The sequence below is a fragment of the Mustela lutreola genome, chromosome 1 (assembly GCF_030435805.1).
Source record: "Mustela lutreola isolate mMusLut2 chromosome 1, mMusLut2.pri, whole genome shotgun sequence".
NCBI lineage: Eukaryota > Metazoa > Chordata > Mammalia > Carnivora > Mustelidae > Mustela > Mustela lutreola.
Window position 1 is genome coordinate 26,927,320 of NC_081290.1, and position 113,473 is coordinate 27,040,792.

The 113,473-nt window shown below is 43.3% G+C and overlaps 1 protein-coding gene across 7 annotated transcripts; it reads right to left on the bottom strand.

The window, feature by feature from the left end:
- Nucleotides 1-350: 350 nt before the first annotated feature.
- DCUN1D4 (defective in cullin neddylation 1 domain containing 4) lies at nt 351-80,818 on the bottom strand. 7 transcript variants are annotated; one of them, XM_059161707.1, is made up of 12 exons: nt 80,739-80,818; nt 80,478-80,538; nt 50,800-50,870; nt 50,581-50,620; nt 40,029-40,143; nt 37,239-37,330; nt 29,562-29,632; nt 25,012-25,103; nt 18,125-18,233; nt 6,101-6,205; nt 3,912-4,014; nt 351-3,692 (listed from the first exon to the last, which is right to left on the bottom strand). In XM_059161707.1, exons 1-12 carry the CDS (start codon nt 80,742-80,744, stop codon nt 3,637-3,639), a joined length of 921 nt encoding a protein of 306 aa, XP_059017690.1. In that variant the 5' UTR covers nt 80,745-80,818; the 3' UTR covers nt 351-3,636. The 7 variants fall into 7 exon arrangements, 6 of the variants coding, with proteins under 6 accessions (XP_059017690.1, XP_059017680.1, XP_059017710.1 ...); XM_059161697.1 differs by lacking the exons at nt 80,478-80,538; nt 80,739-80,818 and adding an exon at nt 70,643-70,768; XM_059161727.1 differs by lacking the exons at nt 80,478-80,538; nt 80,739-80,818 and adding an exon at nt 70,591-70,727.
- Nucleotides 80,819-113,473: the final 32,655 nt, after the last annotated feature.

A 113,473-nucleotide genomic window follows, 5' to 3' on the forward strand; every position in this document is an offset into this window, starting at 1 on the left:
GTATCAAGCATCATAATGTAATTTACTCTTGGTTCAGGAAGAAAAGTGTTATCTATCCACAGAGAGAAGTGTACGTATGTACAGACAGACAGACACACACACACACTCAGAACGCCACAGAAAAGGCAGCAAAACGTTAACAGGCAGAAAATCTAGGTGATAAGTATATGGATGGGTTGAAGTTCATTATATTTCTTGAATTTTTTTTCTGTAGCTTTGATTCTTCGGTATAAAGAGTTTGGTGGCGGCGGATGGAGGGACCAAAAAGTAAAAGAGAAAATGCTTTAAAACTACCTTAAGTGGTTTTTGAAGCAAAATCCCAAGAAGAGAAGAAAGAACTCATGAATCGGTTCTGAAACCAAACACAAATACTTTTTATTTATGGGATATCATTTTACATCAATTCCATTAAAACCTAAAACCAGTTTGCTGTACTCAAGTTAGGTGGCAGAACAGGGTTTCAGTTAAGCTGGAGTCACAGAACTTGCACACGTCTATGGGCGGAATGCAGATACTGACGACACGAAGCGTTCACAGTTACAGGCTGGCTGCCGTCCGTTTAACAGTAACCCCCCAGGGAAAGGCCTTAGGATGAAAAGCAACCCACGTTTTGGTCTCATTTACAGACACCCAACACTTAGTTGGTCAATGAATTTTATACATTTATTATACAACATATGAAAGAATAAAAGATAAGGCTTACAGAGGTATTTTAGCAGTCGTAAGAATAAAAACCAAGGGCACACACTAACTCGGAAAGCTTTCCGTATAAACTTCAAAAGCACTGTTAAAATGGAGACGGAGAGGCAACAGATGTGTGTTGTTAAAGGAGAAGGTTAGAGGCTTGTCTAGTTGGATTTGTAAAAACTTTTTAATTCAGAGTTCATGCTTTGAAAAGGCTGCATGTAACATTACAGTGGGTGTTTATGGCAAATCCAATCGTGAAATTTCTGACCTACCAGTAAACACCGCAAAGTTTTATCATGACGACAGAGTATTGCAATGTGTAGTTCAAGACACCGTGGGAAGAGAGAAAGGGTGTAGACAGGTAAGAAAGAAAAACCAGAAGAAGGCACCCTAATTTCTTGAACATTAGCCAGTAAGTAAGTGTCTGATGACTGCTCAATTTTATGTAACTTAGGGACATTTTTTAAAAAGAAAAGCATCTTGTTACTCGTTTGGCCCCTTTTCGTCTCCCTAAAAATAACTGCATAAAATCAAGAGCCAAGGGCAAGCAGTCCACAGGCACAGAGGCTTCCTTTTCAAGGGAGCTCGAAAACTATCTGGAGTCTTCTAAATGTACGAGATGGTCACTGCTTGGGGATACTTACTTTCCATATTCCAGATCACGAATAGTTTTCCCTTGGGTTTCTTCCCCACTGATCAAAATGTTCACAGTGGCTGAAATGGAACATCTCCCCGTAACCATCCTCTTATGTTAGGATTAACTGTGCTTAGTGTTCCCAAACATTCTCCAGTACTAACCGTAACTCTGAAAATAATTTCATCTATGATTTCTACTTGTTTGAACAAAACTAGAGCGGATCGAATCTAAGAACTATTGCCTTTAAAGTGTGATTTTTTTTTTTTTTTTAACTTTGAGGGATACTTCTGAAAATGAATCAAGTTCTTCACAAATTCACACCTGCCTCTGGCCCATCACCCCTGGAACACCAGGCACCTGCTGGGATGGAACAGATCGGTCCCGAGGGCTGTGCTTGCATCAACACCTTCTCTTCTCTTCGGTTATTAACTTGTGCAAACTGGTATGAGGTTGTAAGGTAGAGAGGCGAGTCTACCATTCCTAAGCAAGGAATGATGAAGTCTGCTTAATCATTACAGAGTTTTTCACACTTCTGGTTTATTTCACAGCAAACCAAACCTTTCTTTTTGGTAGAAAAAGGGAGTGATTTCATTCTACCGCATCATGATTTTGTATATGCACACACACCGTATATACATACAAAATTTCTGTCTTTGGTGGTTCAGTTAGGGAGAAAATAATATGAAAATCCAAACACTGTTTGCAAAGAAACTGTGACATAGTGGTCAGGAGTAGCATTGTCTGTGTGCTTTTGCTCATTTAATGCCATTTAAAGGTTCACATTTAGTCCAAGAGATTTTTTTTGGCCAGATTTTGTGATAACCCGAACCTCTTCCAATCATTATCCCATCACGGATCTTGCTCATACCTACTGCATGCACCTGTCCGAATGCACCATTAGCTTTTTATCGGTTTAAATCATTAGACTTTTATGTTTTCACAAAACTTTAGGGACTAAATTAGTCATTCAATAGCACCAGATAGTTGAGGGGGAAACAGGTTATCTATACATTTCCTCAAGAAGGGTAAGGCAAGGAAAAAAAAAAAAAAGAGAAAAAAAAAAAGACATAAAATACAAACCTAAAAATACCGTCCTGTTTACTCTCGTTTCCTCATCCACATAAATAATGGCTATCACCTTTCTGTACAAACTACTCGGGTAATGAATGACGAGTGGCCCCTCTAGGAAAGGTCCTACTGTGTGATAAAATGAGCTCAATGCTGGTGGTTTCGTGTCCATTGCCTGCAATGGACATTCTGCCAGGAAAAGCCTAGCATGAAAGAAAATGAAACAAAACACCTCTCACTTATAGTATAGTTCTTTTTCCAAAAAAACTAGAAAATTAGACACCATGAAAGCTTAACTAAAAATCTAAACCACAACTAAAGGTGCTTTGTGGTTACAAACTGCCAGCAAACCATCAGGTTTCCACGGAGCAGGCAAAATCAATGTTACCTAGAATGGCACGGGAAGCATCGGGAGACCCAACACTGACAAGGAGAAGGCAAAAGAGAAAACAAAAACAAAAACAAAAACAAACCCAAAACAAAAACAGCAAAGGAAGTTTACAAGAGTTTCAAACTCATTTAAAAAAGGTGCAATTTTAATTTGTTCATTTGTACCAATATTCAAACTACTACGGCCTAACATCAGAGAATAAAAACCTACACTCTGCATGGTGGAAAGCATCTGTGGCATGGTACGTGTCGAGATGTTCAAATAATTGTTCCTTCCATCATTTAAAAACACTCACATTGAAGTAAACCAAATTATATTTGGCGTGTGCCTCTGAGAAGGTCTGACTCGCACCTCTTTCCACTAGTTGGCCTCTTAAACGATGAGGTTAATTCTGGCAACATTCGCTTATGGTAAAGGTTGTTCTCTCTTGTGTTCTGAAATGCTACACTGGAGACCAAATAGAGTATAACTGGTTCGTTTGAAAAAAGGGACTAGAAATATGCCACAAAAATTATTTTTACAATACAGTTTTGCAGAAATAATCTCTAGGTGAAGCTTTGTCTTTTTATACACATATACAAAATTTAAACAGCAATATACACATCATCACAGTGAGGGCGCTGGCCAAGTCACCAATCTGTAGTGTTAGGTACAAACTGCAAAGCAGCCTGCCAAGAGGACGAGGCTACACAGCAAGCAGAGCCGGCCCGTTCAATAGCAAACACCAAAACATCCCTGCAAACGGGAGACAGTGCAAGAAAAGCAGCATGCGCTTGGATACAAACAGCAATTTATGGCTAATGGTTGACAGATCTGTGGTAACAGTGACTCTCTCGCTGCTATGCATAAAGTCCTAGGACATCTGTTTGTCTTTATACCACTCCACAAACTCGTCCAACAAAACTGGCCCTGAAGAAAGAGAGAAAACAAAGCGGCTATAAGGCTCTTCCCAGTGAGGAGGGTGCGCTGATGGATGGGGCGACTGGGATGGGGGCGGGGTTGATGTGTATGTGTGTGTGTGTGTGTGTGTGTGAGAGAGAGAGAGAGAGAGAGAGAGAGATTGAGAGAAAGAGAGAGACAGAGAGAGAGAGAGCGAGCATGAGTGCACAACCAGTGCCCGGTACTTACACGCTCCGTCTTCGTCGTAGTTGCTGAGGTCAAGGTTAATTGTCCTGCTAAACTCTAGCACATTGCACCACTGGTCTTTGTTAATAACTTTATATTTTGATTGCTGATGGAGGGAAAAGTAACATGAATTACTGACACTTACAATGAACAAATGACCCAGTTTCAACGGCTGTGTGCATCAAGTTAATAAAGTTCATGAAGGTTAACTCTTTCATTTGAGGTATGTTAAGCACCAATCTAGGAGAGGGATAGAGACAGCAAGAGTAGAACTTAAGATGACAATTCCCATTAGGAAAATATTATGAGGGCGCAACACAAAATGACAAGCACATCAAAGAAAAATGATTTTTATCCCTAGAAGTGAAATTTCTAGACTGCCAAAGCCCTTATTAACCTACTTCATAGAGATTCTGCAAGAATTACAAGAGATAATTTATGTAAAGTACCTCATTCAGTGCTTGGCAGAAAGCAGGTGCTAAATAAAGAGTAGCTCCCCATTAATAATCCCTGGCCTGATCAGCACGTTCAATGTCAAGTACACACACAGCAGGAAGTTACTCTCCAGGAACTGACGAAGGGCTAGCAGCGGGCTCAGAGCTAGGTGCTCTAGCTGTTGGAGAGAGTTACTGTTCTAATCATTCAAACCTTGAATCTGATCATAAAAGTAATAAATCACAACACCCATGAAGTAGTTCTCCTATTCCACTCAGACAAAAAATATGCCACAGGTATTTTTTTTTTCAAAGTACACAATTCCTGTATAAGGACTGAAAAATTAAAACTCAGATTGAACAGTTTTTAAATCCTACCCACTAAAAGTCAGGAACACTGGGAACCAATACGAGGAGGGGAAAAGCAGAGAGAGCTGAGCCCACGGTTTTGAGGGTGCAAACACAAGAGAAGCTCAAAGGAAACACTCCCTGTGTCCTTTGAAAAGAAAAAAAAAAAAATAAGCCAACTAATGTAAAAGAAGAACAAAGCACAGACTACAAGTTGAACTTCTGAAGCAACTCAAAGCAAACATCAGTCTTGGAAACAGCTAAAGATGCTCCTGGAACCATGCAAAGTCAGACTGGCTTGCGGCAAGGTCTTTCAGCTACAAAACTCCTTGCACCGGGGCTCAAATTCTGCTCTACTCTGAGAACAGGACTTATTTCTACTCATTTTTCGAAGAAAGCTAACATTTCATGGGATGGCCAGAGAAATTAGAACAGATCGCTTGTAGCCATGGACTGTCACATCAATAAATACTTCTTATAGTAAAAACTCTATCTTATACCCGTCTTGAGGAGTCCTGGTTAGTGACCGTTAAAAGCAATTTTTAGTAACAATCCTCAAAGAATCAGATCAGCTGAAAGTTTTTCTGGATCACTGCATAAAGTGGGCTGTAAGAAAGATTAAGGAAAGAGTGAAGCTGGAGTCAGGGTAGGGCCCAAGTTTTTCTCAAAGACCCAGGACCCTCGTCCTTTGAAGCAAAGGGCACTTTTTAAGGGGTCTGGGTCTGGAAGGCAAGAAGGATGCCGTCCGTGACAACCCCGAAGCTGAAACGTACGTCTCCATTACTTTCAGGACCTACAGTACCACAGGGCATCAGAACCAGCTCCGATAACGAGCAGCTCAAAACGTTTGATCATTAACACTTAGAGCAAGCAAACCTCGGTGGAGTCAAGCTCTGGAGACTTTTTCTAATGCAAACGCAAAGGAAATGGAAACCGAGGGAGATGCCGTCAGTGTGCCTAACCCTTAGATTGAGCTAGGTGCCCGCATTCTTGGAGATAGAGAGTACAGGACCAACTCCTATCATCAGAAGGTGCACAGCTGTTTCTGAACCTTTGCTTCATAAGAGTGGAAATTCATCTACAGCCACAAAAGAAAGTAAAGCTTGTTTTACTGCTGCTATCCAGAGCAGGATATCCTAGCGGAGGTCAAGGGGGGCAAGAGAGCGGGAAGGACAGAGCCATGGCCGTCTCCGATGCACCCGCACCCGGAAGTGATGCGGCACAGACACCCCGCCCCCCCAGACAGCCTCAGAGAAAACGGGGAACTGCTCACGGACAACGATTATGTCACCATCATTCCTATAGGCAGAAAAGTACAACAAACAGAAAATTATGTGAAATGGTTAAATAAAGTATACTTGGTAGTTCTAAGCAAGCAAACATACATTCCATAAAATAACAATTTGGTACCTCTAAGAATTGGTGAAAAACTGGAAAAAGGGGCCAGATTTTTCCTAATAACAGTCCCAACATGCACTTGGCAGTGTTTATGTCTAGGCTGCGCTGGTCCTTTTCCTGTTTAACAAACAAAAACAAGGATGAGCCAGATGCCCCCAAATAATAAATTCCAATAATCCAAATTTCTATTTCACTTCAACACAAAATTAGTAAACAGCTCATTTGTCATACACCATAAAAACCCTGAACCAAACCTGAGGTGGGGGAGGGGGATGGTTCAAATGCAAGCGACGGCTTAATCAGTTCGGTGCTGGGTCAGTTTACCGTGGGCAAGATTCATGTCAACGGAGGGATCGCCCTAACGCAAAAGCGATTAGTTATGTAGTCACGGTATCTATGATCATTTCATGGGATAAAGAAAAATCTACAACTCAATCACTTGCTGCGACATTTACAATAATTATCCAAATCATAATTATGGACCCCAAAGCCTGTAACTTTACTAAATGGAATTTAAAGGTTTCGATTTCCATGCTTAGGAATCAGGTTTCCTTAAGAAAAATCATTTTTTCCCACAATTTTATTTCACTGCTAAGTGTTTTTCATTGTTTTTCTTGAACCTAAAAAGCTGGAATTAAATCAACTCCTAATAAATGCTGGGGCTCTGGAGATTCCGAGAGGATGAACGCATCCACGCACTGGGGAGCAAAGTGTCTAACGTGCTGTGCTGCAGTCCTCCTTACCTTGGATTTATTAGATGTGGAATATCTTAGCAGAACACCCCTAACTAGTAGCCAAGGGAAAGACAACATTTTATAAGGAAACCAGAAAAGCAATAATACATAAACCTGAATATGGGCAGATTAAGTTCAAGTTCACTTCTACTTGCGATGAAGGATCCTACTTTCTCGTTCTCACCTTTCCCACAAGTTTCCATTCCAGAAATACAAGCAGGCTGTTTCTAAGTAAAGGGACCGAGGACCTGGGCCCATGAGCGGTAACCTCACATACCCGAAGCTAGCCTCCTTGTGGTATTTTTACTACAGCGGAAATGGGCAAAAGGATTTTCGACAAAGGGAGAGTGAGCGCCTGGCCATCCCGCTTGGGACGGAATCTCGGTGTTCGTCAGATTCAGGGATGATGCTGGGACCACCCCGGTCAGCCACGTCTGAGCCACACATACCTTGCGACCAAATTAACTGTTACCTCGAGGACTCTAACACTGAGGTGCTCACTAGTACACACGGCATCTCTGGCCATGACACTGCATTTGAAAGTGAAGGACTTGAACAATACGGCCCATGGGAGGGCCCCGCTCAACAACAGTACACAGGGCAGATGCAGATACAGGAAGATGGGCAACAGGTCTGTCTTCCGTCCCAGTGGCAAAGGGTTAAGGACTGTTCCCCGACAGACCAGGTCAGTTGGTCCAAGTCCCCCTTCTCCATTACAGGCCACGCATACGGAGTCTGATGATGGTGGGGGCCCAGCTCCACAGTTCCATGCAAACAGGTGGGACCTCCTTTCCACGGCGTTCTCTGCCTGTCTCCTGGCCACGCATATGCTCTTGCTCAGGGCTGCGGGACTCACTCCCAGGGAGAGGAGGACAGGAGGAGAGGCGCGCCTGAGACTGCCCACCTCTCACCAACCACCCTCCTCGGTTTGCTGCATTACAGGGGCTCACACTTCTGCGAGGCACTGTGCAAGCAAAGGGACAACTTCCCCTTACCCTGTAACACGGGTGTGGCACACAGCAACAGCACACCACACTATAAAGCAATCCACAAAAAAATAAAATAACGAGCAAACTGTTGAAAACACACGCGGCACCACGGGACGGGGCCCAAAGTTCATTTGCTGAACAACCGCTCAGGTAGCACAGGGCTGAGGCCACCGGCGTCCTGCACACCCTCTCCCCCTGAGGAGTTTGTAATCGCTCACTACGCCTAACGTTGCTAGTCTTGCCTTGATACAGTTGTGCCTTCTTCCAACATCAATGCCTCTGTCCCCATCACGATGGACATACACTAAGGTGACAAAAAAAAAAAAAAGATACAAAGGACCTGGACAGACTCTTTGCAACAATATAATCATCTGACAAACTGATGATCATGAAGGAATTTCAATGCATGTGTTTGGCAGTGATGCCAAAACATGGAGGAAAGGCATCAGACTCACAGGACTGGAAGCTGAACAGCACTCACTTACTCCTGCTCTGCAAGGGTGCCAGCCGGCAGCTCGCAATCACTAACACCATCTTCTGCCTAGCAAATAAGAGAAAGATATTATGGACGCACTCGCGGTCTGAACGGTGGCATCTTGCTGAAAACCAACATTGCCAGTGGGGGGGATACAGACTAAGTGCAAATGACCATGAATGGAAACGCTCAAAGTTCCTGGGAACAGCACGGTTGAGAGCTCCCACAGCACACATCTCCTAACCAGCAAAACTGGAGACACGCCCAGGGGGTTCTAGACAATGATCCTAATGGCCGTCTCCGCAAAAGGGCTCCCAATCAGAAGTGAAAAGAATCTTCTAGGATGCTATGAGGCAGCCATCGACATCATGGGCAGTTAAAAAAAGAAAAAAAAAATCACCTTAACAAATTCAAGGAGTACAACAAAGAAATACTGAAGCTCCTTGAGAGAAATTTGAATAGTACCCTGTCAACACTGACCTGATGACCCTCTGCTCTTGGAGCAACCAGGGAGCAAAGGACAGATTTCTGCATCTCAAGGTCAGAATCTAAGCAGAAAGGACCTTGAGGCAGTCTTGTCAAGAGCCCGTCAGCACCCCCAAAGGCCCATCAAGGCTAAAGGAGAAGAAACCAAACTTTCCTTCCTGCCTACTCCTGACCCAAGAAGTGGGGGTATCTCTTGCACGCACTTCCATTGTCTAGGAGAACAGCTTAGAAAAGAAGTTTATTTTTCGAGTAATTATAGGAACCAAACAGGTTCTAGACACCAAGGATATACTAACTCCCTACAACACACAACTAGAACTAGATTCTGCCTTGCTGTCTTCCTTAAACAGAGATTTTTAAAAGCGCAGTTACAGACGAATCGGGCCTCTTCGTGGGGCAGCCGTAAAACCAAAGGAATGTACTCTGGAGATCTGAGGAAGTTATGTGTCATCTCTGGATTAAATGCATTCCTCAAGCTAAAGTCTAACAGCAGCGAATGTAGAAAGTGATGATGTTTATCAAGGTCTGATTTAAAGTTGCAGTACCTATTTACATATATTCAATATATACATAAAAATTACCTTGGTTTATGTAAGACTGTTCCAGGATAGGTCTTCTTGTAAAATATGAAAATTAAGCACTTTTTTTCTTAAATGGCTCAAATGACTTAACAATAACAGAAATAAAGCGATTTAAATATGTAAATACGGTATTACAAAATGAATATGTCACCACCTAGGTATCTAGATATTCTGTACAAGAGGTTCCCAACTTCCAGATTCTCTATTTCCAATTTTCACAGTGTTAACAGCTTAAAACTTGCATGTGAAATGGGGCGCCTGGGTGGCTCAGTGGGCTGAAGCCTCTGCCTTTGGCTCTGGTCATGATCTCAGGGTCCTGGGATCGAGCCTCACATCAGGCTCTCTGCACAAAAGGGTGCCTGCTTCCTCCTCTCTCTCTCTCTCTGCCGGCTTCTCTGCCTACTTGTGATCTCTGTCTGTCAAGTAAATAAATAAAATCTTAAAAAAAAAAAAAAACTTGTATGTGAAAAGGGGAGCCCCAAATTATTAAAAGTATAAAGAAAAAAAAAAACCTTAAAAAGAAAATCCCTCTTGTTTTCAAGAGAGACTAGGTGAACTCAAGAAACCAACAGTGACTACAACTCACAAACATAAATGGAAAATACCAAGGCAGAAATTGGTGCGTGAAATCAAAAGGCCTAAACTGAAGACCTATGACACATGCCCTGCAATTCTTCTAAGTCACCACTGGCATTATAAAAAAGAAAGCAAAAACGCAGTCCTCCTAAACACAGCTACCTAAGGGAACAAATGCAAGGTAAAGATAGCGCTAAAGAACTCGAATTTTGATACGGTTCTGTTTTTGAAACTGATAATACAATAAATCAGTTTTTCAAGTGGGAGTCTTTTTTTTTTTAATGCATGTGAAAAAACAAGCAAAATGTCAAAAAACCCAAGAGTGCCCTTCCACTGGGAAAAGTGAAATAGTTTTGCTCTTAGAACTTATCCAGCATTCATTAAGATAACAATGTTTGCAAAACAATTACTTAATTAAGCTAAACTATTGACGCTTCCTTTAAAACAAAAGGAAAAAAATCTGCCAACAGTCTTTCCTTGTCATTTTACTTGGCACAGATTCCCTGACTGTAAGCACTACTCTTGGAAAACAAGTCATTATTTGGAACTTGAGCTTTGCAGACAACCTAAACCATGTCAGTGTAGAATAATTGAACAACTGTTCCTAATTCTATAGGGTAATTTAAGGACTACTTCAGCTGCACCAAAAGCTGTGAAAGGAGCCTTATACTGAAACACATTTAATACAACGGCTCTGTCAGGACAGGGGCTATTCTAACCCCCACTTTATAAATAAGGAAACTGAGGCACGGGGAGCTGAAGGACCGTCATCAACCAGTCGGTGAAGTCCACGCCCGAGCTCTTCGGTGAGTAGCACAGCACCTCCCTGAGAACGGTTCAGGCAGTGCAGTCGCATCAGCTTTACAGCTAGCGGCCGAGCAACCGCGTCTGCCCCGCGGACCGATGCGGCCGAGCAACCGCGTCTGCCCCGCGGACCGATGCGGCCGAGCAACCGCGTCTGCCCCGCGGACCGATGCGGCCGAGCAACCGCGTCTGCCCCGGACCGCTGCCCAGGGTAAGGAAGCGGAGGTGAGCGCACCGCCCCTCCTGCCTACTTTCATCCTCCCCCGGGACCACCCCCTATTTTCTTCCGAATTCACAACGAAGAGCAGAAGAAAGCGGAGGCACGGCGGACGGGTGTGTGCGGCGGGGGCGTAGACAGGGAAACGAGGCGACTGCGCCGCTGACGCCCCGAGACCGACCCACGCGAGGAGAGAAGACCAGCGGCTCCGAGATCGCAGCGGACTCGGTCGGCGTCGGCCTCGGGCCCAACTCTCTGCCGACACGGGCCGCTGCGCCAGGCCTGCGAAATGCTCCTTAGCAGCTTCTGCGTTGCTGGTTTGCAGGGAAATGACTCAGCTGCTGTTTCACTTAGAGGGAGACGTGTGACCTCTGCCATCCCGCCCGGGCACCGGGGCCCGCCCCCCGCAAAGCGCGCCCCGCCGGGGACCGCCGCGGGAAGCACCGCACCAGCCGCCGGGAGCACCCTGCCAGGGCCGGGAGCAGCCTGCCGCCCACTAAGCCCGCGACCGCGCCTCCCAGGAAGGGGCGCTCGGGCTCTTCTGCCTCCGTGGAGCCCTCCGGTTCCACTTCTTCAAGCTGGACCTCCAGGAGTGCGGGGTCAAGAACTCCCGCCAGAGAACTTGCCCACTCTTCCCGGCGCCTCAACGGAAGGCCTCCCTGCCTCCAGCGGTGGCTTCTCCCACCTCCTCTTCCTGCCCTCGGTCTGTCCGTCTGGATCTCTCCGGTCTGTCCATCCGGATCATCTCCCGCACTCTAGGAGGCCCCCCACGTCCCCTCTCTCTCCTTTCTGCTCCGGGCCGGACGGGGCCTGCTCCTCTCAGGGCTACGACGGGGCTGCGCGTCCCCCTCGGCCCACCATGTCCCCTCCTCAAAACTCTGAGTGTCCACTCGCCCCGTGACCGCAGCTGGCTACCTGCCTCTGCCATAGAAAACAGGAAAAACCAAATGTACCATATTTAATAACTCTTCCCAGATCAACACAAATTACTATACTTCGTCTTTTACCTCATTCCATTTGTCCAATCTTATTCTCACTAGATCCTTAAAAAAAGAATCAAGAAAAAATGGCTGTTTTATTTTAAATGAGTCCATATAATGATACTTGTTTATGTAGTAATATTTACATTTGGGGGCGGAACCCTTCTGCAAAAATGCCCACTTGTATGAAAGAATTGGCCATTTCAACCCCTGAATGTGTGTGTTCCACCATCTTCCTCCACCAAGACACCACAAGATGGGGACAGTGTGAAGTCAGGGAAGGCAGGGTGGCTCTGCGTGCTGTTCCCTCCTCTCTGGTTTCCAGTCTCAACATCTGCATAATGACAACACTGGACCACATGGTCTCTTGTGGTTTCTTTCAGCTCTAAAGTTTCACAATTCTAAGACATCCATGAGACTATAAAAGTAAGTTCAAGTCAAAAATTAAGTTAGAAAAATAATGACAACAAACCACTATTTTTAATTGGCTACAAGTTTGAAAGTGAGGGAAAAAAACCCATCACATTCATAGGGCTATGTAATCTTGGTGGAGAGATGTCAAAGAGGTCATCTTGCCATCTTCTGGTACTGTATCATAGCTTCTTTCCTCATATATTAAAGTATAATTGGAAGTATTTAACATAAACCATTGTTATTTATAATAGCGAATACTTAGGATACTGAAACAATAAGAAAGCTTAATTTCTGTTAAAAGTTTGGTTTTAAAAGGTCTGCTGTGTTAATTATATGTTATTACCTCTAGGAGTTCTTTCTTAGTAAGGAAAAAATAAATATTAGAGGGCAAAAAGAGGAGATGGACTTTTCCCAACCAAGATGAAGTTAGAGAAATCAGATTTCCCCTCTCACTTTGAAAGACTGGGAAACTGGACCAATTATCTGAAATGATGGCTGTCACACGATGGACAACAGGCAGCACAGGACCATGACCGCTAGAAGGAGACAGGACAGAAGGCCTAGGGTGATACCCGCTCATTGTTCTGAGGCAGGTTCCAACCCAGAACACAGGAGGAAGAAGCCAAACCAAGCCCAGGGGTTCTTGCTGAGTTGGAAAGGACAGAGGCTGTAGTTCAAGGAGGCAAAGGTGATTATGATTTGTGGGACAAAATACCAGCAAGGTGGGGGCCTACACAGAGAGGTATCTGGAAATCCATAGAGTGTCTCCCCTGGTCATTGGCCAAGGACTTATCTGTGCAAGTGCGAGAAGAGACTGAGTACAGGGAAGGCAGCAACCACTCACTGAAAAGGAGTAAGAAGAAAGTCCCAAGACCTCTGCAGGGCTGGGGAAAACCCTGTGTTCCCACCAGCTACAGTGGAAAGATCTAATACACATGGCCTTGGGTAGAACCTCAAAAGAGACTTACCAGTGGGGCTGAATCATCCCAAAACTGAAGGTTGCTCCAGACCACGACTTTCATAGGATCAGTCTGGTTCCAAGGAACTATAACTGTACACCAGGAAAATGCTTACACTCAATCTTATTTAAAGGAATACAGCAAAACTCAGGAACCAATAACACCTGGCATCCAATCAAAAGCCAAAAAAAAAAACTACTAGGAATGCAGAGAACTTGTCAAATATGATCACAATCAAGACAAAAATTAAGGAATAGAAAGATACGTAAAAACGAGAGACGTGATGGTACCAGGAAACGGAGTTTTTAAAACACCTGTCATAAACATGTTCTAGATGTTCAAGAAGGTAGAAGATATTATCACATAACGAGGAGAGAAATGGATATAAAAAAGGCTCAGATGGAACTTCTCCAGCTGAAAAATACAGCACCTAAAATGATAAATAAACAGGCCAGGATTAACAGCAGAATTAGACACTGAAGAAGAAAAAAATCAGTATTAGCAGGCATCATAAGAAATATTACAAAGGGTAAGGGGAGACCCCAAAACTGAACATGGAATCACTGGCTTGTGGAACAAAAATCAAGCTTCTAACACAGATGTTAACTCCTGACCCAGAAAGACAGAAAGGGGGAACAGAAAAAATGCTGAAGAAACAATAGCTGACAATTTTCCCAAACTGTAAGTCCACACTTTTAACCAGAATGAACAGAAGGAAAATTATGCCAGGGCATATCGTAATCTACTCGCCAGAAAGGAGGGAAAATGAATAAAACCAGCTACAAAACAAGACACTATGTTCAACGGAAAAATGAACATCAGACTTATCATCGGAAACTAAGACAGAAGACAAGGGAAAGAGATCATTTAAAGAATATTAACAGTCCATCTCTAATCTTTTATCCAGAGAAGCACCTCCTGTATCGAAGGCAAATTAACTTTAGAGAACTCACTGCCAGAAAGTCTGTACTATGAGGAATGTTAAAGGGAATTTTTTAGGCAGAAGGCAAAGAATACCAGGAGGAAATGTGGATCTACGTCAAAGAGCACAAACATGGCTCATAAAAGATATCTTTGTCTATTTAAAGCAAAAGTGATAACAATGTATGCTATGGTCTGATGTTTGTGGCTCCCCCTGAATTCGTATGTTGAAATCCTAACCCCCAAGGTCATGGGTATTAGGAGATGTGGCCTTTGAGAGGTGGTTAGGTCATGAGGCTGGAGGTGAATGCCATTCTAAAAGGAGACCCCAGAGAACTCCCTCTTCCCCTCTGCCACGTGAGGGTACAGCAGAGAGCCATCCAAGATCAGGCTTCAGGCAACCACCAGAGACCTAACCTGCTGGCACCTTGACCCTGGCCTTCCCAGCCTCCAGAACTGCAAGAAACAGATTTCTGTTACTTAATAAGCTACTTAGTCTCTGGTATCTTGTTATAGTAGCCTGAATAGACTAAGACAATATACTGTGAAATTTATGGGACAAGTAAGTACCATGTCCCACAGCGGTAGCAGAGAGTATGGGAGGGCAAAAGTAAAGTCTGCTATTGTAAAGGTTCTTGCATTATACATAAAGTGGTAAAATATTATTTGTAGATTGTGAAAATATAAAGATGTATACATCAAGCCTAGAGCAACCACAAGAAAAATGAAACAGAGAGGCAGCTATTAAGGCAATGCTGGAATGGAATGATTAAAATGGGACCATTTAAAAAAAATACCTCAATCCAAGAAATCATGATAAAGGGGAAAAAGGAACAAAACAGATGAGACAAACAGGGAAAAAAATACTATAGGACACGTAAGTTTAACCATACCAATAATTACATTAAATGTACATGGTTTAAGCATCTCGAGAGGGTATTTTCAGACTGTCTATATGTTATCCATAGGAAACTATATCCTACCTGTAAGAAACCTGCTTTAAACATAAAGACACGAATGGGTTTAAAGTAAAAGGGTGGAAAAAAACAGATCCTGCAGACTTTAATCAAAAGAAAGTAGGAACGGCTGTATCTGTATCAGACAAAGTAAATTTCCGAACAAGGAACATTACTGGAGATAGACATTTCATGATACTAAAGGATCAATGCTTTAAAAATCTGCAACCATATGAACTGTATGTACACCTAACGTCTGCACTTCAGAATACGTGATGAAAACGACAGGAGGAATAAAGCTGGAGAGTTCATCGCTCCTCTCGGTAACGGACACATCCCAGAAGGCAGGTAACGGGAAGGACAGAGAAGACCGGAACAACACTATCAACCCGCGCCACCTAACTGACCGCCGTAAAACACTTCACCCAACAGCTGCAGGATACCCATTCTTTATGCGTTTTACACAAAAACACATTCATCGCGGCAGGTTGTGTTCTGGACCGCAGACCAAGTCTCCACACGTGTGGTGAACTGAAATGACACGTGCTGTGTGTGCCCTAAATAACCAACGTGTCAAAGAGGAAATCAAAAGGGAAAATGGAGAATATCTTGAACTGAATGCCAACGAAAACACGTACAACACCTCAAAATGGCGGATGCGGTGATGCAAACCGAACCGAAGGGTCCAATGACAAAGCCATCTCAGAGCGTATTTCGGCCCAGCTGAATGTGTCTGGTGAGGACTAATATGGGCGGCAGTTACTCATCTTACCTACCGGTAAGAGGAGTTCACTGGCAGCGCTCAGTAAAGGAAGGATCTCTGCTGGCTGCTACTGGGGAGGCAACGAAGGAAAATGCCGACTCCCTGGCTCCGTCCGAGACAAGGCAGGCCCGTGCCCAAACCCCACAGCCGCGCTGGAGGCGGCAGCAGTGGTGGGCGGGGGGCGGGGGCAGGACCCCGAGGGTGTGAGGGCAGGGGAGGCTATGGGCAGGGGGACAAGGGGATGCGGGTGGCTGGGCCCAGAAGCCCGAGGCGGCAGAGAGCTGTGGGAGCGCAAGCAGGGCTCCGGGCGGGGGGGCCGATGACGAAAGGCAGGAAAGCAGAAAGGCCAGAGCAGGTTCAGCAAACAGCGGGCTGGACGTCACAACACATGTGTCCCATGAGAAAGGAAACCCGAGGGCCCCGTGGCCTGGACGTGGGACCTGACCCTGGGTTTGAGTCCGGATCTACTGCTGATGGACGGCGCGACCATGGTGCAATGTCTCTGCTTCTCCGCAGCCCACTCCCCTCCTCTGTGAAGGAGGCTGAACCCACCCCTGCTTGTCACGCACTGTGTGTTGGGGGACAGCCACACCGAACACAAGGCGAAGCACGACATACCCTGAAGGCCCAGGGGGCGGAAGGAAGGCTCTGCAGAGCCGGAAGGTGGCCCGGTGACCCTGGGGCTGAAGGCAGACGAGGGACACCCTCCTGACGGGATGCTGGATGAGAAGTGACAGGATGTGGAAACCAGGTGACTGTGGCAGCGCAGGCCTGGAGTAACTAGGACCTCGAGTGGTGAGGCTGTGGTGGAAGCACCGAGGAAGAGGCCAGCAAAGGGGGCTTCTGCGACAGGCCACACTGACGGGCCACTCTGAAGGGCCACGGATGCGCAAGCCGGGGCGAGGAGTAAAATGGAACTCGGGGCTAAAGCAGCGGGTGTGTGGCAATCTCTGACCCCCAAACAGAAAAGCTAGAAAACAGGGCTTATTTTGGTGAGAAGCTGTAATGCTTTGAAACACACTTCGCCCATACAGCAAGAACAGCGGACTCTGGGAGGAACCCGGTCTCATGTAATAAAATGGTTAATCCTAAAAACCATGTAGCTATTCTAAAAGCATCAGGCAAATAACTCCCATGTACAACTTCACAAATGCCATTTAGTACAACACTGTGTCTGAGCTGCACCATATCATTTCTAACATAAACTTTGATGTGTTGTGATTTTATTGGTAGGTTATAGAAATGCAAAAATTCACAAATGAGGCCATGCTAGAGAACTACTAATGTGTTATTACAGATGCACCAGAATTTACCGTCCAGTAAACCCTTGGGGCTGACCTACCAGAGTCAACACATGTAAAAAGGGAAAAAGATCAGCATGGTGATTATGTTTAAAAAAAAAAAAAAAAAAAAAGTTCTCTGTCCCTGAACTCTCTGCTTTAAAACCCAATCAATCAAGAAAGCCTCGTCACCTGAATCCACCAAATGCACAAGCCTAACAGAGACCGCAACACCGTTCCTGAATAGAGTATAACCGTATGGGCCGTGGGCTGTGTGTGAATGAACACAGCGCCAGCCCGAGCCTCGGGACTCCCCACCCACGGTGACTCGGCTGAGAAAACGAGACTTCATTCACTCCAGCAGAACCACGGTCACACACTCAGATGGGCCTTACCACGTGACAAACAAGATTGCTCACTTTTCAGCACGATGACTAGAAATTATGTCTGAGTCACGTTCACTGGAATCCGCTTGGGTCTAAACTTCAAACGATTCCCAAACACAACACAGCACCCAGAGGGAAGCTGGATTCTACCTGAGTGGCTTACTCTGGTAACTCAATGGGTGAAGGTCTGCTGTTTCACCAGAATGACAAGCTTTCCCAAGCCTGTCTCAAAGACATTTAAGAAAACGGTCTACCGCATGCCCATTTGTAATTGACTTCTAAGCCAATCTCAAGAACAACTGAAGGTCTGCCATCACAGCTTTCTGCTAACATGCTACATTTTTGCCCAGAATCAGTTAGTTTAGAAAGCGTACATGTAGAAAGAAGTTCTAACTAGCATCCTGGGAGTAACTTACTCAACTTTGTTGCTTGCAGCATGTAAAAACAAACCTCAAAAGGCAATAAGAAAAGGGGGTGGGGGAGGGAAACATCTGGAGAGGCTCCAGAGAACTCACCCGTGCAAAGTCAAATGCATATCTGTAAATAAGTTTAAAGTTTGTAGAATCATTTAATAATGATCTTAAGTATTCCAAAGTATTTCTGAGTTTTTCTGTTGTATCACATCTAGAAAAACAGAATAAAGGCAAATTATAACCTGAGTTTTTTTCTTAACTGGGTCGTTACATAAAACAGAATATCTAAAGAACACATTCATGACGATCTTATTTTTCCCACATTTTTGACTTAAAAAAATTTCCAATGTACAGAAAAATGGAAAGGACAGTAAACAGGCACCCACATACCCATCCCCTAGGTTCATAACAAATACTGTCAGATTTGCACCTTCTCACATACAGGCACTTTTTTCCCGTACCAGCTACTACTTCAAAGTAGCTGGCCAACATTACGACGCTTCAATCCTAAATGTACGAATACCATCATCACTCTTAATATTTTACCAATGTCAACTTTCTTAGCTAATGTACAACCCATATACAAAACTTCCAACTGTTCCCCCAATTTTCTTTATAGATGCTTTTTCTTGATCCAGGATCCAATCAAAGCTCATGTACTGTACTGCGTTCATCTCCTTAGTCTCTAGAAGGACGTCCTGCCTTTTTCTGTCTTTCTTGACAATGCCATTTTCGAAAAAAGTCGTTCTGCAGAATCCCAGTTTGTCAGATAATTTCCCTAGGATTATACTTCAGCTAACTACTTATGGTAAGAACACTGCCCATGAGATCCTTCTCTCTGTGTCCCACGGGGAAGCTCCTAATGTCAGTCTGGCCCATTGTGAGTGATTCTAAATTGCTTCATTCAATTTAAGTACCATCCCCCAGATTCTCTACTAAAAGGTACTTTCCCTCCTCTGAAATGGTATATAATTTATGGGCTGCTATCTTGAGACTGAATCCTGTTCCTCAACAACTTTCATCCGGTGGCTTTAGCACCCACCTGCTTGAATCGACTTCAAATTTGAAGATGTGAAATGGTGATTTTCCTGACTCTCTCCTGCTGTGACACTACCGGCTGGAGCTCTTCTATAAAGAGAAGTTCTACTCACCCCTTCTTCTCTTCTGGACTTAAGGATTTTTGCTTTTTATTCAGTGTTATAATCTTGCATTGCCTTTCGTCTTTGTGATGCACAAATTGTCCTCATTTGGGCAGCAGCCCCTCCAAGCTGGTGCCACTGTCCTTCTGACATGTCCCCGTCAGTCTCTGAGCACGTCCTTGCTTCTGGCACAAGACATCCTAGCTCACTTTGTACTATCTCTACCCTAGACCTGAAATCAGCTATTTCTCCAGGAAGCTTTGGTGATAAAAACCCATTTTTTACAGGTAAATGACACACGGTTTATTTTTCCTAAGGAAGCAGACTAATTGGCTATTTTTACAAACTGATTTTCTGTTCCTAATATCTAGCCCTTAAAAAGGAGAACCAAGAGTCACCACTTCCACCAGTGATATTAACCTTTTCAATGCTGGATGTGCTTCTTACTAAGTATAAATAATGCATACTATAAGTCTTATCAAAGTAAACATTTTACATACTTGATAAACTAAAATATGATTCATACTAGAGCACACTGATCTATTTTTAGCAATAAATCTTTAAAGGTTTCTTTTTTGTAGCTAACTACAAAACAGTTCCCATAATCTAATGAGATAATAAAATATTTAAAAGCCAAAAATTAGAGTAAATGCTTCATTTCTATGAATCTACAACAATTTAGAATGTCCTCTATTTCTTCCTGATGTTTAGAAAGTAAAAAAAAAAAAAAAAGATAACAATTAGAGTATTTTAGAAGTCAGAGAAGGCTTCTTGAAGGGACTGAAATGTTTGCTGACAGTTAAAAGCAGACAGCAAATATTTTTAGCAGAGAGGGTCTTTCAGATAAAAGGAACAGCACGTGCAAAGGCCCAGTGGCAGAAGGGGGGCATGCCAAGTTAAGATGAAAAGGAAACCACTGTGACTAGACAGGGTAGATGAAGAGGGGAAGTTAAAGGGAGGTGGGACCAGGCTGTAAAGGGTTTTGCGGTCCAGACTATTTTGTTTTTTTAATTGAATGCTAGAAAAAAAAATGGAAGCCACCCTCTACACCATGGGAGAGACCACAATAACTGGGCCTGCATCTTGAAAAGCCCACTCTGGATCTCTATGGAGAAAGATTGGGGAAGACTAAAAAAAAAAAAAAAAAAAGATGTTGCTAGCCTAGATAGATCTAGTGTCAGACCCCAAATGTGGGGTGAACAGTGGCTCAAAGGTCATATAAGAAAAGCAGTAAATGGGAGTCTAGGAAACAGGAGGGGAACAAGCTATCTCTGCATTGGGCCTTCTACTGTATGGTTTGATTTTTTATTGTTTATATATACATAACTAATAATATTTTATTAATAATATGGGGGAGGGTCAAAGAGGAGAGCAACCAGCTAACCCCCAAACATTTAAGGCCGAGGTCTCTGCTCTTCACAGGAAGGGCAGGTGAAGGACCAAAGCCACAGGACATCAGCCAGATATGGGCAGGTGGTTTAGGGGACTCCTGCCCAATGAGAGGAAGAAGAAAGATGTTTGTTGCAACAGATTCGAGGGCAGGGACCACTCATCTAGACAAGGGCTCTGGCTGCACAGCTAACAGAAAAGGAAGGAGCTGCGAATCTTCAGGCAGGACCACAAGGCCAAACGTGAATGAAGCTCAGTTGCCTGCCTGCGAGTCCTGCCCCTACCCCGGCCAAAGACATCCTTCTGCTTGAAAGACACCCAGAGCTCCTGTCTGGAGTGTAAAGCATACTTCGTGGATGTACCGAAGACAGTGATGTGGTTTAGGGCTAATATCATCAATAAAGGGTTTAATCTGCTTAAAAAGGGGCCCTGATATGTACCCCAGTGTTCGCAGCAGCAATGGCCACAATCACCAAGCTGTGGAAAGAGCCAAGATGCCCTTCAATGGACGAATGGATAAAGACATAATCCATATATACAATGGAATATTATGCCTCCATCAGAAAGGATGAATACCCAACTTTTGTATCAACATGGATGGGACTGGAAGAGATTATGCTGAGTGAAATAAGTCAAGCAGAGAGAGTCAATTATCATATGGTTTCACTTACATGTGGAGCATAAGGAATAATACGGAGGACATTGGGAAGAGGAAAGGAAAAGTGAATTGGGGGAAACCGGAGGGGGAGACAAACCATGAGAGACTGTGGACTCTGAGAAACAAACTGAGGGTTTTGGAAGGGAGGGGGGCAGGAGGATGTGTGAGCCTGGTGGTAGGTATTAAGGAGGGCACCTATTACATGGAGCACTGGGTGTTGTGCATAAACAACGAATCTTGGGACACTGAAAAAATAAAATTAAAAATAAAATAAAATTTAATTTAATTTAATTTAATGTAATTTAATTTTAAAAAGGGGGATCCTGCCACACAGTCTCTAGACTGACCCCCATCAGGGAACAGGCTGCTGAGCGACCCTGTTTGAGCCACAGATCGCCATCTAGTGGTCACTCCACAAGATCACGTGCAGGGCCTGTGAAGAAACCAGTTTGGGGCACTGAAGCGAGCCGCCAGAGACTTTCCAGAAAGCAGTCACATCTTCAGCCCATTTTCCCTGCTTCTCATTGTAGCACAAGTGAGAAAACTCCTATTGGCCCAAGCCCAAGAGTGACAGACCATGCCACTCCACTCAGGGACATCACCTCCCAAAACAAAATGTGCACTTATCGTGGGACGGTTTCTTTTGTGATTTTGCTCCTGTAACAGACTCAGAAGCACCAGAAACTGGAACAATAAGCCTCAAAGGTTCTGAAACCAAAAGTAAATTCTCTATTACCTGGGGAAAGGCCTTTACCCCTTCACTTAGCCACAGGTATTTTTCTGGCCCCTCATCAGCTCTATGCTGAGTCAGCTACCTCTCTGACACTGTTTTGTTCTGTTTAGGGTAAACATCCCTATAAGCTTAATTCATCAGAGGTAACCTAAAGCCTATATGTTGCAATAAGGCGATAAGCAAAACAAAGAGTCGACTGAAATGAGCTGTGCCTTCTGACTGAGAATGATCTACAAAGCTTAGCAATGACTGTGCCCCACCAGCTGCTGTCACTCCTTCCAACACTCACGAAACAAGGCCCCGGTGGGGCCGGGCAGAGTTCTGAGAGCTCAGGTGCGAACCACAGCGCACCACTCCCCCTTCCTGATTCGAGAGGCGCTGGCGGAGATACCCAGGAAGTGGCGGAGCTCATTCAAACCTCTGGTTCCAAAACCCATGGGCTGTCTGTCTTTGGCACGTTCCCACTGTACAGTAACCATTTTTTTTTTAAGCTTAGCATTTTCATCAAATATACTAAAATGTTATAAATACAGGTACTGTCATATAATTTTAATTCCACTTTGAGTTCAAAACACTTCCCTAGGCACGTTTAATAAAACTAAAAGAGAGCAAAAAAGAAAAAAAAAAATCCAAAACAGAAGACAAAACAAGTAATTCAGAAGATGGACCACCTTCTGTCTTTCCAGCCTGAGTGATTAGTTTCCATCCTTATGTACTTCTTGTCCATATTTACTGGGCGTGCACACCGTATAAACACAGTTCTTACTCAATTCAAGAAGCCTAGAGAAAAGTGGCCTTATTACTTTTAGATCTTTTGCCTGAACTTTGCTTCCGAGACCCTGCCCTGAACGGACTGTCTTGTTCATGGACTTTGTTTCCCTAGGATGTAGAAACACTGCTCTTGGCACGACCCGGCCATTCAAATACTTGCTAAACAAATGATGCCTCTAGGGAGGCCCGAGGGAGGGGGAGTGGAGGTTCTTAAAACTTGACAAGATGAAAATGCTAATTCTGAACTATAAAGAACCTTAGAGGTTATTCCAAATAATTATCTCTTCTCTCGTCTTGGGGAAAGCTGTCTCAGAGCTGCACAAGGAGGAAAGAAAGCAGGCTTCTCAGTGTCCTGAGTGGTCGGGCTTGTCATTCCGCCCCAAATGGGAAGGACCAAGTTTCGTACAGGAACACATCTGCCACCAAGTGTGTCACACCAAGTGTTAACCAGGGCTCCCAACGAAGGACTAGCAGGGTTCCTGTAATCCCCCTCTGCACCCCCGAACATACGCACACCTCCTCCAGGGAGCTGCGCACTTCCCAGCGAAGGTGGCCCCCACGTGGGAAAAGCCTGGCATTGTGTAACTTTCTTTGGTAAAGGCAAACGTCAAGAAGAATCCAGAATGACGTAAATTGGATATTCTACATTCCCTCTTAAGACAAATGAAAGTGTGTCTGAAAAATAAGAACGGTGCCTCCTCTGAAGCCTTGATATGAAATAAAACCTTGATATGGCCATGCCATCATCAAGACAAGGATCCTATAATGGAGCAGCCATCCTGTGCCGTGTTCGGAAGGCAGCAGAGAAAGACAGCGAGGAAAACCATGGAAGTGAGTAGATGTAAAACTGTCAAGGAGATGTGCCCAACACCAAAAACACAATTTTTAAAAGAGATTTCAGAGGACTTAATCCCTCAAACTCTAGGCACCGTGCTATTGACTTTTACCTAAAACTCATTCGCCATCAGACAATAGGTGATACAGGAAGAATGTTGACTTAAGAATCAGAAGTCTGGGGCCTTCTTCTCCTTTCTGCCCCTTTTATCATGTACCCCTGCCTAGCCTCAGTTTCCTCACTTGTAAAATGTGCAGGAGAAAGCCTGATCTGTCTTCTTCACCAGGCAGCTGTGAAAACCGTAATCAACTACTACAGCCAGGTGCAAAGACAGCATTTTTATCAGTAACAAATGTATGACCCTAGTAAGTTGGCAAGTTCCAAATTGTTTCAATAAAACCATAAAACCATTTCCACTCCAATGTCAATCCAATAAATATCAAAGTCTATTATTCCAAGTTGAAGTGCAAAAAAAAAAGATCAAAGTTACCATGTTTAGAATCAGCACTTCACCTTCTAGGACCATGAAATATTTACGTACCCGTCCCAACCGTATCCTTCAGTGCCCAGCAGAGGGTAACAACTGTTTCCTTGAATGAAACTCTTAGTGTGTGCTCTCCCTCACTCACACACACACACGCATGCGTGGAAAGTGAACTCATAAAACCACTGGGTTTTTTGTGTTTGTTTTTTTTTTCCCTTATTCTGGCTCAGGTAATACAAATAGAATCATTATCACTTTTTAATTACCAGCGTAACGAAGTTCCATTTTTCCCCAAAACTAACATCAGATTATATAAAATAGAAGATATCAAATATTTTCATTTCTAAGTTAAACTCAAGTCAAAGTCTTCCCCCTACCTGAAAGCCGGATGCTATTACGCCTTTACTGTTTAAGCTTTAAGTCTGTGCTGATAGGACAGCAACCAGACACACGTGGCCACCGAGCTCTTCAGATGCAATTAATGCAAACTGAGGTGGACCAGAAATGTAAAACATGCACCAGAGTTGGAAGATTTAATATGAAAAAAAGAACAGCTCATTAATTTTTAAAATACTGATTATACATTGGAATAATAACAGTTTGGATATTTGGAGTTAAATAAAATAAATTAAAATTAATTTTACCTGTTTCTTTTAACCTTTATTAATGGAACTATTAGAAAGTTTAAAATGACACACTGGTTCACATCTATAAGAGGCAGATCTGCTCTAGAAGAATACTAAAATAAACAATATACATTCCATACAAATTTTAATTTAAATTCATGCATAATGTCCTCTTCACCAGGTAAAAATGGGATTTGGTCTTTACACCTATGGCCACAGATGAAGTCTGCCAGATCACCTGGCTTCCTCCAGTCACCCAGCCCGGGCTCCCTAACCTCCCTTAGAAACAGCCAGCTGGGAAGTGCATGGAGGCCTCCCCCACAAATCCACTCCCAGGGCAGCCTCGGGACTTACTGTAGAGAAGTCATTCCTTTCAACCATTCCTGCAGAGTGAAATAACCCATGTTTTGTGCATCCAATTTCCAAGCTAGGACAAGCATAACTACCTGTATAAAGACAAACAAACAAAAAATTAGAACAACCAATCAAATCAGAATGACAGATCTGAGGAATTAAAACATATCAACAACTTTCCAGATGCCTGTGTTTACGGTAGTTTAGTCATTGAAATATGAACAGGGTAACTTCAAAGATGCGTTCTAGTTTGGAAAACATCTTTTTTTTTTTTTTTTTAAATTTTCTGAAGCTCTTCTTCTTTTTTTTTTTTTTTAAGATTTTATTTGAGAGAGAGACAGTGAGAGAGAACATGAGCGAGGAGAAGGTCAGAGAGAGAAGCAGACTCCCCGTGGAGCTGGGAGCCCGATGCAGGACTCGATCCTGGGACTCCGGGATCATGACCTGAGCCGAAGGCAGTCATCCAACCAACTGAGCCACCCAGGCGTCCCTAGTTTGGAAAACATCTTAAAAAAAGTTTGATCATCCGTCTGTTGACAAAGGCTGGGAGGAACATGAACTCTTACAACGCATGACAGTGCAAGTGTAAAGCCATTAACCACTCCAGAGCGCAATTCCGCAATATTTACCAAAATTAAAACTAGTTACTGACCCAGCAACTCCACTTACGGAAAGTTACCTTACAGATACATGTATACAAAGATGTTATTATTCAACAATATTTTCTGTAGTATTACTTACAGTATCAAAAGCCTGAGAACCACCACACATCTATTAATAAGGGCCTAATTAAATACTTCCTTGTTGAATGCTTTCCGCACAAAGAAATACTATGCCACCATTAAGACACATGAAGTAGAGCCATCAGCAGAAATGGGGAACAATCTCCAAGGTTTTCTAAGTGAAAAGAGCAGGTGCAGAGCGGCAGGCTACAAAAATAAAAAGGCGGGTGACGGGTCATGTAATAATGGGAGTCATATCACAGACACATAATAATGTTTGTCAATTTAACTGTATAGACTGGAGGAAAATTATCTGAGAGGAGCCCAACATTCCACTTGAAAAAGCATGGTGCCTGGACCGAGCACAGGCTGAGTGGCCCAGCCCAATCACTTCTCAGTGTGGCACTGCTCTGGCTTCTAGGGAACCCTCAGAAACGCGGTATCAGGAACCGCAAAAACTCTTGTTTACGGCACAGCTTATCACTTAGCAGCTTTAGAGAAAAGACGGCCCACAGCTCCTGATGGTGAGCTTAATGAATGCCTGAAGGTATGAAGCCAACGTTTCAAAGGCATGTCCAGCTTCTAACTATCCAGGGCTCTGCACAGCGACAGAGCTGACCCTGCCCATCCATGAGTGTGGAAGAGGAGGAAGCCTTCCCATCTCGTCTACCTCAAAGACCCAACATAAGACGAGGAGTAACTGAAAAGGAAAGGAGGTCATCCCTAGACAGGTAAAGAAGAGGGATGGGGATTTGCTAGGACCACCCCACCACTCTGTGGGGCTGGTTCTCTCTGGACAGTTGGCCATACCTAAGGGACACCCAAGTCCTGAACTGGGGCTATACACTGACAAATGACTACGTGTCTGCCTGTTGTAAGAACAGCAAAAACAATGGGAAGAAAACAGATGTTTCTGCAAACGTTGGCCAGGGACTAACATGTTCCATGTTTGGCAGTTAATCTGATTTCTTTACACAGGACTCGAAGGCTTCATTTCAGCTACCAGAAGAACTTCCCCAAACATCAAGCCACCAGCCAAATGGCCCCACTGGGTCCGACAGTGATGGTGGTAAGAGGATGACATAACAGGAAAAAAGTAAGGCAAGCAGTCAATTAGAAATCACTCGAGATGATTTAATTAGCCTCTGAGAGCCAACACACACATTAAGTACTTCAGAACAATAGTATTTAGGAGATGGCAGCAAGTCTGTCCTTTTGTTCTCCAACAAGCTAGTTTGTAGATTAAAAATGTCCAGTTTTATCTAATTTCTAACTGCAAAATTAATGAAAAGCTTTCTCTTCATGCTGACTTTATGGTAAAATTTCCACCTTGGAAATTATTATCTGTGAGAACAGATAATAATTAGAGAATCTGTGATTCTCTAAGCCCTTGTACCAAATCTCAATTAAATCAATACATGTCAATTTTTAAAGTTACTACGTTTCTTAGATTAAAAAATCTAGATTACTAGGTAGATTGCTAGAACTGATTAGTAAACCAATATTTCCACATACCACGCATATCATCACAAAATACCATTGCTTAACAGGTTAAAAAATTTTAACTTAAGAGACCAGGAGGCTACTCAGAAGAACTTCCCCAAAAAAGCTTACACGTTCTTCCAAATATATACACAGTAGTGGATCTCTCCCTAACCCTTAGCTTTTCTTGGAATTTTGACTCTGGCATATCAATTTACCTAGGTGAAATGACCCACGTTTTCTAATTCAAACTTGGTATCTTCTCACATAATATGTATACTCAATCTTCTACTGAAGAGATTTAAAGTTCACATAAACACTTGTTAAGTTAAAACAACGGTTAGGACACAGAAACATACACACACACACAAATATGCAAGAAATGTGGCTAAAAAGCCAAGTCGATATTTGCGATGAGTATTTCTTTACACAAAATGGACTTTTTCTTATGGTAGCTAATCAGGATGCTAATTACTTAAAGGATTTTGTTGTTGCCTTAGTAAATGACAGCACATTTGAATTTTACGACCCTGCTTAAATTTTATAAGCTGTAAGTCTCAGGCAAAGAGAGGGCTTTACAACCTGTAATTTTTTTTTTTAAGATTTTATTCATTATTTATTGCTTCCCACTGAGCCCCAATGTGGGGCTCGATCTCAGAACCCTGGGACCTGAGCCGAAGACAGACACTTAATGACTGAGCCACCCAGGTGCCCTACAACCTACTTTTAAAGTGTTTTCAAGTGCTAAGTCAACAGAGCAGACAAACCTTTAAAAAAATATCCCCTCACTTATTTTTCAAATGTTAACACTTCTGATATTGGGACGTGTTCACAACTGATGCATATCAGTTTACTTAGCAACATGTTTTTCTTTCTTAGTGATGATATAAAACATAACTTCTATTGGTGTCTTAGAACTGAAGCACGCTAATAAATATTTTAGGATAATATTCTGAATTCGGTCTCCTGGGCTTCAGTGTGATTTCACATTTCAAGACTATTTCTTTTCCTTCAGAAATCGAGAACTAAAAGCCTTACCACTGCTCCACAAAAGGATACTAACAGTAGCTCTCTGTAACTGAGTACAGCTATTTGGAGAACCAGAATCAAGGGCAGCACTCCCTCTTCCCCAACAGGCCTTCTCGGGCCCAACTCACTCTTATGCCTCTTACCATTCAGTCCAGAAAACACTCTGCCAACCTCGGCCCAGTCACCATCAGGAAATTTCCTTCATAAAGCTGGTGAAATATTCTTTTCTGTGTCTATGACTAGTAGTCTATGGGCCTCATCAAGCAAATACTCTGTATTGGCCCTGCTGTCCCTAAACCTTTAGAGCAGGCTGAGTAATTTATTAAGATCCCTGAACTAGATCATATTAAAATAACAAATATAAGGACAGAAATCCATGTAATGAGCTAAAAGCTCTTTAGAAAAAGTAAAGCGTTGGGGGGAGTTGGGGGAGGACAGAGGCATAGAAATGTTAAGGATAAAGAAAAGTTTTAAGAAAAAGTGTTAAGCCTTCATTTCCAGTTGTCTTTAAGAGCATGGGCACCAGCAATCTTGCCAAGAAGAGTCTGAATGAGAGGGATGATCTCTTGAGATCTCTTCTAGATCATAAATTCATTTAGGAGCTAAGACATATTTGTTAAATCGGAGGCTAATGCAATATTAGACTGCATGGTTAATGAGCCAGGACACTTGTATGAGTATCGTTTTTCATTTTAGTGTAAGAGAGATGATGTAGGAACAGGAAAAAATGTTCAACAATACCATGATGATAAGAATTAAGAAAAAATAATTAAGTGTATAAAGTAACTTCTAATTAAAATTTTTAAGGACATATTTAGGGCCTTTATATACTAAAAAGTAATCCCCGTGTTAAATCTGATCAGAAGTGGAAAAGCTATAAAAAATTCTTGATCATTACAACCTACTCAAAACCCTGATGAATAATGAATTATTCAAAGATCTGGACAAACTCTACATTGGGCTGGAACGCCTACAGAGGGGAACAGATAGACTGTGACTCAGTCTCCCAACTGATCTCCCACTGAAGGCACACAGGCCCATACCACTTTTTAAATATCTAGCCTAATTACTTTATTATAACCAGGACTTTCAGATACAAGAACGTAAACAAGAAAAAAATGACTAACCAGTCACACCATACCAACTGCAATGAAAAAATTTTGCTTCGAAATCAAATTAGATTGGAACTTGTTGCCTAGATTGCTTCATAAAACTAACACACACCGTTACGTTTTTACTGTTGTTTTATTTGTCAAGGGATAAAAGAGGTAAGGAAAATAGTCAACTGATTTGCCCACCTTAATAGGCTACACTTACATTTTCTGGTTCGACACCAATGTCTTCACAGAATTTCTCCATGCCTTCAGGGCCTACGACATCATCAGTACCTGTGATGAAATGAAACCTTATATAAATTTAATCTTACCAGGTACACTATTACTCCTATAGTAGTGTTATACAGTTAAAATATGATTAAAGGAAACTAAAATCAAGTAACACTTACAGGCCATAATCCTTTCTGAAAAAAAGAAGTCACCAAGTATAAACTATAAAATATTCTGGAATTTCCATTACTTTTAAAAGAATTCGGCTCTGCACAATGATTTAAGTCAGTTTATTGCCACGTCTTCCAACCTGAGGACACAGGCTACACATAATTTGCGTCTCAAGATAAGGCTACCTGAGTTCAACTCCTTCTCTTTCAAGGAGCTCACAGCTCTATCTTATTTTGGTCATAATTTCAATATATACAATAATCTCCAGAAACCCAACAGGAACCACATAACATTCTTTACAAAATTAACTGGGAAATAACATAATTGCTTCTCTTCCGTAGGAGAAAAGCAAGCAGTCTTTCTGTTCTTGATAAGGCAATAAAGCCTCTTTCTTCCCACTCTGGCTTCAGCTTTGTTTCCTCCTAAAAGCACTGCCTACATGTTCTATCTCTACTTTATCTCCCATTCATTCTTCAACCACTGCAATTTAGTTTCTGCTCCTCTCTCTCTATTGAAATGCTTCTTGCCAAGGTCACCAACGACACCGTCACTGCCAAATCTAACAGACAGCCGGTTTTTATCTGAACTCTCCGTGCTATCTGAAACTTTGGAGTTCTTTCTTCACAAAGTTTGCCTCCTCCCACAGTTTCTGGAAGTACCCTCTCTCATCTGGTTTTCCTCCTCCTTCTCTTTTGGCCTCTTCATGGGTTCCTTTGCTTTCTCCCAACTTGTTAAATTTGATGTGTAGAGTTCCATCTTGAAAGCTTTCCTAGTCCATTCTATACCCTCTGCCAAGGAAGTTGCAAGGGCGCTCAAGCTCTCGGGTCCACGCTTTCCCTCTTAGCTTGGGACTGTCTACCACGTCCTGTCGGACGGCCACAGCTGAACTCATCTTCTGCCCTGAGCCACCTCCTGCATTTCATTTTCAGCCACCACCTCACTGACCAGATCATCTCTCCATGCCACGCCTGCTCACCCTCCCATAGTCCCTCTCAGCTGGTGGCCCCACCAGAAAACAGAAACCTGGGAGTCATCCTGGACTTCTCCCTTCTTCTACACGCTCCACGTCCGGTCAACTAGCAGGTGCAATGCCAATTTTGCCTTCCAAATATTTCTGAGGGGCTCCTATCCTGTACTAGCCTGTTCAGGCTTTATTCTCCCACGCAGATGACCACAGCAGTCTCCTTGGGATCTCCTGAATTCCACAGCCCCGCACCCCCCGACCTACCCTGCGCACAGCCACCTAAAGGAGCCATCCCAGACATAACCCCATGCTGGCTTCACGCCCTTCAGTGGCTCCCCACTCCCCGAGGATGAGGTCCAAAGTTCGGCATATCCCATAAGGTTCTCTACGATGTAGAGCCTCCCTTCCTCTTCAGCCTCCCATCTCTCCACCTTCAGCTCAAGTTTCTTAGAAAGAAATGAATCAATAAGCAGTCCTCAATGAATGAAAACTGAGCCGCAGAAACACTTACCTGTGGTTTGCTCCGCACACACGTCCTGCCACACACCTAACACCAGACTGTTCTCTGTGGCCTCAGCTCGCCCTCCTCTCCCCCTTCCCAGCGTCAGCTGGCCGGCTTGTTCAGTCCTGAAGACTGAAACCAGACAGGGAGTCCTCCACTCCCCCCCATCCCCCCCTGCAGAGACTGGGAGGGGGAGTCCTCTGTGACCCCGCCACTCCAGGAGCATCTTCCCACATGCGGCCCATCTGCTTTAAGTCCCGGCTCCTGTGTCTTTCCCTCAGGATTCCTCCAAAGTAAGAGTTACTGTATTTCCAGGGGACCCTCAGCACCCCACCTGGCACGGAGCAGGTGCTTTTAGAAAGCGTACTGAATGAATGAGTGAAGAGTGGAATACAGGAGTCGCTCTACAATCTCTGCACAGCCCCCTAGATCTAGCAAGCCCTGCAGAATCCCACCATCTTCATAGCTCTGTTTCATCCAGGTAACATTGACCTGACACACGGTGGACCTTTGCTAAAGACGGAAAATACATGGGCCCTGCCCTCCAGGAAGGAAGACAGAGCATAGCATAATTCCTTTTTTTTTTCTTCTTTTTTATTCTTTTTTTTTTTTTTTTAAAGTAATCTGTACACCCAACGTGGGCTTGAACTCACAATCCGGAGATCAAGAGTTGCCTGCTTAACCACCCAAGCCAGCCAGGAGTAATTTCAACACAAAATAATGATATACAGAGGCGCCTAGGGGGGCAGGATCCACAGAGCACGCGACGCTCTATCTTGGGGCTGTGGTCCAAGTGCTACGTTGGATGTAGAGATTATTTTAAAAAAAAAAAAAAACTAAAAAAAAAAATAATTAAACAACAATAAATGTATAAGGTTGCTGTCCTCAACATAAAATGAATATTGAAATCACCTTGAGGGCTTGTTGGAAAGTTTTATGTCATTTCCCTGCTTCGAAGCCTTGGCTCCCCGCAAGTCAAACCCAGGCCCTTCCCTTCTAACACAAGTTACTGGCCACCGCAAATACTTTCTCTGCATGTTGTTATTCTCCTTTGCATCACAAATGTGCTGTTTGGTTACAAAATGTTTTGTTTCACATATTCAAATCTGTTCCCCTTTTCGGGGATTTTCTTTTTTTCTCCTTTTATTTTACAGGTTTTTCTACATAGTCCTAATTTACTTATCTTGATGACTGGGGGGAAAGTTCTTGTTCAAACAAAAATTTAAATACTGAAATCTTTAAATAATACTTAAACAATAAGACAATAATAAAAGTTATTATCCAAATAAAAGAACTGCATTTTTAATCCGGTTATGTTTTGCTACATTAACACACACACGATACCAAAGTTCATGTCAAAGTGAAAGTGAAAAAAAATTAGAAAGCAAGTTTCCCCTCCAACCCTTCCCTACTCCTCAGAGACAATCATTTATTAAACAGTCCTTTAAATAGCCTTCCCAAAATAAGTTGCTTATAGAATTCTACAGGCATGGAATAGGTCCATGTTTATTTGCTGTTTCTGTTCGTCCATGAAATTCTCTGTGGCTTTCCAGGGAGAATCTGATCATTTCATCTCCAGCCAATGTTCGTGTTTGCCTGCTCCTTTCCAATGACTTGTTCCCCATTCTTTCCATCTCTTGTCTAACAGCACTGGCTCATCATTCCCAAAACTTGGGCAAATAAGCATCGCCAGGGGTGAGCACTCTTATCTCTCTTCACTCAAATGAAAACACATTCAGCATTTTACCACCTGCACGCTCTGCCTTTGAGGGTGTGGACACCGACACATGGGCAGCACGTAAATATTCTGCAAATGACACAGGAATACAGCCACATGGGAAAATGCTCCAGTAGACAAAGTCAGGGCAAAGTAGACTATAAAGGAAAAGGTGTTTTCTCCCTTTCCTACCAGACGGGCACAGGACCTCTCAGACCTTCCTGCTCAGACTTAGGTATGCGCAAATACACGATGAAATCACTTATCAGTTTGCTGACACACAAGGGTTCATGCTAGGCCTGTAAATCCTGCCCCTCGCATACCTGGTGGTCTGCCAGGCGAGGGCCCACACATGCGCTCTGCTAGTGGCCTGTCTTCCATCACCTCCCTGCACGGAAGCGTGTGTACGAATCACTGTCCTGGCCATGGTTCTACTACTGTAAAGATTCCAGCAACAAGATCCAAGAAGAATTCTTCTTGTGATGAAATATCCACCCGTTCCTATTATGCTAAGAGGTTTTGTTCTTAGGAACGGATGCCCTTTTTTGGTATCTACTGGGAGGACCCCTTGAGAGGTAGTTGCAGATGTGGAAAAAAAAAGTTACTTTATAATTCATTTAAAATTCCCATCTTTGGTTTCCATTCCTCCCAACTGGAAACGGCTCTTCTGCCATAACCTTGAGCCTTGAGCCTTGCAAGGTGCCTCTTTTTCCCCAGGCCTGCGCACAGGCACTTGGTGGGTCCCAGCTAACTTTCCTACCTTGTCCAACCTCCAGCCTTGGCCACTGACACCTCTCTCTGCCAGCATTCGGCCCAAAGACGATGCTTCTCAGGTCTGTCTGTTGGCCTGAGTGCACCCCAGAGCCTGGCACCCAGCAGGCCCTAAGGGGAGGTTTGCTGACATATACTGTGTGTCTGTTATGTTAAGTTCTCCACGGTTCTTCCTTTCCTCCAGATTCTACGTGATGCCGTTGTCCTATTACCTACAATACTTGCCTCTGTTGTTTCTAAAGAGCAAGTTTTAACCATATGCCTTGCAGGGGCATGACTCTGCCCAAAGTAGTATTTTATCCTAAAAACCGTAAACTATAGCTTGTCAATCAACATTATTTAAAAGATACCCATAATTCCGCTACTTAAAACAATTTTTCTCTTTTAGCCATGGTCTTCTTTCTCGTGCATGCACTGAGATTTAGTTGTAATCACGCTACTCGTTGGGATCAGAAATTTATCAATTCATGCACAGAATTCAGCCATCTTAACTTCGTCATAAGAACTGAGAATTCTTCATTCTGAATACAGAACTGGCTGACATGAAGTGGTTAGAGGTGAAGCATGAAGGAGATGATTTTTAAAAGTTGTATCGAAAATCCTAAGCTGTGGATTGCCCTGGTAACAAGCTAGTGGAGATATATTTGGAAGACAGATATACTGACAACGCTCTAAAAAAAAAAGTAGTCCCCCCCCTTTCCCCACCATCCTAAGCAGGGGCCCCTCATAAATATATTTAACCTTTTTCATGGTGGCCTCAGGCCCTCAGGGGAAAGTTTCCATAATGCCACGACGCTGCATCCCCGAGGCAAACGAGGCCACACTGTCCCCTGCGTTACCCGTAGCCTCTGTTCCCCTGCTGACAGATCACTTGGTCACTTAGCATCTGCTCCTGCTCCTTAATCTCACTTTGGTAAACCCAAACACAATCCTGTCATAGAACTTAATCCAAAACAGAAACTAAGGAGTCAGGACTTGGGAGAACTTCTATGATTTACATATATGTGAGCTTCCTTGGAACTCTGACTTCGACAATGGCACATGTTTGGCTTAATTCCTTATTCTTAGATAGACTTCAGAAAGTAGACGTTATCGGGTCAATTGCTCAGGTAACACTGGTTATTTTTCATCCTAATGGAAAGAGCTGGGACTCCTGTTGCAGATGGAGGTCTGCCATGGGCAGTGGGGGGCAGGGTAAGGAGTGGAATGAACTCTGGGAAGAAGGGAAGAGGCACCCCAGGGAGACGACTACACCACGAAGGCCCCTACCGCCCCTCTACCCACCCCAGATGAGAGTGCAAGGAGTCAAGCCCATGCCAGTTGCTCTTTCTCAAGGAAACAGAACTCACCACAGGTGCTAAAGCCTGCCTCTTGCTAGCTGGCGCCCCAATCCCCTCTCCTGCCCTACCGCAGCCCTGCCTGCCCCCCCCCACCCCAGACTCATCCCACAGCACAACCTGACAGTTACCCTGGGTCATGTCACCATTTGCTTTTCTTGAATAATGACCTACAGCCTTTATTCATGTGCTTGGGATATTAGAAGGGAAAGCAGGTATCAGCTGGAGCTCCTCATTAGACCCAATTTCAAGCCATTTTCCCTACCAACACAGGAAAAGAAGACAAAATGGGGGAAGGGAGTAAAAACAGGGATGGCCGCACCCACAAAGACTGTTTGCAGAGATGAACTGCAAGGAACCACCCGGCAGGGATTTCAAGGAACCTAAAGAATGTGGCTTAATCTTTATCCCAAATGTCACCTTCCTGAGCCAGAGAAAAGCCAACAACAAGGAAAACTGTAGCCTGCCCTTTTTAAAGGACACAGAAATGTGGCCATACCATGAAAAAATGATGTTTGCTTGGAAAGACACACACACACACACACATCAAAATAGCTATGCTCTGATGGCAGAATTAGGTGTACTTTTTGTCTGTTTAAAAGACAAAACTTTTGGGGCGCCTGGGTGGCTCAGTGGGTTAAAAGACAAAACTTTTTCCTTTTCATAACCTACGTCCATAAAAATCAATGTGAACCAAGACAAGAAAGCAAAAAAACTTCATAGCCAAAGTAATATAAATATGAAAAGACCACATTCAGCACCCAAGTATCAAACACCTGGCAAAGGGCCAACCGCTTTTCCTAGGAATACAAAATGTCTTTGAGAGATTCACTTTCTCTCGATGTAACATGGAAACACATACATTCTAATACTATGTATTTGTACTAAGGTCCATGCCCTGCAAACAAAATCCGGCTCCAACTAGTTCAAGCAATGAAGGAGAATTCATTAAAAAGATATGGGAGTAGCTCGGCAAAATCCAAAGACCTGCAGGGAAACAGGATCATGTCCTTTCAAGTCTACCACCCAGGAGAGAAAATGCGCTTCTCCTAGCTTCAATCTGAAACTCCCTGGGAACTTGATCTGATTGGCCTGGCCTCAGTTACCTGCCAGCTCCTGGAATAACTTCTGTGGCCAAAGGGACAAGGTTCTTACCAGAAAACGAACAGGGTGAGGTAGGGGATGGGGTGCAGGGGGTGGGGGTGGGGGGTAGATCAGTCCAACAGGAGGACACGTAATAAAAGGGTATGTGAACCAGTTAGCAAAAGGTCGTGGGTCAGTACAAAGAAGGCTATTAAGCTAATGACGAGGCTTCTAAGCTGACCAGCAAGAGCTGTCAGATGGCAGAGCGGAGAGGAAACCCTCCAAGCAGAGGGACGCGGTGCATCCGGGAGTGGTCTTTTAACCTGGGGGGAGCACGGAGTTTGCAGCAGGAGGCAAGGCTGGAACGGAATGGTAGGGAATGTCATGTCCGATCTGCTCAGTTTTTTGTTTTTGTTTTGTTTTTTTTTAAGTAAGACCACAGGAGGTCCATGAAACCTAGTTGGGAGCAGAGAGAGAGGACAGGAAAATCGGTCTGAAAGGGGCTGAAATTGTCAAACGCGCAGGCTAGGAGAGGGCCAGAAACACCGCAAAGAGGAAGGGGAGAAGAGCCTTCAGCTCAGACTTGTCTGGAAATACTCCTTTTCTTTTTACCCTGCACACAGCCACAGTGACAAGCCACCCTGGATTTCAGTCTGATATTATCCGACCAGTTATTGTGAGCTGCAAACACAGGACGGAATTTGAGACACTTTAAATGACAAAACAAACATTTTCTGCCAAATGATCTTTCAAAATAGACACTTAATATAAGAAATTCCATTGCACATAAGGGTTCAAAGCAGCAAAGTTTATTTTAACTTTGATGTACAAACCAAAGAGTCACCCGCTACCAGCATTCTAAGTAGGTTTCCTAGCAATCCCGAGTATTTCTCCCAAGTGTATTCATCTTTTCAGTTCCCTTCTAGTGTTCTGAATTCTTTGGCTTAGCTGCTGGCTATAAATAGGACATTTGGTGACTTGTTTCGACTATGTTCCCTCTCTCAAACAGGAAGAGACGGCACACATACCACATTAGAAAAGTACACATTTTTAAATTCTTCACTCTTTCCTAAGGCAGTCCTTCCTCTCATGAGGGATAGTCCCAAATCTGAACGAGGACCTACCTGCATATTCGTAGAACCACTCTAAGCATCTCTTACTTGAAAAGGCTTCTTCTTCCGTCTTTATTCTGGTTGAATCATATTTCCTATACATGCTAGAAATGGAGAAAGGAGTCTGAAATTATTTAAAGATGCGGAGTTTCTTTTAAGTGGCAGACAGTTTTTTCCTCTTTTACCCAAACCAGACATCTATTCAACCAGTATTTCCAGTATATTTTAAACATTTTGCTTCCTGCACGTGGACGTTTCAGCTTTTATAACTACACTTTTAAACACAGTCAGACTCAAAGCAGAATTAAATGGTAAATACTTGATACAGGTTTTGCTCTGATTAACAAGTACTCAGTAAGGACTGATTTAATATACTCCCCTCTACCTCATGAGCCAGAACCACCTACAGAAGGATATAGTGAGACGCAGCCAGAACTGGCTAAAGTGTTTCCTCCCAGCAATGACCCTACAACTCACTCCTGTCTCTGCATTAAATTCTCCTTTCAGGTCTTACAAATCAGGGTGGGCAGAGAATGCAGTCTAAGGAAGAACCCATCAGTATTGGACACATCAAGGGAATATTAAGCAAATAAAAAGAAACATAAAATTATGTCCAAGCATCTAAGGGGAAAAAACCTCAGAAGAGAGAATACAGGAGCCTGGCTTCGGCCCCTCTCCTGTTGTGCCCCACTGGTATGGAAACACCCAGCATAAGCTGCAGAACCAAGTCACGAAGCCCAGCAGCCTACTCCTGCAACACGGACTCCGCAGGAGTTCTGCATTTTGTGATGACTGGGACCTAAGAACCAAGATGTGTCCCATCTGGGGAAGGGAGAGAAAGCCAAGATCTTTAAAGTAGTCCTTTCAACAGAAAATTTCTGACTATATACCTTTTCTTTTCCTCATTTATATATAAATTGCCTAAACACGTATGTGTATGCATATATATATATGTCAACACTTAAGAATATAGTTTTAATTTACATATTATATTTTACAAAGATCATACACAAGTATATTTTAGTAAAAATTTATTCATGACCTAGACATTCACCAGAGTATCTGTATATACCGATTAGAGTTTCTGGGTTTTCATACCGAGCATGGCTATAGGGTATCAAGATACTGAAACAGCAAACCCCCCAGTTTTGTATTTCTTCTATAGACCATACTACCCAGAAACAAAGGTGGGACCGGCCAACGGTTCAGAGAGCTTCCAATCCTGGGCTGAGACATTCTCAGCTCACGAACTGTAACCGATCAACATGGAGACCTACAGAGGACCCTGCCATGTTTGAACCGCTTTGAAGTACTCTACATAAAAAAGGACAATTGAGTACTATTTGGTAAATAAAAGATACCAATACATGTGATTATATGAATGAATCTCCGAAACAACATGCTAAGTCAAAGAAGCGTGAAACGCCCAGGAAAGGCCAATCTGTACACGGCCGCTAAATGGGGCGTTGTAGGCATCTGGGGGTGAGAACGGGGTTGGGGGTGGGGGACTGTGAATGGGTCTCAGGTATCTCATTGGGGAGGTGGACATCTTCTAAAACTGGTTTGTGTGATGGTTGCATTAACCCTTAACTACTTGGTAAAAATCACTGAACTGTACGCTTAACGTGGATGAGCGCTACGGTATGTAAATAAAGTCGGTGTTTTTTTTTTTTTAAAGACCAAGAATGAAACTCAGCCAAAGCTACAGACCCCTATCCCTTCGGTGGCCAGTGAAATGCTATCCTATTGGCAAGAGGACATCACACCCTCCCGCAATGCAGCTACCAGTTTCTAAGCAGCTTTCTCATATGGAGTTATCCCAGCGAGTGGTGAGCAGGAACGAGGGCTGTGGATGCAGTCACAAACTCCATGTGACTCTCAGCATGTAACAGCTCCATGACCAGAGCATCAATACCACCAAAGAAGTATCAAGTGCCTGTCTTCCCAAAGCTGAAAATCACTGGTTGAAGCCTTGCTGGTGATTGTCTTAGTCACTGCTACCTTCTTACAGATCACATTTGCTGCTCATCTGGGCTAGGATGAGGGATGCCATTTTCAGAGTCGAGTTCTCTATCCTTCCAAATGAGGCAGAGCATATTAAGTACCATGGCAAGAAAACAACAGAAAGATCTCATCTAAATCCCCTTGGTTCACAGATGTGAATATTCGGGCCCATGAGTGAAGTAACCTACAGAGCCAGAATGGAGGAAAGTGGAAAAAAGGCAGAAAAGATTGAAATTATGATGTCTATTCCCAACGACTCACGAAAATCCAGGTGAAAGATTAAAGATGCCTAAGATAAACAAGTCTACTGACTTTCAGAGTGACCAAAACCACTTCTCCAAAAGAGAAGTGGTTTGCAGGGTCTTATTTTTCACGGTTTCTAAGGAAATTCTCACTCATCTGAGACTGGTCTGCCTGGCTAACACTCCAAGCAGGCTAAGAGTGGCCAGACCCCCGGTGCCCCCCCAGCCACTTGGCCCTGGGGGCCCTCATGAAAGCAATTATGGATTCCTGTGATTGTGTTTGGTGAGACCCTCTTAGAGGACAGATACATACCAATCCTGTGGTCCTCAACGGGCACAGACGGCAAGCCCTTGAAAGGAAAGAAAGAGACTCTACACCAGTTTTGGTGGCTCAACGGACCGAGATAAAAGTTCAATTTCTAAGAACTCGACTTACCTAATTTGGATTTCATTCATAAACCCACACGTAAAATAAATATCCCAAGATAATTACACTCTGAAAGTGTGCCTCTTTGATACACGTCATCGTGTCTGATCTACTGGCTCTGCGACATACCCATCGTGTCTACTTTTCTTGGCGGATAAGTCATCTCCAGACGCGGGTCTTCTCTTTTTCCTCGGCGGCATCACTTTACTAAAGCAGTCTGAAGAGCTGCACGAGCGCAGGCTTCCTAGGGACAAAGGGTCACAGGGCACAACAGCCAGTTTAGCCACATCCTACGTCCCCAGAACGCGCCACCCACCAAATTAAGAACATCCGTGGCTTGTACTGTAAAGGGTTTTGATGTTATTTGTAAATGTTCTAAGGTGAAAAAAAAGGTTTTTGGTTCCTCTTTGGGAAAATGTTTCCGTCAAGAAATAAACCTAGAAAATGACACAAGTAAGTTAATATCCCCCCGCCCCAAAAAAACACATTAGAAACGGAAGTTATCATGATCTCCATTTACTCTCCAAAAACACGAACGTAAATCATCAAAGCTTTCGGTCTCTTTCATAGGTCAGTGTTCCTTCAAAAGGAGCTGCACTGCTATCTCATTTGTGTATTTCATTAGGCAAGGTCAGAGCAACCAGTAACCTTGAATCTAAAACACTAACAAGTACATTAGTCCCAATACTATTAAGCTTCAAGCGATAGCTGATATCAGAGAAACAAGATTTAGATTTTTTGGACAGAAGCCTGACAGAATCTTGAGCAAAATTTCCATACTAATTTTTAGTCTGCTTCTGCCACTTTTGGTCAGGATTTTCAGAAGCAAACCTTCATTTGGTAAAAGATACTAAAGTGTACTAACAGATGATCCCAATAGGGAACATGTACAGGGACCTCACGGTCAGCCAGGCCCAGTTTCTAACACTTACACGATGTCTTCACTTGTTAACCTCCTACCCGGCGGCTTATGAAAAGAGAATCCTCACTACTGCCTACACCAATAAGAGAATGGGGGGCAGGGAGAGCTTAGGTTAAAAGGCAAAATTGGAGTTCAAACCCAGACAGTCTTGCTTTGGACTGTCTAAAGCCATTACAACTTACAAAACAATTATAAGATAATTAAAATGTGTCCATCCTGGCACAGGTGCTACTGGATATGCCATCTGGGTCCCACACTAACCCTGAATGTCAATCTGGCAAGGTAGAGATTGTTATCTCTGCTCGACAGATGGGAAAAACCAAAGCTTGGACATTCAAGTGGTTTTCCAAGGTCCCCAAAGCGTTGAGGGGTGAATTCAGGACCCCCATGTCTCTCTTCCTGCCACTAGTCCCTTGGTAGAAGGCCCTGGGCTCTCCCTGAGTCAGAGGGACAAGAGGGAGCTTAAGAACGGTGCTGGTGTTTGAATGATCTGTGTTCAGTGAGTAAGTTTATGCAGCTTGGTCCATCACTGACCTATTCTGGTTCACCATTTTAAGAGCAAGAACTATGATGCCTCCCTCTCAGGACTTTCGTGAAGAAACACACGCCTTGGAAGTGCTTCGCTGCCAAGCGCTGTGTGTAGAGAGATGGTGGGGGTATAAACAGACACACGTTCTAATGGCAGGGATGCCCGCACTGCTCAGGGGGACCCCAGTACCCCTGTGTAGGCATTGCTAGAATCCCCATTTTCACAGATGAAGAAACTGAAGAAGAGCGATTAAGTCCCAGCCAGAAAGCAGCAGGTGAAGTGGATGATGGAAGCCAAGCAGCTCCACAGCGAAGTCCCCGCGCTCAGCCACTACTCAGTATCGCCTCCCTGAGGCCGTCCCAGCAGAGATGGAGAAGCAGAGAACTCGGGACAGAGCCCCAGGTGAGTGTGGATGTGTCAGAGCTGAGAAAGACCCAGGCAGGGAGAAATACTCGGAAAGGAAAAAGCGTTGTGCTCTACAAGCCAAAGGAGGAGAGCGGGTTTGGAGGTGTGGTCCAGGGCAGCCGAGGTCAGCTCAGGAAGGAGCGAAGGCCCCCACGAAGACCCCCACCAGACTGAGGGATGAAGGGCCCACAGCAGCAGTGGGCAGGGGCAAGGGTGGAGGCCAGGCTGTGGAGGGCCTGGCTGCAGAGGGATGCGGGTGAGGGAGCCCGCACAGGGCACAAAAGAGCTCTTTCTAGAAACCTGCTCTGAGGGCAGGGAGAGAGCTGTCCATAGCTACAGGTCACAGCCCCAGGAAGAGCGCTGATCAGGACTGGAACCTAAATCCCAGTTCACAGTGAGCCTCACAAATGGAGCTAGGTTCCCAGGGTGCCGTGCTTCAGGCACAGATCGGCTGAGAGCACCTCTTCTGTCATAAGCCACGACCACAGCCCGAACGGGGCGGCTGCCCAGTGCCAGGCACTGAGCAATGCATGAGCTCCTCCTCCTGCCTCCTCTCTAGCTCGGAAGCAGACCCCAGACAGGGCGAAAAAGACAACCCGCAGTCACCCTTTTCCAGCTCCCGCCCAGATCCTGTGCAAGGATGCCAACGGAGAGTTTTCGGAGACAAAAGGCGGACAGTATCTCGGACCCCAGCAACAGCAGCGGCAACTGGAAGAGGAAGGTGGGGAAAGAGCCTCCCACCACCGCACACCCCGTCTTCCCTACAGAATGGTCATGTTTATAAATAACACTAAAGCGTACAAAAAGGTCGAAAGAGTTTCACAGTGACCCAAGCTTTTAAAAAAAAAAAAAAAGAAAGAGAAAAGGGAAAGATTTATTCTTGTTCCATGAATGCTTTGGGGTAAGGTCTGCAGAGTGTAATAGTGTGCCCCGCCTGGCTGGAAAGCCGGCCACAGGGCTTGGAAACAACAGTGTGTCCAAGGAACAGCGCGTGTTGGCGAGGACGTGGGGCTAACAAGACCATCGTGCACTGCTGGTGGGCAGACAAGCTGGTGCAGCCACTCTGGAAAACAGTACAGAGGTCTCCCCAAAAATTGAAAATAGGAATACCTATGACCCAGCAATTCTGCTGCTGGGTCTTTATACCCAAGAAAAACAAAAACACTAATTTGAAAAGACTATATGGACTCCAATGCTAGGTGCAGCATTATTTACAACAGCTCAGAACGGAAACAATTTTAGTGGCCAGCAATAGATGAATGGATAAAGAAGAGGTGGGGCACACATACAGTGGAATATTATTCGGCCATTAAAAAACAATCAAGTCTTGCCATATGCAACAACACAGATGACCTGGAGAGTATTATATTAAGTGAAGTAAGGCAGAAAAAGACAAACACCGTCTGATTTCACTTATATACGTAGAGTCTAAAAAAAAAAAAAAAGAAAGAAAAAAGAAAAAACAAACAAACAGAAACAGACTCATAAATAACAAAGAACAATTTGGTGGCTGACAGAGGGGATGTGGGCTGGGGGGATGGGCAAAATAAGAAAATAAGTGAAAGGGATTAAGAGATACAAACTTCCACTTATAGGTAAGTCACAGGGATGCAAAGTAGAGCACAGGGAATAGAGTCGATAATATTGTAATAACCTTATAGGGTGAGCGATGGTAAGGATGCTTTTCCTGGGGAGCCCCACGTACTGTACAGAATTATCCAATCAGTATGTGGTACACCTGAAACTAATACAACATCATATGTCAACTACACTTCAATTTAAAAAAAGAAAGGAAGGAAGGAAGAGTGGTCTGTCTTAAACCTCAAAGCTCATTTTCCCCTCCTTGATGTCTATTTATAAAGAGAAGTCAGGGCGCCTAGGTGACACAGTCCGTTAAGCATCGGACTCTTGATTTCAGCTCAGGTCATGACCGCAGGGTCATGAGATCGAGCACTGCCTCCATTTTAAGATTCTCTCCCTCTCCTCCTGCCCTTCCCTGCCCTTCCCTGCCCCCTTCCACTCTGCTCACTTTCCTTCTCCCTCTTAAAAAAAAAAAAAAAAGTCATTTCCATCCAGTACTGGGGATGGGTTGGTTCTGAGCACCTCATGTGGCAATAACCACCCCTTTACACCAGGGTCTGCAGAACACGGAGGAGAACGCACCATATCCCCTCAGCCCACGAACAATGCACACTGCTTAAAATGATGTCTCCACCAACATTCACCAATGAAAGTTAAGCCACTAGCTCCTCTGCGATCTGCTTCCTCGCAGACACACTGGCACAACGTCTGGCTTTCGCTGAGGCCTCCTTTTCAAGGGTATCCTATTTTCGGTAAACACACAAACATCTTAGGCTCACTTGTTCAACTTTCTCTTATTTTCTTCCTTATTGTTGAATGTTTTCTGTGAAAAGTTCCACAAATCACTCTTTTTTTGGGTGGTTGTATAAAATGCACTCCTATTTGAGCCCCAATTTGGCATTTTATTCTTTGATTAAAATGTTTATCTTCTAACTCAGCTTTTGCTTAGACCGCTCCACTCTAATGACCAGCATAGGCGAGTGGCTGCCTGGGGCCATCTTTCACCAAGAAACAACGTCTGTTCACCTTCCCAGCGCCCTCACTGGCTCGCTGACCCATTCACCCCACCCCAGAGGAAAGACATGTCAAACTCATCCCCCAGTGTAGATACAAAGGCCACACAGCATAGCTCCAGAGGTAGAACCCTAGAACCCGTAATGTCCGGGAAAAGTTTCAGGCTACATGAAGCAATTTTTTAATGCTGAGGAAAGCAAGCTTACTTACAATACACTTTGCCACAGGAACCAAATCAACAAAATACACAACTCAAGGCTTATGTGCTCCAAACCTGCTCCCCTTCCCCCGACCCCGACAGAGCTCCAGGGAGTCTACCTGAGCAAGGGCAACACCGAGTGTTTTTAAGTGCACACACAAAGGTACACGCTGGCTTGGAGGGCCCCATCTGGTTCACCTGTGCATACACAGCAGCTGATACAGTATCTTAGTACAATAATAAGATACATACATTACTGAGAATCCTACAGTAGGCTCTCAATAAATAAGTGTTCCTAAAACATGTGTAAATCAAATTCTATTTAAAAAGTCAGTACAGGGGCACCTGGGTGGCTCAGTGGGTTAAGCCTTTGCCTTCGGCTCAGGTCCTGATCTCAGGGTCCTGGGATCAAACCCTACACTGGGCTCTCTGCTCAGTAGGGAATCTGCTTCCTATCCATCCCCCACCCCAACCCCTGCCTGCCTCTCTGCCTACTTGTGGTCTCTGTCTGTCAAATAAATTAAAAAAAAAAAAAAAAGGAAGTTTCCTCAGTGCCTTTCCAGATATTTAAAATACCAATGAATAGACAGTCTTATCATCATTTCAGATTTTTTTTTTCCGTTTGTCAATAAAATAAGCACTCAACTATAAGTCGTCTGGCAAGTAAGACTATTTTTTAAACAAAAAATATTCGAGAATGTTTGCTTTTTTTTTTTTAAGATTTAATGTATTTATTTGACAGAGAGAGATACAGCGAAAGAGGGAACAGCAGGCTCCCTGCCAAGCAAGGAGTCAGACATAGGGCTTGGTCTCAGGACTCTGGGATCATGACCTGGGCCAAAGGCAGATACTTAACGACTGAGCCACCCAGATGCCCTGAGAATGTTTGCTTCTTAAAATACCTCTGTAATGTCTTTTATAATAAAAATTATAATCACTTAAATGAATATTTTATAAATTTGTATTTATTTGTATCATTAAAATTTGGCTTTACTGACTTGGAATTTGTATCACTTAATCCACTTCAATTAAACTTTAAACTAGAAAAACAACTTAAAAAAAAGGTTATGAAATGTTGTCTACTTCAAATAATGTACTATTTTATCCCCAAGAAGTAGCTATGGAAGTACAATCAATGTGACATTATCGATCAAGGCAAAATGTAAAGGCGGACATTTTAAAGAATAACTCTGAAGCATTTTTAAAGTTATCCTCACAAGTCTGAGAGATATTATTACCATCCCAATTCTACAGATGAGAAAACTGACCTATAGAGTTGAGCACCCAAAAGTTCCTAAGTGCTTAACAAAGAAAAAGCAACTTCCATAGATGAAGTTCCTAAGTGCTTAACAAAGAAAAAGCAACTTCCATAGATGAAGTTCCTAAGTGCTTAACAAAGAAAAAGCAACTTCCATAGAGGAACTTTAAGAAATCCCAAAATTCATTTGAAATGATCACAGGTATAAGTTTTCATTCTTTGCCAATCATCCAAGAGAAAGCACTGAATGAAAAAGATTTTAAAGATCCATCTTATATCATGAGAAATATTTGCCACACAGGAAAGAAATGCCTTTTGATAATAGTAATAATAATAAAGAAAGAGGAAGGGGGGGAGAAGAATCTCAACTAACAATCACAAACTCTGACATTCTTTAATATTATCTTGATGTCCTGGTGTTCAGTCTCAGTATTTCTACACTAGATGGACAGTCTGAAATCTACCCTGATGCTGGTGTGTGTGTGTTTGTGTGTGTGTGTGTATAGTCCTTAAGAGGGCAAGAAAAACTGCTTATATTTTTTACCCAAGGGTTATAACTTGAGTTCAGGTTCACTTATTTTTGATTTAGTGTTAGAAGAACTTCGGATCACTAAACTGGATCCAAAGTGATCTCAGGTATTAAATAGAACAAATGAAATCTTCTATTCACTGCCTATATTTTCAAATAAATCGGGTAGTTGGTGAAGTCTTTTCACATTAAACAATCAGAAATACTGCCAACATCCTGCCAGCTTATTTATTTTAATAGTTGGTCCCACAAAATCTATTTTAAATAGCAACTCGAGTTCACCTGGATCAGACCAAAGGCTGTTTAATGACTATCCTGCTTGCTATTTTGAGGATAATTTGGCTAAACTTATTACTTTTTTTTTTTTTTAAGATTTTATTTATTTACCTGATAGATAAAGTGCACAAACACAAGAAGGCAGAGCAGCAGGCAGAGAGAGAGAGGAAGGGAAGCAGGCTCTCCGCTGAGCAGGGAGCCCAATGTGGGGCTCGATCCCAGAACCCTGAGATCATGACCTGAGATGAAGGCAGAGGCTTTACCCACTGAGCCACCCAGGCACCCCACTTTTTTTTTTTTAAGATTGTATTTATTTGAGAGTGTGTGCACGAGAGGGAGAAGTAGATGCCCCACTGAGTAGGGAGACTGATGCAGGGCTAGATCCCAGCAACACTGGGATCATGACCTGAGCCTAAGGCAGACACTTAACCAACTGAACACCCAGGCATCCCTAAACCTGTTATTCTTAATAAACAGTATCCAAGTAGGTGCTCCACTGCCTTTTCTTTTTTAATGTTTTTGTTTGGGGGCCTCAAGAGATCCATAAAATCAGAGAATTTGTCTGACTTTTCCTAACAGCGTAAATGCATGTTCTAAAGCAAAAAAAATCATTTTATTGAGTTTATTATAACCTTGTTTCACTTAATAACATACACAGCTCATTCTGCCACTTCAGTACTTTTCACATGGCTGTTTCGCCTCACTTGTCACTGAACAATGTCACAAAGACATAGTGATTTCGGTTGATAAACAGATCACATTTCAAAACACCTTTCTAGTACCTAATATTTTCTTTCATGTCCTTGAACAGTTCATTGAACTACTTGCTTGCCTGAGTGAAACTATTTGGGTCTAAATGGGAAACTTTTCCCCTATTTAAGATAAGAAAATTTTGCCGTTCCTTTCTAAATACGGACTTCTGACATTTGTCATCTTTCTCCTCATTCATTGTTTTTGTCCCTTCCATTTGGCTTTTCTTATTCATTCCCTAATCTGGATTTGGAGCTACTTGTCCAAGATGAACTCTGTCTGTCTCTCTTTTTCTTTTTTTGGTGGGAGGAAGACTGAAAGCAGCAAAGGAAAGTGTGAGAAGAGACAGAGCAGGAAGACAGCAGCCTCTCTTGGACTTAGGACCGGCTCCTCCATGTACAGTTCCTTATAGAGACTGCTGAGACCACGGCTGAGCCAAAAAGATTCAAAGCAGCATCACGGTGATTAATGTTCTCGGATTTCCAAACATAGCAGATTTAATGTTTCATTTTTAAAGCACACTCTGTCGGGTATGGTAATCACAAGTGATGCTATAACCAAATAGGGAAATGCTAATGAAATGGACTATTCAAAGAAATTACTAATGCTAATTGACACTGACGGGCACGTACGAGGTACCAGGCATTGCACCAGCACGTTACATACCACACAGCACACACATCCTCTGTCCCCAAGGGTGAGAGAGGAGGCATGAGGACAGATACATTTTCCACTTTCATTTTCTTAATTATAGTTTCCAGTTTTTAAATTGCCACATTCAGGTTAAATATTTAGACATAAAATTACTATAGTAACAATATTCATTTAAATCTAAAGTTCAGAATTAACTACATAATGTACAAAATTCAGAACTTAAGAGGTTTTAATCACTTCTGCTAAAGAAGAGACAACCTCAAGGCTGTACCAACACAAAATTCAGTTTTCATTCAAAATTGCGTGAACTCAGAAGTTTAAAAAACTCCTCAGAGCCCACCAATATATCAGTTCAGAATTGGAGAGAAACGTGCTTTACTTCTAAACTATTAAAGCTGGCCCTGAAAATTTTATTTCAGCATAATTGAGAGTAGCCGAGTCAAAGAGACTTAAATGTGTATCAGTAGGAGGCTGCAGAAATATTATGATAGATCTATGAACTTTAAAAATGCAGAGACATGAAAATATAGAGCAGATGCTTTATAAATGTGCTACTAGAAAAAGATCGAGATGCACTGAGTGACAAACATAAGAGGCACATATAAATATATACTGTTGAGGGGGGATACCATCATCATTGGGGAGACAAACAAGAATGGAAGAGTTACCCCTAGAGAGTCAAATGCAGACTGCTAACAGGGGATGACAGCTGGGGTAATAAAATGGAAAAGAAACTTTCATTTTTTTAGTTTACACCTTTTCGACATTTCTTTTAAAACCATGTGCAAACATTGTTTTCAAAATGTACTAAGCAAATTGCATTTGATTGCCCTTGAGTTGATTTACTGACACAGAAAGATCAGGTGAAGAGAACCTCTGTGGCCTGGCCTTCTAGAACACTCCTAGCATAGACTCTGCCCCCCACCCCCACCACCCACCACCTCTCTCACTCCTTGCCCTGGAAGGAGAAGTGTCTGATCTAATTAGTGGTCCAGGGAGAAGAGCTGAGCAGAGGGGCCCAGCCCCATTCTGAACTCCCTTTCAGACTGGTCTGCTGGCAGACGCTCGCACTCCTCCGCTGTCATAACTGGCAGGCTGGGTGTGGGGGGGGCGCACAGCAGGTGCGCCCGCCTGGGCTCGTCTGGCTGTGGCAGCGACTGGCGGCGACTGGGCGTCAGGCTATCTCCCTCAGGTGAAATACAGAAAAGCCGCCGCCTTCTCGCCACACACCAGAGCTGTGTTCTCCAACAAAACTGTTACTTCAATCTCCATCTTACACCTCATTTTCAACTGGTTCTGAACCAATCTGGAGGAGAAGGGAGGAGAGTTCTAAATCCCCAAACCTCCAAGATATACCATTAAATGAAAAAAAAAAAGCAAGATACTGTATAATATGTCCATTATGATTTTAGAGATGCTAAATTTTTAAAGTACTATAAAAGTATATGCATACATAGACTGTCTGAAAGAACACATATTAAACAGCATAACGGGGGAAGGCTGGACTGGGAGACGAGAAGGACTGTCACTTTTTATTCCATTCGCTTTTGTGCTGTTCAAAATTCACCAACAAGCCTGGACTCCTGTGGTCATTTTCAAAAACTTTAAAATACATTTTAATGATTTTTGCTGGGAGATGTAGTAACCACAGATCAAGTCCAAGCTTCTGTGAACCTTCAGATTAGCAACAGTTTGGGGAAGTGGTTCTCAAAGGGTGGTCTTCTGACCAGCTGCACCAGCATCATCTGAGACCTTGTTAGAAATGCACACTGTAGGGATGCCTGGGTGGCTCAGTGGGTTAAAGCCTCTGCCTTCGGCTTGGGTCATGATCCCAGTGTCCTGGGATGGAACCCCCCCCCCCCCACATCGGGCTCTCTGCTCAGCAGGGAGCCTGCTTCCTCCTCTCTCTGCCTGCTTCTCTGGCTGTCAAATAAATAAATAAAATCTTAAAAAAAAAAGAAAGAAAGAAAGAAATGCACGCTCTGGGGCCCCAGCCCCAGTCTACAGAATCAGAAACTCTGGGGGAGGAGATTAGCAATCTGTTTTAACATGCCCTCCCTGGAGGGTTATAAGCTAGCTAAAGTTTAAGAACTACAGGACTAGAGAGCTGTTTGTAATTATTTATTTCCATTTTCCAATTCATAAATCCTCAAGACCTATACAACACATACATCCAACACTCTACTCATCTATCCAATGATCAGTCATCTCAATTCTGAATAATAACCATTGTGGGATACTTTTTGAACCACATCACCGTAGTAAGTTTTTAATATAAACTAAAATACTTGAGTAAAAAAACAGTACTGTGAAACCGCTAGGGAGGATTCCCAGCCCCTTTAAAGAGACTGAATTACTCTGACAGAAGCCAGAGCCCCACAACAGATAGGCTGCTGGGAGGGAGCTATAACATGGCTTCCCTCAGACACCCTAAGAAACACCTCAACCAAGTAACAGCTTGTTGCTGTATTACAACACAGAGCATTCTCAGCTCGTGTTTCTCCTTCATAACTTTATATTACAAGGCTTATTTAAAATTAAGTAGTGTAAGCATTTACAGATACCTGTTGGGTGATCGTCTTGGCCAACGTCTTCTGTTAGATTCTGTAAGAAATATGTTCATTATTACCAAGAAATCACACACCACATAGCAATTATGAAAATTCATAAACATTTTCATAAACAGCCAGAATCTTCATATCTGTAATCTAAATTTTTACCAAATACACGTAAAACAACTACTTTAAACAGCTGGTAGTTTTGTCTTTTAGAGGTTGACTTACTAGCTTATTAAGGGTGTGGTAGATCTTATGAATATTTGCCAGTGTTGAGAGATGAGGGTTCAGCTGGAAGTCTTTAAAAGAAAAAGAAGAAAATTCAGTGTCATTTATTTCCCAGGCTGCCAAAACAGTGTAAAAGAAGAAAACTTAGAAATGAAGAAAAACAAATGTTTGGATACCACTGAATGGTATTCTCCATTAATCTGATACTTATTAAATAAAATACAACATGCAAGTACTGACCTATCTCTTAGAAATAAAGTCTGGCAATAAAGTCAAATTCCCAACCGAATTTGTTTAAGTTCATGAAATTTTCATGTGAACGGTAAGGAAAAACAAAAATCCCTCAGTAGTTGTAAAATCCTACCAGCAATGAACCTGAACATAAGAGAAAAATGTCAATAATGTTAGCGAATTAAAGTCACACAAATAGAAGAAAGATCTCAGAAGAAACATGTTCACTTTCTCTTTCTCTTTCCTTTTCCCCTTCTCTTCCCCGGAATTACTAATACAGTATCAAAGCAAGCTCCTGGACAGGAAAGTATAAAAAAGCATCTCAACCATTTGGCATTTCTTGCAATATATTTATTTTGTTGGCTCTTATACAAGAGAGACCAAAAATGGAACCCAAGCCCCTCCCCTCCCATCCAGCAAACACAGACAAATCAAAGGACTCCACTGCAAGCTGAGGCCAGGAGCCAGCCCAGAGCCCAGGGATAGAGCCTACAGTTACTTGCACTGCAAGATTAAAAAATGCCACAAACCCAGGAACGCAGAAGCAGAAATCATGCTCATAAACCTGTCCAAATCCAAGAACATTATCCCCCATCATCTCTAATAATTTCAGGATCACATGCTCAATCATACCCCCATCTTAGAATCCCACACAACATAAAACGTTCAACTGTTAGGCTTTTTGAACATCTAAGTTCAAATGTTTCTTGTCGCTTGCACATACATATGAGGCTACATAAATATAAGTTGAAAGTCTATAAACCATTTTATATTTGAATAAACATCAAAGAATATTTTCATAAAATATCAAGATTTATACTAGTTCCTTTACCAGCAGAAAAGTTAGCCTGAAAGTAACCTTGAAGAGATACTCTAACTCCCCCAAGTTAGGCCATTCTGATTTTTAAAAAAAGGAAAAAAATCGCCTTTCACTAGATCAGTTTCTTTGGGACATGTATTAGATGCAAAGAAAAGACCAAAGAGCAGACACTACAAGTTGTCTGTGCTGGGCTGGACTCTGGGCTGCTGCTCGGAGTCTGGAAAGCAAGCTGACTTCCCTGCCAGTATTTAGAAGGCTTTACTTTCTTTTCGAAATTGTGCCAGGAATCCAGTTCTGGGCAGGCCGGTAGAGCAGAGCCCCTGGCATTCACAAGTCACTGTCAGGAACAGCAGGCACATATGCGCGCGCGCGCGCGCGCGCGCGCACACACACACACACACACACACACACACACACACACACACACAGGTGTGCTGCTGGTCCCACCTGGTGGCAGAGATGGTCAGAGGCTCTGCTCACAGCCATCGAGAACTGCCCAAATAACCAGATTTTTTGGCTGAGAGACAACCAGAGCAGGGCCTCAGACTCTAAATGGGCTTGACTAAAGACAAGTGTTACTTGTTTAGCATCTGAATGCTTTAGCCATACTTAAGGTAAATGATGACATAATGTGGCCCAGAATCATGATTTTCCATCTTAATCAGTGCAGTTGCACAGAAGACGTTTAGGAACGCATTTGGAGTATGTGAACATATGTGTGTGCGTTTATTTACTTATGCGTATATTTAGTAAACATTGGTGGGGTCTCTAGAGCTAGGAGCAACAGTGCTCTCTGATTCACAAGAGGCTTTGGGGAGCCTGAACACAAGCAGCCCCCCTGCCCCACATTATCACCACACCATGACCTCCCCTTCTTCGTACTCTCTCAATTTCAAAATCAGAAGACAAACGATACACTCCATCATCATCTCTAAATTAAATGCTGAAATAAACTCCTGCCCACACCCCCCCCAAAAAACTAAAAACTGAAGAAATTTAAGGATCTAGATTCTGTCTTCACTGAAGCCACACGGGGGGGGGGGGGCACAGAAAAAGAGGCTTGCCAAAGATCATTCAAGCACCCAGGTTTTCAGATGCCCCACCCCCATGCTAGACTTTTTCACCACTCTGATGTTAATTCAACTGTTGAAATTCACATAAAAAAATCTAAATGACGGACCCCTGGGTGGCTCAGTTGGTTAAACATATGACTTTGGATCTCTGCTCAGGTCATGGTCTCAGGGTTAAGAGATCGAGCCTGGCATCAGGCTGGGTATGAAACCTGCTTAAGATTCTCTCTCTTGGGGCACCTGGGTGGCTCAGTTATTAAGCATCTGCCTTTGGCTCAGGTCATGATCCCAGGGTCCTGGGATCGAGCCCTCCATCGGGCTCCCTGCTCCGTGGGAAGCCTGCTTCTCCTCCCATTTCCCCTGCTTGTGTTCCTGCTCTTGCTCTCTCTCTCTCTGTCAAACAAATAAATAAAATCTGAAAAAAAAAAAGAAAAAGAAAAAGAAAAAACTCCTCCCTCTCCCTTTGTCCCCCCTTAAAAAAAAAAAAACTAAATGAATTAAAATTTCTAAATCCTTCTATACACACACACACAGAGTTCTGTACTAAAAATCACAGCCAAAATACCACTTCGATTTACGACCTCTCTGTGAAGACCGAAAGGTGATGTGAATCTCAGGACTACCAGTTATTTAACCTAAATCTCACCGCTCTTATCTATAAAATGAGATTATGATTCCTAGATAAGGCAGACATCCATTATAATGCCTAGACCATATTAAGTGTCCAATAAAAGAGACCAATTATCACTACATTCGCTAACATCATTTTCCGTATCACACCGCTATCTAAAATGGTCCCTAATTTCCACTGGTCCAAGTCAAACCCCAAAACCTCAACTCCCAAATTGGGGCCACTTCTGTGATTGAGGCATGTGGCCTGGTATGTCTTTACAGCCTATGATGGCATTTCTATATTCATATATCATCAACTGGTGTCCATGAGGACAGTCAAAGATAACCTTGACATAGTGGGAAAAAAAGACGAGCATTTAAGACCAGGTTCTACATATGAACTTTCAGCTCACAGGCAATGTGGCTAAAAGGTTTATTTCGCAAATCACACAATACACTCAGGGATTTTCCATTTCCACATCCATTGTCATCACCACCTCATCACTGCATCACCAAAAGGAAAAAGAAACCAGCAACACGTATACTTTCTCTTTAGCTTCACCAAGGAAAGCAGCAGCTAAGGAGGAGACACAAATTCAGAGAAAAAAAAAGACCAAAATGGCATTAAAAGATAAATCCACAAAGGTTAACACATATTGAATTTATGGTTCATCTGTTTAGTGCTCAGGGCAAGTAACAGACCTTGAAATCTAAAATAGATTTCACATCCTTAAGGAATAGATATTAAGGGTAAAGATCAAATGCTTTCCAGAGAACGTATTTAGGAAAGCACTAACTGATTCATAAAAATTTTCTTTTGCTCATATTTCAATTCCAAAGGATAAATGCTAGGTTAAGTCACCTTTATTCCATGATCAAATGACTCTCCACAGTAAAGCACTGACTGGGTTTCACTCTCCTCTACGACATGCAAACCCTATTATCCTGTATTAAAAGCCAAACCTGGCTGTGCAAAAAAAGCATAGCCTGCTTAATAAACAGCACGCCTAAATGAGCTGGTATTCTTACAACCATCAACAAAGAATGACTGGGATAAAGCTTCCTGCGTTTTTTGTTTGTTGTTTTGTAATTACCATTTGCTGTGACCTATATATGATAAAAGAAAGAAATGAATAACAAGTGGGGGAGGGGGAAGGGGAAGGGGCCAAAGTCCATGTCCCCAACCTACCCTAGGTATAGAGTTCCATGATAAAACAGGCCCAAACATTAGGAAGGAAACAATTATGTAACTTCAGACAATGACCACCAACCAAAAGAATCAAATTTTAAAAACGGACAGTCCTAATAGGAGTTTGTTTCCAGAAGATCAGAAACAATTTCAATTCCTAAAAATCCAATCCTTCCCTCATACCATATAGTCAGTTGTCAAAGACAGCGGGGAGATGATCTCAATTACAATAGCAACAAAAAGCAATCATACACACAAGAATAAACAAATACGGAACATACAAATGAAAAAACCATGAAAGTTCACTGAAACACACAAGTGTGAGATATCAGAGATATTACCCCACTGGAATGCAAACAGTATTATAAAAAGCAACCACTTTCCCTTTGCACTAAACTACAAATTAAATGCAATCAAATTCCTACTCTTCCTGCCTTCCAGATCTCCACCCCAAAAGAGGTGGAGAAAAGGAAGGGAGTCAGGCAGATTGATTCTAAAGTTCATCTGAAAGAATAAACACTCTGGCCTTGCCAAGAAATTGTTGAAAAGGAAGAATGAGGAAGAACGTGCCCTATCAGATAGCAATACACAGTATAAAGCAGAGGTTGGTCAATTCTTTGTAGAGGGCCAGATCGTAAACACTTTTAGCTCTGTGGGCCATGCCATCTCTGCTGCAACTGCTGGTGCCATTAGAGGGCAAAGCAGCCATAAACAACACATAAATAAATGAGGACAGCTGTGTTCCAATAAAACTTTATTTATAAAATCTAGGCAGTAGGCCGAATTTGGCCCGTGGGCCGTAATTTGCCAATGCTGGGTATAAAGGCACAATAATTACAACAGAATGGTAGATGTGCGAGAAGATAAATCAATGGAAGAGCGCTGATCAACATATGTACATCTGTGTAAACACACATACGTAATTAATATACGATAAAATGACACTCAAATCAATGAGGAGGAGAGAATCAGTAAAGAGAGGGGCAAATAGCTAGCATGTGGAACAGACTACAGTTCATTTTAACCTCACCCAGAAGTTATAGATGGAAGGGGAAGGCGTTTGAGCTGAAAGAAAATCCCTTCTCTTGGGTTCGGGGCCCTGCACGCTCTGCCTCTGCCCGTCTCTGGTCTCATCTCCTACCTGACCTCCTCTCGCTTATTCGCCTCAGCCACATGAGCTTCCCGCTGTTCTGTGAAGATTCTCCAATCTCAGGCCTTCACTCGTGTTTTGCCTCAAGCCTTCTGCTCTCTGATGAGAATATGGCTGCTCTCACATTTCCCGGGGCTGCACCACCACGTGCCTTCTTACACAACCTCGCCGGACCAACAAACAGGACCCCTTCTTCGATCTTTATCACTTTCCCACACGTTCCTTCCCTTTTTCTTTTCTTTGTATCACAGCTTTGTCATCCTCTTCTCCCTTTAAAGGGTGAGCTTCATGGAAGCCAGGACTTGGTCTTGCCCATTACTGCATCCCTAGTACCTAAAACAATACCTGGCACATAATAGGCACATAAATACTCAATGAATGAACGCAGATCAAAGGCACCAAATGTTAATTTCGGTACGTTCAGGGCATTTCAAGGGCATCCACACCATTAGACCTTCAGATGTGAGAAGCAGCATGGTAAAAGACGAAACTCATCAAGAAGGCCAAGGTGAGAACATGAAGAATCCGTGAACCCTGCTTACCAGTCTAGATTTACTCTCTCAAGGCCCAGTCTCCACCTGGGCCACCTGGGGGTATGCAAATCACACAGACAGACATGGCACATTCAAACAGCATCAATTCTACTCAGGAGTAATTCACCTGAAACAGTGTTACATGGACACAAAGACAGGAGTACGGCACACGACTTCGAGGAGATGTCACCACACCGAGCTCTGCTGCCAGGATCCTGGGGACACTGAAGTCACTGAACCTCTGCCAGAGCAGAATGTTGGTGGAGCACTGCTGTGGGTCCAGGTGCTGCAGTGTTCAATTTGGGAACTGTCTAGAAGGATCACTTGGCAGCAAATGCGTGGCATGGACGGTGGGTGGCCTAGCTTCGGAATGGCCTCTCACAGAGACCACCGGAAGTGACTGAGGCGAGGAAGGATTAGGGCCTGATTTGAGATGGGGCAGGACCAGTGGAGAGGAACAACACTGAGTACAGTGGGGCCTCCCCACACCTGCAGGGAACTCACACAAATCCGACCTCATTCACTTGGCCAAAAAAAAGGTAAAAGAAAAAAGAAAAAACAAAAGAAAGGAGGAAGAGGAGGAAGAGAGAAGAAAAGAACCTTCACTTGTCCCATAATCACCGCCCATGCTACTGAATAAGCCAGAGACAGGCACACAGATCCCATAGCTGCTCGGTCAGTCCGTTCCCACATGCTAGTCACATTTTGTGACTCTCACAACACTGGATGAGTCTAGTATTTAAAAATGTATTTTCCATAAAACATGGTCCCTAAATGCAAGCCAGCTGCTTCAACTGGTGCTCCGCTGAAGAGCCAGAGATCTGTTCCAGCGCCGGAGGAAAGAACCGGCCGTGCTGGGCTGATCTCAGGGAACCTCCAGCGGGGCACCTTCTGAAAGCATTTCCAAGGGACGTTTTTAATACAGGGGGTTTTGACCTTACACCAGGACTCAGAACTATCGTCCAGATAAGACGTGATCGCACTATCGGGAAAAACCACTATGACTGCATTCAGGAGACGGCGCGGAGGAGTTCAGTATTTCGTGTCCATCTGTCCAATTCTCCCTTTACTGGCTCAGGCAGGATCGCACAGCTGGCTGTGGCCAAGCTGGGAGTGATTCACAGATCTTCGAATTCCCAATTCAAAGCCCATCCCTCCATTCTAGCTTATTTCTAATCAGAGCGAGAACGGATCGATCTCCAGGCTCCGTTAAAGGAAAAAAGAGCAACACTCTCTCCCACTCGAAGTTGTTAAAAATCAAGTACACAAACTTAGACTAACATTTTCTTAAAAGTTACTAAAACTGGCTAAATCTAAAACAACTTACCAACTTTTTTTTGTTTGTTTATTTATTTTAGGGGGAGGCAGAGGGAGATGGAGAACTTAAGCATTGACTCCACACCAAGCTCCACAGGGGCCTTGATCCCAGGACCCTGAGATCAGGACCTCGGCCAAAGCAGAGTCAGACACTCAACCAACTGTGCCACGCAGGGGTCCCCACCACCTTTATTTAAAGGGAAGAGATGGGCAGACAAGATACCACCAACACCACCAATGTTATTTTGACTTCAAGAGCACCTCTTTCTTCTCAGCACTAACAATCAATAAAAGTATTTCATTATTTTTCTAAAGATTTTATTTATCTTAGAGCGAGAGCACACGCATGCCTGCAGGGGAAGAAGAGGAGGGAGCGGGACAGGCCTGACATGCAGCTCCATCCCAGGACCTTGAGATCATGACCTGAGTCGAAATCAAGAGTCAGACGCCTAACCGACTGAGCCATCCAGGCGCCCCTAAAAATATTTTATTATTAGCTAGACTCTAGTTGGCCCATCAGTGGGCAATACACTCAGGTATAAAGGACTTTAATGCAGCACTGTGCACAGGTATGTGCTTAATAAATGCTTCTTGATGACAATGAAAATGATGAACAAAAGCAATAAAGGCTCTTGGGGAGGGGAGGGGCAGAATAATGACCATGTTAATGACAAAGAAGTGAAACAAAAATCAGACAAAAATTAAAGGTTATCAAAATCAGCATTGGTCCTGAATGTTTCTCAGACAGATCCAGAACATGAGCGAGCAGAGCCTGGCCTCTCTAACTGGGGTACAGAACGCTCAGGGGCTCTCCAAGTTACAGGTTATATGGCCTGTTCTCCTGAAATGTTAATTTTACTCAGTGATAAGGAAAAAAATAAATACTCTGTTATCAAAGTCAAGGGTGTATGGTAGCTGAAATGTATTCTTCAGGTTTGCCTTGTCTCCTTCCTTCTAGAAACAGGAGCCCTCTTTCCTGTGGGCTTCAGACAGACAGAATGAGAATGCCAGTGATGTCAAGAAGAGACCCCTACCAACCTATAAAGAGAACACGTAACAATGTCTGATTTCAGTCAATAAGATTTCAGATTTGTTACTGCAGCATAAAAGAAATTTAAAAAAACAAACAAACACCCAAGTCTTCAATAAGTCCTTACAAGGCCCTACATGATCTGACCTAAGTCATCTCATTCCATTATCCTTGCTCACTCCATTCCAGCCACTCTCTTCCTTGAAGATGCAAGTGAATTCCTACCTCAGGGCCTTTGCATTTAATATACCCTCCACGTCAATGACTTCTGGTGTTCACAAAGCCTGGCAGCCGACTGCACTCCCTATTCAAATGTCACATCATCAGAGAGGCTCTCCCCACTCCCTATCAAAAGCAGCACCTCCTCCCCCCACCAGCTTTAGATTTCTGTTTGTGTGCTAGGTTTGCAGTTCAGCTTCATCCCACATGCCCCTCTTTGCTAGGAAGTAGGAATCTCTCTTTTATTTTTTTTAAAATATTTTATTTATTTATTTGACAGAGATGATAAGCAGGCAGAGAGGCAGGCAGAGAGAGAGGAGAAAGGAAGAAGCAGGCTCCTCACTGAGCAGAAAGCCCGATGCGGGGCTCAATCCCAGGACCCTATGATCATGACCTGAGCTGAAGGCAGAGGCTTTAATCCACTGACCCACCCAGACGCCCCAGGAATCTCTTTGTAAAATGCCTAAAAGCGCCTGCCTCATAGGGATATCGCAAGGCCAGAATGAGTCCATGATGTGATGGGCTTAGAACAGTAGCCAGCACGAGGTAGGCACTACTGGGGATGCACTATCAGCCCAGCGCCCTCTTCCCCACAGCCCAAACCAAGCCTGCCAGTGAAGCCTCTTTCAAACTAATCCAGCAGCTGCCCATAGAGAATCACCTGGGAAGCTTGAAAAAACGGCCAGGGCCACCATCCGGATGGGAGTGGGGTCACTGATGTTTCAGCAGCCCAGATGATTCTAATAAGCAGCGAGAGACGGGAGCTCTAGCCCCACTCTGGACTCAGTCCCCAGCCTGCGGGCAGCCAACCTGCTAACGGGACAAGCTCCGCATGCTACAGACCAGAATCTAACTCAGTCATTGGTACCCCAGCAGCGCATTGAAAAGAACCAGAGCAAGATCCAGGGAAAAGATGACGAAACTGAAAAGCCAGGTGAAAATGAGAAACCAAGTAGCAGCGGGAAGATATTAGCATCTCTCTCTTCATCAATAAGTATTTGCCACTTTACAAGGCACAAAAGCCAGAAGGTGAGGCATGGCAAGGGGAACCCGGATAGGGGGTGGGAGGCAGGTCATCGTGGGTGACTCAGCGTTTTCACGGAACACAGGCTCCAAAATGAAAGGCATCCAAGCATACCGCGGCTGGCTTTTTCCTTGGGGCTCTCCCAGGACCCATAAAAGAGGCTGCGAGGAGAAGCCATCCGGCGCAGAGAGGCAGCGTGCCACCTAGCCGCGTCATCCACTCCGCGGCCTGTGCCTGCCAGTGCCATCTCAAAGGAGCCGGCCACTTCAGGACACCCTGCATGGCTGCACTCCAAGTGTGACAAGGTACAAGGGGCCCTAGATTCATTCCCTGTGCCCCGCCTCAACCACTGAGGAACACAGATCCACTCTACAGTTCAGAGGAAAAATCATCCTTTAATCTCACTGATGTGACGAGAGTTCTGCTGCTCTGGCGTCGGAAAGGCCTGAGCTAGAGTCTCAGCTCTGTGACATTCCAGCGGAGTGACCCTGCCCGTGACCCAGTCTCACTGTGCCTCAGTGTCCCCATCTGTACAACTGCTCTAATGGGCCCCTTTGCACAAGGCTTCTGTGACAGTGAAAAGAGATGGTGCCTAAGAAGCACGAGCAGAGCACAGGCCCATCCCATGAGCCCATAAGGTGCACTGTTTTACTCCCCTGTTATTATCAGAACATAAAAGAGACTAAGACACACTGAAGCCAGATCAGAAAGTAAAGACAAGGCCGAAGGGATGACAAGGTGACAGGTCATTCAAAGTATGACACCAACAGCCAGCTGCCTGGACTTGAATGTATAACCATCGTCTTCAGCTTCCTGTTTAATTAAGAACAAGTAATCTGTGGTCAAATTTTGGGAATGGCATTTGAAGAAAGGGATATTAAAGCGGCAAAGGACTTAATCTCAACTACAGAAAAAAAAAAAAGAAAAAAATAATTTCAAAGATATTATATGAAAACACATTAGTAGTTCTACTAAAAGGTAAGGGGTTTGGGTTTTGTTTTTGGGTTTTTTTTTGGTTAAGGTTAATTTACTTATTTGAGAGAGAGCATACCAAGAGGAAAGAGTGGCAGGGGGTGAGGAGAAGAAAATCTTAAGCAGACTCCTGGTGAGCACAGAGCTCAATGTGGGGTTCAATCCCACGACCCTGATATCACCACTTGAGCCAAAACCAAGAGTCAGACGCTTAACCAATGTGCCACTCAGACGCCCCTAAAAGGTAAATTTTATGTTTTGTAGCTTTTCTGCAATGTTGTCCGGTATCTTCTATATTTAAAAATACTACAAAAAGTGTACTTAGAAAGTAGTTAACACAGGTCTGTTTAAAATTAAGACCCCAGAAGACTAAAATGCCGACATCACTAGTGAGTTAAGGAATGCAAGACTTCTCTTTGCCATGATCAGTTCCCCACTTAGAATCAGTTTTTAAAACCTACTGTCATTGAGGGGAAGACGACAGAAACAAGAGGACAGGAGGGATGGGAAAGAAGGAACTCCTCCTACATCCTGATGCTACTGGGGCCCCTTCTAAGAACAAAAGAACCAAAATGGGGATGACCACATCAGCTGGCTCTGCCATCAACATTCACAGGCCAAAGACAAAAATAGAATGTTGAGTTCCTTGGCACTGGTGGGGCCCCAGACCCTGGAGTCAGAATGCCCGAGTGAGAATCTCCATTCACCACTTAGAAGCTGTGTGACCTTGAGAAGATTAATTAACCTTTCTGCACCTCAACTTCCTCATCTGTAAAATGGGCGCACTAACAGTACACAATCTGCCTCTGCGGGTGGTTGTGAGGACTGAATGTATTAACGAAGGCAAAGCGGCTGGAACAGCCCAACAATCACCACCAAACATGTGTCAGCCCCTCCCCACTCCCCCTTGTTGGCCACACTCCCTGCGCCCTGCCTGTGGCTTTTCTCCTCTCCTCTCTCTGCTCCCTCTTCTCAGCCTTTCACGACCAGTTCCTGCCCACCCTCACCTTCCCCCCTGCACCCCAGCCTACCAACGCCCCCTTCCCCAGCCCCAGTTCTCAGTACTTTGACCCTTGCTATCTCTTTCCCTGGGAAAGCACCCCCCTCCCCCACCCCCAGGGGTGGGCACATACAAAACTTTTTCCTCAGCGGGGAAAACTTCAGAAGTGAAACCCACATGATAAATGCTAACCCTTCCATGAAGTCTAATTTTAATGACTTCCCATTTATTTCCAAAGCACTCTGGGCAACCCAACCAACCTAGCTGCCACCATGCCATACCTAAGCTGTCCATTACTTCTCTGCCTGCACCGCTGAAGCCGCCAGAAGAAGCTCTTTGGAACACGGGGCCCCAACCCCAAACCCCCAGTCACGTGTGTTACGGCACTGCCTGGCAACAAGAAACCCTCACATGTTTGGTGAATGACTAAGTGAGGGAATGCCTCATTTGGTTCTTTCTGATAACCTCTCTTCCTCTCCAGGGTCTCCTTTTAAAGCCTAACGAGGACAGTGTCATTACACAGCAATCATGAGCAACTAAAACAGAAGAGAGCCAAGCACTTCTCTTAACTGTGTTTGTTTTTTTTCTCATTTAATCCTTGGGATCACTCTGATTTCACCTCCTACCTCCTCCTCTCTGCCCAGCTCCCCACTCCACTCCAAGGCCACCGGCCTCTATGGAATTCCTACCACAGGTCTGCTCCCTCCCAGAGGCCCTGCATTCCTCTTCCCACCGCCTGGAATGCCCCTCACTCCCAGCAGTGACCCTGCTATTAAAAACTACAACATCCTCCACTCCACTCCACTCCCCTCCGTGCTCACGCACCTGTGTGCCCCACCTCCTGCTTTATCCTTCTCTACAGAACTTCCAACCACACTGTATGGTTTACGGGCTTACAGGCTCCCTCCCCTAAGCCATACTGAGAACTTCACAAGAGACAAGAAGAGGGCCTGGTACATGGTAGATACTCAGTAAGCAGTGTAGACCGAACAGCTCCATACCCTGCGGTAGGTACGCTTTAGGCGTAAGGACACAGGTGTGCACTCAGAGAAACTGATGAGAAACTCACCTGCGGTCACGCAGCTAAGACATAACAGAGCAAGGATAAGAATCCAGGCAATCTGACTCCAGGGCCAACTCTAAACTATTAAGTGTCTCCCAACCTGACCCAGATAATAGTTAAAAGGCATCACATTCAGGGAGCAAATGCTAGCCATCTGTGTCTTTGGGTGGTACAGAACAGCCATCCACTGGAAAACTTGAAAAGGATGAGTAACTTCACTCTAGACAGTTCCATGTGGTAAAGCACTACCGGATTTATAATTTATATAGCACTGAGAGTTTTTCTCTGGACTTAATAGTTCAGGGAAAAAAAAAAAAAAGGAGAGATTTATCACACCTTTTTATACTGTAATATCCCGATGAACAGCAAGATGACAGATCATCAACTAACATGAAGGCGGCTTCCAATGACATATACGAAAAGCCAAAAGTTGTGGTAGGAGATGGAGAAGTACAGACTGCAAGGGAACACACAGGAACCTTTGGGGGGTCAAGAAAACATTCTGGACCTTAATTTTAGTAGCAGTTATGCCAGTATAGATATTTATCAAAATTCATCAAGCTTTACACTTAAAATAGGTTCAATTTTATAGTATGTCTAGGATACTCAGTAAATACTAAAAAGCAATAAAGACTATCAGATAGAGTTCTACCCAAAAAAAGGCACAAAGAATATTTCCAGGCTAATACTCCCAAATTAGATCCAAAAAGACACACCAGAAGTTAGGCATTATTAGCTCCTGAGCATCACACCTCTCTCTCTCTCTCTTTTTTTTTTTTAAGGACAAAGAGGTGATTGGAAAAAGACAAGCAGTAAGGAGCTCTGTATAATGAGATCCAGCAGCGTGGCTGATGTGCAGCTCAGAGCCCGCCTGACCATTGGCAAAGGCGGTGCCCACAACTGACATTGACTGTGTGCTCCTTCTGTCCTTTGGGTAACCTCAGATCAGGACCCTAGGACCCTGAACAGAGTCCAGTCGGGGCAGTAAGGCACATCACAGCTCGTCTCTTCCAGAGCCTCTGCCCCATCTTGACCAGTGACAGGTACGGATGTTCAATCTGTCAGGATTCTGAGTTTCCAGCATCAGAAACCAACCAGCTAATAGAACAGGACCGTAATTTCTTTTTTTAAAGGGCCATTGGTTAGTTCACAGAAGGACTAGGAAATCCAGAAAACTAAGTCACACAACTTAAGGACACACAGCAGAGCACATGGACACAGCCAGAACTGGCCTGGCCCCTGGGACCAAAGCCGGCAGCTGCCCCCCACTATCTGTCCCCTCCAAAGGGCCTCCAGGCGCTCCCTGCTTCTTTCCAACACTTGCCTCCACCTTCGGATTCACATTCTGGTGGGCGTGTCTGAGCAGCCTGGTCTGCAAAGGTAGGAATTTCCCAATCAGGGAAAGAGCCAGGGCCCTTAAGACTAATGATGCCCACCACGAACAGAAAAGGATGACACGCCATCATTGGGAATACTAGTGACAGCAAGTAATAAAAGGTTTTCAAAAAATATTTACAAGAAAAAAATCCTCAAAGAGGGAACTTAAAGGAATCATAACCATAGGTAATGCTACTTGGGGAGGGTGGGAGTTTTTTTCATATCATTTAGTGTTGTACTCAGTATATTAGTTTCAAAAACTACAAGCCTACCTTCCTAAATTGAAAATGACTCATTAAGAGTGTTTTCTAATTAAAAAAAAATTCAAATCCAGAGTAGCAAATACTTTGTCTGCTAGAATAAAGGACACAAGAGAAAAAAAAGTCCTTAGCTCTGAAACAGTGATGTGATAATCGCTAAAATATATGATTCTACTTAAAGCATATTTTTTAATTTTATTTTTTTAAGATTTTATTTATTTATTTGACAGACAGACATCAAAAGTAGCAGAGAGACAGGCAGAGAGAGAGAGAGAGAGGAGGAAGCAGGCTTCCTGCTAAGCAGAGAGCCTGATGTGGGGCTCGATCCCAGGATCCTGGGATCATGACTTGAGCTGAAGGCAGAGGCTTTAACCCACTGAGCCACCCAGGCACCCCAAAGCATATTTTTTAAATGTATGTTCTGCTTAAAAGAATAATTCTCAAGAGGTACTTCTCCTAACCCCAATCTCAGAATAAGAAAAAAGAACAAGCTATGAAAAGCTATTAATACGAATTCAAGATGACCAACTATAGAAAGATATCTGCGTCAATATCAGATCATCAGAAAATGCACCTCCAACTAACAAAGTTTATTTTCTAAATGAAAAAAGCCTTCCAGTGATCTCAATGTGTAGTTAACATGAAATAAACCCTATGGACCAGAATCTGGCCATAAAAGAAAAAGGGAATGTCAGACCTGTCAAGCCCTGCCTTAACCTTATCTACACAAGACTTACATACCAGATCCAAAATGGAAGCACGCATTTTCACACACAGACTCCGGGGCCCTTAGTCCATCAACAGCATTTTACTTGCTCCTTGAGAATTTCTTCATGCCACAGACATTCTTCAAAACTGGTATCTTTGGGGCACCTGGGTGGCTCAGTGGGTTAAGCCTCTGCCTTCAGCTCAGGTCAAGGTCTCAGGGTCCTGGGATCGAGTCCCACATCGGGCTCTCTGCTCGGCAGGGAGCCTGCTTCCTCCCTCTCACTCTGCCTGCCTCTGCCTTCTTGTGATCTCTCTCTGTCAAACAAATCAATAAAATATTAAAAAAAAAAAAAAACCTGGTATCTTTGCACGTATTTAAAAAGAATGATTGTTTAAATTGGTGTGCTTATGGCTGACTTTGTCAAAAAAGACCGAATGAATAAGTAAGAGTTTGTATTCCCTGAAGAGACAAACTGAAGATAATGAAAGACAATTCAGAAGCATGCTGGATAGCACAAGGGAGAACTAAAATTTTCCAGATAATTCACTACTTAAGAGTTGACCATTTAAGTTCAATTCAATACCTATTTGAGGCCCTAAACAAAGTGCCATCGCGGATGAGAAATGGATACCAACAGACGGTCCTGGATCTCAAAGGGGTAAGACTCTAATTGTGGAAGGGACAAGTAAACGAGCAGCTATTGCTGTATTAGACAGAACTGAGAACAAAGGTAACCCCAACTCTGGAGATTCAACGGAGGGACAGGATGAGTCTGCTAGAGAGGGAACAGGAGCCCAGGAAAGAACAGTTCTGCAGAAGCAGCGCTGAGGGCAGCGGGCAAGGAGGCCGCAGTGGGCAGGGGGTGGCAGGGGGCAGAAACGGAGCTTGAACCGCACAAACCAATTCATCCCCAGGTTCCGAGGAGTCTGCATTTCATTAAGCAAACAGGAGCCCTTGAGGTTTTGTGTGGGGCAATCCTAAGGACAAAGGTGATTAAACTGGTGATGCAGAGGACAAAGTGAGAGGGGCTGAGGCTAGCAAAAGGATTACTTCAGATTAACAACAAGATGGGTGAGCCCTAGGACAGCAGCAACAGGTAGGAGAGCGTTCCATGGGGGGAGGAGAGGCAGTCTCGCTCTCACCAACAGCCAGGAAAACGCGAGGATGCGTTATTAAATGGATTGCGAATGAATGAAATTAGTCTTGTTTTCCTCTTTGTTTGGACTACTAGGAAGCTCAGAACCAAATATATTGCCTATTTCTAACATATGGCAAGCAATTATGTGCAGCCTGTAAGTCTATGGTTTATTTTCCTTCTGTTTTTTAAATTTACTTATGAGAGAGAGACAGGAGGTCAGGAGGGAGAAAGAATTCCAAGGAGACCCCATACCGAGTGTGGAGTCTGACCCTGGGATCAATCGCACAACCCCCAGATCATGACCTGAGCTGAGATTAAGAGTCGGACGCTCAATTGACTGAGCCACCCCAGCGCCCCTAATTTCCTTCTCTTTGCAGGCTTTTATCTATACTTAGTAAGTTACCTTTAATTATTTTTAAATGAGGCAGAAAATAAATTGACGTATTAAAAAAAGATTGAGACCAAGCCAGAGACAGCTGGACAAAGTAGCTGGATCAGGGATATAACCTGTAGGCTGCCAACCCAGAGCATTCTCCTCACTGCTCTACCACTCTAACAAAGGCCACATCTCCCAAAAGAAACTGAAAAAATGCCAGACTTCCAGTTTTTCAAACTTCCTTACAAGTAGCAGTGCCATGAAATCAGTTCTCCCCAACAAAACTGAATGTGAAGTCTCCAAGGTGACCTCCTAGAAGACTCCTCTCTGCTAGGAGGGCGTTATAAGAAAACATCTTCCTTCCTTCCCTGTCTCACACAGGCATGATGTCTGGGGCCACAGCAACCACATTGCCAACATGAAGCAATGAGCCCGAGGCTTTCCATAAGCCAAAATACTAAAAATAGAGGAATAAAAGGATGCAAAAAGACTAGAGTCTTCAAAAACATCATTCAGACACTGCACCACCTTTACAACCAACTATTTTCTACACTTCTTGCTACTGGACAACAATAAATTCTGTTATCTATGCCATTTTTTGTAGTGTATTGTTACTTCCCAATGATGGATACAACACTGGTCAAATCATGAGTTCAGTTTCTGACAAGCTGATTTTTATTCTGCTTAGTTAACAAGATCATTACTCTTGAGACGAGAAGATGCAGACATGAATTACAAACATGTATTGCAGTCAAGAAGAAAGCAGTAATCTGTAAGAGCTGTTGGGGGCAGCTAAAGATAAAAACAGAAGGGGATGTAATGATAAATAACATTTGAAAAAGCGTGATCAAGTATTGATTGACAGGAGCACTTCTTGGAGGCAGGACCAAAGGAAGGAAAGAGTAATGTGCAGAAGTCCTCTAAAATGGAGAAAATGAGGGAGACTTTCTCTTCTGGCAATGTTATAAACAAGATAACCTAAAAATCCTTCCCAATATGAAATAACAAAAAATTCTGTATAAAGTAGAAGAAACATCTGTTTAAACACGTATCTTAGTTCACATGAAAATAAAGAACCTCCCCAAAGACCAAAAATCGAAGAGAAACCCGAAATCCACAGCATAAAGTAGAAGCTGATCATGTTTAGAAACCTAGGGTTTGGGAGATGGGAGGATGAGGAATCGTGTGTGTGTGTAAAGGGCACCTGATCTTTGTGCTATAACAAAAACAAAAAGGGAAAGAAATTACTGGCATAATATTTTCTTTAAAATATTATTATATTTTATAATATAATACAATCATAACACAATTATAACTAGTTTTCAACCTCGGACACTTCACGCTTTATATAAACAAATTCCAGCATTAAGTGCGTATTTTAAAAGACATGTCCATATTACATACTTACATATCACAACAGGCTTCCTGAATATTTCATCATAAGATTAAGTAAAATATAAGATGAACAGAAATCTTTTCCTGAAAAAACCATACATTGCCCAATTTTTCGGCCATGACTTAATCATTAATCACTTCATCAAGTTCAGTATATCTGTAACCACACCTAAAAGGTTTCCAAATTTCAGGACTTTTTGGTAAAATTTTATCACTAGGGTCATTGTAATATTCTTCTAGCGACTAAGCTACCAATAGTTTCATAATACCTTATATATCACAGAAAAATAGTCTGTCATCTTTGAGCTAATGTTACAGCCCTCTACATGACAGATTCTGCAATGTTCAAATTCAGCATATAAATGATAATTCAGCATATAAATAAATGGTAATAGGAACTGGCAAAGGATGTCGGGTCTGGGGCATCTACAGAGAGGAAGGTCTCTAATATTAAAGAGGCCAAGAAAAAAGAATTACACCCCCAACTTTAAAAACACACACACACACACACACACAAAAACCTCTTAAGGTCGTCCACTCAGTTTTCCTTCTGCTAGCCTCATTTGCTTCCCACGTTCCCTTGAAAATTGAAGACATCTTATATTCCCTTTGCTCAGCTTCATGAGGGGTTTATGTATGGGCACAGTTCCACCCTAAATTCCACTAAGCCATCTTCATTACTAAATTCATTTCAAGGCCATCTTCTTTCAGGAAGTCCTATCTTTGGGCAGTTCAAAGAGCCCAGGAAATGCAAACACATAATCTGTATTATCGGCAGAAGGGTTCCATGGGTCTCCACTGCATTCCCAGATTTACCTAAAGACGGAAACCTTTTAACCTTCTGTTTAACGCTGGATGCCACAATAAATACAGCATCCTAAACTCTGCTTTGGACGGTGCTGCACCCTGAATGCTTCTCCAAACCTATGTGCTATAAGGTAAAAGACTAAGCATTTACTCTACAAATAAGGCCACTAAATGCAGGGGGAAGTAATCAACTCGGGAATCAAGAACCCAAGTGTGAAAGGACTGCGTTTGGCTTGGTTCTCCCCCTCCCGCCGACTCAGGGAGAAGGTCCAATGAATCGCTCCAGTCCCAGGGGACGAGAGGTTCCCAAGGGCTCGCTCGGGTCCTCCGGGAATAAACCACGAGTTAGCAGCGCCGGGAGGCTCCGAGGGGCGCGCTGCATTCTGGGACTCGTTTCCACAGTTACCCACGTGCACCCAACCCAACCGCGACTCCGCGCGGCGCGGACTACAAGTCCCAGAATTCCGCGCGACCGCCTTTCCCCTTCACACCCGGCCACTGGAGCCAGACCCTAAAGGAAACCCCTAAAGCGTCCTCCCCGCAAGCTTGGCAGAGGTCGCGCCCCGCGAACGCTACGCGGGGCCTCTGGCCAGGCCCTCCCTGCAGGGAAGCGGGTCCCCGGGCACCAGCGTCCACACCTGACGACCAGAAATTAGACAACTGCGTCACAGACTGCCAATCCCACGGACTGCCTGGGACCCCAACACCTCCCCTGCGCAAAACCCCACACCCGGTCTCCAGGGCCCGACCCCTCCGGATCCCGCCGCGGAAAACCCGCAGCCCGCGCCCCGGCCCCGCCTCCCAGTCCCGCAGCCGGAGCCCGCGCCAGCGCTGACCTCGCTTCCCGCCGCTCTGGGGGAACCGCGGCCAGCGCCAACCTCAGGGCACCTCCCCGCCCCCTCCACCTCAGCCCCGCCCCCTCCACTCCCCACACCCGAAGCTCAGGGCTCCCCCTTCCACGGACTCTGTCTTGATCGGGGGGGAGGGATCCCCTCCCAGAAAACATAGTCTGACACCAACCCCCCCCCACCCCGAGCCCCGCGCGGACCGAATCTGGACTTGACAGTCCTCCCCCTGCCCTGGCCCCTCCCAACCCCCCTTTCCTCCCAACTAGCTCTACACCCCCACCGCACTCCTTTACCCCTGCCCCCATCCTGTCACCCCAAACCCTCCCCTCTTCTCTCTCCTCTCACTCCCCATTACCCTCTCTTCCCAACACCTGCTCAATCCCATTACCCCAACGTCTGCCCCCTCTCACCACTCCCAGTTACCCCACCACCCTTCTATGCCTCTCCAGCCCGCCGGACTCCCCAACTATCCCATCACACCCCAATCCCTCCCACCACCTCGCTCTCCCGTTACATCAGCCCTCATCTCCGTGCCCGCCCTCCTGCCCCGCTCGGCCGCTACCCCCATTCCCCCACCGCATTGTTCCCCCCACCCCCGCCAGCCAGCCCTTCTTCCCATTGTCCCCGCCCCCGCGCTCCCCTCGCACTCACCCGCCTTTCTCACGGAGCCGCCCGCACCGCTCAGCCCCTAGGAAATCCTCACCCCTGCGCCCCGCTCGCTCGCTCCCTCGCTCTCTCTTCCCGCGCCGGTGCCACCCCCGGCCCTGCCCGCTAGCGCCCGCCGCCGCCTCCACCTCCATTCACCCCAGGCACTCCGGTCCCAGCCCTTCATCGCACGTCCCGCCCCCCCTGCCCCCAACACTGAAAAGGAGCCAGTCCCCACCCCCCTCACCTCCGCCCTCCCCCGGCAGGCCGGCCCCTTCCCCCCCACGCCCGCCCCCGCCCCGCGCCGCCCGCAGCGTCACCGCCCGCCGCGGCCTCGGGAGGGGAAGGGGTGGCTCCCGGGCAGGGGCTCCCGGCGCGTTTCGGGACAGGAGGCGCGGGGCGGGGACTGCGGGAGCGGAGTGGAGAGTGTTGGCAACCGCCCGGCCCCGGCCCGCTCGCTCTCTGTTACTCACTGACAGCGGCGGCATCCGAGTGCATTTTCGGGCAGCTCACACCCCACTCTCCGCCCAGGCTCCCGCGCTCGCCTCGCGGTCCCCCCACCGGCTCGCCGCACCTCTGCTCGGAGCTGAGGACCAGCCGCCAGCACACCCGACCCGCCCACCTCGGCTCCAAGCATTGGCTGAAGCTCGGCTGCGGGACCGCCCCTCCGCGTCGCTCATTTGACAAAAGGAGTGCGGAGGGCGCCGGTCTAGAGCTGGCAATGAGGCCACGCCCCTTGAGCGCCAATGCGATTGGCCCCGGCGCCTCGTCCCCGGAACGCCCCTGGCGGAGGCCACGGTCTGGAGCAGCAGGTTGGACCCGGCTGCTGTCACTCATCCCCGGGGGTCCGAAAGCGCGTGTAGGGGCGAGGCTGGGGAATTGGTCCACCTTGACCCTGAAGCCCCGCCCCGTCACGGGCGGGATTGGTGGAGCTGCAGACCAACTGAGGAAGATGCGTCGACTCTGAAACAAAGCACGCGTGGTGCTCCGCGAAGAGCCGAGGAGGGAAAGCACAGCTGGGGCAGCTCGTGTCCCGTACAAGGAGTGGGGGAGTCCCCCCCCTACTGGGATCCCCCACTTGTCTCGCACATCTCGGAGGCGTTCTCAGCGGGAGCCCAGTCCGCGCGGAACTTGGACTGGGACTTCTCTTGCGAGGGGTTTCCTAGTGCTGGAAACTGGGTAGAGAATCGCCGCGTCCTCACTTCCAGCAAACCCTCGGGTGAGGAACAAATTCCCAGTTCTTGTACAACAATTACAACAATCTGCCCTCTCCCCCTTTTGGAGATGCACGTCTCTTCGAGGATCATCACACTTCTTCCCCCTTGGTCACGAGTAAGCTTTTCTAAAGGCTTCGAATGCTCCAGGCATTGTCCGTCATGCACACATCTGTGTACGCCCCACACCGCATACAGGAAATTAGGGCCACGCTCTGAGCTTCCGTCTGGCGCACTGGCAAGTCCAGAACGTAGGTGCTGAGCCCTCAAGGACACCTAACCCGAATCGAACTCACGGACTCTGAGAGGGCCTCATTTGGCTGTTACTTGGCAAAAGAAGGTGTTAATGTAAGTAAATTCGTCGGACCATTGAGCTTCCTAAGTCAAGAATTCGCACCATTTTCACGAGTTGCAACCACTTTTTTCAACGCTTCCCAACCTACTCGTCACACTTAACCATAGTGTAGCAGAATGATATTTTGAGATATTTAGGGAAGACAGCCCCCTCCCACCCCAATCGCACCACTTATCTGTATCCCAAGGCTATACCCCAACCTACAGCCAGAGCATTATACAATCAAGGAATAGGATTACATCACATACAATTGGTAACAAAACAGTCATTTTGGTTTTCGATTACTTCAGCCAATGGTTTCGAGTTTCAGGGTTCTGAAATTTAGGTTTCAAATCGGGATAAATGTCATGCCATAACCAAGGTATTTTTAAAGAACTGGATCAAACCAGTTCCTCTGTCCCACACCATTCCTGTTGTATACTACGTCCCTCTTAATCCCTAATGTCTCATGGGTAAATTGCATCCTTGTAATTTTATATCTATCATACTTCTATCATTCGAATATTTATGAATCACTTCACCTAATCATAGAATCTCAGAATTGTCCTGAATTTATCCACTGTAGGTTTCTTCTCAAGATTCTTATCCATATTGGTGAATTTTAACAATGACAGGTTGGTCAGCTGGGCCTTGCAGAGATGGTAAGCACTTCTAAACTCTAAAAGAGGCGTTCCTTGGTTCCTTGTTGGGTAGATCTAACTCTAAGAATGTCCCTCCTTACTCAAAATGGAAAAGCTGCTCCTGCATTCTTTATCCTGTTTATGTTTGCAACCTATTCATTATCTAGGAAGTAATAAATTCTATAGAACTTAAATCATAAAATTTTATATATATAAAACGTATGTTTTTATTGATCATAGTACTTTAAGGGCTGAGATACAACTGTTGTTTTGCACAGAAATAGGTTTGCTTTTGACACCTCCAAATTAAAATAAGCTCACAATTAATTTGTTTTAGGTAGCCATTTACTGTATTGATTTATTTGCTGCAAACTTGGTGATAATGTATATAATGGCTAAGCTACATGAGTGACCTGCCCGCTTCTTTGCCCGTGGCACCCAGCTCTTTACTGGCTCATGGTGTCCACAAAAATAGAATAGATCAACCTTTGAATGTTCAACCTTTGTTATTTCTCAGCATCACTTTCAGTGAGGTCACTATGGTTATTTTCTAATGAGAAATAGACTCCGAGTAATTTAAAACATCTTTTTGGTAGGTCGACTACAGCCTGAAGATCGAGGGGCTAAACTTATTCTTAGTCTGCTAAAACTCAGGGCCCCACATGTATGAATAGTAAAATAGGTGTAATTGAGTGATTACATGATATTCTGCAGATATCACCCCATCATTTTAATAATCCACAAGACTATAAACCTTTGAGGGCAGGAATTTTCTTATATTTATCTTTATGTCCTTAGCATCATGTATAATGCTTTCAAATAGTAGACACAACTTAATTGTTCCTTAGAGTGTACTGAATGTTGACTGTAATGTGAAATTTTAGATCTGAGAGGAGCCTTGGGAAAATCCAACTTCCTCATTTTAAGCATATGAAAGTTGAGGTCCAAAGGAGTTAAATGTCTAATCCAACTTACTCAACTAGTTAATTACAAAGCAATAACTAAACTCGGGTTTTTTAACTCCTAGACCAGGTCTTTCCCCATACCCATATCAAAGCCTCAAAACTCCAAAGATGGGTAAACTACTCTTCCTTCCCATTTAAGAGTTGTAATAGCAATCTAATACAAATCCTATACTTCCTGGCTGGAATACTGCCTTCCCTTTTATGAAATTCAACAGGAAATTTTTTCAAAATGTAATAGAACATTTAACTTTTTTCTCATTGGTACCATCTCCAAATAACTTGATCTCTGTGTGTGGGGGATGTTTAGTAAGATAATAATGTTACACTTCTGTGCCTTTATATTCAGATTCTTGGGGGGAAAAATTATTAAGTGTCTTGGGACTGAGATGGTAGAGTAAAACTTTTACCCAAATTCCACACATCCCACCATAGCATGCTGTTCTGCTTATGTTGGGGGATGGGGGCACAGAGTGGATAATAGCATAGTCCTAAGACTGAAATAAACTTGAGCCTGCTTAGACAAATTGATAAATAAGCCCCTGATAAAATTGGAAGAGAGCTGGAAAGAAGTCATGTCAGGGAGGAATCCATTCAGCCTCAGATTGAAGTGAGAGAGTGTATAGAGCTCCACTAGTTATCAAAAGTCAGGCTAGAGATGCCTGGGTGGCTCAATGGGTTAAGTCTCTGCCTTTGGTTCAGATCATGATCTCTGGGGTCCTGGGATCAAGCCCCTCATCAGGCTCTCTGCTCAGCGGGGAGCCTGCTCCCCCACCCCCACTCTTTCTCTCTCTGTTTGCCTCTCTGCCTACTTGTGATCTCTCAAGTTGATCTGTCAAATAAATAAAATCTTTATAAAAAAAAGTCAGGCTAGATGGGATTACATGGAAACAGACAAACCAAAAAAAGTAAATCTGTCGGTAGAAGTCAGGATAGTTCATTTCTCCAAACTCATAACCAACTAACAGTTTGCTTATCTAAGTGATTCCAACTTGTTTTTTTTAGTTGTTTCCCATGTGGTAGGCATTACTCTTATACTCTGATAGTGCTTTCCTTGTTAAAGTACTCCACATAACCTCAGAACACTATAAGGGAGGGGCGGGCGGGGCGGTTACTAATATTATTCCCATTTTACAGATAAGTTAACTGAGGCTTAGACCTTTCAGTAACTTGCTATCTAGCTAATAAGGAACAGCGTGCCTAAGTGGTCAAACTCCCTGTGTTATATAATATTCCCTCTCTTCTTAATCAGGTTAACGTATGCCCTCCATGCCTGAGAGATTTACTTAAGGATACAGTAATATGGAGGTGAATGTGTTTTTAAAAGATAGTGAAACTTGGCCTCTTTCTAGAGTTGAGTATGTAGACACTCGGGCTGCCTTTGTTGATATATAGTATGAAAAAACGAGTCTGAAAGATTATTTCCAGGTGACTCAGTTCTTCTTATCTATTTTAGCCTTTTGACCTTATTTCAATAACAGCTATCGACTTCGTGATATATTATTAATGAGATTATTTATCTAGAGTATCCAATGAGGCACTGCTGAGTATAATTTCCTTACTCTGATAGATCAGTGGGAGGGGGCAGCCCCTTCAGCCTACAGGAATTAGCCTTTTAACCGTTGAGGCCTGTGCTTCTGGGAAATAGTTTCAGCTGTCTAGCTTTTAATTTCCTAAGAATATCACCGTAACTTTTCACATATATACATAGAACAGTTTTGCAATTAGCCACTTACCAGTGCTAATAGGGTAGGAAAAATGTAGGTTTTGTTTTTCAATACCTGTACGTAGTCATGTTCCAATCATTAGGTTAATGGAAAAGCATAGAAATAGACATTTTCCTCCAGTGTCACCAACAGGGACAGTCCTTCCTCAAAACTGGTCATGATTGGCAAGCTGAAAAGATGGCATCATCCTCTCCTTTCATCAGCTTCCTTTTCCCTTGCCCCTCTTCTGCTAGAGGTCAGAACACTGACAATGACACACAAGCAAGTGACCTTTTGGTAATCGCTCCAGGTTACTTCATATAAAATTGATATCCTGTCATGTGCATTCATAATGTACATTAAAAGGGTTTCTTTTCTTTTTTTTTTTTTTTTTTTCATCAACTTCTGTTGGGGCAATAGTGTAACTCCCACAATAAAAAAGAGATCTTAAGGGATGGAACTTTCTGGAACCAATGCTACACTGAGCATTGTTAGCCATGGCAACACTTTTGATACTTTTTTCCTGGAGCAGAATATAGGCTTAATTCAGATGGCCTGGATTAAAGACCCATTGGCTTAAGAAGACAATGCATCATGTAAAAGAAATTATTTCACGTCTCTCTGTGTTTCGGTTTCCTCATCTGCAAAATAGTGATAATAATAGGAACTACCTTATAGTTATTATGTAAGAACTATGTGAATGAGTCAGTATAAGTAGAGGACAGAAAGGTACCTGTCTCCATACCTGTTAGCCTCACCATACCCGTGAATCAGTCCCTCCCCCACACAGCCAGCTGTCATCCCAAACCTTCCTTTTTCTCTGCCTCCACAGTCACTGTTTTATTAACTTGGCTTCCTTTCTCCTTTCTAGAGTTTACAGTGAACATTGAGTTAGGGACAAAATCGTTCTTCACCAAGACATGCCACCCATGTGAAATTAGTCTAGTTTGAAACTGAAATGTGAGATTTTACACAATAAAGGAAAAAAAAAAAAGAGTACCCATTATCAATTCTGTGTCACTCCAACTAACTATCTTAGTGAAAATTGATTGATACTGGAAGTTCAGATGTACATAGGAAATTCCTAAATAATTAAACAGATTGTAGTAAATTACAGGGGATCCTACATAACTAGAGGTACATATGGTCTTCTCATAGTTATTAATTTCTCTTCCTCGTCCTTTGAAGTCATATTACCCTTCTCTGAGTGACGCAGCTACTGGTAAAGATTTTTAATCTGTTGTACCAGAGGCAAAGTGTCTTTAAGTATTACCTTTGGGCCAGCCTGGGATAAGATTCAGACCCTCCCACTTAAGGAGGCATTAAACTTGTTTGGGCCTTACTTCTCCATCTATAAACATAGGATTAATACCTTCTAGGGATAAATATGATAACATATGTACAAGCACTTATAAAAGTAGGAGACGGAAGCAGGAATAAATGCATGAGCCCCAATTATGTGATGTTTTCACATACTTCCTTGTGAACTTCATGCAGTTGTGTGAGGTACGGTTTAATTTTTATGCTTGGAGCTATTTTCAAGTAAAAATGAGTCTTTGTTTCTAAGTTATCTAGAAAATCCGGGTTTCCTTCTTTATGAACTGCCATTTTAGGGATCTCTCAGAAAAGCTAAGAAGTTTCTAATTCTGCTGAGATTTGACATCAGTGTTTCAATTTCAATTTTTTTTGTTGTTGTTAATTTCTCCAGCACAACTATAGAATGCTTAAACTGGCGTTTTTCTTTTCTTTCTTTCTTTCTTTCTTTCTTTCTTTCTTTCTTTCTTTCTTTCTTTCTTTTTTCTTTTTACCCAGGGCCTTCTATTTTTCAGAAATCATACCTGCCTAGGGATTTAACAGAGTGTTTGAATAAAATAGTGTTCATTACCGCATGTTCTTTTCTGAATTGGGTATTTTCACCTCATTCGCATCGAGCTAATCAAGTCCTAATGATGTTGCATTAAATTCGATCTCAGAAGGTATAATTTTCCAATCGAATCTAAACAATGCATGAGGTTTATAGTGACTTTCATAAATATACCATTGCTTCACTTACTCCAGCTAGCAGGGTATGGGCAGAAAAAAATAACCATTTTACTTGTACAATGGCTTCTGTGTGCTGTCAGGCTCTTCATTTCTCCTCGCCTTTTCTAGCCTGCTTCCATGAATACAATGTCTTTCTAACATCCCTCTCAGGGCAGTACAGGAGGCCCCATCCATCTCCAGACGTCGGTGGCTGCACGGCAGCCGAGCATCTCATTATGGCAAAGTGAAGCATTCTGGGAGAGTGGATGGAGCCGGCAGGCAGCAGTAGGCAGTGGGGGAGGGAAGAGGAGGACAGGAGCCGAGGAAAATATATGCTCACTTCCTTGGTGATAACATGTTATGGCAGTAAGAACTTCCTGTTCTAGAAAGGAAGAGGATGTAGGATGTCAGAAACCTGTGACTAAGCAGATTCCCACTCCTACAAGCTCGTTACATCTGCCTCAGTGACCACAAGCCCCCGACACACCTGAAACCCAACCCCCAACTGAAGTTACCACAGAAGCCATGTTGTGGGAAGAAAGTAATGAATCCAAGTATTTCAGAAAAAGATCTATCGTTCCAAATTAGAAAAAGGAAAGAATTTGGAGGCATGTGCGTGTGTGCAGGTGCGTGTGTACACACGTGTGCAGGCACACTTACACACATACAGAGAGAGATTTATCCAACTGGAATGTATTTCCTTCCAACTGACCTGCATGTTTACACTTTAGTTTGTTATACTGCCTTAGCCAGGATAGGTTAAAGCGAATGCCCTTAACATGTTGGGAGTCACAGGATCCCTTTAAGAATCATTGAAAATGATGTCTCCCTGTCAAAGGCCTGAAATCCCTCTACGTCTATCCCATCACCCCCTAAATTAAGAACTCCTAGATTAGACATTCATTTGAGTTCACAAGTATTTCCCTTTAAAAATCCGGACACTTGAGGGACGATTCAGTGGCCATCGGAATTTGTTGGCAAGAGAGGAGTTTCCCAGTTTGATTGTCATCTGGGCCTATGCTCAAGTAATGGGAACTGGTGGGTGAGGTGAATGGTTTCAGGCTGTGGAACAGTAGGAGAGGAAGGAAGCCTTGGCTCTGGGGGGCGCAGCAGTTTCAAGGCAGTGTGGTGTATTGGACCATTGGACAAAGAGCAAGAGAGAAGCAGTGCTCTTGGGAGAGGAGATGCCAAAAATAAACTCCTGTTTCCAAGTTTTGTTCACCTCCATTTCCAAACTGGGTTGCAGTCAAAGCTGCTTTTTCTGCAGCCACCCCCAGCCAGACTCTGGGTCCTCCCCTGCCCACAGTCACCCTTTGCTTTCCCTCTCATCTAATTGTTTCATTTTCTCATCCCCTGATCCTGGGCCCTGAGCAGCTCCCTCTGGGCGGGGGCCACCGGGCCATCTTGCCCCACCCCCTAGTCTGGTCAATTTCCTGGGCAAGTCTGACCTTGACTCTCTGCACCTGCTTTCATCTCATTCTTCATCCCTCCACCTCACAGGCACTGGTTCTGGTTTCAAAGCTCTGTCACTACAACCTTCATCTGTTCTAAACCTCCATTCAAATTTTAGATAACCGTAGCTTAGGGACACATTTCCAATTCACAGATAATAGACTAGGGGCTATAAATACTGTACTGGCAAACACTTAATTTAAGTACCACTCACTTATTACCAAGCACTATTCTAGTGTTCCTGTCAACTCATTTAATTCTCTCAACAATCCCGAGAGGTAGAAACTTTTGTTAAACTCGCTTTACAGGTGAGGCGACTGAGGCACAGACAGATAAAGTAACTTCCCCAAAGTCACACAGCTAGTTAAGGGCAGAACTGGGAGAATTAAGCCCAGGCAATCTGGATTCAGATCTGTATTTTTCATCACTTTGCTTCTTCATATGGCCTCATACGAAGGGCTGTTGGCCCACTCTGTGCAACATCCCCCCCCCCCCCAACCCAACACACATTCCAAGTCCTTTATTGTGGAAACTACACCTATTTTTCTTGAACCAGTAGGCAGTCAAGCCCAACATAACTCTAGGCTGCCAGGGCAAAGGTCCCGTGTTCTCTCTGCCCATCGTCAGTGGCAACATGAAACATGGTTTCCCTAGTTCCGGGGTGTGGAACTTTATTCTCTTCCTTGTTAAAACAATCTGGGGATCTGGCACCAGGACTACCCATTGGGGGAAATAAGAGTAGGGCTCAGGGGCACCTGAGTGGCTCAGTTGGTTAAGTGTCTGACTCCTGATCTCAGCTCAGGTCTTGATCTCAGGGTCGTGGGTTCAAGCTCCATATTAGGCTCCAAGCTGGGCATTTAAAAAAAAAAAAAAAAAGAGTGGGGCTCAAAGTAGCAGAGTATGGTTATAGGTGATTCAGCTTTAAAGGATTACCACTGCATGGGGGTCAAAACTCTGCCACTTCGATTCACAGACTTGTACCCCTGGGGATAAAAATACATTATATGTTTATAAAAAAATTTAAAAAGTTAAAAAAAAAAAAACAACCTCTGCCACTTGCCCCTGCCCCCCACTAGCCTTTTCTCCCTTTTCCAGCTCCCCTGCCAGGAGCCCAGGGCTCCTGTCATCGTGGCGCTTGGTGGCCAGCCCTCCTGGACAAACCCCTGCCCTTTTTAGAACGAGGTCCATCCTCAGTGAGAGAAGGCGAACCTCTCTATTCCCTAGTAAGAGCAAGACTGAAACAAGCTTAAACAATATCCCAGAGGAAAGACACAGAGGAGTTGCCTGAGAATCGGAAGGAGACCAGACTGATACTGAGAGATCGTGGTACTCAGGGGCCACAGGAAGGGTGAAATTCCCGAAATTCCTCACGCCACTTTTGGGGTAGGAAATGGAGACACTTCCTTCTCCCCTGCCTGAGTCACTCTGCTGCTAATGGAACAAAAGGAGGCCCGCCGCCCCACAGCACGCAGGCAAAAACAGAGCCCAGCTCCATCAGCCTGCTCCACGCACCGCAGAGCCGCATGTAGTCCCTGGGACCTATTTTGATGATCAGAACTTACCCGTCCAATGTCTCGTTCCCTCAGCTCCTTGTGCATGACTGGCTTGCTGTTCTCCGATAAGCTAACCCAGGGGAAATACACAAGCGTGAACATAGTACCCCTCGCAAAGATATTTACACTTGAAATAAGACTCCTAACAAACACGTGGCCCAGCACCAACAACATACCTCCCCCAGCCAGCATCCCACCCTCAAGCCTGTCCTCCTCGCTGTCTCCGTGGCAGCTCTGTCCCAGCCCTTCCCGACTCCGCTTCAGGCTCACCTCCATTAAGCCCTTCTTTGCCTGAGGTTGCCCACAGTCATGTCTTTTTCCACTGAACACCTGCCTCACTAGAACGGAACTTGGCAGGAAGGAACAGAATGGGAACAAAAGGGAATAGAATGTTTGGACAGGACAAGCTCAGAGGTGAGCCGGGCACGTTCCCTCATCCCACAGGCGAGGAGACAAAGACACAGAAGCAGTGGGGCCACTTGGACTTTCTCCTACCTGGCCTTCCCCTCTTTTGCTAGGAAGACCCCTGCTTCTTTAGGGGGAACCGCTCACCTCACCATTCATCAGATGAAGTTTTGATAGCCAATCAGGATCCCTCCCACTCCCGGTGGGCACGTGATCTCTTGCTTGCTCATTCATCTATTCATGAAATAACCATCAGCAAGGGCCTTCCATGTGCCAGACACTGCCGGGTTCTAGGAATAACACGTTGAGCAAAAACAGCCCCACTTGGTGCCCTCATGGGGCTTATGAGCTTGCAGAGGAGGCATTCCTTAAGTAACCATGCAAGCAAAGTAAAACGGCTCTTTTGACAAGTAGGAGAAAATGAGCACAGTTTTTGAGAGCATACGATAGCAGAGCTGACTCAGCAACTTTGTACAGGTGTACAATTCGTGCACTGCACAAAGGAGCACAGCCCAGGGGGCAAAGGGGCTGGAGTACCACTTACAGTCTGCTCACAGACCCATGGACTTGGTGTGAAGCTGCGTCTGCTCAGAGGGGCATCTTGTTCTTCACATCTTGGTGGTCCAAAAGACCGCCACCAAATGACCCCCCAAAAGGTCATCTTTTTCTAATATGCCCCAAAGTCTCAAAAGCTCTGGTTCTGCTTCAGTCAGGGAAGAGAGTGGAAAGAAGGGAGGCTCCCCTGAGGAGGTGACTGGAGACACACGAATAACAAGTAGTGAATAAACTAAGTGGGAAGGAAGAGGTTTCCAGACACCTGGAAGAGCCCAGGCAGTGGCCTCGGCATGATGGCCATCTGGTCCCTAGTTCCAAGCACTTCTGAGGCTTAGCCGATCCCCTGCCTTCCCAGACAATTGCTCTCAAGACATTCCATTTCCTATTTGTAGTTCAAAATTAGTTTCTGTCACTTGCACTTGGAGAGTCCTGGCTCACAGAGCAAAGCTGGCCCAGCTCTCCTTCCTCCTAAGTTCACGGGCCTCCTCCCTCTGCCAGGCCCCATCCTTCCATGGGAGAAACCTCTCCTCTCTCAGGCTGACTCACCTTGAGAGCCCAAAATGGATGATCTCGTATTGTCTCCAGCATGAAACGGAAACTCAGTAAACGTTTCGTGAAGCAAGACTCGATTAACTCTCTACGGGTGGCCATTTTGTCCACTGGGACTGGATAAAGCGGGAATAGTGGAGTACAGAGTAGCTTTCCTGTACGTCTCTCATCTCCACCAGTTCACCCATGGTTTCTACAGGCTCGAGCATATGCAGACTCCAGCTTTTGTTTATGTTAACAAAGGGCTCTGGTTTGTCTAGAATTTGGCTTTGGAGAGCTGATGGCCCTGATTTCATAGGGAAGAGTCAGCAGCTTTTACTCTGTCCGTGCATGCTGAGTGCTAGGAGGCTGCCTTTAAGAGCAAGCATTTTCCAGATCTCAAAGTCCATAGCTGAACATTAAAGACGGTTTTCACCTTGTACCTAATATCAACTAAGGCCTGGTCTAACGGGGTCAGGCTACCTGGATGCTCTGTGGTTCTGTCAGCCGAGAGCAGTCTACTGTCTCACCAATCTTTGTATTATTCCCAAGTTAAGGACAATCGCTCTTTTGGGTACATCCTTCCCCTCGAACTCCAGGGCCTGAAGAATTTCAGCTTTGTACTCTATCTCATGCCACTGTTGCTCTTAGCTTTGTTAAAGGAGCTGGTATTTGATGTTTTTTTGAGACTCATGTCCCCTTTAAATAAGGCCAGCTCTATTGGCTTGAGATGGAGGCTGCTGAATAAGCCAGCATTTGGAAATAGGGATCATAGAATTAGGGTGCTTCTCTTCACTGTATCTCACGATCCAAGGGTTTTGTCTTTTCTCAATTCATCAGATTAGAAGGGAAACACAAAGATGATGCATCGGTCAGATCCTATCCATATTTCCTTCACCAAGACTCCCAAACCAGCCACTCTACTGAAGCCGAGTGGTAAGGTTGTGAAAGGGTAACACACCAGATTTTGGAAAAGCAGCCGAGACTTGAACATGGACTCTTCTGCTCAACACAGGACACATTATCTAAACTCTCTGGGCAAGATTTCTTTATTTTTTAAATGAGCACAGTAGCACTACTTACCTCACAGGAGTGCGGTGAGGACTCAACAGATGATTCATGTGGCAGAACATTGGCACCCCTAGCATGTCCCATGCCCTCATCTGTGGAACCTGTGAATGTGTTCCTTTATGTGGTTCCTTTACGTGGCTCCCAGTGGGCCCTACGTAATTGCAAGGGTCCTTGTAAGTGAAAGAGGAAGGCAGGAGAGTCAGTCAGAGAAGGAGATGTGATGGGGGCTGAGTGGAAGCAGTTACTGCCACAACTTCTGTGGCAGGATCTGGATCCGGCTCTACTCTACTTGGCTCTTGCTTCAGCGTCCCAGGGCTCTCCCACTGAATTCCTCATCTGCAGAAGTCAACCAGAGTAGTTGCATTGTATGCAGTTGAGAATCCTGTCAGCTGAGATAGTACAGCTTCAGGGTCTACTGGATTCAGGAACTAGAGCTCAAAAGGAGGCTCTCCCCACTCTGTCTTGTTGCCACTCCCATCTGTTTTGACCTGTTTTTATGATGGCGGTGGTTTTGTTGGTTGTTTTGCATGTTTCTCAATTTGGTAGGATGCATTCTCTTACAATTGGTCGGTGGGCGGGGGGGTCACTCCTTAAAACAGGTGATCTCAGGACAGAACTCTGACTGACAGGGCCTGACTCACGTGATCATACCAAAGCCTTTCCGTATGGCAGGAGATGGGATGGAACTGGCCAGCCCTGAGTCAAATACTGTCTTCCGGGGCCAGGGGGTGGTGGATACTGTGGTATGAAACCCCAAAAGAACAACACAAAGTTAGTGAGGGGTGGTTTTCCAAGCCTGCGTGAGTATTCTTTCCTGAAGAATAGAGGGAAGGAATGCTAAGCAGGATATTTTTTTTAGAGATGTCCACTTCGTAATCATTATTGTAATTTTATGAGAATTCATTTATTTGTTCAAATAATACTTGTTTAGCATTTACTGTGTATCAAGCACTGTCCTAAACTCTGGGGATATAACAATTAACGAAACAGATAAGAATTCATCTCTGGCAATTCAAGGAACCCCAAATAGCCAAAACAATCTTGAAAATATGAATAAGGTTGGATGACTCACTTCCTAATTTCAAAACTTACCACAAACTACAGTAGTCAGGGCGGTGTGGTACTGGCATAATAGTAGACATGCAGATCAATAGAATAGAATTGAGAGTGCACACATTAAAATTACAAGCATTTATGCTTAAGTAATTTTCAGCAAGGGGTCAAGACAGTTCAATGGAGAAAGGATAGTCCTTTCAACAGCGATACTGGGACAACTGGATGTCCACAGGCAAAGGATAAACTTGTACTGCTCCCTCAAATCATACAGTAATGAGCCCCAAATGAATCATGGACCTAAATGTAACAGGTAAAACTATAGAACTCTTATAAGAAAACATAGGCAGAAACCTTTGTGAACTTAAGCATGGATTAGACCATGCTTTCTCAGATATGACACCAAGAGCACAAACAACAAAAGAAAAATACAGATGAATTGGACTTCATCAAAACTAAAAACTTGTGCTACTAAGGGTACCATCTTGAAAGTAAAAAGACACTCCACAGAATGGGAGAAAATATTGCAAATTGTTTAGCTAGTAAACGACTTGTAGCTAAACAACATAAAGAACTCTCACACTTTTAAAAAGTTACCTGTACTTGGAAAACATAAAACACTGATGAAGGAAATTGAAGATGACACAAAGAAATGGAAAAACATCCCAATCTTCCAATCATGGATTGGAAGAACAGATATTGTTAAAATGTCTACCCAAAGTACTCTACACATTAAATTCAATCCCTATCAAAATACCAACAGCATTTTTCCCAGAGATAAAATCCTAAAATTCACAATCCTAAAATTTGTAGGGAACCATAAGAAACCCCAATAGCCAAAGCAACTTTGAAAAAAAAAAAAAAAGCAAAGCTGGAGGCATCACACTTCCAGACTTCAAGATATATTAGAAAGCTATAGTGATCAAAACAGTATGGAACTGGCATAGAAATAGACACATAGATCAGTGGAACAGAATAGAAACCCCAGAAATGAACCCACAAGTATATGATCAATTAATCTTTGGCAAAGCAGGAAAGAATAGCCCATGGGGAAAAGACAGTCTGTTCAACAAATAGTGTTGGGGAAACTGGACAGCAACATGCAAAATAATGAGACTAGACCACTTTCTTTCACCAAACACAAAAATGAATTCAAAATGGACTAAAGATCCAAATGTGAGACAGGAAACCATGAAAATCTGAGAAGTGAACACAGGCAGTAACCTCTTTGACATTAGCTGTAGCAACTTCTTTCTGGTTATGAGCTACCTTATGGTCCAGCAATTGCATTACTAGGTCATTACCCAAAGAATACAAAAATACTAATTCAAAGGGATACAGACACCCCAATGTTTAAAGCAGTATTATCTACAATAGCCAAATTATGGAAACAGCCCAAGTGTTCATCCACTGATGCATGAATAAAGAAGATGTATATATATATATACATATATAGATGTATATATGTATACATACACACAATGAAATAGTACTCAACCATAAAAAGAATGAAATCTTGCCATTTGCAACAATATGGACAGAGCTAGAGAATACTAATTTGCTAAGTTGAAATAAGTCAGTGAAAAGCAGATACCATATGATTTTACTCAAATGTGGATTTTAAGCAACAGATGAGCAAAGGGGGAAAAAAGAGAGGGGGAGGCAAACCAAGAAACAGACTCTTAGCTATAGTGAACAAAATAATGGTTACCAGAGTGGAGGTGGGTGGGGGATGGGTGAAATAAGTGAAGGGTATTAAGGAGGGCACTTGTGATGAGCACTGGGTGATGTATGGAAGTGTTGAATCACTATATTGTACACCTGAAACTATTATTACATTGTATGTTAACTAAACAGAATTTAAATAAAAACCTAAAAAAGAAGATACATAACCCAATCAAGAAATGGGCAAAAGATCTGTATAAACATTTCTCCAAAGAAGGTATACAAATGTCCAAGAAGAACATGAAAAGATGCTCAGCATCTTAGCTATTAGGGAAATGCAGATCAAAACCTCAGTAAAAGACACTGAACATCTAGTAGGATGAATGTTATAAAAAAAAAAAAAAAGGCAGATAATAACAAGTTTCAGCAAAAGTGTTGGAAAACAAGTGTTGAAGAAATCGGAACCCTCATACATTGCTAGTAAGAATGTAAAACTGTACAGCTGCTTGGAAAATAGTTCGGCATTCCTTTTAAGGTTAAAAATAGAGTTACTATGTGACCCAGACTCAGCAATTCTTCTCCTAGTTATATGTCCAAGAGATATAAAAACATATATACACATAAAAACTTGTACACAAATGTTCATGGAAACATTATTCATATATATTAACTGATGAATGGATAAATAAAATGTGCATAGCTATATAATGGAATATTACTTAGCAATGAAAAGGAATGAAGTGCTGACACATGCTCCAACATTGACCTTGAAAACATGCTAAGCAAAAGAAGCCAGTAACAAAAGATCATGCATTGTATAATTCCAATTTTATGGAATGTCCATAATTCCAATTCTGGAATGTCCAGAATAGGTAAATTTATAGAGACAAAAAGTCAGTTAATTATTGCCTGTGGGGGGATGACAAGAAGGAGAGTGACTGCTAATGGGAATGTATTTGTTGGGGGAAGGAATGAAAATATTCTAAAATTGTGATGATGGTTAGACAAATCTGATTATTTTTAAAAATCCATTAAATTGTATGCTTAAGTAGGTGTATGCTTAAGTAGGTAAATTGTGTGTTAAGTAGGTAAATTGTGTGGTATATGAATTATATCTCAATGTTAAAAAAAATCCATGCCTTCATGAACTTATATTTCTATTGGAAGATAAAGAAAACAAACAGAAATATATAAATAAATATGGTATTTTCAGTGTTGCTAAAGAAAATTATAAAACAGAATGAGGGATAGGGAGTTTCAGAGAGTGGATGGAGGCTGCAGTTATGACTAGAGTGTTGTTGAAAGCTTTACAAAGAAGGTTCCATATGAGCAGACACCTAAAGGAGATGAGGGTACAAGCTATGTGGGGAAAGAGTACTCCTCAGAAGAAACAGCAAGTACAAAGATCCTGAGGCAGAAGTATCTCAATCATATGGTTGAACGGCAAAGTTAGTGTGGCTTCAGATATTAGGTTAGTTGGTGTCCTGCCTGTTACTGTTTTAGACCTTATACCAGTTTTTGGTACACAGGAATCAAGAGTACATCATCCTATTCTTGAACCTGGACCCTTGGTCTAGGAAAGTGATTCTCAATCTTTTTTCTGTCTTGATACTCCTGAAAAATATGTTCCAGTGAGCAACTTGATCCACAGACATTAAGATTAGGAGTGAGATAATCTATACCATATAGGTTTGCATATATGTATACTGTCCTAAGTCTTCCGCTCAAGGAAGTATATCAGAATGAAAAGGACTGAACCTAATGTTAGTATAAAGATAATTTTGAATCTATTCAATTTATTTAAAAAAACATAGGACAACCTATAGAATGGGAGAAAGTATTTTCTTTTTTTTTTATTGCCACACCTCTAGTTTACTTATTTATTTATTATTTTTTATTATGTTATGTTAGTCACCATATCACCATACAGTACATCATTAGTTTTTGATGTAGTGTTCCAAGATTCATTGTTTGCATATAAAACCCAATTCTCCATGCAATACATGCCCAGATGTGGTCCAGACACACAATGGAATATTACTCAGCCATCAAAAAGGATGAATACCCAGCTTTTGCATCAACATGGATGGGACTGGAGAAAGTATTTTCAAATCGTATTGTCTGATAAAGGCCTGGGGCCTAGAATATATAAGGAGCTTTTACAACTCAGTAACAAAAAGACAACCATGTCAACTATAGTCAGATTTTTTTTTAATGATACCAATGAGACCTTAAGGGAAGAAAGAACACATTTTCTACTGTGTTTGTAAGTCTGCATCCTACCCAACTGCACCACATTCCTTAGGTTCACAATAAATATTGTTGACAATCTGAATGATAAGAAAGGGGGAAGAAAAAAAAAGGACAGCTAACTTTTAAAGTGGGCAAAGGACTTGAGTAGACATTTCTCCAGAGAAGATATACAAATAACCAACCAACAAACAAAAAGGTGCTCAACATTGGTAGTCATTAGGGAGATGCAAATAAAAGCCACAATGAGATAGCATTTTATACCCACCAAAATAGCTATAATTAAAAAAGAAATAAACACAAATACCAAGTGTTGGCAAAGATGTGGAGAAATTGGAACCCTTGTCCATTTCTGATGAGGATGTCAAATGGTTCAGCCACTGGGAAAAATAGTTTGGCAGTTCCTCAAAAGCTAAACAGAATCACCACATGACCCAGGAGTTTCACCTATGGATATATATGCCCAAAATAATTGAGAACAGCTACTCAAACAAATCCATGCACTTGATTTGATGATAGCCAAAAGGTGGAAACAACCCAAATGTCCATGAATGGATGAATAAATAAACTAACTGTGGCATATGCATACAATGGAGTGTTATTAGCCATAAAAAGGAATGAATACTGACACATGCTACAACATGGATGAAACTTGGAAGCTTGAAGACATGTGCCGCGTGAAAGAACACATACGCAAAAAGTCCCATATCATATGACTCCATTTTACATGAAACATCCAGAATAGACAAATCTGTAGAGACAGAGTAGATCAGCAGTTGCCAGGAACTGGGGGTAGGAGTCAGGGCTGAATAACTGCTTCCTGGGAAAGAGTTTTATTGTAGGATGATGCAAAAGATTTGGAATCAGATAGTCGGGATGGCTATACAACATTGTGAATGGACCAACTGCCACTGAGTTGTCCACTCTAAAATGGTGAATTTGATGTTCACTTACTTCAGTAAAAAACATCATAATGCATTCCAATGTAGGCCTTTTATTATTGATAAGAAATAACCTAGTAACATAGTATCTAGTAACATATCTATAAGGACACTGTAATCTGAAATGCTCTACCATGGCAATGCCACTCCCCCCCCCCTCCACCAGTCTACTTTGATATCCTTTTAATTCTCAGGTAAGGGCTTGCCACTGTGTATCACATAGAGATGCATGGACGGGTTGGCAGGTGTGTTCTTAGAGGTGAACAGATTCACTCCCTTCTCCATCAGCTGGCTTGTTTTGAGGAGGTCATAACTCTTGATTCTCTTGATGACCGTAGTTCATATCCATCCTGTCTTACCATCTCTTAGGTACCTGTAGGTCTTATTTCCTTGCACTTTTTAACATCTCAAGCCTATTTTGTCTGTCCCCATGCCACTACACTAGTTTCTCAAAAGTGACCACTGTAGACCGGTTGCATCAGAATCACCTCACCCCAAAGCCAGACTTACTGAATCAAATTATCTGGGGGGAGTGGAGTGGGGAGGGAGAGAATCCCCAAGAATCTGCATTTTCATTAAGCAACATTGCCATATGCTTTTGCATGTAGACATTTCAGACCTTTACCTTTGTTCTGGATTCCCCATTAATAGTTAATTTACTAATTCATTCAACATTGAGTGTCCATCCAGGCAGTAGCCTAGATCTAAGGCGAGGAAAAGAAATGGGAACCCCAATTTGCAAAAACAAACATATAAGCAAAAAAATTTTTAAAACCCTGTACTTTGATTTTTCGAAAGTACCAAACCATTATTCAATATAAACTATCTAAACCCAAATTATTTCAACACCAGTTCATTCAGACCCATATGTTTCTAGATAAGACTATAGAAACAGTAACATCACATGGATTTATGTGTTCCAAAGACCACAGACAGTTCTAGCAACTGGCCAGATGTACAAATTCTGTCAATCTTGAAAGAATGGGATGTCCTTCAGTCCTATAAACTCTGTAAGTATCCTTCCCTAACTTCTCTCTTTGGAGACCCTACTAAGACTTTGTCAGCTCATGTTTTTTCTTGCTCAGCAACTTCAATAAACTTAGCTTTATAAGCAGCAGGTTTCCTTGGTGTTCTTTTTGTTGGGCTCTAAGAGCAGGCACAGATATAATATTATTTTCTACCGTGAATTATTGTTTATCTTCCTCACTATTATTTTGCATTCTGTATTATGTGATACTATCCCTAGAATCTAAATCTATAGTGTTTCTGTGCATTTTCCTCTTGAGGCACATCAATTAAGACCCAGCCTTTGGCTCCTTGTTCTGTACACCTTGAGAACAGAGTATAGGAGAGTTATTTGAGGAATTGAGTTACTGAAGCAGTAGCAATCCCACAGTCTTAAGCAATTTTGAAATGTGTCTAGATCCAGTAGCAACAAGGACTGTGATTTCTGAAATGTCGCCAGGGTGTCTCTTGACTTGGATTTAGTCTCCTTCATCCTATTCAGGATTTAGGGGATGTGTTCTATGAGAAGATTCCTCTTTGTATAGCCCTGAACATTTTTCTTCTACTATTTCTTTATTTCTTCCCCTCCAGTCTCTTCATTATTCCCTTCTACACAAATGCATAAACTTCTAGGTCTATCCACCATAAATCTTAACTTTTTTCCCCCTTTAGCCATCTTCTTTTTGAGTTCTAGCCCAATCTTCTTGGGTTGGTCTTCCTATTCAGTAGTTCAGTTGTCAGCTATGTGCTATATAATAACCCATCAGCAAAGGGTTTTCTCCCCTTGTTTTATGAATGTAACAGCTTCTTAGACCTCCCTGAGTTTAGTTGTGGCATGGGGAATTGTAATGGACTGAATGTTTATGTCCCTCTAAAATTGGTATGTTGAGGCCCTAACCACCAATGCATTTGGAGGTAGGACCTTTGGAAGGTAATTAGGTTTAGAGGAAGTCTGGAGTATGGAGCTCCCATAATGGGATTAGCATCCTTACAAAAGAGGAGGAGACCCCAGAGCTTGCTTTCTCCACCATGTGAAGACGGAGAGAGAGGGCAGCTGTCTACAAGCCAGGAACCAAATTTGCCTGCATTTCGATCTTGGACTTTCCAGCCTCCAGAACTGTGAGAAATAAATATCTGTTGCATGAAGCCACTGGTCTAAGGTTATTTTGTTATAGCAGCCTGAGCAGACCGAGACAGAAGGTGGAGTCCTCTGCTTTCCTTCCTGGTACCTCAATGTTTCATGCAGTTGGACAGCTTGCTACATTCCTCAGTCCAATCCCATCTGCTTCTGTCTTTTGTGAATTTCTCAGCAATATTTCTAGGAACGCTCAATCTGTAATCTGCTAACAGTACCATCTTTTGTATCCCCACACTATCATGGACTTAGCCTTTTAAAAATGTTTGCTCTGCCTTTACAACAAGACTTTGGACAGGAGATAGGTAGGCACATGTGTTCAGTCAGTCATCTTGGTTCAATAGCAGAACTCTGATCTCCATTCTAGGCATGGCTTCTCGCAGTGACTTTGCGAAAGCCTGGGGTGGTAAAAAGGGCATTGATCCAGAAGCCAAGATACCTAGATTTCATTCCCGGTCTGTGCCTCACTTGCTATGTGATTTCAGGTGAGCCACTCACTTCTCCAGGCTTCTTGTCCTCCTCTGAAACCCAAGAGGGTTGGCTGGTTTAGAGGCTCTCAACCTTCGGATTCCAGCACGTGTCAAAAAGCCAGAAATAACAATGGTTTAAGTAGGATAGAAATAAAGTTCTCTATATTGTAAATAGACAGCCCAAGGATCTCATGACAGCTCCAGCATCTTCAGGCAGGCACCCAGGCTCCTCCTTCTTGGCTTTCCCTTGTCGTCCTCAACACCTGCTTTCCGCACCATGGTCCAAGATGGCTGCTTTAGCTTTCATCTCCACATTTCGGCAACAGAAGGAAGGAAAGGGAATGGCCCCCTTTAAGGACCCTGTCTGAAACCTCACATGCCACTTTCTTTTATATCCTGTCCCCAGGAACTTGTTCCTAACCCCTACAATGATCGCTGTAGCTACAAGAGAGGCTGGGAAATGTAGTTCCCCGCCTCCGCCCCCACGACCCTGGGTGTCCATGTGCCCAGCTAAAATTTGAAGGTTCTTACAGAGGCCCAAGGAAAAGAAACATCAGGGGACAGCCACAGGCTCTGCCACAGTGATGACCAGTGGTGATTTGTGCACCAGGAAACCTAGTAATTGAGTAATTAAGTACTCAGATTACTAATGAATTATTTGAAAAACCACGGGTGGATTCAAGGTCATCCCTATATTAGCACCTATTCTCTCTTCTTTATATCTTGATGAGTTTTCCTTTTGAGGCAGTGTTTAGTTCAACAGTAGGGAACTTAGTGAAACATAGCCTTTTCAGGGCCTCGGTCTGCAGGGAATTCTTGCAGCTGATAGGGAGTCCTTACCAACATTTGTGGTTTTGTCCAGTGTGAATACATTAATAAGAAAGTGTCATGCACTTATCTTAATGGCAATCACGTTGGCTTTTGTGAAGGGAAGAAGGTTAAGAAATCTTACAGCAAGTGAGCTCGGAAAGGGCTTATCATCTTGAAGACATGTGCGATTCAGGGCATATAAAATCTCTTCTGCACGAACCCTTTACAGTCATTCACCTGGGAAGCTTGTTCGCAGTACAGTGGACAATACAGTTCACTGAACAGTTCACAGAACAAACATAGCTCACAATAGAGTGGGTCCCTGGCCCACTTCATACCATAGACTAAAAATCTCTGGGAGTGAGGCCCAGAAATGCACCAAGGGCACAGGCTCTCCGGATGATTGCTAAGGACGCTGGAGGTTAGGAGTACTTCTAGGGATCTTGGGAAGAGCTCTAGCCAGCACTTTTCCCAATCTCCCGTGGACTCCTTGCCCTGTGTCTGGCTGCCAGGCAGCTCGGGCAGCTGGAGGCTGAGGCTCCCGCCTTTCTGAGGATGTTCGGTGATGTCGTGGTTTTACCAAGTGTCCCCCACAGCACGAGGTTGAACCGCTACAGTCTCTAGCCCCATCCCCGACACAGCTCTTCTTCGCAGCTTAAAATTATAAGCAACTCTTGGAAGGTCAATACGTCCAGTAAACTCATTTGCTGCCTTCTCCACCTGTCTTTCTGGTCCAGGCTTCACCAAGTGTAATGTACCAGGTTGTAGCCTGCAGATGTAAGAGATCTTTTTGGCTTCCGTACATACATGGATGAGCTCGGGACTGATAGATCTCCCCTAGCAGGCAGAAAAGCATAAACCGCTGGGCTGTGGGGTCCACAGCCGTCTGGGGCGGAGGCGGGTGGGGAGGAGTGGTGGAGAAGAAGCGAGCATCTGTTCTGTGCTCAGGGCTCACCACGGGTTTCTGACGTACACAAACTCATAGGACACTCCCAAGAGTCCCGCGGGAGAGAGTGACATCTCACTTGATTCTCTTTCTCCGGAGTGCTTAAGTAACCTACTTCATCTCACCGAGGAAGTACAAGAGGCTAACTGACCCTCCTTGACCCAGGGTCGATTAGCAAAGTAGAAGAAACGGGACAAGGATATCTGTGGTTCTCGAATTAACACATGTCCGCCACAGCACATCTTCAAACTTTTGTGTTTGCCCATCCTCGCAGGAGAAGCTTCCAAGTGTGTCTCCCATATGTACTTAATTATAAATACATACATCAGAAACCAGTCTGCTCTTCAGACCTTAGTGGGTGACAGCAGCAGCTGTGGTGTTCAGGCACAGCTTCTCCGGCCCCCTCCCCAGAGCACCAGACACCCCGTAGGTTTGACATGTGACCCAAGAGTTTGTACTTTTAACCATCACCTGGTTCCCTGGTGATGTCGAAGCAGCCTCTGTTGGACCTGGCTTTCAATAGCATTGCCATCACCATAACCCCAAGGCAGAAATTTAAAGCACTAAAATACAACGGAATAAAATAATAATTCTAATTAATATTTTTCCTGCACCCAGATAATTGTCTTAGGCTGCTCCAGGAGCCAGAGATTCCATTTTGGAAACCGGGGCATTACACAGAGCCACACTGCCAGAGAGGCAGGCCAGGTGGTACTTCAGAAATCACAGAAATTTCCCAAACCTCAAACGTTGCGAATAAAGGAGATAATAAAGGGACACATCAGATGGGCACAGCTCTCGGGCCCACTAATATCCCCCTGGCGAGCTCAAGCACTCTGCCTTTCATCTTTAGCTAACTCTACTCCTATCATCTTTCCTCTGCCTTAATTTTTTTTCCCTTTGTGATAACAGCTACCATCACTTTCAGGTAACGCAATCTAGCACCCCTGTTGTTCCTTTTATGGAAATTCTAGCCACTGCAAGTACATGTGGTACTTGATATCCACAAAGCAAAAATGTTCTGAGTGAATGATGCTTTGATTGAACTTTAATTTTGCTGTTGCTTTGAAGTCCTGGCCCTGTGTAAGTGATGTGCTGTTCAGCCTGGTTACTTTCAGAAGCACTTGGAAGGGAATTTTTCCCTACTCAACATATGATGTACATTTCCACTGTGCCCTTGTAGATTTCTTCAGTGCGTTTGCTGTTTTGGGTGAAAAATGAGGCAGGCTTAAACGCAGTAAATAAAACCAGTCCCAGCACTTTGAAAGAGAAGAGACAAGGTATTTACAAAAACTTGGTGCATAAATTTAAATTGAAAGGTTATTATATAGCATTGGGCTATAGTAGCAGGAGGTTATTGTAGGAATATGATTATATTATAAATAGTATCTGACATAATTAAGATATATTATAAATATTATAAATTACAGCAATAGGCTGTATTATAAAAGAAAGATGAAAAAAGTTAATCAGTGCTTCAGCAGTTGAGAAAAGAAACATCTTTTGAAATTTCAACATAAAGGCAGCTGGAAGCATAGCTTATTGGTAAAGACAAAATGCCTTCTTCCAGAAATAATCCCGGAGTTTCCTGTGACCAAATCCAAGCAAGAGAACAAATGTCACGGACTGAGAAGTGCTTTGCAAAAAGCCATTTGCGCCGCACAGGAAGACCGCTGTGACCCATTGCTGGCTTCGGTGGAATTAAGTCTTGATTAACCATCTTCTGCTTTCTCCCTCTTGCCCCTCACCTCATTCCTGCCTCAGACAGGACAAACGGGAGAAGAGAGGCACTGGGGACGTGCACCATCAGAAACAGAAACAGAAACAGAAACAGAAGGCCCATCTGGGCCTCAGATGCCTCGGACGTCTCCAGTGACTTTCCAAAGAGGAAGAGCAAAACAAGAAGCAGTGTTTGTATATTGTGTCCCTCAAAAAATATTTATTTGAGTCCAGTAAGATGTCCTGCAATGTATGGACGCCGGTCTTAGAATCAGCAGTTACTAAATGTGCTATCCTAGGCAAGTCAACTGACTGAGTATGAGTTTCCTTGGCTAGAGAATGCAGAAGATGCCTCCTGAAATCTAGCTGTGGCGGGGTAAGAATGGCCACACATTTTCCTATTGAGAAGCAGGGTCTTGGCTCAGGATCTTTGAATAGTGAATAGGATATGGCAGAAGTGACATTATTCCAATTTCCAAGTCTAGGCCTTACTCTTCTAGAAGCTTCCATTTTCTATCAAGAAATACTTTGGGTGCCCTGAGCCACCATATATAAAGTCCAACTACCCAACAACGCAGAGAAAACAGCTAAAGGGCTCAGCTAAATCTAGCCTTCCAGCTTTCCTCATCAAGGCACAGTCGTATGGGAAAACCAACTTGGACTCTCCGGTCCAGCCCAGCCACCATACACATGCCGGCTAGTGACCCCAGTCAGTGCCACTTAGAAGGACAGCCCAGCCAAGTTCTGCCCAAATTTCTAACCTGCAAAATCATGAGACATAAGTTATTATATAATAATAGGTAATCTGTTTTAGATGATAGTGGGGCTCAAGAAGAGATTATAGATGGAAAAGGACTTGTCAACTGCAAAGCAACAAGTTTTGTCACTAGTATAGAAAAGAACAAATTCAGTCTCTGAACACAGGCGTTTACTAAGTAGTAATTTTGGTGACATTTGCCACTACTACTTAAGGATACAGTCACTTGCCATCTGGTGACAGTAGTGGAGAATAAGAGAAATACCTTCAATGTCTAGATATTTATGTTGATAAGGGCCAAGGTTCTGTAAGTAAGGGACCCTAGCACAAAGTCCCGCTGAGCAAAGAGGCTTCGAGTTATTTATTTGGTAAAAGAATTGGGAGCAATGACTTCTTTTCCTATGATTATATTCACTTTAGAGTATTTTGAAATAATCAAATCAATTAGCCAGAATACACAAAAACCTGGTACTGTATCTGAAAATTCCATCAATGCTTCTCGTTGCAAATCTTTCCAAAATGCCCTAATAGCTTTCTTGCCTCAGTCAGTTGTTTGGGAAATCCAAGACCTTTGAAGACTGTGAAAAGTTACCTCATACGTTGAGTGTTTGAAACTTATAGTGCATTTTCCCCCTGAAATATCCCTATAAATGAAAATAAGATTCCAAGATACAAAGCCAATAGAATTACCAATGTTTTATAAGGCTGCATAATTATGTATTTTAAGGGCTTTTTTTTTTAAGTTTTATTTTTAAAGATTTTATTTATTTATTTGACAGACAGAGATCACAAGTAGGCAGAGAGGCAGGTAGAGAGAGAGGGAAGCAGGCTCCTTGCTGAGCAGAGAGCCGATGCGGGACTTGATCCCAGGACTTTGGGATCATGACCTGAGCTGAAGGCAGAGGCTTTAACCCACTGAGCCACCCAGGCACCCCGTATTTTAAGGTTTAAAAAAAAATCTCCAACGATTAGTGTATTCATATCAATATGACTCTTTATCTTGATTAACAGTTTTCTTATGTAATTGGCTGCTCCCATATTGGGGGCATAGATATTTACAATTGTTAGATCATCTTGGTGGATAGTCCCTTTAAGAATGATGTAGTGTCCTTCTGTATCTCTGAATACAGTCTTTAGTTTAAAATCTAACTGATATGAGAATCGCTACCCCAGCCTTCTTTTGAGGCCCATTGGCATGAAAGATGCTTCTCCATCCCTTCACGTTCAGTCTGGGTGTATCTTTAGGTTCAAAATGGGTCTCTTGTAGACAACATATGGATGGGTCCTGTCGTTTTATCCAGTCTGCAACTCTGTGTTGTTTTATGGGCGCATTTAGGCCATTCATACTGAGGGTGATTATTGATAGATACGTTTTTATTGACATCGTGTTACCTTTGAAGTTTTTCTTTCTGTAGATTGTCTCTATATTTCCGTTGAATGCTATTCTTGGGCTTTTTCCTCCTTTAAAGAAGCCCCCTTAATATTTCCTGCAGTATCGGCTTGGTGGTTGCATAGTCTTTTAAGCCTTGCCGGTCCTGGAAACTCTTTATCTCTCCCTCCATTTTGAATGTCAGTCTTGCTGGATAAAGTATTCTTGGCTACATGTTCTTCTCATTCAGTGCCCTGAATATATCTTGCCAGCCCTTTCTGGTTTGCTAGGTCTCTGTGGACAGGTCTGACATTATTCTGATGGGCTTTCCTCTGTACGTAAGGATCTTCTTTGTCCTAGCTGCTTTCAAGAGGTTCTGCCTACAATTACAATTCTTGATTCTTACTATTAGGTGTCTCGAGGACTTTCGAGAATCTGTAGTCTTGGGGGGGAACCTTTCGGCCTCTAGTACATGAACGCTGGTTCCATTCATGAGATTTGGAAAATTTTCATGAAGAACTTGTTCCACTATATCTTCTAGACTTCTTTCTTTCTCCTCCCCTTCAGGGATTCCAATAATTCTGACGTTGGAACATTTCATGGCATCATTTATTTCCCTGATTCTGTTTTCGTGGCTTCTAAGCTGTTTGTTCCAGGCTTCCTCCTGATCCTTTCTCTCTATCTGTGAAGAAGTCAAACTCTCTCTCTTTGCAGATGACATGATTCTTTATATGGAAAACCCAAAAGACTCCACCCCCAAACTACTAGAACTCATACAACAATTCAGCAAAATGGCAGGATACAAAGTCAATGTACAGAAATCAGTGGCTTTCTTATACACTAATAATGAAAATACAGAAAGGGAAATTAGAGAATTGATTCCATTTACTATAGCACCAAGAACCATAAGATACCTGGGAATAAACCTAACCAAAGAGGTAAAGGATCTATACTCGAGAAACTACAGAATACTCATGAAAGAAATCGAAGAAGACACAAAAAGATGGAAGACCATTCCATGCTCTTGGATCAGAAGAATAAACATTGTTAAAATGTCTATACTACCTAGAGCAATCTATACTTTTAATGCTATTCTGATCAAAATTCCACTAGTATTCTTCAAAGAGCTGGAACAAATAATCCTAAAATTTGTATGGAATCAGAAGAGACTCCGAATCGCTAAGGAAGTGTTGAAAAACAAAAATAAAACTGGGGCATCACATTACCTGATTTCAAGCTTTACTACAAAGCTGTGATCACCAAGACAGCATGGTACTGGCATAAAACAGACACATAGACCAGTGGAACAGAGTAGAGAGCCCAGATATGGACCCTCAACTCTATGGTCAAATAATCTTCGACAAAACAGGAAAAAATATACAGTGGAAAAAAGACAGTCTCTTCAATAAATGGTGCTGGGAAAACTGGGCAACTATATGTAGAAGAATGAAACTCGACCATTCTCTTACACCATACACAAAGATAAACTTAAAATGGATAAAAGACCTCAACGTGAGACAGGAATCCATCAGAATCCTAGAGGAGAACATAGGTAGTAATCTCTTCAATGTCAGCCACAGCAACTTCTTTCAAGATATGTCTCCAAAGGCAAAGGAAACAAAAGCAAAGATGAACTTTTGGGACTTCATCAAAATCAAAAGCTTCTGCACAGCCAAGGAAACAGTCAAGAAAACAAAGAGGCAACCCATGGAATGGGAGAAGATATTTGCAAATGACAGTACAGACAAAAGGTTGATATCCAGGATCTATAATGAACTCCTCAAACTCAACACACACAAAACAGACAATCATCTCAAAAAATGGGCTGAAGATATGGACAGACACTTCTCCAATAAGGACATACAAATGGCTATCAGACACATGAAAAAATGTTCATCATCACTAGCCATCAGGGAGATTCAAATTAAAACTACATTGAGATATCACCTTATACCAGTTAGAATGGCCAAAATTAGCAAGACAGGAAACAACATGTGTTGGAGAGAATGTGGAGAAAGGGGAACCCTCTTACACTGTTGGTGGGAATGCAAGTTGGTGCAGCCTCTTTGGAGAACAGTGTGGAGATTCCTCAAGAGATTAAAAATAGAACTTCCCTATGACCCTGCCATTGCACTCCTGGGTATTTACCCCAAAGATACAGATGTCGTGAAAAGAAGGGCCATCTGTACCCCAATGTTTATAACAGCAATGGCTACGGTCGCCAAACTGTGGAAAGAACCAAGATGCCCTTCAACGGATGAATGGATAAGGAAGATGTGGTCCATATACACTATGGAGTATTATGCCTCCATCAGAAAGGATGAATACCTAACTTTTGTAGCAGCCTGGACGGGACTGGAAGAGATTATGCTGAGTGAAATAAGTCAAGCAGAGAGAGTCAATTATCATATGGTTTCACTTATTTGTGGAGCATAACAAATAGCATGGAGGACATGGGGAGTTAGAGAGGAGAAGGGAGTTGGGGGAAATTGGAAGGGGAGGTGAACCATGAGAGACTATGGATTCTGAAAAACAATCCGAGGGTTTTGAAGGGGCGGGGGGTGGGAGGTCGGGGTACCAGGTGGTGGGTATTATAGAGGGCACGGATTGCATGGAGCACTGGGCGTGGTGCAAAAATAATGAATACTGTTATGCTGAAAATAAAAAATAAATTTAAAAAAAATGTCCCCAGCGAATTCCATGCAGTGATTTCTTTAAGCCTCATAAAATAGGCTCCACTTTATCAAACTCTTTTCAGTCAGATCTAAGGGAGTCCACAGGATGTCAGAGCCCACCCAGGAGGGCAACAGCTTTAGGGAGGTAGCGTCTGCTACCTGCTGTCTGTCTGTCCAGGGCTCAGCAGAGAGCCCAAGCCCCGGAAGCCCTCGGCGGCAGTCTGCTGTTGACCCCGGAAGAAGCAGGTACAGCGACCAAAATGTGGTTCAAATCAGAGAGACCGAACTTGGATTGTGCCCTGCCTCTTGCTGGTGGTGATCACGAACTGAACTCAGCATCCGTTTCCTCAACAATAAAATGAGAATCAATAATGCTAACCACATGGTGCCCCTGCATGAATTCCATGGAACATTTTAAGGGAGGACTTGGTGCCATGCCTGGCACACAGGAGGTCCTCCAAAAGGGGCAGCAATTGTTATTACTACTCCTAAATGCCAATGTGTCCCATTCGTGGTTCCATCCACTGCCTACCTCTATAGTTCTGGGGAGTGGTGGGGGAGGGAGGAAGTGTAACGAGAAACTATTATGACTTCTGTGTTTATTTCTTTTTACCCCAAAATATTGGAGGGAAATTAAGCTTTACTTATATTTGATATATGAATTTGTAGGCAAACATACATGTAAGTTACAAATAGATACATCGAGAGTATACACTGCACTGCTCCATGTTTAAATTCTAAATAATACAGAGATACACATTAAAAATGTTCAAAGAGCCCTGGCTTGATCCTTCAGCTAAGTCGCTGGAAGGGAACACGGGCTATGAGAGTAGACCCTGACCCCAAAGAAGCCCCGCTGTCGGTAGAAGGAGCTAATGTCCTTAACCACAAGAGGGTCCTTGAGTCTCTGTCCCCTCAAAATTTCCAGCAGAGGCAACGTCCTGCCTCCTTCAGGTGGGAGTGTTGTTGGAGGGGCAGAAGAGAGAGGGGGAGTAGGGGAAAGTGGGAGGAACTCTAACAGCCAGCCAGCCAGCCAGTAGGCAATCCATTGGTGACCAAGTTAGCCAGCGGGTGGACATGGCTTCCCTCTCGTCAAGGGACCTCACGAGATGGAGGAAGTAGAGCTTCCACAAGGCGGCTGACGCTGGGTCTGACAAAGTGAAGGGGACACATGAGGTCAGAGGGGTGGCTGGGAAAGAAATCTGCCCCAGAAATGTGGGCCCTGCCCCAGTGGGGGATCAACTCTGCCCTAGCAGGGTGGTAAATCCAGAACGAGGGCCCCGTCCGTGTATCTGAGACATGCGTAAGTCAGGCAGCTGTAACTCAGGTTGGAACGTCAGTTTTCATAATAGAGAGCTTTGGACTACGCATCAGATTTTCATGATAGTCCCTGGAAATGCTTTTCCCCAACAAATTTTACAAGAGGCAGGACCCTGAGGAAGGTGGAATGCTGGGCCAGGGAGTCAAGAAAACTGTGGGGGCACCTGGGGGGTTCAGTGGGTTAAGCGTCTGCCGTTGGCTCAGGTTATGATCTCAGGGTCCTAGGATCAAGCCCCGAATTGGGCTCTCTGCTCAGCAGGGAGCCTGCTTCCCCGCCTCTTTCTCTACCTGCCTCTCTGCCTACTTGTGATCTCTGTCTGTCAAATAAATAAATAAAATGTTTTTTAAAAAACCTGCATTCTTGTTCCAGCTTTTCAACCATTTAGTTGTATCCTTCCATCAGTCACCCAGTGCCTCTGAATTCCGTCTTCTCACCTGTAGAGTGAGAGCTGATTTACCTGGGTTCTGGAGTCCTCTCCAGCCCTGTGATGATGAACTCCAGGATGCTGAAATGGGCAAATTCTCTTAAGATTTGCCTAAATCCTAAATTTGATCCCAGGGTCCTGGGATTGAGCCCCGCATCGGGCTTCCTGCTCAGCCGGGAGCCCGCTTCTCTCTCCCTCTGCCTGCTGCTCCCCCTGCTTGTGTGTGCTCTCTCTTTCTCTCTCTGTGTCAAATAAATAAAATCTTTAAAAACATTTAAAAGAGCATACTGATGCTCAAAAAGCAAATAAGAGGGGCGCCTGGGTGGCTCAGTGGGTTAAAGCCTCTGCCTTCAGCTCAGGTCATGATCCCAGGGCCCTCGGATTGAGCCCCACATTGGGCTCTCTGCTCAGCAGGGAGCCTGCTTCCCCTCCTCTCTCTCTGCCTGCCTCTCTGCCTACTTGTGATCTCTGTCTGTCAAATAAATAAATAAAATCTTTAAAAAAAACAAAAAACAAATAAGAAATGAGAGGCAAGAGAACACAACTCTTGAGTTACCAGATTCCACTAAGTGAAAATTTTGTTGGAGAGCAAAGAGAGAAGAAAGGTGAAGCCTGGTCTCCGGAACAGAGGAGACATCAGCTATTACAAGAGTGACCACTGTCAAGTAGGGTTAGAGATTGGAATGTTTCCATTTCTCCCCACTGGACTCCCTTCCTCTCTACTGACCACCCCCACCCCAGGTTGAGTCACTGGGTTATCAGAGCTATTGGGCCGATATAACAAATGACCATGGACTGGGTGGCTTCAACAAACAACAAATACTTCCCACAATTCTGGAGAGGGGGAAGTCCCAGATCAAGGGGCCAGCAGATCCACTATCTGGTGAGGGCTCTTTTCCTGGTGTGTAGACGGCTGTCTTCTCCTTGTATGGTCACATGGTAAAGAGCAGAGAGAGAGACAGAAAGCTTTTGGGTCTCTTCTTTATAAGGGCACCAATCGGATTCATGACAGCTCCACTCTTGTGACCAAATTTCTTCTCAAAGGCTCTACCTCCTAATGCCGTCATATTAGACAGTAGGATTCCAACATAGGAATTTGGGGGGGCACACAGTCCGTCCATAATACCTGTCTCCCTGGAGGCATACTGAAGAAACAAGGGAATTATCATCTTAAATGTAAAAAGAATCTGGAAAAAAAAGAAAGAAAACAAAAGCCATAGTCAACATATTGCTAGATAGCTAAAATTTTTAAGGGAAAAAAATAAATCCAAGTGGAAAACTGCCAGAAACATTAGAAAATGTTTACAAGGATATTGTTAGAAAATTTCTGTTATGGCAAAGAAAATGTTTATATAGTATCTTACTCTGCCAGGAAGCAGTACAAACATGAGGAATCTGTCCACTTTCCTTTTCTACAAAGTAAGCTACAATTGAGGAGGAATTAGAATTCCCAGTCATCCTGTAGCCAATTATAGAGTAGGAACTCTGGTGCTATCATTAACAGGAACCCCAAATTTCCCTAGAGTTGATTTAACTTCTAATCCATAGATTTCTTCAGAACCCCTAAAAATAAGGAGAGCTAAGAGCATGTTGTATTTCGCTGGGTTGCCAGCTTATTAATCATTTCGAATTTAGCCACCTTCTCGAAGTCTCCAAAGCAGTCCCCTTGAGCTTCTTTCCCCCAATCTACCACAGGCCTGAGCCTCCTACTTCAAGGCAGTCCAGCGGGTCTACTCAGAGGGCCCAGAGTCAGGGAAGTTGTGGTCAGCCACACCCTCAGCCCACCCCAAACATCAGGGCCTTTATTTTACCTCAGGACTCAGCAATGGCAAGCGTGTGCCAGACCACACGGTTAGAGGCCCTCTGACTAAACTCATTGGAATAACAACCATCAGGTTAAGGGGGATTACAGGGCTCTGTGTACTTTCTGTTAAAACCAGTGAAGGGTGTATCCTTAGACTTGCACAGAGCACACGACTTTGAAGCACACTAGCGTAAAGGTGTAAAGAGATTATTAAATATGTTTTTCTTTTTTTCCTAAGATTTTATTTATTTATTTGACAGACAGAGATCACAAGTGGGCAGAGAAGCAGGCAGAGAGCAAGGGGGAAGCAGACTCCCCGCTGAGTAGAAAGCCCAACTTGGGGCTCAATCCCGGACCCTGGGATCATGACCTGAGCCAAAGGCAGAGGCTTAACCCACTGAGCCACCCAGGAGCCCCTACGTTTTTCTTTAAGTGTAGACCAAAGATAATGTCTTTGCAAAAATAAAATGCATGCATTTGCCTTTTCCCCTTTTCTCTATTTCCTGGGAGACTTCCATCTCTGGATCTGAGTTTCTTCTTACCTATCTTCAGTTCTTCTGCTGGTTTTCTATTCTGGTATTAAAACGTTTCACTGAGGGCACGTAGGTGGCTCAGTCAGTTAAACTTCTGACTCCTGGTTTCATTTCAGGTCATGATCTCAGGGTCCTAAGATCAAGGCCTGCATGGAGCTCCCTGTTCATTGTCGAATCTGCTGGAAATTCTTTCTCCCTCTCCCTCTGCCCATACCCCTGCCAGCTCTCTCTCTCAAATACATAAATAAAATCTTTTTTTTTTTAAAGATTTTATTTATGTATTTGAGAGACGGAGATCACAAGTAGGCAGAGAAGTAGGCAGAGAGAGGAAGGGAAGCAGGCTCCCCACCAAGCAGAGAGCCCGATGTGGGGCTCCATCCCAGGACTCCGGGATCATGACCTGAGCTGAAGGCAGAGGCTTTAACCCACTGAGCCACCCAGGTGCCCCTCTTTTTTTTTTTTTAAACATTTCGCTGAATTCTTAATTTCAAAGATAGTTTTTTTGAGAATTCTAGAATTTTTTTTTCAAACCTGCCACGTCACTTTTTATAGTTTTCGTTTCCTGTCAGAATATTCAAGCATGGCTTTTATGTCCTTGAACATAGTAAGCATAATTTTTGTAGTCTGTATCTGATAGATCCCATACCTGAAGCCTCAGTGTGTCTGTTTCTGTTGTTTCTGCTCATCATGGTTTATGGTGTCCTATCCCCTATTATGCTCAGTTATCTTTGGTTATGTAGTGGACATTTTGTGTACGAATTACTTGTAGAAATACTTTGAGATCTATTAGCTCCCTCCTAAGAGGATTATTCATTGGATTTTATTTTATCATATTTTATTTACTTATTTTGCCAAGAGTCTTGGGCCTTCAGCCATTTGGAGTCACCTCAGTCTCAGTTCAGGGCTTGAGATTTTTTTGGTCCACCAAGATCAGAGCTTCTCCAACTGACATAACTTGTGGCTCTTGTTAAAGTGAAAATTTTGATATAGGAGAACTGGGGCAAACCTTGAGAATCCTCATTTTCCAGAAGCTGCCACCACCCCAGTGATGTCAGTGATGTGATGGTTAAGTTTACATGTCAACTTGACAGGCCAGAGGATGCCCAGATTAAGCATCATATCTGAGTATTTCTGGAAGGGTGTGTCTGGATGAGATTAGCATTTAGATCTGTGGACTCAGTATATTTCTCTCCTTATATGGGTGGACGACATACAGTTTAGTGAGGGCTTGAGTAAAACAAAAGGTGGAAGAAGAGGGAATTCACACTTTTTTTCTTCCTGCCTGGTTGCTTGAACAGAATATAGATCTTCTCCTGCCCTTAGCTCTCTTGGTTCTCGGGCCTTCAAACCCAGACTGGAATGTGTATCATTGGCTTTCCTGGTTCAGGTCTTCAGATTCAGACCGAATTATACCACCAGCTCCTCTGGGTCTCCAGTTTGCCGATGGTAGATTATAGGACTTCTCAGCCTCTGTAATTGTATGAGCCAATTTCATATTATAAATCCACTTATATAGATGGATTTATCTATCTCTATCTATCTATCTAATCTCCATCCTATTGGTTCTGTCTCCCTGGAGAATCCTAATGCAGGACTGATGGTCCATGATTCCATACTTTAAGGAGCAAGGACTTAGAATGACTTGAAGCAGGCTTGAAGTTCTTTTGAGTGATGACTTATTTCCAGTTTGTCCTAACATGGGTTTTCCATTTCATTTCTGCTTCTAGTAATTCTAAAAGTTTATCTGTAGATTCTGGTGTTTTCTTACATAAACAAATCATATGGTCTGAAATAATGACAATTTTGTTTTTTCTTTTCCAATTCTTATACCTTTTATTTGTTTTTCCTTATACCTTTTATTTGTTTTTCTAGCCCTATTGCTCTGGGTAGGACCTCTAGGACAACTGAAATGGTCATAGCAGGCATTCTTTGACCTCATCAAAAAAGCCATGTCTGGGAACATCTGTGTGGCTCAGTTGGTTAAGTGTCTGCCTTCAGCTCAGGTCATGATTTCAGGGTCCTAGGATCAAGCCCCCACGTCAGGCTCCCTGTTCAGTGGGGAGCCTGTTTCTCCCTCTCCTTCCTCTTGTGCTCTCTCTCTTGCTCTCTCTCTCTCTCATATAAACAAATAAAATCTTAAAAAAAAAAAAAAAAAGCCATGCCTGATCTCAAGAAAAAAATTTTTTTTCAATAGTTTTCTCAATAGTTTTTTTTCAATAGTTTTTTTTCTAGTCGTTTTTTTTTTTCAATAGTTCAGTGTTGCCATGTTCACTGTAAGTACATATACATTATTAAGTTTTCTTCTTATTCCCAGATTGCTAAGACATTTTCTAAAAAATGGTGAATGAGGGATGCCTTGGTGGCTCAGTCAGTTGGATGTCAAACTCTTGACTTCATCCCAGGTCATTATCTCAAGGTCATGGGATTGAGGCCCACGTGGGGCTTCACACTCAGCGTGGAGTCTGTTTGGGATTCTTTCCCCTCCCTCTCCCTCCCCCTCTACTCCTGCCCCTGCTCACATTTTCTCTCTCTCATTCTCTTTCTCAAATAAATGAATGAAATCTTTTAAAAAATAATGAAGGGTATCAAGTTCTAACAAATGCTTTCTTAGATAAATCTTTTCATATATTGCAGAGGTGGAGAATTATATTGGTTGACTTTCAAAAAAAAAAAATCAAATGTTAAACTGAGACTGCTTACTCCGTCATTTACTGAGAGCAGAGGATTGACATCTCCACCTTGGATAAGCCATTCGAGATGTAAGTAGGTCCTGAGAGCTTGATGAATGAGTAAGAAGGAGACCAAGAGAAAGAGATAATCGGATCTGCATTAGAAAGTAACAGATATATGGGGTAGATGTGGAAACCAGAAAAGGTTAAAACAGAGATTCCTAAACTAGCTGATGTGGAGGGCACAGAGGATTTGTAAAACAAAGGAATATCTATTTAAAGTTGTTTTGGGTTTCTATAATGTAAACTCCTCCCTGTCTTTCCAAGATCTTCAGCAAAATAAGCTAATAAACCCCACGGTGAGAGTGTTTTATTTTACTTTGTTTTGAGGAAGTCAAGGGAAGATTCGAGTTCTAGGTGTGCTTGTCACAGTAGAGAGGTGACACTTGCTGTCAGTGTAGACCTGCTTCCTCAGAACTTTGGGAAATACTGAGCGCCTGCAGAGGGCCCAGTCCTGGCTGGGTGTATTAAATGCACTCTCTCTACTTTGCATTGTAGCCTTACCCAAGTCAGAAATGCAAGCGTGAGACCAGCTATGAACTGAAATATGACAGTGGGAAATAATTGAGAGAGACCTTAAAACCTGAACCTTGCTCTTTAACCTCCCCACAACTCACAGGAATCTTGCAGGGAGAGGGGGGCAGGGACACTGTCTTTGGGAAGAAGTGGAAGGTGTATTCAGGCCATCTTTTTTTTTTTCTTTTTTCTTTTTTTTAAAGATTTTATTTATTTTTTTATTTGACCCAGAGAGAGAGAGAAATCACAAGTAGGCATAGAGGCAGACAGAGAGAGGGGGAAGCAGACTCCCTGCTGAGCAGAGAGCCCGATTCGGGGCTCGATCCCAGGACCCTGAGATCATGACCTGAGCGGAAGGCAGAGGCTTAACCCACTGAGCCACCCCAGGTGCCCCGGATTCAGGCCATCTTACCCAGAGCTGAAAGTAAGGGGACCTCAGTTAGCATCTAGGTCACATAACTTAGCAGTATTTCTGTCAGGAGATAAGGTTGCTAAAGCACTTGGCTTAGTAGACGGTCAAGAGTCAATAGTTACTATTCAAGCTGTTTCTGTATCTTTCTGTCCCCCCAAATTGGCAGTAAGAATTCAGAGAAAAGGGCAGTGTTGTTCCAGTTTGGGGAAACCTCTACCACCACCTCGTGCTAGCACAGAATTGTAAGAGACATGAAGTAATACGGTTGCTGTTGTCAGGTTCTCGAAGTTCCCCAAATATGATTAGGCTCAAGGGCTGAATTAGTGATTTACTGACACACAGCAAATTGTCCCAGTCCCCTGGGGCTTAAAACACCAGTTACTGTCTGTTAAGAATTTTGGAGCAGCCAAGCTGCATGGTTGGTTTTAGGTCTCTCATGAGTTGCCGTCAAGATGTCGGCTGGGGCTGAAGCAGAGCTTGAAGCTTGGCTGAGGCGGGAGGTACCATGGCTGAGGTGTTTCACCAACATGGCCGCTGGCAGGAGGCCTTAGTTCCTCAGTACCTTTTCCTCACGGCTGCTTATGATATGGCAGCTGGTTTTCCTCAGATCCGGGAGAGTGAGACGAAGGCGGGAACCACAATCTCTTACAACCTAAGCTTGGAAGTCGCATGCCTTCATTTTCACTGTATTCTCCTCATCAGGAGTCACTCAGTACGTCTCTCCCACACTCAGAGAAGGAGAGTTAGGTGGAGCCAAATCACTTGTAGACGTTTTGTATTTTTTTTAATTAAACTTTTTTTTGAAATGTGAATATAGTTGACACACAATGTTACATGAGTTGCAGGTGTGCAACATAGTGACCTGACAAGTGTGGGGGGGCCCTCTGTCCCCATAGAGCGCTAGTACAATTGCATTGACTATATTCCCTGTGTTACGCCTTTTATTCCCATGATTTATTCATTCCATAACTGAATAATAATTCCATTATTCAGTTATGGAATGAATAAGTCATGGAAGTGGAATCTCCCACTCCCCTTCACCAGTTTTTTTTCACCGTGATAATATTATTTTATTATCATATCTACTATTTATGAAGTAACCAAATAATGCACTTAATCTCTACCAGGCATTTGATTTGTTATAGAACCAATCCCGTCAACAATCGTACATTATAGATCCCTTCACCAATTTTGTTTTTACTGATTATTTATTTATTTATTTGACAGAGAGAGAGCAAGCGAGCATGAACTGGGGAGAGGTGCAGAGGCAGAAGCAGGCTCCCCAGGGAGCAGGGAGCCCGAAGCAGGACTCCATCCTGGGACCCTGGGATTATGACCTGAGCTGAAGGCAGATGCACAACCAACTGAGCCACCCAGGTGCCTCCCCCTTCACCTATTCTGCCCAACCCCTTTTCCCCCTCCCCTCTGGCAACCATCAATGTGTTCTCTATATTGATAGGTCTGGTTCTGTTTTTTGTTTGTTCACTCATTTGGTTTTGGGTTTTTTTAGATTCCACATATGATGGAAGTCATGTTTTTCTTTCTCAGTCTGACTTACTTCACTTAGCACAATACCTTCTAGGTCCATCCACGCTGTCCCAAATGACACAATCTCACCCTTTTCTATGGCTGCGTAATATTCTTGTGTGTTTATGTATTCATATCCCATCTTCCTTACCCATTTATCTATCCATGGACACTTAGGTTGCTTCCATATCAGGGCTACTGTAAATAATACTAAAATTCCAAAGCAGTGATTCCATTTTCTTTGAGAATATACCCAGTAGTGGAATTGTTGGATCATATGGTATTTCTATTTTAATTTTTTGAGGGACCTCCGTACTGTTTTCCACAGTGGCTACACCAATTTGCATTTCCATTAGCAGTAAACAAGGGTTCCTTTTTCTCCACATCCGTATCCTTCATTCACTGTGCAGAAGTTTTTTATTTTGATGGAGTCCCAATCATTTATTTTTGCTCTTGCCTTAGGAGACATATCTGGAAAAATGTTGCTACATCTGATATTTGAGAAATTACTGTGTTCTCTGTTAGGACTTTTACAGTTTCAGGTCTCACATTTAGGTCTTTAATCCATTTTGACTTTGTGTGTGTGGTGTAAGAAAGTGGTTCGTGACCATTCTTGCATGTAGGTGTCCAGTGTTCTCCAGTACCATTTATTGAAGAGATGGTCTTTGCCCCACTGTATAATCTTGTCTCATTTATTGTAAATTCATTGGCCACATAAGCTTGTATGTATGTCTGGGCTCTCCATCCTATTCCATTGATATATGTCTTTTTTTGCTTCAGTACTATATTGTTTTGATAACTACCACTTTGTAGTATATCTTAAAATCTGGGAGTGTGATACTTCTAGCCTTGTTCTTCTTTATCAAGATGATTTTTGGCTATATGGGGTCTTTTGTGATTCTATATAAATTTTAGGATTATTTGTTGTAGTTCTTGGTATTTTGATAGGGAATGCATTGAATCTGTAGATTGTTTTGGGTAGTATGGATATTTTACCTCTTAATTCTTCCAATCCATGAGCATGGAATATCTTTCCATTTGTTTGTGTTATCTTCAATTTCATGCAAGTTTTATAGTTTTTATAATACAGGTCTTTTGCCTTCTAGGTTAAGTTTATTCCTAGGTATTTTATCCTTTTTGGTGCAGTTGTAAAGAGAACTATTTTCTTAATTTCTCTTTCTGCTACTTTGTCCTTAGCATATAGAAATGGTATTGATTTGGGGGTATTAACTTTGTGTACTGCAACTTTACTGAATTCATTTCTTACTTCTGGTAGTTTTGGGTGAAGTTTCTAGGATTTTCTATGTATAGTATTATGTCATCAGCAAATAGTGACAGTTTAATTCTTTTTTTTTTTTTTTGCCTCTATTTTTTTGGCAATTTCATTTTTTTTTCAGCATTCTAAGATTCATTGTTTATGCATTACACCCAGTGCTCCATGCAATACGTGCCCTCTTTAATACTCACCACCAGGCTCATCCAACCCCCCACTCCCCCTCCCCTCCAAAAACCTCAGTTTGTTTCTCAGAGTCCACAGTCTCTCATGGTTGTCTCCCCCAACTCACTTCTCCTTTCCTTCTCCCAATGTCCTCCATGTTATTCCTTATGTTCCTCAAGTAAGTGAAACCATATGATAATTGACTCTCTCTGCTTGACTTATTTCACTCAGCATAATCTCCAATCCCATCCAAGTTGATATAAAATTTGCATATTCATCCTTTCTGATGGAGGCGTTATACTCCATTGTATATATGGGCCATATCTTCTTTATCTCTCCATCTGTTGAAGGGCATCTTGGCTCTTTCCACAGTTTGGCAACTATGGCCATTGCTGCTATGAACATTGGGGTACAGATGGTCCTTCTTTTCACTACATCTGTATTTGGGGGACAAATACCCAGTAGTGCAATTGCAGGGTCATGGGGAAGCTCTGTTTTTAATTTCTTAAGGAATCTCCATAGTGTTTCCCAAAGTGGCTGCACCAACTTGCATTCCCACCAACAGTGTAAGAGGTTTCCCCTTTCTCCACATCCTCTCCAACACTTGTTGTTTACTGTCTTGTTGATTTTGGCCATTCTAACTGGTATAAGGTGATATCTCAATGTAGTTTTAATTTGAATCTCCCTGGTGGCTAATGATGATGAACATTTTTTCGTGAGCCTGTTAGCTGACAGTTTAATTCTTTATCAACATAGATGCCTCTTATTTTTCTGTCTTTCTTTTGATTACTGTGGCTAGGACTTCCAATAGTATGTTGAATAGAAGTAGTGAGAGTGGACATCTTTGTCTTATTCCTGGTCTTAGAGGGAAGGCTTTCTCAGTTTTTCACCATTGAGTATGACGTTAGCTGTGGATCTTTCATATATGATCTTTATTATACTGAGGAATGTTCCCTCTACACCCACTTTGTTAAGTTTTTGACATAAATTGATGTTAAATTTAATCAAATGATTTTCGGCATCCATTGAGATGATCATCTGATTTTTATTTTTCATTTTGTTGAAGTGATGTGTCACATTGATTGATTTGTACATATTGAACCATCCTTACATCCCTGAGGTAAATCCCACTTGACCCCAATGATCCTTTTAATGTATTGTTGAATGCAGTTTGCTGATATTTTGTTGAGGAATTTTGCATCTATGTTCATCAAGAATATTGGCCTATAGTTTTCTTTTTTTGTTGTGTCTTTGGTTTTGGTATCCAGGTAATGCTGGCCTCGTAGAATGTATTTGGAAACTTTCCTTCCTCTTCTATATTTTTGGGATAGTTTGAGAAGAATAGATATTAGCTCTTCTGTATTTTTTTAATTTAAATTCAATTAGCCAATATATAGTACATCATTAGTGTCAGCTGTCAAACTGATAATAATTTATCAGTTTTGTATAACACCCAGTGCTCATCACATCATGTGTCCTCCTTAACGCCCATCACTCAATTACCCTAATCCCCAGCCATGTCCTTCCAGCAATGCTCAGTTTGTTTCCTATAGTTGAGAGTCTGATGATTTTTCTCCCTCTCTGATGACTTCCCATTTTGTTTTCCCCTCCCTTCCCCTATGGTCCTCTGCCCTGTTTCTTATGTTCCACATGTTAATGAGCCCATATGATAATTGTCTTTCCCTGATTGACTTATTTCACTCAGCACAATACCTTCCAGTTCCAGCCACAACAATGTAAATGGTAAGTATTCACCCTTTCTGATGGCTGAGTAATATTCCATTACATATATATAATATACACATATATATGTATGTATGTGTATATGTATATTATTATATATATTATACATGTATTATTATTCCATTACACATATATAATGTACATATATACATATACATATATATGTACATTATATATGTGTAATGGAATAATAATATACCATTATATATATAATGGAATATTATGGATATAATATAATAGAATGGATAAAGAAGTGGCATGTGTATATATATATATATATATACATACATATATGTATATGTATGTATGTATGGAGTGGTATATATGCATGTATATGTACACACATATGCATATGTGTATGTATATGTGTATATATACACACATGTATATGTATGTATGTATGAAGTGGTATGTATATGTGTACATATATACATATATGTATGTGTATATATACATACCACTTCTTCTTTATCCATTCTTCTATTGATGGACATCTTGGCTCTTTCTATAGTTTGGCTATTGTGGACATTGCTGCTATGAACACTGGGGTGCAGGTGCCCCTTTGGACCACTACATTTGTATCTTTGGGGTAAATACCCAATAGTGCAGTTGCTGGTCATAGGGTAGTTCTATTTTTAACTTCTTGAGGAACCTCCATACTGTTTTCCAGAGTGGCTGTACCAACTTGCATTCCCACCAACAGTGTAAGAGGGTTCCCCTTTCTCCACATCCTCGCCAACATTTATTGTTTCCTGTCTTGCTAATATTAGCCATTCTGATTGGTGTGAGGTGGATCTCATTGTTGTTTTGATTTGTATTTCGCTGATGCCAAGTCATGTGGAGCATTTTTTCAGATGATATGACACTTTATTTGGGAAACACAAAAGACTCCACTCCAAAATTGCTAGAACTCAGGAATATAGGAATATAGGAATTCAGCAATGTGGCAGGATATAAAATAAAAAATCAGAAATCAGTTGCATTTCTATATACTAACAATGAGACAGAATAAAGAGAAATTAAGGAATTGATCCCATTTATAGTTGTACTAAAAACCATAAGATACCTAGGACTAAACCTAACCAAAGAGGTACAGGATCCATACTCCAAAAACTACAGAACACTTATGAAAGAAATTAAGGAAGATACAAAGAAATGGAAGAACATTCCATGCTCATGGATTGGAAGAACAAAATTGTTAAAA

Excerpts from the sequence above, each read along its gene's own strand:
- DCUN1D4 (XM_059161697.1), bottom strand. The coding sequence starts at position 70,739 with ATGGAGGTGGAGGCGGCGGCGGGCGCTAGCGGGCAGGGCCGGGGGTGG. Across the intron at positions 4,015-6,100 it reads TTTTTCACCAATTCTTAGAG|CAATCAAAATATAAAGTTAT; the intron begins GTACCAAATTGT and ends TCCCTCCATCAG. Across the intron at positions 3,693-3,911 it reads CTACGACGAAGACGGAGCGT|GGCCAGTTTTGTTGGACGAG; the intron begins GTAAGTACCGGG and ends CTCTTTCTTCAG.